Below are 121,896 nucleotides of genomic sequence, written 5' to 3' on the forward strand. Positions count from 1 at the left end.
GTTGAATTTAGGCAATCACTGAACTGATCAATTATTTCAGTTGGTCAGGTGTGGTGCCTCATTGGCCCAAAATCCTGTACCTGCAGCACTCCAGGAACAGGCACTTCACATACGAAGGATACTACAGTGTGGAGTATTGTATACTACGATTCTATGGAATTCTATAGTAAGTACAATAGTATTCTATGGTAAACTGTAGTCTTTTTTTCAGGTAGGGAGCTACTTGTTATCCCAACATGGGAATGCTGCCCTCCCAGCTGTTTCACATAGCTACAGTACAGAATGTGTGGTGTGGTGGGCCAATGATCCGGGTGGATGCCAGAGCTGACAACTGTGATACTGTGAGGTCAGCCCACTGTCTGTTGGATGGGATCTGTGCTGCCATGGTACACTTCTGCAGCGCAACACTATTTGAGAGTTTACTCCTTGTATTCTCTGATACATTTGAATAAGTGGCTCCCGAGTGGCGCAGTGGTCTAAGGCACTGCATCTCAATGCTAGAGGCGTTACTACAGACCCTGGTTTGATCTCGGCCTGTATCACAACCGGCTGTGATTGGGAGTCCCATAAGGCGGCACACAATTGGCCCAGTGTCATCCGGGTTAGGTGAGGGTTTGGCCGCCATTGTAAAATAAGAATGTTCTTAAACTGACTTGCCTAGTTAAATAAAGGTTAAATATAAAGTGTTTTTGAAAGTGGAGTTTAAGATCCAAAATGGCTGTGTGTAGCTGGTTGAGTGGTCTGTAGGCCCGAACCTTCCTCTGAATCAGTGAAGCCTTTGTGATCAACCACAGTGTACAGTACCTTGTCGAGGGCCTGGCAGAAGTTGGTCACAAATACACTGTGGGTGTTTGTGAGTGTTTGTGTGTGTGTGTGTGTGTGTGTGTGTGTGTGTGTGTGTGTGTGTGTGCTCGCATGTGTCATTGTGTGTGTGTGTGTTCTGAATATGTTGTTGTGGTCTCCTTGGGGATGTTGTTTTTATGATCACATGCCTAGGTTTGCACAGGCACGATCCCATCAGTGGAGATTGCCTTTCCATACCACACAGCACCCCTTTATGCATCTAGGATATTTGTGTGTGTGCGGCTCTGCTTAACCGTATTTCTGGTGCTAGATTAATATTTTCTCCATTTTTTTCCCTTCCCCTCGTTTTCTTTTTTTTGTCTCTCGTTCGCCCATTCCTCTCTCTCTGCCTGGGCCATGTGACTGGTAAATCCTCCTTGAGCTGCTCGCCCGGTGGCCTGACTGGGATTATGATGTTCTGATATATTGAAAATAGATTTGCTGCCTGATTATGTGATGAACATGTTGAGCTTTAGAAAAGAGCCCAACGGGGAGATGGGGAAATGACTATCTCCCAGCCTCAGAAGACAGAAAGAGCAGGGATTCCCAAAGGATCCATACTGTCCCGGCAGGAGCATAAAACGTTTGAAACCTTGACGGTGGATATACACACATGCAATTGTCCTTTCCTTAATACATGCACCTATATTTCAGTGGGGAACCCTGGGCAGAGTAATGTGAAGAGGAGGGACAGTTCAAATAGAGGGAGACCAGTGCTTAGTCAGACAGTCGCCCCTGGATATAGCCATGTAATTAATGCATAGTCCATCTTATTTAGTTAAATCTGAAATTAAAATGGTCTGCCTGAATGTTAAAAATCTGGATTGTGGAAAAATTCACAGTATTTGGTGAGTTATCGTACGTCGTCATCGTCTGTACACGTCACAGTGTAAAGAAAAACCAGATGGATTCCAAAACAAGTGCAGGGAGTTTTAACTGTGAATGAAAAAATACATCATGAGATACATCTTGTCCAGGATTGCAAAATTCTGGTAACTTTCAAAATTCGTAGGTTTTTCAGAAATACCAGTTGGAAGATTCCCGGAATCAGGAGGGAATTTAACAGAATTGTGCAATCCTAATCATGTACAGTATGTCCATCTTTTTGTCTTTTCTCTTGGGCTCTCTCTCCTTCTTTCTCCCGGTTTCATGCCACTGAATTCAATTAAAATGTTTCTATGCCATGACAAGACAAATCTTCAACTGCCAAAGCAGTGAAATAAAATGAACCCACACTCCTCCTTTGTCCTCTCTTTCCCTTTGTCTCCCTCCTCCTTCACCTATCCCTGCACATGAGTTTCTGTCTCTCTGCCCCCTGCTTGTCTCCCTATGCCAGACTCGAACAGGTGCCTGTTTCTCCGCCAAAGGCTTGAGTGTTGTTTTGTGTTTCTAGGAAGAGAACACTCGCCATGTGAACTCCCACCCCTTCCATAACGACCCCTCCTTCCCCTCTTTCCTCCCGAGCCCTGTTGCTACAAATGGCCATTGTTATCATGTGCCCCAAATGTCACAACTGACAGAGAAGTCTCTCTCTCTCTCTCTCTCTCTCTCGCGGGATTCACCTCCCTCTCACATCTACAGCTGCTTCTCTGCTCTGACATGAGGGTTATCTCAGCATTATCCCAGTGTTAGAGCCACGCAGCAAACCAATTGACCAACCCTCCCTCCCCCACCTGATTTCTCTCTCTGCTCCCTCTCTCTGTCAGCGTCCCTGTGGCTTGAAGGTGGCTCCTGCCTCTCTCTCTCTGTCGCACGCTCCTGCTGTCTCCGTTTCTGCTGCTGCTCTCTCTCTAGCTTGCTCTCCCTCACTCACTCTCTGCCTTCCTCCCTCTTGCTCACCCTCACTCTCTTGCTTTCTCGTTTCCACTCCACTGCCGAGCTCTGGAAATCATTGAGACACATTTTTCTGGTTGCCGCTTACACAAAGACAGGATTACGGCTTGATTCACTGGCTTCGGCTCTCCACATCCAGGCAAGTGGCAGCACTCCTTATTTCTCCTTCTCCTCTCAGTCTCCTTCGTTGTTGCCATCTATCATCTGTTTGGTGAAGCCTGTGATGTATGCAGAGAAGCAAGGAAGGAGATGCATGGCAGAATGTTATTATGGTTGATTGTGTGTGTGTATATATAGGTTAAGGGATTCGGGGTAGGTGGGGTTGGAGGTTGGGGGTGGGGATGAGGTGAAGGAAGGGGAGGGCAAGGCAGGCACACTGGGCCAGGCACTTCCAACCCAGAGGGACAGATGTAGCCATGGAGCTTTTTTCCTCTTTCGTTTTTTTAAATTCACCCCGCTGGCTTTGTGTAAGGGCCCAATAGTACACAGACCTTCTTTTCAAGGAGCCAGAGACTGCTGCACTCTGTAGCTGAAAGAGAGGGAGGGCTGGGGGAGGTGTGTGTGATTGTAAAAAGGGAAGAATATAGAGATAGGGGGGTTGCTGTGGAGGCAGAGGGTCAGTGCTATCTGGAATCCTTGGGACGTTCCTACCCTAAACTCCAACCCTTACCTTAACCCCTACCCTTAACCCTTACCTTAACCATTTTTTATTTAAACTTCAATGGGGTAAGGACGTTCCAAGGATCCCTTTTAGCAGGTACCTTTTGAGTAGAGGTGGATAAGAGAGGAGAGGGGGGTCACCAGCCCCAGAATGCATGGAGGTCAGTTCCAGATGCTGCGGGGACAAAGGGCTTTTCTGGGGGAACGGCAGGGGGAAGCGTGGCACTCGCCATTGTGTATGTGTCGCTGCACTGAAGGATGCTGCCGGAGAGCCTCATGCTAATTATGGCCATTCAGCCCTGTAACGGATGGCTGGGCCCCAGCTTCTGTTAGCCTGCTTTTCACAGTCACTCTGTAAATATTTCCCTCATGAAGCCACAGACTAACGCATGTGCTAACAAACATGGCATTTGGTGCGAGAATTATAATGTTGAAGCAATAGCTCTAAGGAAACGGGGCAAATATGTGTTTGTTCATAGTAATGGCGCGATGACAGGTGCTGAGTTGTGTGTGTGTGTGTGTGTGTGTGTGTGTGTGTGTGTGTGTGTGTGTGTGTGTGTGTGTGTGTGTGTGTCTGCCTGTGTTTATGTGTGTGTGTGTGTGTGTGTGTGTGTGTGTGTGTGTGTGTTGTGTGTGTGTGTGTGCATATGCTCTGCCTGTATTTATGCACACAACATGTTTGTCATGTATGTGTAATGTATGTGTTTTGAAGCGGTATTCAACCCTAAATATATGAACGAACACATATATACACACACACACACACACACACTAAACACAATAACAATGATGTCATTGACAGGACAAATTGACTAAACAACCTCATTGTGGTTTTAGTGTCAGTGTGATTGGTAACCCCACAGTAAGAGTGGGTGGTAGAGTGCACTGGGGTTGGCAGCCATTGTTTTCACTATGGTACACTTTATACCAATGTGCAGCTCCTCCCAAACAACCACAGATATGTATCTCCTTACCTTTGTATTGTATGCTTCTGCTAATGTAGTGGTCATTTTTCTACAAGGTGATTTTGCACCTAGCGATTGGATGGTTTTAAGATATTCCATTGGTTTTGTTTTGGGTTACTACAGAGTCTACACCTATGACCACAATGGTCTGTGTAAAGTCATACATCATCATAATAGTGAACCATTCATTCTGATACCAGATACTGTTTTTTAAGACAAAAATGCAGTTTTTGCTCTATTCTATCCAGCCACACCCTACCAGAATCTGAAGTCAAATGTCTACTGTTTGCTGATGATATGGTGCTCTGTCCTCAACCAAGGAGGGCATACAGCAGCACTAAGGCCCTGGCAGTATTATTTTTTTTAAAATGGTGTTCCACAAATGCAAATTCTATCTAGACACTGATTCCCTAGAGCACACAAAAAAACTCTACATACCTCTGCCTAAGCATCAGCACCACAGGTAATATCCACAAAGCTGTGAACGATCTGAGAGACAAGGCAAGAAGAGCCTTCTATGCCATTAAAAGGAACAAATTAGACATTAGGATCTGGCTAAAAATACTTGAATCGGTTATAGAACCCATTGCCCTTTATAGTTGTGTGGTCTGGGGTCCGCTCACCAACAACAAATTCACAAAATGGAACAAACACAAAATTTAGACTCTGCATGCAGAATTCTGCAAAAATATCCTCTGTGTACAACGTAAAACATCAAATAATGCATGCAGAGAAGAATTAGGCCGATACCCAATAATGATCAAAATCCAGAAAAGAGCCGTTAAATTCTACAACCACCTAAAAAGAAACAATTCCCAAACCTTCCATAACAAAGCCATCACCTACAGAGAAATTTACCTGGAGAAGAGCCCCCTAAGCAAGCTGGGGGCTCTATTCACAAACACAAACAGACCCCACAGAGCCCCAGGACAGCAACACAATTAGACCCAACCAAATCACAAGAAAACAAAAAGAAAATTGCTTAACATATTGGAAAGAATTTTCAAAAAAACTGAACAAACTAGAATGCTATTTGGCCCTTAACAGAGAGTACACAGTTGCAGAATAATTGACCACTGTGACTGACCCAAATTTTAAGGAAATCTTTGACTATGTACGGACTCAGTGAGCATAGCCTTGCTATTGAGAAAGGCCACCGAAGGCAGACCTGGCTCTCAAGAGAAGACAGGCTATGTGCACACTGCCCACATCCTAACCTCCGTCCAAATGTATGACCATATTAGAGACACATATTTCCCTCATTACACAGACCCACAAAGAATTTGAAAACCAATCCAATTTTGATAAACTCCCATATCTGTTGGGTGAAATACCACAGTGTGCCATCACTGCAGCAAGATTGGTGACCTGTTGCCACAAGAAAAGGGCAACCAGTGAAGAAAACACCATTCCATTGTAAATACAACCTATATTTGTTTATTTATTTTCCCTTTTGTACTTTAACTATTTGCACATCATTACAACACTGTAAATAGACGTACGACATTTGAAGTGTTTTGAGAGAGAGAGAGAGAGAGAGAAAATATCTCTCAGAGCTATTAATATAGCAGGAAAGCATCACGACATTCTTCCAATGACTCTAGTGATATACGTACATATATTGTGTGAGTGTGCACGTGTGTTTGTCTGTGTGTGCGTACGTGTGTGTTGCTCTTTGTGAGTTAGGCCAGCTAACTCCAGGGAGAGCGTGTGATAGGCTACAGGAAGTGTTCCTGTGGCCATCTATAATTTCTCACCAAACAATCAGAGGATCACAGGGCGAGAAATGATTCATCCTAAAAGACTAAAAATAGCAGCAGCTCCTTCCTTCCCACGGCTTTGGGATGTCTCACACTTTGTTGTATTCGTCTGACTGATATCCTATTCTGATTCACTCAACTTCACTACTACAGAGACACATATTGTTGTGGATGTCATTTTTTGTTCATCCAGTGTGGGTATCTTTTGCGAAGCAGGTTAGATATACAGTAGTAACATGTTGAGAAATGTCACCTTACCATGAAAACATCTTCCATGAAAGTGCAATTCCACGTAACAGAATTAAGCTCTGACTCAGATTTTACATTTTACAATGTATTCTAAACAAAAACCATTGATTTCAAAGTTTAACAAACCATGCAACTACAGTATGTGCACAACGATTACTTTGAACAATTTACACAGAAAATTTCACAAAAACACATTTACTGGAAGAATTGTGCAGTTGCAAGTTTTGGTAACAAAATTATGGTTCAAATTAAGATTCAAAGATGTCTGCAGAACGAATGGGTTGTCTAATGCGGAGTCAGGGAGCAGGTGCAGTTAGTGACATAAATAATAACGAACATGGAGCGTATCGCAAGAGATACATCTTACACAGAATCATAAAAAATACTACCTGGTGACTGATAACAAAAGAGTGCTATGTAAAAGTGTAAGTAATCAAGGGTGTAAGGAAGTCTAGCTGTGACTGATGATGAGACACAGGTGTGCGTAATGATGGTTGCCAGGTGTGCATGAAGATGGGTTGCCAGGACCGGTGGTTAGTAGACCGGTGACACCGAGCGCTGGAGTGGACGTGACAGTACCCCCACCACCCAACTCGTGGCTCCTGCCGCAGGACAACACCGGCCAGAAGGACTGCCCCGAGAGCCAGGAGCGGGCTGGTCCGGACGACAAAGGTGGAAATCTCGGATGATGTTGGGATCTGGAATGTTGTCCACCGGAACCCAACACTGCTGCTCTGGACTGTATCTCTCCCAGTCCACCAGGTACTGGAGCTGACCCCCACAACGTTGGGAGTCAATGACTGATCTGACGGTATAGGCGGGGCTCCCCTCGATGTCCATGGGAAGCGGAGGGGTGTCGTGGGGACGGCATTAGCCAGGGACCAGGAACCACCGGACTGAGGCGGGAAACATGAAGAGATCTGGTAGTGGGGAGTTGCAATCTGTAAGTTACCTCGTTGACCCTATGAAGGAACTTGAACGGCCCCACAAACCGTGGACTCAGCTTCTTACAGGGCAGGCATAGCGGGAGGTTCCTGGTGGAGAGCCAGACGTGATCACCAGTATGGAACACGGGAGCCTCACTGCGGTGACAATCTTCCTGCACTTTCTGACAGTGGACGGCATGCTGGAGTCTCACGTGGGCATCGTACGTGGGCCTCTTCTAAGCACCTAAACCACTCGTCCATCACAGGAGCTTCGGTCTGGCTCGGAGTCCACAGAGCCAGGTCTGGCTGATAACCCAGAACACACTGGAAGGGAGTTAGCCCGGTGGAGGAGTGTCTCAATGAATTCTGGGCGTATTGTGACTAGAATGCCGCCGGAGAAGATGGCTGGCGTTTTATAGGCTCCTAACCAATTGTGCTATTTTGTGTGTTTTTTCACCTTGTTTTTTTACTTATTTTATACATAATGTTTCTGCCACTGTCTCTTATGACTGAAAAGAGCTTCTGGATATCAGAACAGCGATTACTCACCTCGAACTGGACGAAGATTGTTTTCTTTGAGTCGCACGCGTAGGATTTAATCCAAATCCCCGTCATTTTCATGAAGAAAAGACACCGATACAGGGGACGCAGGTCAGGGTGCCTTGTGAGAATTTCTCGGTGAGTGGGTAAACCGCCTCTACCATCTGTCCTGTTGGCCAACGTACAATCATTGGAGAATAATCTGGATGAGCTCCGTTGAAGACTATCCTACCAATGGGACATTAAAAACTGTAATATCTTATGTTTCACTGAGTCGTGGCTGAACCACTACATGGATAATATACAGTTGGCTGTTTTTTTCCATGCATTTCCAAGCTGTAGACGACACTATTTGCCAAGAGAGTTTTCATCAATATTTTTCGTAGCTGTCTATTTACCACCATAAACAGATGCTGGCACTAAGACCACACTCGACGAGCTGTATAAAACCATAAGCAAACAAAGTGCTCATACAAGGAAACTTAAATCTGTTTTACCTAAACTAAAGCAGGAGGTACCAGTGACTCGCTTTATACAGAAGTGGTCAGATGACACAGATGCTAAGCCACAGGACTGTTTTGCTAGCACAGACTAGAATATGTTCCGGGACTCATCTGATGGCATTGAGGAGTTTACTACATCAGACACGGGCTTCATCAATAAGCACATCGATCACATTGTCCCCACATTGACCGTACATGCATACATACCCCAACCAGAAGCCATGCATAATCCGCACTGAGCTAAAGGGTAGAGCTGCCACTTTCAAAGAGCGGTAATCTAACATGGACCTATATAAGAAATCCCACTACGCCCTCATACTGACCATCAAATAGGAAAAGCATAAATACAGGACTAAGATTAAATCCTAGTAAACCGGCTCAGATGCTCGTCGGATGTGGCAGGTCTTGCAAACTATTACAGACTACAAAGGGAAGCCCTGCCACAAGCTGCCCAGTGACACAAGCTTACCAGATGAGCTAAATTACTTTGAGTTAAGCATGAGAGCAACAGCAGGTCCGGACGACTGTGTGATCATGTTCGCCTTAGTCGATGTGAGCAAGACCTTTAAACAAGTCAACATTCACAAGGCTGCCCGGCCAGACGGATTACCGTGACGTGTACTCCGAGCATGCGCTGACCAACTGTCTTCACTAACATTTTCAACCTGTCCATGGCCGAGTCTGTAATACCTACATGGTTCAAGAAGACCTCCATAGTCCCTGTGCCCAATAACACCAAGTTAACCTGTCTAATTGACTACCGACCCGAAGCACTCACGTCTGTAGCCATGAAGTGTAAGTCATGGCTCACTTCAACATTCCAGAAAACCTAGACCCCACTCCAATTTGTATACCGCCCTAACAGATGATGCAATCACTATTGTGCTCAACACTGCCGTTTCCCACTTGGACAATTTAACCTTTTATTTAACTAGGCAAGTCAGTTAAGAACAAATTCTTATTTACAATGACTGCCTACTGGGGAACACTGGGTTACCTGCGTTGTTCAGGGGCAGAATGACAGATTTCTACCATGGCAGCTCGGAGATTCGATCTAGCAACCTTTCAGTTACTGGTCCAATGCTCTAACCACTAGTCTACCTGCCGCCCCAAAAGGAACATCTATGTGAGAATGCTGTTTACTGACTACAGCTCAGCGGTCAACCCCATAGTGCCCTCAAAGCTTCTCACTAAGCTAAGGACCCTGGGACTAAACATCTCCCTCTGCAACTGGATCCTGGACTTCCTGACGGGCCACCCACAGGTGGTAAGGGTAGGCAACAACACATCTTCCACTCTGATCCTCAACACAGGTGCCCCTTAGGGGTGCGTGCTTAGTCCCCTCCTGTCCTCCCTGTTCACCCTTGTCTCCATGGCCAAGCACGACTCCAACACCATCATTAAGTTTGCCGATGACACAGCGGTGGTAGTCCTGATGAATGACAATGATGAGACAGTCTATAGGGAGGAAGTCAAAGACCTGGAGGTGTGGTGCATGGAAACAACCTCTCCCTCAACATGATCAAGACAAAGGAGATGATTGCGGACCATCAGAAAAGGATGGCCGAGCACGCCCTCATTCTCATCGACGATGCTGTAGTGGAGCAGGTTGAGAGTTTCAAGTTCCTTGGTGTCCAACTATCATGGTCCAAACACACCAAGGCAGTCATGAAGAGGGCATGACAATGCCTATTCCTCCTCAGGAGACTGAAAAGATTTGGCATGTGTCCTCAGATCCTCAAAAAGTTCTACAGCTGCACCATCGAGAGCATCCTGACTGGTTGCAACACTGCCTGGTATATGCAATCCAGGACGTCTATACCAGGCATTGTCAGAGGAAGGCCCTAGAAATTGCCAAAGACTCCAGCTACCCTTAGTCATAGACAGTTCTCTCTGCTACCGCATGGCAAGCAGTAACAGAGAGCCTTGTCTAGGTCCAAAGGGCTTCTTAACAGCTTCTACCCCCAAGCCATAAGACTGCTGAACAGCTACCCAGACTATTTGCATTGATTCCTCCCCCCCTTTTTTTACGCTGCTGTTACTCACTGTTTGCTATTTATTATCTATGCACATAGTCCCTATACCCCTACCTCAATTACCTCAACTAACCTGTACCCCGCACATTGACTCAGTACTGGTACCCCCAGTATATAGCCTCGTTATTGTTATTTTATTGTTCACCTTTAATTTTTTACTTTAGTTTATTTAGTAAATATTTTTCTTAAAACTGTATTGTTGGATAAGGGCATGTAAGAAAGCATTTCATGGTAAGGTCTACCTGTTGTATTCAGCGCATGTGACAAATAACATTTGATGGAATTGGGCCCACTCCCCCTGCAGGTCCTGGCAGTGGCTCCTCAGAAACCTCTCCATCTCCTGGTTCATCCTTTCCACCTTCCCGTTAGACTGATGCCGGTACCCAAAAGTGAGGCTGACCGTGACCCCCAGCTTCTCCATGAAAGTCTTCCATACACGTGATGTGAATTCTGGGCCACGATCAGAGACGATATCCTCCAGAAGGCCATAGTGCCAGTATTCCTGCTGGAACAGTGCAGGACGATCAGTGACAAAGTCAATGGACAGATGAGACCAGGGATGCTGAGGCACGGGAAAGGCAAGGAGTTCCCCTGCTGGAGCATTGCGGGGGGATTTCGATTGGGCACATATGGAACAGGAGTTTACATAATGAGTTACGTCCTGCGCCAAGGTGGGCCACCAGTACTTTCCAGAGATGGACTGAATGGTTCCGGTGATACCTGGATGTCCAGCGACAAAAGCTGTGTGCAACCAGGTCAATAGCAGATCCCTTATCCCTGTGGGAATGTAGGTGAGCTCAGGAGAACAGGTGGCAGGTGTGGGTTCCCTCTCCGAGGCCAGGCGAATGTCCACATCTACTTCCCAGAACACAGAGGCTATGACTCGAGAGGGCGTGATTATGGGTGCACTCGAGACAGGATCCTCTCCCGAATCATAGAGATGGGATAGGGCATCGGCTTTGAAGTTTTTTAAAAACCTGGGCGATGTGTCAGGATGAAATCCAATCTGGTGGAGAAAAGGGCCCACCTGGCTTGGTGCGGGTTCAGTCGCCTTGCTGTCCGTATGTACTCCAGGTTCTGATGGTTGGTGAGGATGAGAAATGGGTCCTGCGCGCCCTCCAGCCAGTGTCTCCACTCCTCTAATGCCAACTTCACCACCAGGAGCTCCCGATCGCCAACATCATAGTTCCTCTCTACAGGAGACAGCTTTTTTGAGTAATAAGCACACAATGACCCTTCAGTAGGCGGAAGGCTTCGTCAGCTGGAGAATTTAATCTGAACTTCAGGAAACCACCCTTCAGGAGAAAAGTGAGAGGAGAGGCGATCGAGGTAAAGTTCTTAATGAATTGGCTGTAGAAGTTGGCAAATCCCAAAAATCGTTGTAACTGCTTTATGGTGGTTGGGACTGACCATGACCTGACAACATCCACCTTCCTTTCATCCTTTCATCATGACTCCTTGCATGCAAATCTGGTAACCCAAAAAGGAGACTTCCTCTTGATGGAATTGGCACTTCTCTGCCTTAACGTACGGGTGGTTTGCCAGGAGGTGCCCAGGACTACTCAGACGTGAGCAATGTGCTCCTCCAAGGTAGCTTAGTGGACCAGGATGTTATCGATATACATGGCCACCTGGTGTCCAAGCATGTACTGGAACACCTCATTGACGAATGCCTGGAACAGTGACTGAGCATTGGCTAATCGAACAGGAATCACCAAGTACTCTTAGTGACCAGACAATGTGCTGAAGTTCATCTTCCATTCATTCCCTTCCCAGATGTGGATCAAATTGTAGGCGCTCCAACTTGGTGAAAAACTGGGCCCTGCGGAGCTGTTCAATCGATGACCAGGCGCAATCCTCCGTCCTTGTTGACCATGAAGAAGAAGCCTGCCGATGCAGGGGAGATGGACATGCAAATGAAACCCTGCTGGAGAGCCTCCGGGATGTCCTCCTCCATAGCCTTGGTTTTGGCCACCAACAAAGGGTAGATGCAGCCACGCAATGGCACAGTCCCAGGGGCGATGAGGAGGGAGACAGGTGACACGGGTGTTGGAAAAAACCTCCCAAAGATCTTGGTATACCTCCAGGATGTTGGGTTGAAGGGCAACCGCAGGACTCTCAACCGACGTGGAACCACAGAGTAAGCAGTTCTTCCAGCATTCAGGCCTGCTAGCTACCTAGAGCTACTTGGAACCCTACTAATTCCATGACTGGTCTATCGACGTCACCGTACGAAGAGGCAAAAACAGACTTACCCCCATCGCGACACCCCCCCCAAAGGCTAACTTTCTAGCCCCTGCTATCTGCTTGCTTGCTAACCCGGTCTGCTAACTACTAAACTGCCAGGCCCTGGTCTGCTAACTGCTAGCTTGCCTGCCCGGTCTGCTAACTGCTAGCCCATGCTAACTGCTTGCTTGCTAACCCGGCCTGCTAACTGCTAGCATGCCCTGGTCTATGAGCTGCTAGCTTGTTTAGCTTGTTAGCCTGCTAACTGTCTGAATCACCATGTCCCCAGCCAGCCCAACCACTCACTGGACCCATATTTTCACTTGGCTACGCATGCCTCTGTCTAATATCAATATGCCTTGTCCATTACTGTCCTGGTTAGTGATTACTGTCTTATTTCACTGTAGAGCCTCTAGCCCTGCTCAATATGCCTTAACCAACCATGTTGTTCCACCTCCTACATATGCGATGACATCACCTGGTTTAAACATCTCTGGAGACTATCTCTCCCTTCATTACTCAATGCCTAGGTTTACCTCCAATGTACTCATATCCTACCTTAACTTTGTCTGTACACTATGCCTTGAATCTATGCTATCGTGCCCAGAAACCTGCTCCTTTTACTCTCTGTTCTGAACGTGCTAGATGGCCAGTTCATATAGTCTTTAGCCATACCCTTATCCTACTTCTCCTCTGTTCCTCTGGTGATGTGGAGGATAATCCAGGTCCTGCAGTGCCTAGCTCTACTCCCAACCCCCAGGTGCTCTCATTTGTTGACTTCTGTAAACGTAAAAGCCTTGGTTTCATGCATGTTAACATTAGAAGCCTACTCCCTAAGTTTGTTTTACTCACTGCTTTTGCACACTCTGCCAACCCAGATGTCTTAGCCGTGTCTGAATCCTGGCTTAGGAAAACCACCAAAAACCCTGAAATCTCCATTGCTAACTCTAACGTTTTCCGCCAAGATAGAACTGCCAAAGGGGGCGGTGTTGCAATCTACTGCAAAGATAGAAAGTAATACAGAACTCTGCAGGCTAAGTCTGTACCCAAACAATTTGATCTTCTACTTCTAAAAATGCACCTTTCCAGAAACAAGTCTCTCACCGTTGCCGCTTGCTATAGACCTCCCTCTGCCCCCAGCTGTGCCCTCGATACTATATGTGAACTGACTGCCCCTCGATACTATATGTGAACTGATTGCCCCCCATCTATCTTCTGAGCTCGTGCTACTAGGTGACCTAAACGGGGACATGTCACCCCGGCCATCCTACAAACTAAGTTTGATGCCCTCAATCTCACACAAATTATCAATGAACCTACCAGGTACAACCCCAAATTAGTAAACACAGGCACTCTCATAGGTGTCATCCTAACTAATTCGCCCTCCAAATACACCTCTGCTGTTTTCAATCAAGATCTCAGCGATCACTGCCTCATTGCCTGCATCCGTAATGGGTCTGCGATCAAATGACCACCACTCAACACTGTCAAACGCTCCCTGAAACACTTCTGCGAGCAGGCCTTTCTAATCGACCTGGCCGGGGTATCCTGGAATGACATTGACCTCATCCCGTCAGTAGATGATGCCTGGCTATTCTTTAAAAGTGCCTTCCTCACCATCTTAAATAAGCATGCCCCTCTCAAAAAATGTAGAACTAGGAATAGATATAGTCCTTGGTTCACGCCAGACCTGTCTGCCCTTGACCAGCACAAAAACATCCTGTGGCGTTCTGCATTAGCATCGAATTGCCCCCGTGATATGCAACTTTTCAGGGAAGTTAGGAACAAATATAAACAGGCAGTTAGAAAAGCTAAGGCAAGCTTTTTCAAACAGAAATTGCATCCTGTAGTACTAACTCAAAGTTCTGGGACACTGTAAAGTCCATGGAGAATAAGAGCACCTCCTCCCAGCTGCCCACTGCTCTGAGGCTAGGAAACGTTGTCACCACCGAAAAATCCACTATAAAATTGAGAATTTCAATAAGCATTTCTCTACGGCTGGCCATGCTTTCCACATGGCTACCCCTACCCCGGTCAACTTCCCGGCACCCTCCACAGCAACCCACCAAAGCCCCCACCATTTCTCCTTTACCCAAATCCAGATAGCCGATGTTCTGAAAGAGCTGCAAAATCTGGACCCCTACAAATCAGCCGGGCTAGAGAATCTGAACCCTCTCTTTCTAAAATTATCTGCCGAAATTGTTGCAACCCCTATTACTAGCCTGTTCAACCTCTCTTTCGTATCGTCTGAGATTCCCAAAGATTGGAAAGCTGCCGCGGTCATCCCCCTCTTTAAAGGGGGTGACACTCTAGACCCAAACTGCTACAGACCTATATCTATCCTACCCTGTCTTTCTAAGGTCTTCGAAAGCCAAGTTAACAAACAGATTACTGACCATTTCGAATCCCACCATACCTTCTCCGCTATGCAATCTGGTTTCAGAGCTTGTCATGGGTGCACCTCAGCCACGCTCAAGGTTCTAAACGACATCATAACGGCCATCGATAAGAGACATTACGTATTCATCGACCTGGCCAAGACTTTCGACTCTGTCAATCACAACATTCTTATTGGCAGACTCGACAGCCTTGGTTTCTCAAATGATTGCCTCGCCTGGTTTACCAACTACTTCTCTGGTAGAGTTCAGTGTGTCAAATGGGAGGGCCTGTTGTCTGGACCTCTGACAGTCTCTATGGGTGTGCCATCGGGTTCAATTCTTGGGCTGACTCTCTTTCCTGTATACATCAACGATGTTGCTCTTGCTGCTGGTGATTCTCTGATCCACCTCTATGCAGACGACACCTTTCTGTATACTTCCGGCCCCTCCTTGGACACTGTGTTAACTAACCTCCAGACGAGCTTCAATGCCATACAACTCTCCTTCCGTGGCCTCCAACTGCTCTTAAACGCAAGTAATACTAAATGCATGCTTTTCAATCGGTCGTGGTCTGGCCATCCTACCATAGTTGGAGTAGGTGCTCACCCCCATCTCTGTCCTCTGGTAGATGGTCAAAGACCCCCCTGAGCCATGGTCCTCTCATAGGAACCCAGCTCTTCCTCTCCTCTCTCCCTGACAGCCGTGGCCCACTCCAAAGCCCATCCAGTCAGCAGAGAAATAACCATGGCAAACTCGGACCTCTCGGGGGTGGGGGCTCTATTCTGATGAGTGAAATAAATGGTGCACTGGAGTAGGATGCCACGGCATTTCAATGGAGTCCCGTCATATTTGTCCAGTAGGGACAATCGGGCATCACTGAGCAGGACGGACTGCTGTATGGGGTACTGGCTTGCTGGGTCGACTTGCGGTAGAGAATCCTTCGCTATTTGGAGATCATGCCCCTTGAGTAATGTTGACTAATTGAAGAACACGGAGGACCTCATCCATAACCGTCCCCAAATGAGACAGCTTGTCATGGTGTTACTAGTTCCCCGACCATCTAGTAGATGTCTTAGTTAACTGCTGCTCCCATTTGTTGAGGTAGTATTCTGTAACATAGACGCAGGGAGTCAGGAAGTAGGTGCAGTTAGTGAGTTTTATAATAATGAACATTGAGCAATACAAAACAAGATAAGTGTCTGACAAAGAAAAATAAAAAATACAATCTAATGGCTGATAACAAGAGTCCAAGTGTGCGTAAAGATAGTTTGCCAGAACCGGTGATTTGTAGACCTGTGACGTTGCGTGCGGGAGTGGAAGTGACAGTGTCAGCTATGACATGACACCTTGAGTTTGAAATAAATTATTTTGGTTATTGAACTACAGTAGGGGAAGTGGATTTGTATCCGTTAAAAGAGTTACAGTAGCAGAATTACATCATGGGTCCCTAATCTGTACTATACAGAAATGCATAATTTTGGAATTGAATATAATTCTCTTCATGGTGATTTATCTTGAATAGATAAACACAAGTATTATTCTACACACTGGCTATAATTGTAATGAGCTCCACCTCCAAATAAGACCACATTTGGTTGGTCCAGACAACACCAAATCTAAAACAATTATAGACATCTATGTTTCAGAAGTTTGGACATCACAGTACAGCACAGTAGAGTAAAGTAGAGTTCAGTACAGTACAGTAAAGTAGATATGTTCAGTACAGTACAATACAGTACATGATACTGTACTCTACTCTAGTGTACTGTACTGAATTCTACTCAACTCTACTCTACTTTTCTTTTCTTTACTTCACTGTTCTGTCTAAACTTGTGAAACATAGACATCCCGAGTGGTGTAGCGGTCTAAGGCACTGCATCTCAGTGCTAGAGGCATCACTACAGTCCCTGGTTTGATTCCAGGCTGTATGACATCCTGCATTGATTGTGTGGCGCACAATTGGCCCAGCGTCGTCCAGGTTAGGGGTAGGTCGTCATTGTAAATACGAATTTGTTCTTAACTGATTTGCCAAGTTAAATAAATAAAAATGTAATATGATTGGTTCAGATTTGGTCCGGCCAGGGCGGACTAACCAAATTTCAACTACTGATGGACGGCAGGTGCTTAGTGGGTGAGAATGCTTGTTACAGTAAATTGATAGAGGGTAGGTGTCAAGGAGAGAGGGCTCCACTACAGCCCCGTCGATGAGAATGGGGGCGTACTCGGTCCTCTTTTCCTGTAATCCACATTCATCTCCTTAGTTTTGGTTACGTTGAGGGACAGGTTGTTATTCTGGCACCACCCGTTCAGGTCTCTGACCTCCTCCCTATAGGCTGTCTCGTCGTTGTCGGTGATCAGCCCTACCACTGTTGTGTCGTTAGCAAACTTAATGATGGTGTTGGAGTCGTGTCTGGCCATGCAGGCGTTTGTGAACAGAGAGTACAGGAGAGGACAGAGCACACACCCTTGGAGGACTCCTGTGTTGAGGATCAGCATGGCAGATGTGTTGCTACCTACCCTCACCACCTGGGGGGCATCCAATCAGGAAGTCCATGATCCAGTTGCAGAGGGAGCTGTTCAGTCCCAGGATCCTTAGCTTAGTGGTGAGCTTTGAGGGTAATATGGTGTTGAACGCTGAGCTGTAGTCAATGAACAGCATTCTCACATAAGTGTTCCTTTTGTCCAGGTGGGAAAGGGCAATGTGGAGTACAATAGAGATTGCATCATCTTTGGATCTGTTTGGGCAGTATGCAAATTGGAGTGGGTCTAGGGTTCCTGGGACAATGGTGTTGATGTAAGCCATTACCAGTTTTTCAAAGCACTTCATGGCTACGGATTTGAGTGCTACATGTCTGTAGTCATTTAGGCAGGTTGCCTTTGTATTCTTGGAAACAGGGACTATGGTGGTCTGCTTGAAACATGTTGGTATTACAGACTCAATCAGGGACATGTTGAAAATGTCAGTGAAAACACATTGCAGTTGGTCAGCACATGCCCGGAGCACACGTCCTGGTAATCAGTCTGGCCTCGCAGCCTTGTGTATGTTGACCTGTTTAAAGGCCTTACTCAGGTCGGCTACAGAGAGTGATCACACAGTCGTCTGGAACAGCTGATGCTCTCATGCATGCCTGTGTTGCTTGCCTCGAAGCGAGCATAGAAGTGATTTAGCTCGTCTGGTAGGCTCGTGTCACTGACCAGCTCATGTCTGTGCTTCCCTTTGTAGTCTGTAATAGTTTGCAAGCCCTGCCACATTGGACGAGTGTCGGAGCCATTGTAGTATGATTCAATATTAGCCCTGTATTGACACTTTGTCTGTTTGATGGTTCGTCGCAGGGCATAGCAGGATTTCCTGTAAGCTTCCGGGTTAGAGTCCCGCACCTTGAATGCGGCAGCTCTACCCTTTAACTCAGTGCGAATGTTGCCTTTAATCTATGGCTTCAGGTTGGTATGTACGTACAGTCACTGTGGGGACGATGTCCTCGATGCACTGATTGATAAAGCCAGTGACTGATATGGTGTACTCCTCAATGCCATCGGAAGAATCCCGGAACATGTTCCAGTCTGTGATAGCAAAACAGTCCTGTAATTTAGCATCTGCTTCATCTGACCACTTTTTTATAGACCGAGTCACTGGTGCTTCCTGCTTTAATTTTGTAAGCAGGAATCAGGAGGATAGAGATATGGTCGGATTTACCAAACGGATGGAGAGGAGAGGGAGAGCTTTGTACGCATCTCTGTGTGCGGAGTACATTTTTTCCCCTCTGATTGCACATTTAACATGCTGGTAGAAATTTAGTATAAGTGATGTAAGTTTCCCTGCATTAAAGTCTCTGGCCACTAGGAGCGCCGCCTCTGGGTGAGTGCTTTCCGGTTTGCTTGTTTCCTTATACAGCTGACTGAGTGCGGTCTTAGTGCCAGCATCTGTCTGTGGTGGTAAATAAACAGCCACGAAAAGTATAGCTGAAAACTCTTTAGGCAGGTAGTGTGGCCTGCAATTTATCTCAATATACTCTACTTCAGGAGAGTAAAATCTTCTGAATGTGTGAATTTGAAGGTAACTGTAAACAAAGTTAACTGTAGTCTTGTCGCCATGAGTGCAGCTCACATGGTTGGTGGGCAGTTTGTATAAACCCTGTGCAACAGGCTATATCCATGCAGGTATGGCCCTGCCTTATCTAGCTTTACTCTAGGTCTGCATCTCTCAAAACTAATCCTCCCCTTGTCCTCTCTGTAGCCCTGCCTCTTGGCCCAGTCCAAGCTTCTCAGTCCAGAGCCATAGCTATACCACCCTCTTCACATTCATCTATACTCTTACATCATCTAGCAGCCCTTACCCCACCCACAACCCCATCTTCATTACCAATCATACTCTTATGCAGTACCCCCCAACCCTATCCCCTGCCCCTTGCCCAACCTTGGGTCTATACCCAACCCCATACCTCAGTCATTACAATATCCCTTCAAATCAAATCAAATCAATCAAATCAAATTTTATTTGTCACATACACATGGTTAGCAGATGTTAATGCGAGTGTAGCGAAATGCTTGTGCTTCTAGTTCCGACAATGCAGTAATAACGAACAAGTAATCTAACTAACAATTCCAAAAAAACTACTGTCTTATACACAGTGTAAGGGGATAAAGAATATGTACATAAGGATATATGAATGAGTGATGGTACAGAGCAGCATAGGCAAGATACAGTAGATGATATCGAGTACAGTATATACATATGAGATGAGTATGTAAACCAAGTGGCATAGTTAAAGTGGCTAGTGATACATGTATTACATAAGGATGCAGTGGATGATATAGAGTACAGTATCTACGTATGCATATGAGATGAATAATGTAGGGTAAGTAACATTATATAAGGTAGCATTGTTTAAAGTGGCTAGTGATATATTTACATCATTTCCCATCAATTCCCATTATTAAAGTGGCTGGAGTAGAGTCAGTGTCATTGACAGTGTGTTGGCAGTAGCCACTCAATGTTAGTGGTGGCTGTTTAACAGTCTGATGGCCTTGAGATAGAAGCTGTTTTTCAGTCTCTCGGTCCCAGCTTTGATGCACCTGTACTGACCTCGCCTTCTGGATGACAGCGGGGTGAACAGGCAGTGGCTCGGGTGGTTGATGTCCTTGATGATCTTTATGGCCTTCCTGTAGCATCGGGTGGTGTAGGTGTCCTGGAGGGCAGGTAGTTTGCCCCCGGTGATGCGTTGTGCAGACCTCACTACCCTCTGGAGAGCCTTACGGTTGAGGGCGGTGCAGTTGCCATACCAGGCGGTGATACAGCCCGCCAGGATGCTCTCGATTGTGCATCTGTAGAAGTTTGTGAGTGCTTTTGGTGACAAGCCGAATTTCTTCAGCCTCCTGAGGTTGAAGAGGCGCTGCTGCGCCTTCCTCACGATGCTGTCTGTGTGAGTGGACCAATTCAGTTTGTCTGTGATGTGTATGCCGAGGAACTTAACTTGCTACCACTCTCCACTACTGTTCCATCGATGTGGATGGGGGTGTACCCTCTGCTGTTTCCTGAAGTCCACAATCATCTCCTTAGTTTTGTTGACATTGAGTGTGAGGTTATTTTCCTGACACCACACTCCGAGGGCCCTCACCTCCTCCCTGTAGGCCGTCTCGTCGTTGTTGGTAATCAAGCCTACCACTGTTGTGTCGTCCGCAAACTTGATGACTGAGTTGGAGGCGTGCATGGCCACGCAGTCGTGGGTGAACAGGGAGTACAGGAGAGGGCTCAGAACGCACCCTTGTGGGGCCCCAGTGTTGAGGATCAGCGGGGAGGAGATGTTGTTGCCTACCCTCACCACCTGGGGGCGGCCCATCAGGAAGTCCAGAACCCAGTTGCACAGGGCGGGGTCGAGACCCAGGGTCTCGAGCTTGATGACGAGCTTGGAGGGTACTATGGTGTTGAATGCCGAGCTGTAGTCGATGAACAGCATTCTCACATAGGTATTCCTCTTGTCCAGATGGGTTAGGGCAGTGTGCAGTGTGGTTGAGATTGCATCGTCTGTGGACCTATTTGGGCGGTAAGCAAATTGGAGTGGGTCTAGGGTGTCAGGTAGGGTGGAGGTGATATGGTCCTTGACTAGTCTCTCAAAGCACTTCATGATGACGGATGTGAGTGCTACTGCCTGCCATAGCTCAGTACTTGCTGTGTTGATTTACACTCTTTTACAATACCTACATGAGGCTGATCAGAATGCCTAGTCTTTTCAGGAGGGAGCATGTGCTGGTAAGTGTCATGAGTGTGCGTGTGTGTTACGTCCGTCGTCGGAATGAGACCAAAGCGCAGTGTGGGAAGTGTACATCTTTCTTTATTAAATATGAACACCAAAAAAACCAACAAAAGATCAACGAACGTAAAGTTCTGCAGGGCTATACAGCAACTGTGCAAAAACATGATCCCACAAACTCAGGTGGAAAACAGGCTGCCTAAGTATGATTCCCAATCAGAGACAACGATAGACAGCTGCCTCCGATTGGGAACCATACCCGGCCAACAAAGAAATAGAAAACTAGAATGCCCACCCAAATCACACCCTGACCTAACCAAATAGAGAAATAAACAAGCTCTCTAAGGTCAGGGCATGACAGTGTGTGTGTGTATGTGTGTAAAAGAGAGAGAGGGAGAAAGGGTTGAATGCTTGGGTTTTGGGGAAGAGGGAGATATTTAGAGATAAAGAGAGAGCTTCAAAATTAGCAAAACCACCCAAAAATCTACATAAAAAAAAAAATCCCAGTCCTCAAAGTAGACACCTGATGTGGTTTAATTATTTTGTTTTCTATTCAAAAAGTATGATTTTGAGAATGTAAACCTGAAAAACAGGGAAATGGAAACCTGGGAAAAACAGAGGGAAATGGAAACCTGGAAAAAGAAAAATGAATTTTGGAAAAAAACTCAATGGAATCAGGCCAAAATGTAATGGATTTTATAGGGCCCTGGAGATGGAGACAGAAACAGATAAATAGAGGGAGAGAGAGGATATCAGAGTTGCTGTGGGCGGGGGCATGCATGCAGGGGGCTGTGGGGCTGCAGCCATTAGCCTCAGACAGGAGCTGGAGTGTGAATAGCTCACATTGATTTAGGCTCTAAGCTGGGCTGGACCTTTAATTTGCTTTGCTCTGCTTGTAGAGCTTTGAAGGAAAGAAAGCAGCTGCCTATAGCTGCCTGTGTGTGCCTGCATGAGCTAGCGGGGGAGTAGGGTAGCACTATGTTAACAGAAGAATGACTAGATGATCCATGGATGGTTTTGGGTGGAGGAAGACCCACAGATTTCAGCCTGTTTGGATGTATGCTGCTAGGAATATTTCTGTGGAATAAAAGAGAGGGAGAGGAGCAGGAAAGCCACTGAGGTAAATCTGTGACATTTACCTTTCCTCCTGTGTGTAGTGTTGCCCTAGCTTCTTAGATTAGCTGGTGGGGGTGGGGGATGATAGATAGATAGAGCAAGAGAGAGGGGGAGAATATTTCTGTGCGTTAAGTTGAAATACCGATTGAATCCGTGCTTATGCAGATCTGTGGTGATATTGAACTGTGATGTGTTGTGTGTGTGTGTGTGTGATTGCTGAGCAGATTGCGTGTGCGTTTGTGAGATAACGAAGCAACTTGTCTGAGTGTGTGTGTTTTGTCTGTGTGCTGACACAGTGTTTGAAGAGCGGAGTGGCTGATTTAAACGCTGATCTGTTCACACACTCGCCTATTGCTGAAGGACGTTATCCCGAATGGCTGCACAGCGTCTCTCTCTCTCTCTCTCTCTCTCTCTTGCTCTCTCTCTATATATATAAATCTCTGCCGGTGCCTGTCTACTAACCCCTAGCCCAACAATGGACTAAATGAGACAAACGTTACTCTTTATAGTCCAAAGACCTTACATGTTCTGTTTAAAGTCGAATTGGCGCTGGCAGCCAAAACAGCTAAACACTCCATCTAAACATGAATCGATTCTCAATTGCGGTACGGTTCTATAAACTTGAATCCATATACTTTCATATAACATCAGGATAATTTCACAAATGCAAAATACACACTTACTGTACAATGTTTTAACACAGTTGCAGCTGACAGTATTTTTCAGTGACAACACATTTGTGGTGTCCCCCTTCCTTTTATACACCGGAGTTCGAAGACGCAGACAACTTGTGCTAATCACCTGTCTTTCATCTGTTTTCCGTAAACAAGCTCTGTAACATGGATATATGGCAATGTGGGAACCATAACCCTATAAATGTGTGTAGTAATTTATCCTTTTGGTTTTTGAAAATAGTTTCTCGCTGAAATGAAAGATACTTTCCTTATGTTTCCAAAACTGTACTGCATGCTATGCGTGTTAACATTTAGAGCAAGGGTCGGGGCTCTTAACAAACCACCCCCGGTCAGAAGACCCAATCGTCAATAGGCGCTAAAGCGGTTAGCATCTATGAATGGGGTACTAACTCCCTCCTCTCTGTCTCACAGCCTACTCTTTAAAAATCAAATCAAATGTTATTTGTCACATACACATGTTTAGCAGATGTCATTCTGGGTGTAGCAAAATGCTTGTGTTTCTAGCTCTAACAGTGCAGTAATTTCTAACAAGTATTATCTAACAATTTTTCAACAAAACACACAAATGTAAAGTAAAGGAATGGAATTAAGCATATATAAATATTTGGGTGAGCAATGTCAGAGCGGAATCAACTAAGATACAGTATTCCTGGTTGTAATGCTGGTGAGTTACCTCCACTCTGATAACCAAAAGTTCTTCCCGCCTGTATGTAATATGACTGTATGTAAAATTCTGGGCTAATAATGTAAGAAATAATACAAAAAACTAAATAATGCAAAGTTTCCTAAGAGCTAGAAGAATGGCGGCCCTATCTGTCAGCACCATTTGTTGTTCTAAATGGAAGGTTTAAAGCTCTTTTCTCCCTCTTTCATCCTGCATGCCTGTGCTGACCGAGCTTTTAGTAGGGACAGAAGAAAAAAGGGGAACACTTGTTTTGTGTATTTTAGCAAGGTATCTGGATAATTAAGCTTAAAAAATATACAGTACCAGTCAAAAGTTTGGACACACTCATTTAAGTTAAAAAACAACAACTATTTTCTACATTGTAGAATAATAGTGAAGACTTTAACTATGAAATAACACATATGGAATCATGTGGTATACAAAAAAGTGTTAAACAAATCAAAATATATTTTAGATATTAGATTATTTTAAGTAAACACCCTTTGCCTTGATAACAACTTTGCAAACTCTTGGCATTGTCTCAACCAGCTTCATGAGGTAGTCACCTGGAATTTTTTCCCAACAGACTTGAAGGAGTTCCCACAAATGCTGAGCACTCCATCACTCTCCTCTTGGCTTAAATAGCCTTTACTTCAGCCTGGAGGTGTGTTGAGTCATTGTTCTGTCGAAAAACAAATGATTGTCCCACTAAGCACAAACCAGATGGGATGTCGTATCGCTGCAGAATGCTGTGGTAGCCATGCTGGATAAGTGTGGTTTAAATTCTAAATTAATCCTGACAGTGTCACCAGCAAAGCTCCCCCACACCATCACACTTCCTCCCCAATGCTTCACGGTGGGAACCACACATGGGGAGATCACCTACTCTGCTTCTAACAAAAACACGGTGGTTGGAACCAAAAATATTGTATTTGGACTCATCAGACCAAAGGACAGATTTGCACTGGTCCAATGTCCATTGCTTGTGTTTCAAGTCAAATCAAATCAAATTGTATTTGTCACATGCGCTGAATACAACAAGTGTAGGCCTTACTTACAAGCCCTTAACCAACAGTGCAGTTTTAAGAAAGATAAGTGTTAAGTAAAAAATGGATAAATATAAAATAACATATAGTTAAAGAGCAGCCGTAAAATAACAGTAGTGATGCTATATACAGGTGGTACCAGTACAGACTCAATGTGCGGGGGCAGATATTAGTCGAGATAATAGAGGTAATATGTCCACTACCGTTCAAAAGTTTTGGGTCACTTCGAAAAGTCCTTGTTTTTGAAAGAAAAGCATGTTTTTTGTCCTTTAAAATAACATCAAATTGATCAGAAATACAGTGTAGACATTGTTAATGTAAACGACTATTGTAGCTGGAAATGGCTGATTTTTAATGGAATATCTACATAGGCGTACAGAGGACCATGATCAGCAACAATCATTCCTGTGTTACAATGGCACATTGTGTTAGCTAATCCAAGATTATCATTTTAAAAGGCTAATTGATCATTAGAAAACCCTTTTGGAATTATGTTAGCACAGCTGAAAACTGTTGTGCTGAATAAAGAAGCAATAAAACTGGCCTTTTTTAGACTAGTTTAGTATCTGGAGCATCAGCATTTGTGGGTTCGATTACAGGTTCAAAATAGCCAGAAACAAAGTATTTTCTTCTGAAACTCGTCAGTCCATTCTTGTTCTGAGACATGAAGGCTGTTCCATGCGAGAAATTGCCAAGAAACGAAAGATCTCATACAGCGCTCCTCCCTTCACAGAACAGCACAAACTGACTCTAACCAGATTAGAAAGAGGTGTTCCCTTTCAGTCAGTCAACTTTGCTACAACATACTACATGGAAATATAATCACGCCCCAAGCTGACCCCAACATATACTAAATGAAACTGCCCATGGCAGACGACCCAGATCTGACCCCGTCAGCACATAGAGTGCTGCCTAGTGACATTTCCCTGTCCCAGCCATTTCCCTGTCCCAGCCATAAGCATAAAACCTGACAAAAGTGTGTGGTGATGCCCAACTCACCGCAGCACAAATAGCTCCAATAGTTGACCCTTTAAACAATGCCCAAGACGCTGCCAGAACCTTTGTGGAGTGGGCGTGTACACCGCTAGGTAACCCTTGCTGCTATATGCCTCCACGATCCAGGGAGAGAGACGCTGTTTCGGGAGCGCCCTGCCGAGAGCTGGATTAGCAAAACAGGCAAAAAGTTGGTCACATAACTGGATATCCCGGTCTGTTTAATGTATGTGTGTAAAGCTCGCACCAGACACACGGCATGTAACCCGTTCAATTTCCTGGACCTCACTATTTTTAAGGTGGCAGTGATACGCTTAGAACTACTATTTTTCACAAACGTCTCAGTAAGAACACAGTACTAAGGTATATTAGAAATCAACCTAAACCTTTCAAATGCAATATTCCTACTGGTCAATTACTCAGACTAAGGTGGAACTGCAGCAAATCAAATGATTTTGAGACTAAAGCTGAAATAATGAAAAATGGCTCATAACCGAGCACAAGAGACTGATAGAGCCGCCCATCCTCAAACACTGGCACATTCTCCAGAGTGACCCTTCACTCAAAGATTTTGCATCTTGGTTCTATTGGAACTAACATGCTGATCACACCACTCACGTCACATGTGCGAGCGTTGCAAAATAAACTTACGCGTACATGTTATTCAATCATTGCACCCACACTGCTCGCGTGAGTCAACGAGTGTCTGTGTGGCCATGCGCTAAAATATAACTTGGTTCTATTTGTGACTCTCGACATGCTGCAATTTCCACCTCTCCCATCTCCTCATTGGTTTTTAGGAGCATATACCCACGTGGGTGATTGAAAGATGAACTGAGGTCCACACTCCAGTCCAGTACTTAGTGGTAATGCACCTTAAAGTTGGTTGCCAACCACCATATAAAGTCCAAATAAGAAGAAGAAGCCTGAAGGGGAAGAGATTACGAATAACAAACTCGGTTTACCCTTTTATCTGTGGATTAATTGTCGGAGTAGAGGACCTTGTGCATTTGACTGCTCCAGCTCCTTAAAGTTGGATGGGTTCCGCTGGTGTACAGCAATCTTTAAGTCATATCACAGATTCTCAGTTGGATTGAAGTCTGGGCTTTGACTAGGCCATTCCAAGACATTTAAATGTCTCCCCTTAATAAACCACTCGAGTGTTGCTTTGGCAGTATGCTTAGGCTCATTGTCCTGCTGGAAGATGAACCTCTGTCCCAGTCTCAAATCTCTGGAAGACTGAAACAGGTTTCCCTCAAAAATTTCCCTGTATAAGGCACCATCCATCATTCCTTTCATTCTGACCAGTTTAAAAATATATATTATTTGATTTCACCTTTATTTAACCAGGTAGGCTAGTTGAGTACAAGTTCTCATTTACAAATGTGACCTGGCCAAGATGAAGCTAGTCAGTGTGACAGAGACAAGAACACAGAGTTTCACATGGAGTAAACAATAAACAAGCCAATAACACAAACAAGTCAATGACAGAGTAGATAAAAAAAGGGGGAAAAAAAGTCCCTGCCGATGGAAAAACATCCCCAGAGCATGATGCTACCACCAGCATGCTTCACTGTGGGGATGGTGTTCTCGAGGTGATGAGAGGTGTATTTTTGCGCCAGACAGCGTTTTCCTTGATGGCCAAAAAGCTACATTTTAGTCTCATCTGACCAGAGTACCTTCTTCCATATGTTTGTTATCTTTGGTCTCTTTGTTGGAGCCCTCCTTGCCTGGTCAGTGTTGGTGGGCGGCCCTCTCTTGGCAGTTTTATGCCTGGGGATTTGGTGAACACCAAAAGTGTTTGGAGAGCTCCTTGGTCTTCATGGTGCCGCTTGCTTGGTGGTGGCCCTTGCTTAGTGGTGATGCAGACATTGGGGTCTTTCAGAACAGGTGTATATATTCTGAGATCGTGTGACAGATCATGTGACACCTATATTGCATACAGGTGGACTTTATTTAACTATTTTTGTGCCTTCTGAAGGTATTTGGTTGCATCAGATCTTATTTAGGGGCTTTATAGCAAAGGGGGTGAATACATATGCACGCACCACTTTTCAATTTTTTTATATGTATATTTTTTTAAACAAGTCTTTTTTTTTTTCATTTCACTTCACCAATTTGGACTATTTTGTGTATGTCCATGTCCAATCCAAATAAAAATCCATTTAAATTACAGGTTGTCATGCAACAAAATAGGAAAAACGCCAAGAGGGATGAATACTTCTGCAAGGCACTGTAATATTGCAATTGCATGGCATTACGTGAATGGCATTCAGGGCTCAGCCTCTACCTTGAACTTATTTGCTCTAGAACTGGCAATATAGTGAGGAAATTGTTACAGAGAGGCACTTTGGATCGACTGCTTAGATCGCTCGAGCCAAAGGGTCTGAATGAATCTTGAATGATGATTATGCTCTTGCTTGAATAACCTGCAATTGCACGGCATTACGTGAATGCCAATCAGGGCTCAGCCTCTACCTTGAAATTATTTCCTCTAGAACTGGCAATATAGTGAGGAAATTGTTAGAGAGAGGCACTTTGGATCGACTGCTTAGATCGCTTGAGTCAAAGGGTCTGAATGAATCTTGAATGATGATCATGCTCTTGCTTGAATAACCTGTGTAGTTGCTACTACCAGTGTTGTAGTACTCGGCCTCTGAGTGTCTCGGCCTTGTGTTGGATACATTTGTACTCGTTCTTGACTTGGTCTTGGACAGTGAGGACAAGTAATTTATTCCCTAGACCAGCTGAGACAAGCTGAGTAAAAATAGAATAATTACCAGCTTTCATTCAGTCAGCGCAGAAAACCGCTTCCCCGGGCCAAATATATTCACTTTTCTTGAAACATTAATACAGTATCTTAACAGTCTTTATATCTATTATAGATAGACATGTTTGTGCAGTGGCAAACCTATAGGCCTTCAGTGTGTGACAGGTTGGTGATTCTGAAAGGACAGCAACCACAATACCAGTGCACTCATAATGGAGAGTGTACGTTTTGTAAAACACAAAGGGCCAGTGGTGTAGTGGAGTCTATACGCCGGATACCCACTTTATTTTTCAGTGGGCACTGCGTATGCTCACGTTTTAATTCCTACGGATTCTTATCAAAGTATAGTAGTGGAAGTAAACGTTTTATCAATTATGTAGTACAATAGAGAAATCATGCACAAAGTATATTCACATGCGTGCCACACACAGCCTAGTTTCAGCGGAATATAATCTGCAGGCAGAAAGTGTCCAGCTCTCAACTGGTTTTGTCATGGAGTAGCTCACAGATGAATTACATCGGTAGCCAGTAGGGTAAATGCTAACTAAGCCAACAATGGGTATGCAAACCAGGCATTTAAAACGTTTAGTCCTAAGTGTTGATTAGTAGGCTATTTGTGATGTGCAATTGTCATCATGCACTGTTAGCATCAGGGGTGTAGACAAGGATGGGTCTGGGTGGACAGAGGCCCATTCACTGGTGAGCCAGGCCCTAACAGGCCCACCCAATCAGATTGATGTGGTTTAAGCATTGTTGTACACTTAGACCATCACATTATTGTATTTTTTTCTATATATAAAAAAGTGGTTTTGAGAGTGAAAACCTGAAATATATACAAAAACTCATTAAAAAAAGATAGAAAAACAGGATTTTTCACACATTTTTTGAAAAAAAAAAAAGCATTGACAAAGGATTTCAAAAAAGTAACCACTGACCTAAAGTTTAAAGTGGAACTGACAGCGGTTTAACTATTTTGCAGATATAAAAAAAATTAATGATCATAATATCAGTCAAAAATATCTAATTCCCAGTTTATGGTACAAAGCCAACTTTATAAGAGGCTTTAAAAATAGGTTCAATTTGACTCAACGTTCCATGACATATACACTAAGGCATTGTTGGCAGAATAGATGGATGCAGTTCATTGCGTGATTAATATAATTCAACCAAGACATGTCTTGGTAGTCCAAAAAATATTACTGTCAGGTTGCAAATCACAGCTGGCCTGGTACATTGTTTGTTGCCTCCATTCGGGATGCACTGTTTCAGTTTCAATGACTCAATATTCTGGACAAAAACGGACGAATGTAACTAAGGCTGGGGCTCCTGAGTGGCTCAGCGGTCTAAGGCCGGTGTCACTAAAACTTAACAGAAATAGTAATAGTTAGTCAAGAACGCTCTAGATAACAAGTAAACAGCCTAACTAGCTCTGCTATGGCGAATGAAATGGTCAGAGTGAGATGTTCTCTCATTTGTGTCTGGAAGTAGCTAGCTAGCCAACATTATCCAGTTAGCTTGGGTGCTTGGTTGGGACAAGCATGCGTTGGCAGGCAAACTGCAGAAGGACGAGGAGGCTACAATTTCCCATCGTTTCTCAGCGCAATTTTTACGGCCAACTAACTGAAAACGTTTGAGAGGGTTTATCTAATATTCCTTTGTTAGATTTTAGCTCATCTTGCTCTGGCTAGCATTCGTTGTTGATGTTGTTGTTGATGTGCAAAATTGAAGGAGAGAGAGCCTACCTTTTCATGGTTTAGTCAATAGGACTGTAAAGTTCCCAAATGTAAGAGAACTCCTGAGGTGTTTACATATTTGCAGAAATCTATTCAGGGATATTTTGTGGCTTTTGGTAAATGTGTTTTAATCATCTAAAGCTGCATTGTTGTAACTGCCTATAAACACAAAGTTCAGTTCAAAGTTAAAGATGGCAGGCCCGTGTGGCAAATGGCTTGTTTGTATAAAGGCCTACTGTAGCTCTGATTGGCTATAGGACACGGGTCTGTGTATACTGCTCGTGGACAAGACGGATGTTTTTATTCGGTTTTGTTTACTGCAGGGTCTATTAATTGTCCAAATGCACAGACACTTTCCCACTCTATATTGCTATAGAATTTTCAAGTAATTCCCAAACCTTCTAAGAATTTATGAAAATGTAAGAATTGCCATATGTAAGTAGTCGCTTGTCAGAAAATGTTTTAAAAGTGTCATTCTTCCTGGGGGTGTATATGAACAGATATTAATATGATTTCATGTTGCTAAAATGCTCTCAGTTCCACTTTAAATGCAACAATGTTTCACACACAAGTTATTTTCAAATAATTGCCTAACAGCAATTGCGCTGCTCACCAGATGATGATAATTTGAAACGTAGCTTCTTGTTGAAAGTTATTCTTGAAAAGAGAGAAGCTAACAAATTAGCAACAACATCCTCTTTGATAACACCTGCTGCAACCTCTGCAAACTAGCCACACAACAAAAGCTACCGTCCTCTTCAGTGTTAACCCTTTCTGTCAATTGAAACTGGACGTTCCAAATAAGCGTTCTAATCAAACCAGTTTGAGTATATGCTGCAGGGACCACTAGAATGATCATATCCATTTGTTGGTACGTGTAAAAACATTTAAAAAATGTGCAGGTTTTAGTGTGCCAATAGTACCTCCCCATAGAATGGCAAGAAATGTAAATAATGGTAGCTAATAAACATCAATTGTATATTCAGGGTCAGCTATTTGTTCCATGTTCTTTTTCTTTATAACGATGCACTCCAGCAATTTTTCTTACTTTTCCTGTTGAAAAACAATATCTTATGTATAAATACAGTAATATACACTCACTCCCCAATTGTGCCATGTCATGAGGATACCTGGACCACCTATTGAGATATGCCTTTTGTTAAGTAAATCAGGGGTTAAATGAGGTGAAAAGGAGACTGGAGTGCGACTTTAACCCTGTCTACAGCACTAGCATCTATTCTGTCTTTGCTGCAGTGATGCTCAGTAAATACATAGAAAACATCCACTGTTTTGTGCTGCTAATGTTATCCTCAGGTCAGTTGTACTAAACTGAGAATTGTATCTAGTACAAGACACATACAATCTCCCCCCACGCATACACACTCAAACCAGCAGGGGTTAAGAGTGGCAGATGGTTGGCTGGGTGTGTTTTTTGTGTGTGTGCGCGCGCGTATGTGTGTGTTTGCACACGCGTGTGTATCAGACAATGAGTGGAAGCTGCCCAGACTAATAACAGGAGGAAGTCGATTCAAGGTATCAGATGTCACCAGACAGAGGGTAAATATTTCACCTGTATTTGTCTCTTGGTGTGTAAGTGTCTGCATAAATTCTAGATGTTGCAACTGCTATACATTTTGAGGAAAATATATTGTGTCTGTGAGAGCTTGATTATGGAGAACCAATGCTGCTGCTGTTGTGTTGTACCATCAAAGCAAATCAGGGGTTAATTTCTGATTTTAATAACAAGCTATTAAATCTGGATAATCGTGTAACTACGATGAGCAATATCCAGTTCTTAATCATTTAAAATATGTAAATGCACAGTACATAGACCCTTCAAAAAATACCAAAGACACTAGAAGATCAGTGGAATATCCACTGTATGGAAAGTTGTGCCAAGTTAGCATTTCCTCAGCTCCTGGTAACCAGCTCCACAGGTTACAGCAGGCCTATGGGAGGGAGATCACGGTGTGAAAGGAACTTGAGGTGCTTCTACATACTTTGGGGAAATGTAAGATAAACTTGCTTCCATACTCTCAGAATACATCCATTTTATTGGTTTGCAAGGTAAGTGCCACACAAAGCAGGTGTCTTCATTGCCTCTTCTGTTGAAGGCAGAGTTCGAGGTGTTTTGGGGATCATATCAAATCAAACTTTATTTGTCACATGCACCGAATACAACAAGTGTAGACCTTACGTGAAATGCTTCGTTACTTAACCAACAATGCAGTTCAAGAAAGAGTTAAGAAATATTTACCCAATAAACTAGATGAACAAATTATAAAAAGTAACAATAACGAGGCTATATACAGGGGGTATATGGTACTGGTACCAAGTCAATGTGCGGGGATACAAGTTTGTCGAGGTAATTTGTACATGTAAGTTGGGGTAAAGAGACTACGTAGAGATAATAAACAGCGAGTAGCAGCAGTGAAAAAAATAAATGAGGGGTGTTACGCACGCCTCTATGAAGAGGGAACGCAACACCCTGCTACAACTAAACTCTCCATGAAGCGAAAAAGGTATGGACCGTAGGTGCAAGTAAGAATGACAACAGGCAGAATGTGGTACCGTTTACAAGGACTTTATTCCTTTACACGGTAATATGGGGAAAAGGGGCTGGACGGAACCAAAGCAAAGAAAGTAAATCTCAAAGCCCCCTCTCCTATCTTACCTGCCTACCCACTACTTACCTAATTTGCACCACCTGGTGCCCTAACCAAAATACAAGGGGTGGTCCGCCCAGGTCTTACCTAGTGTGTCTAGACAGCGAATATGCTACGGGTATATGTATGCCCGCGGGCCTCTTGCCTAAACACTCCCAAGGTGCCTTCCCCTTCCCCCCTGGGAACAAATGAAACAGAATATTAAACAATTTTAAACAAACTAAGAAAAAAAAGGATGTCAAATAAGCTCTATCTGAGCAACAAACTCACAGAACATACCACTTTCCAGCAAAATCAACCTCTATCACAATCAATCTCAGCAATTACCACCTCCAGCAAAATCTCTACCTCCAAAAAGAAGAGATCTCCCTAGGTGCCTTCCCCTTCCCCCCTGGGAACAAATGAAACAGAATATTAAACAATTTTAAACAAACTAAGAAACAAAAGGATGTCAAATAAGCTCTATCTGAGCAACAAACTCACAGAACATACCACTTTCCAACAAAATCAACCTCTATCACAATCAATCTCAGCAATCCCTACCTCCAGCAAAATCCCTACCTCCAGCAAAATCTCTACCTCCAAAAAGAAGAGATCTCCCCCCTGAACAGAACACTGGCTTTTATATAGTGTCAGAAGGAATGGGTAATTGGAGACAGCTGCGTCTTGACGAGGGGGCGGGGTCAGCTCTCCAATTAGCCCTGGAGTCGACCAATCAGCTGCTTGAGGGATTTCAGGAAGCCATTTCCTGAAATAAACATGTAAATACACAAACTACAACACATAATCTGGGGAACGTAACAGGGGGGTCAATGTAAATAGTCCGGGTGGCCATTTTGATTAATTGTTCAGTAGTCTTATGGCTTGGGGCTTGAAGCTGCTAGGGAGCCTTTTGGTCCTAGACTTGGCGCTCCGGTACCGCTTGCTGTGAGGTAGCAGAGAGAACAGTCTATGACTTGGGTGACTGGAGTCCTTGACAATTTTTCGGGCTTTCCGCTAACACCGCCAAGTATATAAGTCCTGGATGGCAGGAAGCTTGACCCCAGTGATGTACTGGGCTGTACTCACTACCCTCTGTAGTGCCTTACTGTCAGATGCAGAGCAGTTGCCAGACCAGTTGGTGATGCAACCGATCAGGATGCTTTCGATGGTGCAGCTGTAGAACTTTTTTGAGGATCTGGGGACCCATACCAAATCTTTTCAGTCTCCTGAGGGGGAAAAGTTTGTTGTGCCCTCTTCATGACTGTCTTGGTATGTTTGGACCATCATAGTTCATTGGTGACGTGGACACCTGTTGGGGCCTGTTCGGCCTGCCTTTTCCTGTAGTCCACGATCAGCTCCTTTGTCTTGCTCACATTGAGGGAGTGGTTGTTCTCCCAGCACCACACTGCCAGGTCTCTGACCACCTCCCTATAGGCTGTCATCGTTGTCGGGGATCAGGCCTACCACTGTTGTGTCGTCAGCAAACTTAATGATGATGTTGGAAACGTGTTTGGCCATGAAGGCATGGGTGAACAGGGAGTACAGGAGGAGACTAATCACACACCCCTGAGGGGCCCCAGTGTTGAGGATCAGCATGGCAGACGTATTGTTGCCGACCCTTACCACCTGGGGTTGGCCCGTCAGGAAGTCTATGATCCAGTTGCAGAGGGAGGTGTTTAGTCCCAGGGTCCTTAGCTTAGCGAGGAGCTTTGAGGATGGTGTTGAACGATGAGCTGTAGTCAATGAACAGCATTCTCACGTATGTATGTAATGTAATGTAATGTAATGTAATGTATGTAGAAAAGTGACAGTCAGCGAGGTGATGGTTTAAGGTGGCTTCAAGCTCTATTCTGTTGATCAACGTTTTTTGGAGGGGGGGGGGGCAGCGGACTCCTTTCATTGCTTTCCACCCAGAGAGGAAGTCCGCCTTGTGTAGTGTATATCCACTAGGGGGCTTGTGGAGTCAGAGTAGCTTACCAAGCAAGAAGGACCGAGGCACTCTTTTTGACTCTAGTTAGTGACGACATTTGAACTTCTAGATTTGGTGTTATATGCCTGTTAACAAATGCAAGTTACATGTCAGGTTAGTCTGGTATTCTATGCTTTACGACACTACTTTTTAGCCACAGAACAAACATGTCTCTTCTTTAATTGCAATCGATAGAGCTTGAACTGCTTTTACTACGTAGGAGGAGAAGAAAGAAAGACTAAGAAAATGGCATGTTTGTCCACAGAACACTACAAGAAGGGATGATGGAGAATACTTGTCTCTTGTCCAACATATGCGAAGCATTGACGAGGAAAGACATTTGAAACAAATTTGGATTTAATTTTATTTATTTATTTTACCTTTTATTTAACCAGGTAGGCAAGTTGAGAACAAGTTCTCATTTACAATTGCGACCTGCCCATAATAAAGCAAAGCAGTTCGACAGATACAACGACACAGAGTTACACATGGAGTAAAACAAACACAGTCAATAACACAGTATAAACAAGTCTATATACAATGTGAGCAAATGAGGTGAGAAGGGAGGTAAAGGCAAAAAAGGCCATGGTGGCAAAGTAAATACAATATAGCAAGTAAAACACTGGAATGGTAGTTTTGCAATGGAAGAATGTGCAAAGTAGAAATAAAAATAATGGGGTGCAAAGGAGCAAAATAAATAAATTAATTAAAATTAAATACAGTTGGGAAAGAGGTAGTTGTTTGGGCTAAATTATAGGTGGGCTATGTACAGGTGCAGTAATCTGTGAGCTGCTCTGACAGTTGGTGCTTAAAGCTAGTGAGGGAGATAAGTGTTTCCAGTTTCAGAGATTTTTGTAGTTCGTTCCAGTCATTGGCAGCAGAGAACTGGAAGGAGAGGCGGCCAAAGAAAGAATTGGTTTTGGGGGTGACTAGAGAGATATACCTGCTGGAGCGTGTGCTACAGGTGGGAGATGCTATGGTGACCAGCGAGCTGAGATAAGGGGGGACTTTACCTAGCAGGGTCTTGTAGATGACATGGAGCCAGTGGGTTTGGCGACGAGTATGAAGCGAGGGCGGGTAGTATATGGGGCTTTGGTGACAAAACGGATTGCACTGTGATAGACTGCATCCAATTTGTTGAGTGGGGTATTGGAGGCTATTTTGTAAATGACATCGCCAAAGTCGAGGATTGGTAGGATGGTCAGTTTTACAAGGGTAGCATGAGTGAAGGATGCTTTGTTGCGAAATAGGAAGCCAATTCTAGATTTAACTTTGGATTGGAGATGTTTGATATGGGTCTGGAAGGAGAGTTTACAGTCTAACCAGACACCTAAGTATTTGTCGTTGTCCACGTATTCTAAGTCAGAGCCGTCCAGAGTAGTGATGTTGGACAGGCGGGTAGGTGCAGGTAGCGATCGGTTGAAGAGCATGCATTTAGTTTTACTTGTATTTGTCGGATGTCGGTTGCCAGATTTGACGACTTTCTTCAGCGGCTTACCCCTCACATCTCACACAAGAGAACTCACAGCTTGCCCGTAAGTGCTGCAGAAAGGCTGTCTGTGACACTTTGGTTTTTGGAGAGTAGCAGCGCACAGCAAAGTGGCAGCGAGTTGTAAGGTAGTAATCTCAAGAGTTTCGGCCATCGACACGCAAGTCTATCTGGCATGTCCTGAAGAGGGTGTTATTGCTTAGCCCTCCACGGAACAATGGGCAGACATTGCCAACGATTTTGGGGATTGTTGGAATAATCCGTTTTGTTACGGAGCTGTCGACGGATAACATGTTCGCATCCGAGCTCCGGCAAACTCAGGAAGTGATTACTACAACGACAAGTGTTTTTTTCTCAATGGTCCTAATTAGAGTCTGCGATGCAAGGTACTGCTTCACCATGATCGACGTTGGGCGCATATGGTCGGGAGATGCAGGAATCTTCTCACAAAGAATGTTCGGCTCCTAACTTATTGCAGGCCAGCTGCCGCTACCAAGACCAGAGTGCTGGCCGGGGACCCAAACACAATGAGAATGGCTGTCCAGCTGTAGACAATAAGGCTAGACCCTTGAGGCATTAACCTCATCTACAGTGCCTTGCAAAAGTATTCATCCCCCTTTGCGTTTTTCCTATTTTGTTGTAATACAGCCTGTAATTTACATGTATTTTTATTTGGATTTCATGTAATGGACATACACAAAATAGTCACAATTGGTGAAGTGAATTGAAAAAATAACTTGTTTAAAAAGTGTCTAAAATAAAAAACGGAAAAGTGGTGTGTGCATATGTATTCACCCCCTTTGCTATGAAGCCCTTAAATAAGATCTGGAGCAACCAATTACCTTCAGAAGTCACATAATTAGTAAAATAAAGTCCACCTGTGTGCAATCTAAGTGTCACATGATCTGTCACATGATCTCAGAATATATACACCTGTTCTGAAAGGCCCCAGAGTCTGCAACACCCCTAAGCAAGGGCCACCACCAAGCAAGCGGCACTGTGAAGACCAAAGAGCTCTCCAAACAGGTCAGGGACAAAGTTGTGGAGAAGTACAGATCAGGGTTGGGTTAAAAAAAATATCCCAAACTTTGAACATCCCACGGAGCATCATTAAATCCATTATAAAAATATTGAAAGAATATGGCACCACAACAAACCTGCCAAGAGAGGGCCGCCCACCAACACTCACAGACTAGGCAAGGAGGGCATTAATCAGAGAGGCAAGAAGATACCAAATATAACCCTGAAGGAGCTGCAAAGATACCCAGCGGAGATTGGAATATCTGTCCATAGGACCACTTTAAGCTGTAAACTCCACAGAGCTGGGTTTAATGGAAGAGTGGCCAGAAAAAAAGCCATTGCTTAAAGAAAAAGAATTGCGAAAACATTTGGTATTCGCCAAAAGGCATGTGGGAGACTCCCAAACATATGGAAGAAGGTACTCTGGTCAGATGAGACTAAAATGTATCTTTTTGGCCATCAAGGAAAATGCTGTCTGGTGCAAACCCAACACCTCTCATCACTGCGAACAACATCCCCACAGTGAAGCATGCTGATGGTAGCATCTTCAAAGTGGTATGCATGTTGCGTAAATCAAATTAAACAACCCTCCCAAAAATCTATTTTATTTCCAGGTTGTAAGGCAACAAAATAGGAAAAATGCCAAGAGTGGTGAAAACTTTCGCAAGCCACTCATGTACAAAGAAGTACAAGTTTACTGATTGACTAATTCAAAACAGTAATATTAACCAAAAATTACCCGGACAAATACATTTGCAGACCTTTTTAGATATTTATCTATCACAAGTGGAAAACAGTGCAATGTTAAACACAATATAATTCACAGGGGAAAAGTGTGATTAAATTACAAAAAATAAGAGAAAAAAATGCAAAGTTAACACCAGTAACATGTGAATGAGGAAATAAGTATAAGAAACATGAAGGAAAAAAACAGTAAATTACCCACCAAAACAAAAAGAAACACAACTGATTTTGCGTCAGACGGAGGGCTCTGTCTCACTTGAGAGCAGACGGAGTGGACACAGTACTGAACGATGGTCCTGTGAAAAGTACATCAATTCCCTGACAAACGGGAGACGTTATTCAGCAGGAATCCATGGTGCCATGATGTCGTAGACGAAATTTGCTGGACACTGATGCTGTTTCTGTAACTCCTGCTGCCATTTATTGAAGTCATCCACCCACTGCGTAATGTCAGTGTCCAAAGGATCATCAGGTGTCTTCCTCTTCCAGCCATTGGAGATGGGGTGGAGGTTGATGGAGTTTCAGGGCAGAGAGAAATGGGGCACCTGGACGGTGGGTTGGGTGTTGGTGAGAAGGGCTTGGGCGTTGGGGAGAGGGGCCGGAGAGGTGATGAACCAGGCCGGGGAGATGAGTCAAAGGGAGATGAACCACCTCGGCTTCTTCTCTGGACAGTCCAAAACACAATTAGAACACAATACAAGCAATCTTAAAATATCTCCATCGGCTCCTTTGAGTTACATTGTTTACCCCCAAAAAACTGATTTCATAAACATCTCAATCTAATTAACACGCGTACAATACAATCTGTTTTCATATGTTTTCAGATGTTTGAACTAGCCCTGCTAATCATTATGATAACAACCTAGGCAATAAATATTTCCCACTCATAGTTTCTCCCATCCCGAAAAGTGCTGATTTCACATGTTCTAACTAGGTCTGCTAGACATAAAATCACAAGCACACAAACTGTACAAAAGGACTCGGCTGCGTGATGAGTGCATTCCGTATCTGGCATATTGGTGTCTGTCTGACGATGCTTCACAAGAACACGAAGCCAATCCTGTTGTCTGATAACCACTGGCAGCTCCACTCCTCGTCTCCGTCAACCCTTTTCAGATTGCGAACCTGCTGGTCCCGAATCTTTCTCCATGTTTCTTATCAGTAGTCGGTGGTCAAATGTTGTGATATCTCCATCCAGCGGTTGTTTTTGGCTTGCTTGTCTGAAAACAAGCGTATTGAAGGGTTGTCGTATTGTCTCACCAGCCCACACAGATGCTCCTCCTCTGGACATAGGCATACAGTAATTACGCTGCACTCCGTCAGCCCTGTTTGCGTATTGTCTGTATATCCCTTTAGGTGTTTTCAAACCTTATAACAGTCATCTCTTTACCCTATTGAGAGGTTGAATTATTAGGGAGTTTCAGCACTCTGAAGGTCCCTTGCTTGTGCATGTAGGATACACTATAGTACATGTAATGTTGCCTCAGTCACATCATGCTCTCAAGAGGTGGCTTGGACCACTTTTAGTGAACGCAAACAGTCACTGGGTCACACCAGTTAAATATTTAGTCGGCATGCACAGACAACCCGCCTTCTCTCTCAGTACTGTATCAACTACCACAACTAGTGGCATCCTGCAAGTTCCTATCCCTACACTACCCAAGTAATGGCACTTAGACCAACCATGTTTTTTGTTTTTTATTGACAATAAAATAAGATTTACTCTGGTATGGGTGTATTATAGCTAGTTGTATTTTCAATGGCAAGTAATTCTGTTAGGCAGAAAGGTGAACTGGAAAATCCTAGTGCACTACAATTGCTTGGAATAATAATGCATAATTTATGCATGTCGTTCCATTTAAATCGGTAAGTCTTTCCTGAACTCTGTTGTCTCTAACTAGTAGTAATAACATGGGAGACGTGGAGAGCCATATTGGTTGTTAGCCCATTGCCATCTCACACAGCTGACATTGTAATTCACCGTGACCCATATACCATACACTTACATTATAGGGCTCAGAGTTGTACCTGGTCAGATCACATTGCCAGTGTATACCTAGCTGTTATTACTGATGAATCTATAGGTACTGTATATACACTATTTTGATTAAGCCGGAGCAGTTTGGGAATAATTCCCCTCTCTGCATCTTGCTAAATATGGCTGTGACAAGATAACACAATGCACACACATATATGAATAACTTAGTGATGTCACTGTCATATTCACTCTGATACTCACTTTAAAACTCAAGACTCATCACAAAGACTTCCTGAAATAGACTGTCTGTTTTGAATTGTTGAATAGTACCAGTACTGAAATGCTATTTTGGGATATAGCATTTAAAAAAAAAAGGAGATTTCACGATTTGCCCTCCACTACACAGACAAAGTGGGGCCCTGTGGATTGTGAAGTGTGCCCTGTGGACAGTAGCCAGATGGCTTGAAAATCTGCTTTTTCTCACACCTGACAAAATGGAGGCTGAATGTTGTTCCCAAGAGCTCACGTGTTTACTACATTCTATTATGGGATGTTGGAATTCAACACTCCCACAAAGAATCCCAAATATTATGCCTCAAATGATGATTTCCAATAATTGGATTGGAGTTATTGTATATTCATAAGTGTTTCATTCTTGTAATTATATAGATTGATGTTGCATCATACAAATTCTATATAATGTGTGTGTGTGTGTGTGTGTGTGTGTGTGCATTACGAAATTATCAAAGTAGGAGGCCGTTCCTTCTCTTGCTAGAACAAAATATGTACCTGCTGTGTACCAACCTGGTAATGAAGAAACTCCTGATTCTACTTGTAGAATCCCAATGCTCAGCAGTGGTCGACAACTTGACTTTCAGCCAATCAGAGAGCGCTAACCTCCATGTGGAGAAGCCGACAGGAGTGACAAGAAAAATGAAAGAATAATGAAAAAGAAATAGGGTCCTTTTTTGGTCTAATCCACCCTTTTCATCAGAATTGTTCTAACTAAAACAATAAAGCTGCATAATACATTTTTTTCTAGATCAAGTTTTTTACTCGTATGTCTAGCTAAGGCGTTTTGTGCTTGAAGAAGGATTTTTTTTGTTAGGTTTGATAATGTGCACTAGCTTATTAGCTAGCTAGCTAACGTTCACTTGCTAACTGAGAAAGGCAGTCACACACACTTCATATGAAACAAATTGGGTGGTAAGTGCACCATAATGCACACCACACCACATGCTTTACTAATCTGGCCACTGTAGCTTGTAACATTAGAATTCATTATACTTGTTTCCTTGAAGCAGCTGCCTGTAGCTGGTTGCTGAGAGTAAATGCAGTGTCTTTACTTTACCTAGCTAGAACAACGGCTCGCTAGCTAGTGAATCATGCTAAGAATTTTGCTAATGTTAGCCAGTAAGCTAAACATGTAAACTCAGCAAAAAAAGAAACGTCCCTTTTTCAGGACCCTGTCTTTCAAAGATAATTCATAAAAATCCAAATAACTTCATAGATCTTCATTGTAAAGGGTTTAAACACTGTTTCCCATGCTTGTTCAATGAACCATAAACAATTGATGAAGATGCACCTGTGGAACGGTCTTAAGACACTAACCGCTTACAGACGGTATGCAATTAAGGTCACAGTTATGGAAACTTAGGACACTAAAGAGGCCTTTCTCCTGACTCTGAAAAACACCAAAATAAAGATGCCCAGGGTCCCTGCTCATCTGTGTGAATGTGCTTTAAGCATGATGAAAGGAGGCATGAGGACTGTGGCCAGGGCAATAAATTGCAATGTCCATACTGTGAGACGCCTAAGACAGCGCTACAGGGAGACAGGACGGACAGCTGATCATCCTCGCAGTGGCAGACCACGTGTAACATCACCTGCACAGGATCGGTACATCCGAACATCACACCTGTGGGACAGGTACAGGATGGCAACAACAACTGCCCGAGTTACACCAGGAACGCACAAACCCTCCATCAGTGCTCAGACTGCCTGCAATAGGCTGAGAGAGGCTGGACTGAGGGCTTGTAGGCCTGTTGTAAGGTAGGTCCTCACCAGACATCACCCGCAACACTGTTGCCTTATGGGCACAAACCTACCATCGCTGGCCCAGACAGGACTGACAAAGTGCTCTACACTGACGAATCGCGGTTTTGTCTGGATTCATCGTCGATGGAATGAGCATTACACCGAGGCCTGTACTCTGGAGCGGGATCGATTTGGAGGTCGAGGGTCCGTCATGGTCTGGGGCGGTGTGTCACAGCATCTTCAGACTGAGCTTGTTGTCATTGCAGGCAATCTCAACGCTGTGCGTTACAGGGAAGACGTCCTCCTCCCTCATGTGGTACCCTTCCTGCAGGCTCATCCTGACATGACCCTCCAGCATGACAATGCCACCACACACAGAACGAGCAGTATGGCTGATTTCCTGCAAGACAGGAATGTCAGTGTTCTGCCATGGCTAGCAAAGAGCCCGGATCTCAATCCCATTGAGCACGTCTGGGACCTGTTGGATTGGAGGGTGAGGGCTAGGGCCATTCCCCCCAGAAATGTCCGGGAACTTGCAGGTGCCTTGGTGGAAGAGTGGGGTAACATCTCACAGCAAGAACTGGCAAATCTGGTGCAGTCCATGAGGAGGAGATGCACTGCAGTACTTAATGTAGCTGGTGGCCACACCAGATACTGACTGTTACTTTTGACCCCCCCTTTGATCAGGGACACATTATTCCATTTCTGTTAGTCACATGTCTGTGGAACTTGTTCAGTTTGTCTCATTTGTTGAATCTTGTTATGTTCATACAAATATTTACACATGTTCATTTTAAGTTTGTTGAAAATAAATGCAGTTGACAGAGAGAGGATGTTTCTTTTTTTGCTGAGTTTATGTATGGACTGTATGCGATTATGGAGAGTGAATTTTAATTGTTTATTTTTCATCTTGCTAGCTAGTTGTGGCCATCTGGCTAGTATCAGCAAGGGCTTTCTACAACAATTGAAACATTAGCACAGCTAGCTACCTATCTAACATTGACTAGACCACAAAGCAATACACACAGACATGCATTGCCAAAAAACGCTAATTCCACCTTCAGTTTTTTTTTTAACAAGGCTGAGTGGCTGACGACTTCAAGGTATTTTTTGTGTGTACACAAGTCTCATTAGGTCATTACCTAACGTTTTCATATGAATGCTCCAGTGATGTGCAAGGACTGTTTTCAAGAGACCATTCCCTTAATGTGAAACTGAACTTACCCAGAACGTTGTTACCACTTACTCAGAATATTCAATATGACTGTTCTAGACACGTTTCATTGGAACGTGGAAGTGTCCAGTTTTCTGAGGCTAAGCAGAATATTCCATCAACGTCACACCAAACAAATGGTTGCCATGTTCTCAAAATATAAGATATGAATATTCTACATTCTGGGTGAGTTCGGAATGACACCCCACCCTCCATGATAAGGGAGGTAAGGCAATTAAATAGGCCATAGTGGCGTTATAATTACAATATAGCAATTAAACACTGGATTGATAGATGTGCAGAAGATGAGTGTGCAAGTAGAGATACTGGGGTGCAAAGGAGCAAAATTAATAAAATAATTAACCGCATGGGGATGAGGTAGTTGGATGGGCTGTGCGCTGCTCTGACAGCTGGTACTTAAAAATAGTGAGGGAGATCTGAGTCTCCAGCTTCAGTGATTTTTGAAGTTCGTTCCAGTCATTGGCAGCAGAGAACTGGAAGGAAAGGCGGACGAAGAGGAACTGGCTTTGGGGTGACCAGTGAAATGTACCTGCTGGAGTATGTGCTATGGGTGGGTGCTGCTATGGTGACCAGTGAGCTGAGATAAGGCGGGGCTTTACCTAGCAAAGACCTATAGATGACCTGGAGCCAGTGGGTTTGGCGAGGAATATGAAGCTAGGACCAGCCAACGAGAGCATACAGGTCATAGTAGTGGGTAGTATATGGGGCTTTGGTGACAAAATGGATGGCACTGTGATAGCAAATTGGATGCAGTCTGAGTAGAGTGTTGGAGGCTATTTTGTAAATTACCAAAATTACCAAATCGCCAAAGTCAAGGATCAGTAGGATAGCCTCGTAAAACTGACTATGTTTGGCAGCATGAGTGAAGGATGCTTTGTTGCGAAATAGGAAGCTGATTCTAGATTTAGGTTTGGATTGGAGATGCTTAATGTGAGTCTGGAAGGAGATTTTACAGTCTAACCAGACACCTAGGCATGTAGTTGTCCACATATTGTCCACACAAGTCAGAACCGTCCAGAGTAGTGATGCTGGGCAGGTATGGGCAGCGATCGGTTGAAGAGCATGCATTTAGTTTTACTTGCATTTAAGAGCAGTTGGAAGCCACAAAAGGAGAGTTGTATGGCATTGAATCTCATCTGGAGGTTAGTTAACATGGTGTCCAAAGAAGGGCCAGATGTATACAGAATGGTGTCGTCTGCGTAGAGGTGGATCAGAGAATCACCAGCAGCAAGAGCGGCATCATTTATGTATACCGAGAAAAGAGTCGGCCCGAGGATTGAACCTTGTGGCACCCCCATAGAGACTGCCAGAGGTTCCGGACAACAGGCCCTCCGATTTAACCCACTGAACTCAGTCTGAGAAGTATTTGGTGAACCAGGCGTTGCAGTCATTTGAGAAACCAAGCATGTTGAGTCTGCCGATGAGAATGTGGTGATTGACAGAGTCGAAAGCCTTGGCCAGGTCGATGAAGACAGCTGCACATTATTGTCTCTTATCGATGGCGGTTATGATACCGTTTAAGACCTTGAGCTTGGCTGAGGTGCACCCATGACAAGCTCTGAAACCAGGTTGCATAGCTGAGAAGGTACGGTGGGATTCAAAATGGTCGGTAATCTGTTTGTTAACTTGAAAACCTTAGAAAGGAAGGGTAGGATAGATATACGCAGTTCTGTAGCAGTTTGGGTCTAGAGTGTCTCCCCCTTTGAAGAGGGGGATGACCGCGGCAGCTTTTCAATCTTTGTGGATCTCAGACGATATGAAAGAGGCTAGTAATAGGGGTTGCAACAATTTCGGGAGATAATTTTAGAAAAAGAGGGTCCAGATTGTCTTGCCCGGCTGATTTGTAGTGGTCCAGATTTTGCAGTTCTTTCAGAACATCAGCTATCTGGATTTGGGTGAAGGAGAAATGGGGGAGGCTTGGGCAAGTTGCTGTGGGGGGCGCAGGGCTATCGACTGGGGTCGGAGTAGCCAGGTGGAAAGCCTGGCCATTCGTAGAAAACTGCTTATTGAAATTCTCAATTATCGAAGATTTATCGGTAGTGACAGTGTTTCCTAGCCTCATTTCAGTGGGCAGCTGGGAGGAAGTGCTCTTATTTGAAATAAGTATTTGAAAATACTCAAATACAGTTGGTAGACTATTTGGTACTTACACATACTCAAATAAAAGTTATTTTGTGGGGGGGCTGAGTATTTGGAAATACTCAAATACAGAGAAAAATCTGTTTTAAAAACCAGACACCCAAGTACATGTATTTGAACCCAGTTCTGATTGTTTCACACAAGATGTGTTGTTGCTCCAAATGGATTCAACCTCTACACATTTTCTTTTTGTTACTTGTTTGTTTCCCCCTTTTGTTTCTCAGAGTTGTCAGCTGGATTGACAACACCTTCCCACTCTACAGGCAATTGAGTACATTGAGTACACCTGTTTCTAGTTGAATTGCATCCCCTTCTATTTGAAAGCCATACCTAGGCATCTCAATCCAGCCATGGCTACAATAGAGGAGAGCGGAGAATGACATACTGTACGTAAAATGGGGATTCAAAATTGTGCCTTGATATTAAAATATATTCTTATGAAAGGCAGTGTCTATGTAGTGTCTGGTATATGTAGGTTCAGTGTGCCGTTCCCCTTTCTCTGAGATAAAGGGCCTAATATAAGACTTATCAGTGTGGTGTCCTGGCAGGGCTGTTGTTTTCCATCTTGCCCCCTCACCGGGAGATGCTGCTGCTGTCTCTGGTCCACACTGATCTGGAATTCCACCAGGCACTCGCTGTGTTTCTCTGCGAGTCCAAAACCTGCCGATAGTCTACTGACTGCATTAAATGGGCATTAGGCATGATGTCTGATCACTTATAGGGGAACAATGTCAAATTTAGGAAGGTTCCTAAACATCTCTGACTTAAGATAAGATATACTTGATAAATCCACCCGAGATGGAAATTTTGTATTTTACTACTTTTATCCAACCACTCCGATATACACAAAAACAAACAAACACACTGGAGGCTTGGTCACAGGTTCACAATTTTACCTTTACTGTGATCTCTTCCAAGCAAGCAGAGCTTTCTGCGTGTGCAACACACCTCATGAACACAACATTGTCACTGACACAACACTGTCACCAGCAGTTTGCAAAATATATTTATATATATAAAATATATATATATATAAACTTTCACTCACGTAGCATATTATGAGGTAGCTAATCTATCCCAGCTTCTGGAAGGAAACACTTGAGTAAATGAGGGATGCAAAGTATATTGAAAGCAGGTGACAGTGTTGTATTTCCCTCTTCCTTGGCAAAGATCTCAGAAAAGGTGAAATTGTGAACCCTCGAACCAAATGTTTTACATAAAATTTCAATTTCGCATCTCACAATTGTTTGTGCTTCCCAAATGTAGTATGTTTGCTGAACATATTTTTTTCCAAGTAGATTCGCTGTTTTCTATTTAGCTCTGCAGTGCGCTAGCAAATGACATTCTGCGAACCATATGTTTCTTAGAGCTTGGTCAGTGTGGTTGTCCTATGGTTATTTTGCATACAACCTTCCCACAACTTTGGAACATTCTCAGCACATTTAAGGAACTTGACTAAAACACTTTATTTTCTTGGTATTTCATTACCGAACATGGTTAAATATAATTACATTTTTGGAAATGTTCTAGGAATGTTCTCCAACTGGTTTGACTTTGGGAATGTTCTCAGTTCAGAGAATGTAAAGAAACAACATTCTTCTGTGGGAATTTCAGTGCTTCAGCATAACGTCTTCTGTAGGTTTCATCATGGTTCTATTTGAAGTCATGTTCTCAGAACATTAAGAAGAAAACATTAACGGTGGTCAGAGAACTTTCTTAGAATGTTCTTTAAAAACATGTACATTCTGTTCTCAGCGTCAACAAAACTCTATCTTCTACTTTGTTAAGTGTGTTCAGGTATGTTGGCCGCACCAACTAGTACCTGAAAAGACTCAAATGAACAGCTTTGTACATGTAAAAAAACAAACATGGCATGCTATCTCCATCCTGGTGGCACAGTGGACTAATTTCATGGATAGGTTCGTATCACTGACGCTGTGGAATGTGAAATGTGTTTGTTTGATTACTGTCAAAGCAAGTTCATTTCCATGTGTCCTATTTGTGCTTAGAGTTCCAAGCAGTTAACCAAAACTAAGCTAGCAGTGTTATTAAGAGTATTCAAAAACCTCCAAATAACCTTTTACATTTAGTTTAATGTATTTAATTACCTTTAAACAACCTATAATGTCTGTTCTCAGAACGTTAATTAAACCTCCCAGGAATACTTTCAGGGAACCAGAATAAAACATTCTCAGAACCTCCCTGCAACCTAAACAGAACAGGCAACATTTTCACTTCTGTTCTCAGAACATTTAAAAAACGTTTGGTTTTACTGGTCAGGAAATGTATTGGGCGTCGTTCCCAGAACCAATGGGAAACCGAACACTTACTTACACTTACTTTCCAACAACTTCCAAGGAACCAAATGTGATAGCTGGGATGTGGCGTAGCACTCACTCTAGCTCTACCTCGCTCTCCTCCTAAAGTTAGAGAGGTCCGCACTTTGACAGATAGTACAACACTATGTCAGATAACTTTAGGCACTTTTTCGAAATGTCCAAATGTCTGTCAAAATCACTAAGTATTGTTGACATTATTATTTACAACTAATATATCACCAGGGAATCACATTGAGTGAAAATATTAAGGGAGAGTGATGCCAGTGACGACTTGTGATGACCATTCACTGAGATCAGTAACATTGCTCTTGCTTTAGCTGTTGATTGGTTAAGGAACCGGGCCCCAGCCCAGAGAGCGGCCCAGTGTTGGGAGGCAGGATATGGGTCAGAGGAGACACTCTACAGGTCACTTCAGGGACATTCGTCCCCTGCTCCCCTGCTACTGAACCTGTTCCACAGCAGCGTTTTATGAACTGCCAGCAAGGAGAGGAACTAGCTCTTGCTATAAGCTATTCATAGTTCACACGTTTTATATGGCATGTTTGTATTTTATATGGGTTGTGTGTGCATGTGTATGTGTGTGTATGTGCCTGTGTGCGTGTCTGTGTGACTAACTGAGTGACTAAATTAGTGTTTACAGCACACTTAAATTCTATACCTGATGGCAGACGTTGGACAACCAATTGTTTTGCCTTGAGACCTAGCTAAAGTGTAATGTTATGTACACAGAGCGGAAAGACAGAGAGAGCTTTCGATGATGCTGCAGTTCAGTGGCAGGTTGTGGAAACAATGTTGAACAATGTTGATGACATGACAGACTCACAGACAGGCTTGCCTCTGCCTCCTCATCCTTTTAGCAGGGCTTCAATCGATACTTCACAGCTCACACAACACACACACACACAGACAGACGAAGTGACAGGGAGCGTAAACGAGAAAGAGGAAGGAGAGATCCTTAACAAGATGCTCCCAATGATAGTGAAGACCTGATCCTACAGGGAAACTGCACAAACAGACAGGGATTGTTTGTGCAGTTTGGTATTGTCTTGTTAGTTAGACAACGAGAGGAGCAGTGGGGGATAGGGAGAAAGTTTTTGTGCTGGAGAGTGGTTTAAACACCCATTAGGTGATTGTTTTTCCTGTCGCCCTGGGATTCTGGATCTCACGTCTCTCTATTTCTCTCCCCCTCTCTTTCGCTCTCTCGCACATTCATTCAATTCAATGGGCTTTATTGGCTAGGAAACACGTTTACTTCCCAAATTGAGTGGAATAGATAATAAACAAACGTGAAATAAACCATCAGAAATTAACAGTTAGCATTACACTCACAAAAGATTCAAAAGAATACTGTAGATACATTTCAATGTTATATTATAGCTATGTACGGTGCTGTAACAATGTGCAAATTGTTGATGTACAAAAGGAAAATAAATAGACAGATAAATATAGTTTTTAATTGCCATGATGTTTGTGCTTTACTGGTTGACCTTTTGTTGTAGCAACAGGTAACAAATCTTGCTGTGATGGCACACTGGTATTTCACTAAATAGATGTGGGAGGTTATTTGTTGGAAAATTGTATTTGTTTCAAAATCTTTGTGGGTCGGTATAATCTGAGGGAAATATGTGTCTCTAATATAGTCATACATTTGGAATGAGGTTAGGAAGTGCACCTCAGTTTCCACCTCATTTTGTGGGCTCTCGAGAGCCAGGTCTGCTTACAGTGGCCTCTCTCAATAGCAAGGCTGTGCTCACTGAGTCTATACATAGTCAAAGCTTCCCTTAATTTTGGGTCAGTCACAGTGGTCAGGTATTCTGCCACTGTGCCTCCAGTTCACTTGTTTTTTTTGGTTAATTCCTTCCAATGTGTCAAGTAATTATCTTTTTGTTTTCTCATGATTTGGTTGGGATTTTGATAATTAGCAGGTATCATCCTAAATCTGCTCTGCATTCATTATTTAGTGTTTTTTATTCTCTCTCTCAAATGACTTCATTGGCATGGAAATTGTTCCCACATACATTGCCAAGCAAACATATAGACACGTATCAAATCAATGATGACACAGATAAATAGTAATATTCAATGAGTAGTAACAATTAACTTGACAATACAGTAAGAAATGAATGAGGACAATAATGAAATAGTGAGAAAGACACATGTAACAATGTTATTGCTCTGGTTGGTCACTCCACTGGCTATCCCTATGGGTGTCGCAGGAAGCTACATATTTTGCAGCTAATATGGCACAAAGGGTTTTTTCTCCCAATAGATATTGGATTTTCTTCTTTTCTGCTTTGTTTAAAAATAATGTATTTGTTTTCAATTTGTGAAATAAAATTGCCGTAAGTCTGTGTATTTCTTGCCGGGTAGGAGAAAATGCAGATCTGTCTCGACCTGACTCAGGGCAGAGTGAGCACAACCTATCCTCTCTGGGTAGCCAGAGTTGTCTGTGACGGCCAGTCTCTCTCTCTGTCTTGAGCGCTCTCGCTCTTTCTTTCTCTCCCTCATAAATTCTCTTTTTCTGCTCCCCCAAACTCTTTTCCCCCTGCCACATTCTACCATTTGGCTGCAGCCCCCAACAACAGCCCCCCTGGTGGAGTGGATGACAGCTGCTGATTGATGTTGAGGCTGCGAGGGGTGGGGGATTGATGCTGATTGGACAATCCGTGCTCTATTTCCCAACCTTCCCCAGTAGCAGGAGAACGTCAGCCGCGTGCCGGGCACCTCGTCACAACTAGTGGCATATTTTTCTACCGCTAATGCCATGCAACATAGAAGGGATGGATGGAGAGAGAGCAGAGGAAGGAGATAGTGAGATGGTTCAAGAGATAGAAATAGGAAGAGAGAGAGAGGGGTAGAGATAGGGAGATGGGCTGGAATTCACTTGAGTGGGATAGAAGAGAAGAACAGGGAAGGATAAAACGAGAGGGATAAAGAGAGTAAGGAGACAGAAACATTCCACACGTCCTCCCTACGTGTTAATTTATCTGTTGTCTAGCAAAGCTGGAGCTGGCTTTGCCTCTCAAATACCATCGTCGTGAAAGTGAAACAATTCCTGCCTTACATTTGAAATATAGCCTAATCATAATAATATTCTAAGCAAAGGCACAGTCCCATTGTAGGTCATCAGGACCATTTTCTTATGTTAGTCCCTTTCTAATGCTTTCTACACAGGGCTTAGTTCACTGTGCACTGCACTGACGTGTGTCTTTCAGCTCCTGTATGTCGTATGCTAGTGTAATGACTCCATGCTCTGACTGGGAACATGTATAATTTGTGTGGTGCTGTTGGTAGCAGGTCTTCCCTGGGGAGAGAGGTTATGTCTCCTGTGTTGACGCTACTGTAAACAGGACAGCGATACTAACAGGTAGGCTACTCCTCATGTCAACACAAAGTCAAAGTCAGACAGTGTAACACTGCCAGGCTGTATGATGTGCTAATACACTGTGCTGTAAAGTATGTGTCTAAGGTAAGTCATTCATTAATCACTCAGTTGCTCAGTTCCTAAACATGACATACAGTAGGCCACAATTATACAAGAACATTCTATTCAATTATTACAGTATTCTATTCAATTCTAGCAACACTATTCATGTATATCATCAAGCTCTAACTCTGTACACACACACACTGCCGTTTATATCCTGATAAATATTTAATCTTTCGGGTTTTCTTGCACACAGGAAGTGCAACATGTAAACCTCATCTCTGGTTGTCCTTAGCAACAGGTCTGAAACTGAATGTTGCACAGAAGCTGTAGCAGTCTAGTTCTACTGAATGTGTCTGTTATCTGTTCTGGTGCATGTGTTTTGCCTGGGCATATTTCCCTCTCACACCTCAGGGGTCAGTCATAATTACACTCAGTAGTTACTTTAGTACAAACAGTTAAAGGGATTATTTACCACCAAAACTAAATTGTGTGAATTTGAATTTGGCCTTTTACTGTAAGAGGTGAGGCTGAAAACAGTAATGAGAGACCATTTTTCTCGATCCTACTTTCTCTCACTGTATTTAGGAACAGAAGACCAGTACTATAGTTATTCCCGATTAGTACAGTTCCCAAGGTCTTTCGTTGCTGAAACAGTTATGATTACTTGTGTTCTATTTTTTCCATTCATACAAGAAACTGGAGCTTCTCACGACTAGACAAAGAGTCCAACCATTGATACTGAGTGGTTTTGGAAGTTCATCAGCCTGAGTTAGGCCCAGTTCATTGTTCCTGTAGAATAGAGAAGAGGGACACAGATTGTAATGAGGCCAAGCCTGTCTTCACTGAGCCTTTTGTCTGCCTGCTGCCTGCCTGCATTGAGAATCCATTATGTCATGTATCTCACATGTCCAGAGCTGCTGAGAGCACAACTGACATTAGGGTTTGAATTTGAAAGAGACCTTGAATTCCTATTTTGAACAGTGTTTCATGGTTTTAAGATGACGGTGATGACTGAGCATTTTGAGCCTTTCTAAAAAATTTAAAATAAACAAAGACATTGACTGCTTAAAAAGAGTCCTACTATCTCAGACTGGGAGGAGTTTAATTGAAAAACATTGGCTTGGAAAATAACTTGCAACTCTCTCAAACCCAACAAGTCTCAATCCAAGTTGGTGGAGCTGCTTTAGAATTATTCAATGATACAGTACTTGTTACAGAAGTACTGAGCTACTCTATCAGCACACCTGCATCCAATGCCCCCAGTGTGGGAAATACTACCAGAGAGAGAACAGCCCATTCACTTCCTCCACAGCAGAGACATTCATTAGATTACCACAGACTCGTAGATCATCAAGGGACACACTTTGTGTGGCAACGACGATGACTCAAACTCCCAGCAAACTTTATTTTCTTCAACTCAGGTCACTGTGACACACACAGAGCGGCAGAAGGACAGTATAATCCCAATACATTTGCCAATTAGGTGATTCATCAAAGGGTATTGTATGGCTCTTTGATAGGGAGATGGCCTTAGTATGAAACCGCTGCTGCTGTAATTCATTGTCTCTGTCATTTAAAATGGAAAAGAGAAAAGACACTAAATCTTAAGTCTCTGTGCCACGATGAACTGTAGTTATTTTGAGATGTTTAGAGACAGGTTGTTTCCTGAGTGATCAAATGCTTCGAGTTCAAATATAGTGCTTGAATGTTTGTGTTAGAGAAACAGCTTTGGTTCTGGATGGCAACTTTGAGCACTTACCAAGCTGTGTGTGCGTGCATGCCTCCACGGCAATGTGTGCGTGTGTGTCCTGACTTTCCTACTCACAGATGGGTTACGACTTCAGTCAGCCATCTGCCAGGTGTGTGACGGCTCCTGTCATCTCTCTCGCTGTAAAGAGAGGACCTCAATGACCCCTCTCTCTATTGTCTTCTCTCTACACTGTAGTGATACTGAGGCTCTGTGTGTGTGTCTGTGTGTCTGTGTGTCTGTGTGTCTGTGTGTCTGTGTGTCTGTGTGTCTGTCTGTGTGTGTGTCTGTCTGTACGTACACGTTTTTGGGGGGACCAACTGAATACATGTTTTGTTTAATCCCTACAAGGTCAAATGCTATTTCTAGGGGTTTAGTGTTAGGGTTATAATTAAGTTTAGGGTTAGGAGTAAGGGTTCGTTTTAGGGTTAGGGTTTAAGGTTAGGTTACAAACCATAGGAACATGCTCTTTCCATGACATAGACTGACCAGGTGAATCCAGGTGAAAGCTATGATCCCTTATTGATATCACTTGTTAAATCCACTTCAATCAGTGTAGATGAAGGGGAGGTGACTGGTTAAAGAAGGATTTTTAATCCTTGAGACAATTGAGACATGGATTGTGTATATGCGCCATTCAGAGGGTTAAATTGAAAGACAACATATTTAAGTTTCTTTGAACGAGGTAGTGTTACTATTTTATTATTCTCGATGGTGCAGCTGTAGAACTTTTTGAGCATCCGAGGGCACATGCCAAATCTTTTCAGCTTCCGGAGGGGGAAGAGGCGCTGCTGTGCCCTCTTCACAACTATACGGGTGTGTGTGGACCATGTTAAGTCCTTAGTGATGTGGACGCCAAGGAACTTGAAGCTCATTTTGACATTAGCCAACCTTTTAACTGAAAACGTGGCCAGATGGTTGATATTGAGAAGAGTGCTAACTTTAAAGGTGCAGGCCAGAAGGAGAAAATTAATTGACCAGATGTAGTAGAAAGTAATCTCCCCTGAATAGCCCACACACTTTTTTTTCAGACCATTATGTGTAACAACATAGTCCACATTTTTTTATGGTGATATGGGTAGGCCTTTATACTACAGATGAACTTTGGAGACAAATATGGGCCTATTCGTGGTTCAGTTAGACCATGAAGACAAATCTTTTTAAATTAAACTATCACAGAGGGTTTTTTGAGCCATACTGTATGATCACAATGCCAGAAGGGAAATAAAATACCCAGACGATAGTGTCAGTTCCTCTGTGTTGATAAAGATGACCCTTCTTTTACCTCCTGTGTGCGTTTAAAGCCTGTGATATGCCACCACTACTAGATAGGGGTGTGTGTGAGACTTTCTTAATTTCCTGTTTCCTCGCATCATGTCCACGTCCACCCGCTTTGTTCACTGCAGTCTCAAAGCAAGCGGTGACCAAAATCGCACCCTGTCAGATTCAGCCAGACACGGTCGTGGACGTTCTGCCACCCTCCTCCTGTACTCCCGCAAAACTAGAATAGTCCCAGTAAGCAACATTATGTTAAAAAGATTTATAAAATACATATTTTCCAGTCGGTGAAATTAGTATATTTTATTTTCTGAATGAAAGGTGAAAATACATATTTCCCTCATGTTTAAAGTATGTCTTTATCCGGAAATCAGGTTTCTTTTCGGTTAAGAATTAAAGTTGAAAATACGTAATTTATAGATGTCTATGTTTTGACCAAATCAAGGCTGTTTCAGACTGGACCAAATCTGAACCAAACATAGATGTCTATGATTGTTTCAGATTTGGTCCAACAGCACCAAGATGCACTGGGAATGGACAAGCAAAATGTTTTACGCCCCTGCCTTTGACAAAGTGGGCACTGCTTATCTCCGGGCGGCATCAGCGCTCACCTATAAAGCCCATATGACTGCCACTGGTTTAGATACATTTTTTTGTTTTTTAGGGAAGAATTATGTTTTGTTGGAGGTGCGTCTTGGTCAACTAAGCTCGGAAAATGCCGCCTTTGCCAATCTGCCGCCATAAGCGGCCGCCTAATCCTGCCTAATGGGTGAGCTGGCCTGCATTCAGCTCCCACACTTCCTGTTTGTGGGGACCTGTTCTTCTGAGTGGTTCTCTCTCAGTCCTATGATTAATGGACCTAGCTGTGTTTGAATACTTACTATATATTACTTGCTCCTTCCTCGTTCTCAATCTTGGTTTCCGCCCACAGTGAGGCAATAACGTTTGTGTTTGTTAATTGAGCCGTATGTTTTGGCAAATGTAATTGCCATTGAGTTAACCACCAACAAAACTGCTCCCTCGTTTTAGGTCAAGCTGGTTGGTAGTAATGCTGATTAATAACCTTGGTTTCCTCTTTCCACAGGTACGACACGTCCCCCTCGAGACGGTGAGGTCCCTGGGGTTGATTACAACTTTATGTCCATAGAGGACTTCCTAAATCTTGAGCAGTGTGGAACACTACTGGAAATAGGAACGTATGAAGGTGAGGATGGTGATGTTGGTTATGTTGGTGGTGGTGGTGATGATGGTAGACTGTAGGAGTGGAGAATAGGATCTTTCACCATTTCACCAGATTCTCCTCACCTAGATTAGTACAGTGCACCACAGTGATAAGTCTTCTGTCCTGACAGAAACTACAATCCACCTGTGTGTTGTGTGTGTGGGTTGTGTGTGTAACAGCGTTAATCTGCTTGGTGCCTGTACCACTGTGTGTTTGACACCTTTCTCTCTGCCCCGCAGACAATGTCAAATGCCTGTCCACAGGAGCCTATTGCCTTCCAAATACAAATATATACAAAGCAGACCTACGTACAGTGTGTCAGTGACATGACATGCAGTGGCATTGAGATAAGAGTTGCATTCTCATATCCAAAATTGTCACTTTCCCAGAGAATTGTGGATAGACTTTTTAAAGATACTTTTAGGATATACAGCTTCAGCTGTAGATAATGACGTACAATTTGTGTTTTGTTATGAACATGTGTTGCTATCTCTTGGATTGCAATGTGGGAAATTTATCTTAGTAACAGATCTGGCACTGACCAATGTAAGCCAGTCATTTGAATGTATACTTTAACGAGGTAAAGATTCTCTTCCCTTCTGAGCCGGTCCATTGTATTATCTGTGTATGCTCCCTGCTCCCAGACAATACAGCTCTCCCCTCTCAGTCTGTAACACCATTGGCTAGCGGGAAAAGCCTGCTTTTCCAGCAGCTGCTTATTCCCACCATTTCAGGATGCATTGTGCTCTTGCATTGTCTCTTTTTCCAATGCGTAAGATTTAGAGATTTTATAGATCTCCTTCCTGCTATCTCTGTCCTCTGTCTCTCTTTCCCTTCCTTTTTTCTCTCTGGATCTTTTTCTTGCCACCCTCTTTATCTCTGTTCCTCTCCCTCCCCTCCCTCTCTCTTCCTCCCTCCCTCTCTCTCAGGCATGCTAATGTCCCTCTTGTTGCCTAGGTAACTATTATGGGACCCCCAAGCCGCCGAGGCAGCCCGTGGTTGGGACAGTGATTTTCAGTGATGCTGTGCTCCTCAACGGCCCCCCAGGCTCCCAGCAGTCAACTCCCAAGCACACCAAGTCCTACAATGACATGCAAAACGCCCGAGTAGTGCCTGCTGACTACGAGGATGACGACCAGGCCACGGAAATGAACAACAGTTTTACAGGTGAGTCATTGTACATTGCAGTCAGACTGTTAGATACAGACGAACACTACCAAACCAGGCTCGTGTTCACTGTGGTGTGTGTGTGTTCGTGCATGTGTGTTTGTATGTGTGCTAGTATGTCTACACGTGTGAAAGAGCATGTGAGAGAGTGAGCCTGTGTTTGTGCTTTCTTCTGCTCTGTATTGCTGGGTGTCTGGAGGTTGCATCATGTCTTTGTGATGCTGATTTCTCTTTGTGAGAGTCTTAACACTGCCATCTGCCTGCGAGGAGGGGAGAAACACAGTACAAGCAGAATTCATAGGGCCTCGATCTCCTCTGTCACTCTTTCTCTCTCCCTCACATCTTTTTCTCTCTCTGTTCTACTCCTTCTTCTCTCTTCCACTCATTTTTCTCTCTCCCTCTTCTTTTTCTCTCTATTCTACTCATTCTTCTCTCTTCCACTCATTTGTGTCTTCGTCTAATGCACTAATCTATCTGTTAATAGAGTGTTAATATTTCCCACCTATTTAAGGTGATGAGTATATCACTTTGTGTTCTTTTTTAGGCCTAATTTCTGATGTCTAAGTTTGAAATATTGCCTATCAGAACCTGTGTTAATGTGTTTGCCCAGAAAGAAAGCTAGCTGATGGGCACGGATGAGTGTTTTTCTCTCTGTCCGTCTCCCTCTCTTTGAAGTCTTTTCCATCCTGGAGAGTGTGTGAGACATTCAGTCAGTTCCTAGACGGAGGGGCTTTTTCCTAGTCGGGTGGGCGGACGGTATGAATCTATGACCCTCTCTGTGTGTCCTGCCATCCTGGCAGAGTGGTGAATTAGCGTTTGATCACCCCTGAACGGCTCACGGATGTGAGGGAGGAACGAGGGAGGCCTGGAGGGAAGGGGGGAACTAGGAGTTGGGGTTTAGAGAAATGGAAGCTGACCGCTTTTGCATTATAGTCATTGGGCCCCATTCCTTTTGGACCAACAGCCAGGGGTTACCAGAAGGAGGGCGATAGGGAGAGAGAGAAAGAAGATAAAGAGGGAAGGATGTTTTGTGGTCATGATCAGGTCATGCATTGATATAATGCATACAGTCGTCTTAGCATAAAGTAAGTGTCTTATCATTCCACCCGTAGATTCACACATTCCGATTGCTGCATGAAACCTAAATCTCCCCTCTCTGTTTTTTTCTTGTTGTGCTCCTTATATACCCAGGATCCTTAGTGCGTAGTCTCTTCCCCTCTCCCTTGTTGTGCACAGGTAACTCTAGCGACCAGGACGAGAGCCGCGGCGGTGTACTTCGGCCATATCCCGCGCGCGAGAATGCTCCGTCCTATGGTCTGAACAACGTGGCCGCCTCCACCTCGGACAACGGGCAGCAGACACATGCCCAACCCCAGGCCTCTCCTGAAGACCCCCTGGGACCCCTGCCAGACAACTGGGAGATGGCCTACACAGAGAATGGAGAAGTCTACTTCATAGAGTATTTATAATATATCTTATACCATATACCCCACCCACCCTTAACCTATACAGAAAGTGTACTTTACAAAGTATATATTATATACCCTATACACGTGATCCTACAACCCACAATAGCTTGCATCATAGTGTACATTTTCACCCAATACCCTATGTACAGTAACTACCCTTAGCTTGTACCAAGAACAGAGAGGTCTACTTCATAGACTAAATACCCAAACAGAACTCTATACTGTATACTCCCTATACTATGTATACTACTATACTATACAAGCCTCTCGTTCCTGTTTCCCAGTACTCTCCCTCCTCCTCTCCCCCAGACAGGCCTGTCATTGCTCAGTTCTCTCTAGGCCGTTAATCCTCCATAGACTGATCTCCTTAGAGATCACAGGCAGGTCAGATCACCTGACCACTTCCATGCAGCCCTGCCCTCTGTCCTCAGACCAACACACAGAGCTGGGGCTCCCTGCCTGACTAGCTGGGAGAGGATAAGGAAATGGCTGGGTGCATTCATCACCTGCATGTTGGTCTGCTTTTATTATTGGACTGGCAAAGTCAAGAGAATTGAAAGGAGAACTTGTGTGGTGATGTTGAGGCACCAGCCACCTATTCTATACAACACGTCAGCACTGACAGGTCTCCTTCCAACCCTCTTCTTTGTGTTTCTCAATGGGGGAGAAGTCTGTTTTATTGTAGAATTGATCTCTCTTTGATTTCACTTGCTTGTTTTAGCGACAAGCCGATAGACATTAACCCCTCACATCCATGTGCTGATGAGATCATTGGGCTTTTGTTGCTTTTTGTGCTTATCACCTTGACTTCAGAGCCAGTCTTTAACAGCTCTGTGTATGTGTTGTTTCCTCAGCCACAACACAAAGACCACATCGTGGATCGACCCCCGGTGTCTTGAGAAACCTCTGAAACCTCTGGAAGAGTGTGAGGATGATGGTAAGCCAGGCCTGTGTGTGTGTGTGTGTGTGTGTGTGTGTGTGTGTGTGTGTGTGTGTGTGTGTGTGTGTGTGTGTGTGTGTGAGCTGTGTTTCACTCATTTCTGTGCTGTATTGTTTACCACCTAATCTTGCACCTTGTTGATGCAATCAGTAGATGGTGCTACTGAACTCTTAGTCACATATATAAATATGATTAAGTGTTTTTCTATAGATAGAAATAGTAATGGTGTCTTTTTGTAGGCACTACAACTCCGTCGTGGCTCTTTGGACAAAGCTTATGGGTCCATAACATTTAACCGTGGACGTATGGAGAAAATGCCCTCTTTTTTCCTTTTTGTTGGCACTACTGTTGACTCCCCCGAATGGGGATTTGTGCTCTCTGATTGGCTCAAAGTCAAGTTGTTGGCCACTGACAAGCATTACGATTCTATAAGTAGAAAGAGCAGGTTCGTTGCTGCCGGGTCGGCACGCAGCAGGTACCACTTTTGTTCTAGCAAGTATTGACATAATTAAATCACAATAGATTTGTTTCCATAATCAGCTGCCTGTGTTAGCTGCAAAGTTAGTGCACTGTCCTTAGCTAGCTAGCTATGTTGCGCTGGCTAGTGAATATGCTAACATAATCTAGCTAGCTAAACATATGGCTATGGGCTGGAACTGGCATTATGGGATTAAGGAGAGTGAATTAAATTGTTTCTACGTCATCTTGCTAGTTAGTTATCTAGCTGTGGCCATCTGGCTAGTGTCAACAAGGGCTTTCTACAAAAAAATGTACATTAGCACAGCTAGCTAGCTAGCTAACATTGGAGTCTAGACCATAAACTAAGCAACACAGACAAACAACGCTACTGCCACCTCCTGGTTTGGAGTATTTTAACAAGGCTGAGTGGTTGACAACTTAAAGGTATTTGCTGTGTGAACACAAAATAGACTGACTGCCGACACTCTGTTCAGAGATGCTAAGTACTGTTGGCAGGCAAAAGTTTGACAATCCTACCGGTGTGTCTGGCTGAACAAACCAGAGGTAACTCATTTGTGTTTTTTAGGTCCCAACCCCTTTCTGAGGGGTAGTGAGATTTGGGTTGGACCTGTACAATTGGCCAATAAAGTGATTTGAATCTCTAAAGTGGCAGGCAGTTTTCACTGGTCCTGTCATTACTTTGAGATTGGCTTTCCATCTAAGGAATTGTCTAATAGCTTGTTTAAAGATTTGTTTGTTACTCCACTGTTAAATTGTAGTTAAACAAATACCTATGTAAGAATGTGACATACATTTTGTTTAAGAACAAACAAGTAATGATAAGATGTCGGCGTGTGAATCTTGAGAACACAGGAACAATATCAGAAATTGCACCACCATGTGGCTATTTTGCTGTCATCTATCATATCTTAGTTTCAATATGTCACTGATATGATGGATTATGGCACATCAATTTTTTTGTAAATACTCATTTGTGACTTAAAGATATCTATTTCTCTACCTACTTGTCTTTCTCTGTAATATTACTTTACTCCGTCTCTTTATTTCCCTTTCTTCCTCATTCCATCCCTTTCTTCCTCATCCCATCCCTTTCTTCCTCATTCCTCCCCTTTCTTTGTCATACCATCCCTTTCTTCCTCATTCCATCCCTTTCTTCCTCATTCCATCCCTTTCTTTGTCATTCCATCCCTTTCTTCCTCATTCCATCCCTTTCTTCCTCATTCCTCCCCTTTCTTCCTCATTCCATCCCTTTCTTCCTCATTCCTCCCCTTTCTTTGTCATTCCATCCCTTTCTTCCTCATTCCATCCCTTTCTTTGTCATTCCATCCCTTTCTTCCTCATTCCATCCCTTTCTTCCTCATTCCTCCCCTTTCTTTGTCATTCCATCCCTTTCTTCCTCATTCCATCCCTTTCTTCCTCATTCCATCCCTTTCTTCCTCATTCCATCCCTTTCTTTGTCATTCCATCCCTTTCTTCGTCATTCCATCTCATCACCTTGGAGAAGAAGGGGTACATACTGAGGAACCAGACAATGAACTAGGTATGCACCTTTATTTGCTCTCTCTCTCTTTCTCTCTCTCTCTCTCTCTCTCTCTCTCTCTCTCTCTCTCTCTCGTTGTTTATGTCATTGCGTTTGCTATTGGCTGTCAAAATCTGTCCTTGTGTATACTAGAATCATTTTAGATTTTCACAATCATCTTAGATTTTAGCTCAAATGTGATGTACTGCTTGCTTTGAACTACTGAGTGAGTGACAGGAGGGATTTCCGTTAACGCAACAGAACACATTAGGAATGTGTTTGGTTGGACAACTCAGGTTCATCTATGTACTTTGAGCAGCTCCACAGACTGGAAAATAGCACTGCTGATTCACAGGCCACTTTGTAGACTATTTGGCAGAAACAGACATGCTCTTGAAAGGGAATGAAATCTCTGACTCTTTCAGGGCTCTGAGTCGGGCCTATGGGCTCCTATTATTTCTGGTACATCAGAAGCAGGCAGTCTGATTATCGATTGTGAAATCCAGCCCGCTCCAAAAGTGTTTATGGGAGTTGGCAGCAGCCCACGCTAACACACGGCGCTAATGTCTTTGTACGAAATCAAATACAGTGTTGAGGAAAATGAGATGCTATCACTTTAATAGGAGTGTGTTAGTTTAAAGAGACTTACAGCAATTTGTTTTACTTTTACTGTTGAAAAGCGATATCCCAAGTATCAATACAGTAAAGTACACACACTAAAAGGTAAAACAATATGTTTTTTAGACTGTAAACTTCAAGGAGTTGGTCTGATGGGGATTTGTGATGTTATTGGCCTCACTATTGCTCTAGGAACAATAGAGGATCAATAGGGAACAAAAGAGGAACGCCCCCTTCTTGTGCCGTGTCATGAGGATACCTGGGCTGGCTGGACAACCTATTGAGATGTGCCTTTTGTGAAGTAAAACAGATGATAACTGAGCTAAAAAGGAGACTGGAGTAGGCCCTCTCAGTCAAACCTGCGTGAGGCATGCAGTTGTGTACATCTATCAACTGTTTGTAGCAGTTGACTCCATGTATAGAAAACAACCTGGTTCTGTCCTAAAGACAAACATAAAAACGACCCATCTGGAGCCATTGTGAGTGGGCTAGACCTGAACGTATGAATAGTCCATCGAGGAGGAGGCAGCAGTCAATCTCTGCAGTCTGTAATTTAGTTCAGAGACTCCCCTGACAGCTGGCTGTGTATATAGCCTGTGTGTGCCTTGCTCAACGAGGTAGAGCGAGTCGTTTGACTCCATTATTACATGCCTGCACCATGGCCCACCGATGATACAGAGAAAAATGAAAAAGTATGAATAATAAAGCAAAAGTCAGGTCAGGTAAACATACAGTATATTCACCTGAGAGACCTTGAATAAGAAAAACAGGACAGCGTCACCCTCGGAAGAACCTCCTGAACGAGAACGCTACCCCTTATAAATACTCATCTGACCACTGAGCTCATTTGAGAATCATCACACCACCATACTCTATTCTGACCACTCTTACAACACCAGCATCTGTAGTGAATGTATCATTACAGTGATGTAACATGGCTGCTCCTACTGTTTCAGAGCTGCCTGCAGGATGGGAGAAGATAGATGACCCAGTGTATGGGGTGTACTACGTAGAGTAAGTTGAACACCTCACTGACACCTAACGGTTCATAGCTAGCTCTTTTCACATTCCTCATTTATCCCACAATAATGAATAAGACTGAATCAATTGGATTGATTGTTATGCGCCAGCATATTCATATAGTTTTCTGTAAACTGCGTCATTTCAGCTGGACTAGCGTTTTCCTCTCTCCGATTTGACCACACATTCTGACTTTCTGACCACACATTCTGGCTGTCAGACCTGTTATAAATTCAATGTTTTATAACGGGTTTGAATCTATGTAGATTTAACTGAAACTGGACTCCATTTTGTGTCCAGTGTGTTTTATGCGGTTATCACTGAGGTGGAGGGATTTAAGAGGCTGTGAGCCAGAGGATGTCAAACACTGTGTACGGCCATTTATCATGGTGACAATGAATCTCTTTCTTTCTCTCTCTGTCTCGCTCTCTCTCTTCTCCCCCCTCTCTCCAGTCACATCAACAGGAAGACCCAGTATGAGAACCCCATAGTGGAGGCTAGGCGCAGGATGCAGCTGGAGCAGCAGCAGCCGCAGCCTCCTGAAGGTGAGCGGTACATTCGAGGTTCGTTTCCTGCCCTGGCAAGGCACCATTTCTTTCTTTCTTCATGTCTCTCTGTCTCGTCTTGTCTGTGTCTCGTCACGTCTTGTCCCATGTCTTGTCCTGCAGGGTTGGGGTCTATTCCATTTGAATTCAATCATTCCAGGAAGTGAATTGAAATCCCAGTTCATATTGAAAAGTTGCCATTAAAAATGTGTGTCACATTTCCGTTCCTCAGAATTGGAATTTCAATGAATTATCCTGTATTTGACGTGGAACTGACCCCATCCCTGTTGTCCTGTCCAGTCTGTGTTTGGGTACTTATTAGTTTGTTTAAAGATCATTAAAGCATCATTATCATCTTTTCAAGGCATGTACTGTAGCATTTGCTTATTTGTCTTCAGAGGCTTGGAGCTGTCGATGCTGCCATCTACTGTATGTGCAAACTGCTGCTGATATCATGCTTATCTCTAACCCTAACTGCTTCTGATATCATGCTTAGCCCTAACTGCTGCTGATATCATGCTTAACCCTAACTACTGCTGATATCATGCTTAACCCTAACTGCTACTGATATCATGCTTAACCCTAACTGCTGCTGATATCATGCTTAACCCTAACTGCTGCTGATATCATGCTTATCCCTAACCTAACTGCTGCTGATATCATGCTTAACCCTAACTGCTGCTGATATCATGCTTAACCCTAACTGCTGCTGATATCATGCTTAACCCTAACAAATGCTGATATCATGCTTAACCCTAACAAATGCTGATATCCTGCTTAACCCTAACAAATGCTGATATCCTGCTTATTCCTAACCCAAAAAGCTAGTTATATCATGCTTAACCCTAACTGCTGCTTATATCATGCTTATTCCTAACCCAAACAGCTAGTTATATCATGCTTAACCCTAACCCTAACTGCTGCTGATATCATGCTTGCTAAGTGTTGGGACCACTGAGACACAATGTTATGATGAAACGGCATGTAATGTTAAAACATCTTACAAATACATGTCTCTCTCATTGTATAATTTACTAGGTTAGAAAAAACGTCTACTTGCCAGTTATTGTGAATAATTTGTTAGTCTGTCAATGATTTTGGGTGTATATTGTATATGTACTAACTGTGTAGAGCAAGTTTGAGTGAGAAAATGCATGAATGTGAGCTTATGTGTGTGTGTGTGTGTACCTATGTTTGTAATTGTATGTATCGTGGGTGTGCGTGTGCGTGTGTGTGTGTGTGTGTGTGTGTGTGTGTGTGTGTGTGTGTGTGATTTCACAGTCCCTCTGTGCCTCTCTCTCTGTACAGAGTGGATAGAGGAGCACTCCTCAGCTGGTGCTCCCCTGGCCAACTATGCCAATAACCACCTAGAGACGTACCGCGACCCGCAGGTCCCGCCCCCGCTGCCCCCTGCTCCGGGAGGGGCCAAACGTGAGTGGGTTTACACCTAAAGGATTCTACCTGGAACCAAAAAGGGTTCTTTAAAGAGTTTTCTTATGGGGACAGCCGAAGAGCCTTTTTAGGTTCTAGATATCACCTTTTTTTCTAAGAGTGTAGCAATGAGTAAGTGGAGCAGACACGGTGCGCTCGTGCTGTAAGGGGACATGGGCTGCTCTGATAGACAGACTTGATCATCTCTCCATCAGTAGATGATGAGACACATTTGATAGAAGTACCGAAAGTAACAGTTCTAGTATCGAAAAAGTAACAAAGTTTCAGTATACCGTGTGTAGTGGAAATTTCCTGTATTTACCAAATCATGAGAGCAAACCACACACAAGTCAGAGTTATCATAAAGTCCATCTTTAATTATATGAGCTCCATCACAACCCTGTGACTCTCAGATCAATTCAGTGTCTATAAATGAATTCTCTGAGAGTCCTTACACATTGCAACTGATATCCTTTATAGCAAAGACACACATAGCCAGACAGCATTGGCTATAAATTATCATTCAGCTTTGTCTCCTAAACTATGTTCTTATCTCGCTCTCAGGACCATAAAACAAAACCTCATCAACAGGCATATATCAAATACATCCCTCCTGGACAAGATCACAGAGACACAGTGACTGGCACACAGACATTGTGGAGCCAAGAGATAATTGGTTCCCCCTCAATCATCCCTTAAAATGGTTTAAAATATATGTTTACATATGAAAACAAGCTTGACCTCTCCCCTCTCTGCGGCCCAAGTAACTGAAACCTGACAGAGAACAGATAACTGCAACCAGCCAACAGTATTATCCAAAAATAGACATTCTAATGACATATCTCACATAAGCATGCAATAAAATAAATAAAACATATTATTTATAAATGTTACCTAAATAATTCTGATTCCGCCACGACACGTGCAACACACACGTTCAATACCAGGATCTTGTCTACTACGGACATCTGACTAGCAATCATACAGTATATACCCTTAATGTACAGTTCCAGTGCCCACACATGCATGACCAGTGACAGACCAGGCGACCCTCATGATCAAGGGTTACCATATAATGTCATTAACCTGTCTATCAGCCCACACGTTCTTTAACCATAATGAAAGCTCTATGTATTTCAACTAGCTATGACTCATTCGTTATTGATGGATCACTAGGAAATGTATATTAGCATTCTCTCCTGGCAACCATTTTACTGTTTTCACTGATTAATGAAATGGTGATCATTTTAATAAATACAGTATATGGATGCTAAGGTTGGTGGATAGACAGACAGACATACAGTGCCTTCAGAAAGTGTTCAAACCCCTTGAGGCTGTAACACAACAAAATGTGGAATAAGTCAAGGCGTATAAATGTTTTCTGAAGGCATAGGTAGACAAATAATGTGAAGTAATACATGACTAACTGACCCATACAGGCAGACAGTCAGACAGAGATATGTAGATATGTTCCAGATAATGTTCCTTTCCCTGTGTTCTATAGGAGGGAAGCCATTCTTCACACGGAACCCAGCAGAGCTGAAGGGAACTTTCATCAACACCAAACTGAAGAAGAGCCGCCGCGGATTCGGCTTCACCGTAGTTGGGGGCGATGAGCCGGATGAGTTCCTGCAGATCAAGAGTTTAGTCCTGGATGGTCCTGCTGCTGTGGATGGGAAGATGGAGACAGGTGCAGTACACCGCTTCAGCCCACCGAGGGCACTGTTTTGCACCATTTATATAGGAAGCATTTGCCCCATTCCTATGGTGGTTGAAGTGATTGTGTAAGCTAAGAGTTAAACATATAGGGGCCGTACAGTATGTCACGTTACTTGCACCCTACATAGTACATTAATTGTATTACTTACTGTGATACTAATGTGCTTGTAATCCTGTTACTGTGTTACTAACTGTCCTCTCCGTCTCCCTCCCTCCCCCCCTGTAGGTGACGTGATAGTGAGTGTGAACGACACCATCGTTCTGGGCTACACCCACGCCCAGGTGGTGAAGATTTTCCAGTCCATCCCGATCGGCTCCATGGTGGACCTGGCCCTGTGCCGTGGCTACCCCCTGCCATTTGACCCTGACGACCCCAACACCAGCCTGGTGACCTCCGTGGCCATCCTGGACAAGGAGCCCATCATCGTCAATGGCCAGGAGAGCTACGACTCTCCGTCCAGCCACGGCAGTCAGACCGGAGGGCCTGTTAACGGGATGAGGGAGCCGCGGGCCCACAGTCCCTCGGCAGAGGTGGTGTCCAACGGCTCTCACGGCTACTCCTCCAGCGACGTGGTCACCCTGGCATCATCCATCGCTGGGCAGCCAGAGCTGATCACAGTGCACATGGAGAAAGGCGATAAGGGCTTTGGGTTCACCATTGCTGACAGCCTGACGGGAGGGGGTCAGAGGGTGAAGCAGATCGTGGATTACCCCCGCTGCAGGGGCCTGAAGGAGTCAGACATTCTGATGGAGGTGAACAAGAGGAATGTCCAGAACATGAGCCACAATCAGGTGGTGGACCTGCTCAGCAAGTGTCCCAGAGGGAGCGAGGTCACCATGCTGGTGCAGAGAGGTACGTAGTCCACTGATCATGGTCAGGAGGGAGGCAAAGGAGTAAAGGGATGGAGGGATGGGATCAAGATGTGTCTGGTCATGCTGATATGTCAACCGCCCAGAAGGGAGCGGGAAGGATGGCGGTGTGTCACCAGAAAAGGCATAGTGTCTGGCTAGCAGCATGAATAGCTAAGATGAAGGGAAAGAGTGAGTAAGTGGGTGAATGAAGGAGGGAGTGGGTGTAACTTTGAGAAGGAGTGAGAGCTGAAGAGAGTAGGTGATCAGATGAGTGAGAGCAGGATTGGGTGGTAGAGTGGAGAGCAGGGGCAGGATGGACGAAGAGACAGAGAAGAAGAGAAGATGAGAGCGTTAGGTCAGGGACTCTTATCTGTCTTGAATATGGATGGGAAGTGACTCCGCTGAGACAGCGCTAGTCTCCGTGTGTTCTGTCAGGTCAATCTGTGAAATAGGCCCTCCTGCCTTTCTCTCTCTCGTCTTTTTCTATCTATTTCAATTATTATTTTTCACTGGTCTCTAGCTCTCAAACTTTTTTTTATCTCACTGTCTTTCCTATATTCTTTCTCACTTTATATCTCTCTTACACAATCTTTCTCACCATCTCTCTGTCTGTCTTCATCTCTGGCTCTGTGTTTGCGTTGCTTAGAGTATTATTGGGTGTGTTAACGGTGAGAGGGCTCAGCCAAAGACGCTGTCTTACTCTGATGAAAGTGTCTTGTTTTTCAATTACCATGGGAGAGAGAGAAAGAAAGTGGAAAAGAGATAAAGATTGGAACACAGGGTAAGGTGGGCTGAAAGGAGAGGAAGGGATAGGTAAAGCGATACATAGAAGAGAGAACAGCCATTGATTCTGATTAGAGGAATAAGTGAATGGGAGGCCGAGCTAGTCGAGGCCATTAGCAGCAGAAGAGCTGTTTTCACACATCATTAATGTCTATGATTGACCTTCCTCTGTCACTACAACCCAGACCATCTTTCCACACATGAATAACCACTGGAGATTAAACATAATAGGCCTGCTCAAAAACGTTGGTAGAGGAATGAAGTTGAACCTATAGGTGCATCTATACAGTCCTGGCCAAAAGTTTTGAGAATGACACAAATATTAATTTTCACAAAGTTTGCTGCTTCAGTGTCTTTAGATATTTTGTCAGATGTCACTATGGAATACTGAAGTATAATTACAAGCATTTCATACGTGTCAAAGGCTTTTATTGACAATTACATGAAGGTGATGCAAAGAGTCAATATTTGCAGTGTTGACCCTTCTTTTTCAAGAAGCCTGGCATGTACCTGGCATGCTGTCAATTAACTTCTGGGCCACATCCTGATTGATGGAGCCCAATCTTGCATAATCAATGCTTGGAGTTTGTCAGAATTTATGGGTTTTTGTTTGTCCACCCGCCTCTTGAGGATTGACCACAAGTTCTCAATGGGATTAAGGCCTGGGGAGTTTCCTGGCCATGGACCCAAAATATCGATATTTGTTCCCCGCCACTTAGTTATCACTTTTTCCTTATGGCAAGGTGCTCCATCATGCTGGAAACGGCATTGTTCGTCACCAAACTGTTTCTGGATGGTTGGGAGAAGTTGCTCTCGGGGATGTGTTTGGTATCATTCTTTATTCATGGCTGTGTTCTTAGGCAAAATTGTGAGTGAGCCCACTCCCTTGGCTGAGAAGCAACCCCACACATGAATGGTCTCAGGATGCTTTACTGTTGGCATGACACAGGACTGATGGTAGCGCTCACCTTGTCTTTTCTGGACAAGCTTTTTTCCGGATGCCCCAAACAATCGGAAAGGGGATTCATCAGAGAAAATGACTTTACCCCAGTCCTCAGCAGTCCAATCACTGTACATTTTGCAGAATATCAGTCTGTCCCTGATGTTTTTCCTGGAGAGATGTTGCTTCTTTGCTGCCCTTCTTGACACCAGGCGATCCTCCAGAAGTCTTCGCCTCACTGTGTGTGCAGATGCACTCACACCTGCCTGCTGCCATTCCTGAGCAAGCTCTGTACTGGTGGTGCCCCGATCCCCAGCTGAAACAACTTTAGGAGATGGTCCTGGCGCTTGCTGGACTTTCTTGGACGCCCTGAAGCCTTCTTCACAACAATTGAACCGCTCTCCTTGAAGTTCTTGAAGCTCTGATAAATGGTTAATTTAGGTAAAATCTTACTGGCAGCAATATCCTTGCTTGTGAAGCCCTTTTTGTGCAAAGCAATGATGACGGCACGTGTTTCCTTGCAGGTAACCATGATTGACAGAGGAAGAACAATGATTCCAAGCACCACCCTCCTTTTGAAAATTCCAGTCTGTTATTTGAACTCAATCAGCATTACAGAGTGATCTCCAGCCTTGTCCTCGTCAAAACTCACACCTGTGTTAACGAGAGAGTTACTGACACGATGTCAGCTGGTCCTTTTGTGGCAGGGCTGAAATGCAGTGAAAATGTTTTTGGGGGATTCAGTTAATTTGCATGGCAAAGAGGGACTTTGCAATTAATTGCAATTCATCTGATCACTCTTCACAACATTCTGGAGTATATGCAAATTGTCATCATATTACAAACTGAGGCAGCAGAATTGTGAAAATTAATATTTGTGTCATTCTCAAAACCTTTGGCCACCACTGTACACTAAAACCTTACTCAACAGCATTCTTACCCTACCGTGTTAAAATAATTTGCCAAGTTTTTTGTGAGGCTAGAGCAAGAGACAAACTGTTAATGACAACCACCACCCATACAGTTTGTAAAAAGACACTTATGTGGGTTAAGCCCCCATAGTTGGTGTAATTGCTAACCCTGCCCTAGATCCCTACTAGCTGAGGGTGGGGATATGCAGGCAGCATCCATTATGATTTCTAATGAGTTGACCTTGTGTGCCTGGGCTGAAATGACAGTGCTGTATTGTGTTAAATGTCCGCATCATTATTGGCCTCTCCCTTAGCATAGAAGGCAGGTGACCATTACACTAGACCCATGTCAGGTCCTGGGTCAGATTCCTGCTGATGAGATACTGAGAAACTGTGGGCTTGTGTTAACTTTGTTATGGAGGATTGGATTGTCTTTGAGGCTGTGAGCAGGTCAGCAGAGCAGCAGATTGATGTTGTCGGTGAGGAGGGAGCTGCAGCTGTCTGGCTGGCTGTCAGAGGAGGAGGATGCGGTGACCTTTCTGGTGATTAGGAGCCATAATGCCTCATAAACCACAACAAACAACACATTTAGAGGATCAGAGGGGGGGGAAGGAGGAGGACAGGCTAGTCAGGAAAGAGAATAAGAGGGAGGAGTCAAAGATGGGGAATGTACAAGGTGTATGTGTTTTAGAGAGGAGAGTGAGGAGAAGGCGGATAAGGAGACGAGAGAAAGGGCGGAGGAGGAGACTCAACAGGGCTCAATGGCAGGGTCCAAAATTTGGCTTGTTTACTCAGGGTTCAAGACTAACTTTTTCCACTGGTGGCACTGATGCTTCCAACTTTTTCACTTGATTGCACCAGCACATTAATTGGTCACACAATGTGTCAGAACCCAGCTAATAATGACTAGACATATTTAAAATTAGCAAGGCTTTGCTGGGCTTGACATTCAGGTAAATTTGCCAGTGGCACACTGGGACATTGCCAACTGAAAGATACTGGCCTGAATAAAAAGAATACTGGACTGGGAAAGTGAATTATGTTATCTTTAATTTGCGGGCTGAGCAAGTACCCTATAACAACCTACCCTTCATACACAAATAATTACATTTGAACTTGACAATACCATCTTTACATTGATTGTTTGGAGGAAAATGTTTTACTTTTGCACAATCAATAAAAAAGTGTTATTGTTAGCAATTTTGAACAGTCACTAAAGTTGTAAAAGTTGTATAAAATCAGTTTTATCTTTTGGTAAAACAATTCCCGGTTTCTGAGTTTTCCTAATTTGTTTAGGTTTTCACTATCAAAATCGCACTTTATTTTCTAAGGGGAAAAAATTGGATGTTTTAAGTCCACAACAATGCTTAAACAACATCAGGAGACCACTTTTGTTTTCGGGGAACAGTAAAAATTGGAGGTTGTAGTTGCCCTTTAACTCAATTGCACACCTAGCAAGAGACCATTGTGTTTGGGTAGCAGTGTTTTTGTACTGTACAATTTACAGTGTAGGCTACATGTTGTAGCAGAGTTTGCAAAACAATGCCCCGTGATACAAATCATCATGATATCATTCTGCCACGTAGGCCTACTTTTTAGTCAACATTTAATTGGGACGTTTTTTTGGAGAAAGCCTTAGAAAACAGCAAATGATGACTGAGTTTGGCCTCCTGAGTGGCACAGCAGCCTAATACACTGCATTGTCAGGAGTCCGCTAACCTGGAGTCCAATCAATGAGACGAGATTGGAGAGGTTGGCTAGAGCTGCCTTGCCCTATAAAAAACACTCACAATTTGAGTTTGCTATTCACAAGAAGCATTACCTTATGTGAATCATGCCTCGAACAAAAGAGATCTCAGAAGACCTAAGATTAAGAATTGTTAACTTGCATATAACTGGAAAGGGTTACAAAATGATCTCTAAATGCCTTGATGTTCATCAGTCCATGGTAAGACAAATTGTCTATAAATGGAGAAAGTTCAGCACTGTTGCTACTCTCCCTAGGAGTGCCGTTCTGCAAAGATGGCTGCAAGACCACAGCGCAGAATGCTCAATGAACTAAAGAAAAATCCTAGAGTGTCAGCTGAAGACTTATAGAAATCTCTGGAACATGCTAACATCTCTGTTGATAAGTCTACTATACGTAAAACACTAAACAAGAATGATGTTCATGGGAGGACACCACGGAAGAAGCCACTGCTGTCCAAAAAAACATTGCTGCACATCTGAAGTTTGCAAAAGTGAACCTGGATGTTCCACAGCGCTACTGGCAAAATATTCTGTGGACAGATGAAACTACAGTTGAGTTGTTTGGAAGGAACACACAGCACTATGTGTGGAGAAAAAAAGGCACAGCACAACAACATCAAAACCTCATCCCAACTGTAAAGTTCCGTGGAGGGAGCATCATGGTTTGGGCTGCTTTGCTGCCTCAGAGCCTGGACAGTTTGCTATCATCGACGGAAAAATGAATTCCCAAGTTTTTATCAAGACATTTTGCAGGAGAATGTTAGGCTATCTGTCCGCCAATTGAAGCTCAATTGGGTGATGCAACAGGACAACGACCCAAAACACAGAAGTAAATCAACAACAGAATGGCTTCAACGGAAGAAAATACACCTTCTGGAGTGGCCCAGGCCGAGTCCTGACCCTCAACTTGATTGAGATGCTGTGGCATGACCTCAAGAGAGCATTTCACACCGGACATCCCAAGACTATTGCTGAACTGAAAAAGTTTTATAAAGTGGAATGGTCCATTCCTCCTGACCGTTGTACGGGTCTGATCCGTAACTACAGAAAATGTTTGGTTGAGGTTCTATTTGCCAAAGGAGGGTCAACCAGTTATTAAATCAAAGGGTTAGCATACACACACTTTTTCCACCCTGCACTGTGAATGTTTACATGGTGTTCAGTAAGACATGTTTTTATATTTTTTTGTGTATTTTCTGTTGTTGTGTATTGTTAGTTTAAGCAAACGGTTCATCTATTGTTTTGACCTAGATGAAGATCAGATCTAATTTTATGACCAATTTATGCTGGAATCCAGGTTTTCCCAAAGGGTTCACATACTTTTTCTTGCTACTGTATATATTGTGGCGTACAGCAGGTCAGCCACCAGGGGGAGACTCGTCAAGGCCTGGTGACAAACGGAGTATACATTACGAGGCGATGGCTCCATCTGCTGGACGTGTCAGGTCTCGGCGGGCTCTCCGCCCAGGACTAATTGGGGCTGATTGGGGAGTTGGTGAGTAATCAAGGGCTGATTTCTCACCTGCTCTACAAGCCCCATAAAGCTGCCAGAAGGGCAGCACACAGGTGAGGACTGGGGGATGAAAGGTGACTTCCATGTGGTTGGAGACGGTGCCCGAGCTAAGACGAGGGAGTTTGAGTTTGTGTGCCCGACAGGATACAGCAAGACCCATAGCCCAGAAGACGGTATCCCGGAGAGGGTCTCATGGGGGAGACCTATCCTTTTCTTTTGATTTATTATTTAATTAACACCCTTGAAACCGAGCTAATCATACTCTGTCCATGTCTGATCTGTGTAAACGTCTTGACCCAACCTCCTGGTCTGCCACAAGTGGTGGAGAATGCTAGCAATCTGATGATGTGGTCAGATCAGGGTTGACGTTTACTCAGCATCAGCATGGACGAGTTGATAGCTCGTCCGGACCCAACAAGCACAACAGGCGGTTCAGGAACGAACGCTGGAGGTACAGCAATTACAAAACGTCTGCCTTGTTGAGGAAATCAGGAAACTGCAAGGAGGAGCGTCTCCTGATTCATATCCCAACCAGTTTTTACTCAAACTGACGGAAGACGATGACGTCGAGACCTACCTCTGTACGTTTGAACGGACAGCTCTACGGGAAGGATGGCCAAGGCCGAAGTGGGCCAGTCTGCTGGCACCGTTCCTCTCGGGGAATGCCCAAAAGGCGCATTGAGACCTGAACGACGAACAGGCGGCTATTTACGACGGACTCAGACGGGAGATACTCAGCCGCTACAGGTACAGCCTGGCCCATCGAGCTCAACTGTTCCTTGACTGGAGGTTCGTAGCCGACGCCTTCCCCCGAACACAGATCAGCGACCTACTGTGCGTCACCAGGGCATGGCTCCTAACCGACGTGTCCACCCTCTCCGTCCTCGACAAAGTGGTCCTGGATCGTTTCTTACAAGCGCCACCCTACGACATGAAGAGGGCAGCGAGTCTATGCGCGCCCCAAACCTTGGAGGGCCTCCTGGAAGAAGTGACGACGCATCATAACACGCAGGCCCTGCTGAGTGAGAGGACAGCCCCGCGGTGTACCCCGAACCAACAGTCGGCAGGGCCAAAGGACCGCAAACCCGTGGAGAAATGGCTGGGGTAAGGCCGACTGTCCCCGAGAACCCCAGGTAGATGGAGACCAAAGGAGGTGTTATGAGTGCGGCGCCCGGGGGCACATTGCCTGGAATTGCCTGGCTCGAGAGGAGTTGATGCCATCAGCGAGCCCCGGCGGCGAGGCAGGTCACGCCATGAGCTATGTCAGCTCCTGTTAGGTGCACTCTAAATCAACTGCAGATCCAGACCTTCGTTTTTCACCCGCAGACGGATGGGCTCATCGAGCGCTTTAGTAAAACGCTCAACCAAATGCCGCAGAAGGTCGTCAAGCAGGATGGGAAGAACTGGGACCAGCTACTGCCCCACCTGATTTTCTCAATCTGAGAAATACCCCAATCCTCCATTGGATTTTCCCCGTTCAAGCTCCACTATGGAGGAGGCCACGCGGCCTACTGGACCTCGCAAAGGAGGTGTGGGAAACCCAACCGACCCCATTATGCAGCGTGGTAGAGCACATGAAGACGATGAGGGAGCGGATGACAGCCATATGGCCCGTTGTGAGGGAACATATGGAGAAGGCCCAACGTGCCCAAGCCCAGGTCTACAATCGGGGAGCCCAGCCCCGAGAATTCCAGGTGGGAGACAGGGTGTTCTTCTTGATCCCCGCGGCCGAAAGTAAGTTCCTGGCAACATGTCACAGACCATATGAGGTGGTCAAGAAGATGGCTGTCAATTATCGCGTACGGCAGCCGGGAAGACGGAAACCTCAACAGATTTACCACGTGCACCTGTTGAAGAAGTGGTATGAGAGGACAGCCTTGGTCGTGTTATGGTCGGGACCCAGGACGCCAACGGGACCAGTGGTGGTCCCGAGCAATGAGGACCTCGACCCGGCCCAGAAGCAATAGCTCAGGGAGCTACACTGCGGTGTTCCGACTGTCCTCTCTGCTACTGCCCAGCAAGCGGTACCGGAGTGCCACGTCTGGGACCAAAAGGCATCTGAACAGCTTCTACCCCCAAGCCTAAAGACTGCTGAACAGTTAGTCTGGGTAGCCTTTTGATTATCTACATTGGCCCCCTTTATTATTTATTTGTTTATTTAATTATCTTAATTGTTTTTGCACTGACTCCCTTGCAATGGCTCTATGTACACTCACTAAACTCTACCCAAACACTCACATATACTACAGTGACACTCCAACACACACACACTATATACAGTTGAAGTCGGAAGTTTACGTACACAGGTTGGAGTCATTAAAACTTGTTTTTCAACCTCTCCACCAATTTCTTGTTAAGACACTATAGTTTTGGCAAGTCGGTTAGGACATCTACTTTGTGCTTGACACAAGTCATTTTTCCAACAACTGTGTACAGACAGATTATTTAACTTCGAGTGCACTGCATCACAATTCCAGTGGGTCAGAAGTTTACATACACTAAGTTGACTGTGCCTTTAAACAGCTTGGAAAATTCCAGAAAATGATGTCATGGGTTTAGTAGCTTCTGATGGGCTAATTGACATCATTTGCGTCAATTGGAGGTGTACTTGTTGATGGATTTCAAGGCCTACCTTCAAACTCAGTATGTCTTTGCTTGACATCATGAGAAAATCTAAAGAAATCAGCCAAAAACATTGGAGACCTCCACAAGTCTGGTCCATCCTTGGGAACAATCTCCAAAAGCCTGACGGTACCACATTCATCTGTACAAACAATAGTATGCAGGTATAAACACCATGGGACCACGCAGCCGTCATACCGCTCAGGAAGAAGACGCGTTCTGTCTCCTAGAGGTGAATGTACCTTCGTGCGAAAAGTGCAAATCAATCCCAGAACAACAGCAAAGGACCTTGTGAAGATGCTGGAGGAAACCGGTACAAATGTATCTATATCCACAGTTAAACGAGTCCCAAGAAAGAAGCCACTGCTCCAAAACCTCCATAAAAATGCCAGACTATGGTTTACAGCTGCACATGGGGACAAAGATAGTACTTTTGGGAGAAATTTCCTCAGAAAAAAATATAACTGTTTGGCCAAAATGACCATCATTATGTTTGGAGGTTAAAAGGGGGAGGCTTGCAAGCCGAAGAACACCGTCCCAACTGTGAATTACAGGGGTGGCAGCATCATGTGTTTTGCTGCAGATGGGACTGGTGCACTTCACAAAATAGATAGCATCATGAGGTAGGAAAATGATGTGGATATATTGAAGCAACCTCTCAAGACATTAGTCAGGAAGTTAAAGCTTGGTTGCAAATGGTTCTTCCAAATGAACAATGACCCCAAGCATACTTCCAAAGTTGTGGCAAAATGGCTTAAGGACAACAAAGTCAAGGTATTGGAGTGGCCGACACAAAGCCCTGACCACAATCCCATAGAAAATGTGTGGGCAGAACTGAAAAAGTGTGTGCAAGCAAGGAGGCCTACAAATCTGACTCAGTTACACCAGCTCTGTCAGGAGGAAAAGGCCAAAATTTACCCAACTTATTGTGGGAAGTTTGTGGAAGGCTAACCGAAACATTTGACCCAAGTTAAACAATTTAAAGCTACCAAATACTGATTGAGTGTATGTTAACTTCTGACCCACTGGTAATATGATGAAATAAATAAATAATTCTCTCCACTATTATTCTGACATTTCATATTATTAAAATAAAGTGGTGATCCTAACTGACCTAAGAAATTGAATTCTTTTGACATGATTTCATGTCAGGAATTGTAAAAAACTGAGTTTGAATGTATTTTGCTAAGGTGTATGTAAAACTTCTGACTTCAACTGTACGTTCATACAGACAAAACACACGCACACTCACACAAATGAATATTCACACCACACTCATGCATAGACACACTTTCACATGTGCTGCTGTTACTCTGTTTATTATATATCCTGATTGCCTAGTCATTTTTACCCCTGCACATTGACTTGGTACTGGTACTGCTTGTGTATAGCCTTTCCTTTTTTATTTAGCAACTATTTTCTTACTTTTTAACTATGCATTGTTGGGAATGGGCTGTAAAGTCTACACATGTTGTATTCGACGCATGTGACCAATACAATGAGATGTTATTTGATCTGTGAGTCATCAATCTGTTCTGAGAGTGAGTGAGATGACTGAAAGCACAATGTCACAAGAAACACAAGAGATGTACATCATGACGACAAATCAATACCTTCACAACCAGCAGTTGTGAAGGTAGGCAGACAACAGCCATCTAGCATCCTCTATCACTTTGTCTCATTTGAGTTAAGACTCTGGTTTGGATACTGAAAGTCTGTATTAAAACGACTGTGCCGTTAGCATTATTAGAGATTTATTATTTGCCATTCCCAGAAAACTGTTCTGTGTTTATGATGATATAACACTTCAGCATTTTTATAGATGTGCCATAATGTCATAGTCATCCCTAAACATTACCTGAAAACTGTTTATGAGACAACACCTCAGCATTATTAGAGATGTTCCATGATGTCATAGTCATCCCTAAACATTGCCAGAAAACTGTTTATGATGATACAACAGTTAAGCATTAATATAGATCTGCCATGTCATAGTCATCCCTAAACATTGCCAGAAAACTGTTTATGATTATATAACCCTTCAGCATTTTTGGAGATGTGTCATTATGTCATAGTCATCCCTAAACATTGCCAGGAAACGCTTCTATTTGTTTATGATGATACAACACATCAGCATTATTAGAGATGTGCCATGATGTCATAGTCATCGCTAAACATTTGCAGAAAACTGTTTATGATGTTACAACACTTCAGCATTACTAGAGATGTGCAATGATGTCATAGTCATCCCTAACCATTGCCAGAAAACTGTTTATGATACAACAGTTCATCATTAATATATATTTGCCATGTCAAAATGATCCCTAAACGTTGCCAGAAAACTGTTTATGATTGTATAACAGTTCAGCATTACTAGAGGTGTGCCATGTCATAGTCATCCCTAAACATTGCCAAAAAACTGTTTATGATGATACAACACTTCAGCATTATTAGAGATGTGCCATGATGTCATAGTCATCCCTAAACATTGCCAGAAAACTGTTTATGATGATACAACACTTCAGCATTATTAGAGATGTGCCATGATGTCATAGTCATCCCTAAACATTGCCAGAAAACTGTTTATGATGATACAACACTTCAGCATTACTAGAGATGTGCCATGTCATAGTCATCCCTAAACATTGCCAAAAAACTGTTTATGATGGTACAAAACTTCAGCATTATTAGAGATGTGCCATGTCACAGTCATCCCTAAAAATTGCCAGAAAACTGTTTTTGATGATTCAAAAGTTCAGCATTATTAGAGATGTGCCCTTATGTCATAGTCATCCATAAACATAACCAGTAAATTGTTTATGATGATTACAACACTTCATTATTTTTAGAGATGTGCCATGTCATAGTCATCCCTAAACATTGCCAGAAAACTGTTCTATGGGTTTATGATAATACACACTTTAGCAATTTTAGAGATGTGCCATGATGTCATAGTCATTCCTAAACATTACCTGAAAACTGTTTATGATGATACAACACTTAAGCATTATTAGAGATGTGCCATGTCATAAGCATCCCTAAACATTGCCAGGAAACTGTTTATGATGATACAACACTTCAGCATTACTAGAGAGATCTGCCATGTCATAGTCATCCCTAAACATTGCCAAAAAACTGTTTATGATGACACAACACTTCAGCATTACTAGAGATCTGCCATGTCATAATAATCCCTAAACATAATACAACACTTCAGCATTATTAGAGATGTGCCATGTCATAGTCATCCCTAAACATTGCCAGAAAACTGTTTATGATTATATAACCCTTCAGCATTTTTGGAGATGTGTCATTATGTCATAGTCATCCCTAAACATTGCCAGGAAACGCTTCTATTTGTTTATGATGATACAACACTTCAGCATTATTAGAGATGTGCCATTATGTCATAATGATCCCTAAACATAGCCAGGAAACTGTTTACGATGATAAAACACTTCATCATTATTAGAAATGTGCCATGATGTCATAATTATCCATAAACAGTGCCAGAAAACTGTTTATGATGATACAACAGTTCAGCATTACTAGAGATGTGCCATGTCATAATCATCCCTAAACATTGCCAGACACCTGTTCTATGTGTTTATGATGATACAATACTTCAGAATTGTTAGAGATGTGACATGATGTCACAGTCACCCCTAAACATTGCCAGAAAACAGTTTATGATGATACAACACTTCATCATTACTAGAGATGTGCCATGTCATAGTCATCCCTAAACATTTCCAGAAAATTGTTTATGATGGTACAACACTTCATCATTATTAGAGATGTGCCATGATGTCATAGTCATCACTAAACATTTGCAAAAAACTGTTTATGATGATACAACAATTCAGCATTATTAGAGATGTGCAATGATGTCATAGTCATCCCTAACCATTGCCAGAAAACTGTTTATGATACAACAGTTCAGCATTAATATATATTTGCCATGTCATAGTCATCCCTAAACATTGCCAGAAAACAGTTTATGATGATACAACACCTCAGCATTATTAGAGTTGTGGCATGTCATAGTCATGCCTAAACATTGCCAAAAAAACTGTTTGATGGTATAACAGTTCCGCATTACTAGAGATGTGCCATGTCATAGTCATCCCTAAACATTACCAAAAAACTGTTTATGATGATACAGCAGTTCAGCATTACTAGAGATGTGCCATGTCATAGTCATCCCTAAACATTGCCAAAAAACTGTTTGATGATACAACACTTCAGCATTACTAGAGATGTGCCATGTCATAGTCATGCCTAAACATTTGCAGAATTCTGTTCTATGTGTTCATGATGATACAACACTTCATTATTTTTAGAGATGTGCCATGTCATAGTCATACCTAAGCATTGCCAGAAAACTGTTTATGTAACGGTTCTCTTGTGGTGAAGGAGAGTCGGACCAAAATGCAGCGTGTAGATTTCGATCCATGTTTAATAAACAAGCGTAAAACACGAATCAATTATAAACACTACAAAACAAAGAACGTAACGAAAACCAAAACAGCCTATACTAGTGTAAACTAACACAGAGACAGGAACAAAGGACACTAAGGACAATCACCCACGAAACACTCAAAGAATATGGCTGCCTAAATATGGTTCCCAATCAGAGACAACGATAAACACCTGCCTCTGATTGAGAACCACTTCAGACAGTCATAGACTTAACTAGAACACCCCACTAAGCTACAATCCCAATACATACACACCACATACAAAAACCCATGCCACACCCTGGCCTGACCAAATAAATGAAGATAAACACAAAATACTTCGACCAGGGCGTGACAGTTTATGATGATATAACACTTCAGCATTATTAGAGATGTGCCATTATGTCATAGTCATCCCTAAACATTGCCAGAAAACTGTTTATGATGATACAACACTTCAGCATTACTAGAGATCTGCCATATCATAGTCATCCCTAAAAGTTGCCGGAAAACTGTTTATGATGATACAATACTTCAGCATTATTAGAGATGTGCCATGTCATAGTCATCCCTAAACATTGCCAGGAAACTGTTCTATGTGTTTATGATGATACAACAGTTCAGCATTACTAGAGATGTGCCATGTCATAATTATCCCTAAACATTGCCAGAAAACTGTTTATGATGGTACAACACTTCATCATTGTTAGAGATGTGCCATGATGTCATAGTCATCGCTAAAAATTTGCAGAAAACTGTTTATGATGTTACAACACTTCAGCATTACTAGAGATGTGCAATGATGTCATAGTCATCCCTAACCATTGCCAGAAAACTGTTTATAATACAACAGTTCATCATTAATATATATTTGCCATGTCAAAGTGATCCCTAAACGTTGCCAGAAAACTGTTTGATGATACAACCCTTCAGCATTATTAGAGATGTGCCATGATGTCATAGTCATCCCTACCCATTGCAAGAAAACTGTTTATGATGGTACAAAACTTCAGCATTATTAGAGATGTGCCATGTCACAGTCATCCCTAAAAATTGCCAGAAAACTGTTTTTGATGATTCAAAAGTTCAGCATTATTAGAGATGTGCCCTTATGTCATAGTCGTCCATAAACATAACCAGTAAATTGTTTATGATGGTACAACACTTCAGTATTACTAGAGATCTGCCATGTCATAATAATCCCTAATCATTGTCAGAAAACTGTTTTTGATGATACAACAGTTCAGCATAATTAGATATGTGCCATGCATAGTTATCCCTAAATATTGCCAGGAAACTGTTTATGATGATACAACACTTCAGTGTTACTACAGATCTGCCATGTCATAATAATCCCTAAACATAATACAACATTTCAGCATTAATAGAGATCTGCCATGTCATAGTCATCCCTAAACATTTGCAGAATTCTGTTCTTTGTGTTTATGATGATAGAACACTTCAGCATTACTAGAGATCTGCCATGTCATAGTCATCCCTAAACATTGCCACAAAACTGTTTATGATGATACAACAGTTCAGCATTACTAGAGATGTGCCATGTCATAATTATCCCTAAACATTGCCAGAAAACTGTTTATGATGGTATAACTGTTCATCATTACTAGAGATGTGCCATGTCATAGTCATCCCTAAACATTGCCACAAAACTGTTTATGATGATACAACAGTTCAGCATTACTAGAGATGTGCCATGTCATAATTATCCCTAAACTTTGCCAGAAAACTGTTTATGATGATACAACAGTTCAGCATTACTAGAGATGTGCCATGTCATAATTATCCCTAAACTTTGCCAGAAAACTGTTTATGATGGTATAACTGTTCATCATTACTAGAGATGTGCCATGTCATAGTCATCCCTAAACATTACCAGAAAACTGTTTATCTCATCCTCTCCCACCCTTACCTCTCCTCCTTTCCTCCATCAAACCCTTCTACCCACAACATTTCTCGTCCCCCTCCCCTACTCTCTCCTGGAGAGGTAAGTCGTACATATCCTCCATCTTGCCTTTGTTGCCATGACAATGCTTCGCAGCACCTCAGGAGGAACTGTCCACTGGGTGATGATGGATCACAAGATCACTGTACTGACAGGCAGGGAGGGAGAGAGAGGAGATAAATGGGAAGAAGAAAAGAGATGAGGGTTAATATCAAGAAAATAGGAAGAGATGGCGAGGTGTGTAGAAAGAGAATGTGGGGATGTACTGTATAAAGGAAGGAAGAGTGGCAAAGAGAAAGAGACAGAAGTAGGGACTAAAATTGAGAAGAGAAGATTAGCCAAACAAAAGAGGACATTTATATGGTTCTTGTAGCACTGTGATTTTTGGGCAGTTGAGAATGGCCATTCATTCCCTTAGTGTGGGCACAGCTGAGAACATAGCCAAGGCTGCAGCCTGATCCAAGCATAGAAACAGCAAGCCATTTACTACCTGTTATTGTTCCACTCTGAAAGAATACACGTCATGTACCCACACGCATATACACCCCCCCACACACACTCAAAAGTTGACTCTCACATCCCCACTTACACACGCGTAATCAAACACACATTTTTGCAAATCTTAAACCAATGCTGACATAGTACATATATGGTTTTGAAATCAATTCCACTACATCTGTGTTTGACATGAAAAGAGGAAGAGGGTTTCTGCACACACAGACACACACACAGTTTGTGACAGATGGCCAGAACATATTTTCAAGGCCTGATGAAATATAGAACCAGCCCCCAATCCCACACACTGTAACACATACACAATCACACACATACACACACACACGTACAAACCCATCAGCATATGCACGTGTTGTCATATGTCAATATGCGTACATTCTCACACATATGCATGCACCCCCCCCACACACACACACAGACTTTCTCCCCATAATCTTGCCATTTAATAGCTGTTTCTATCCATTCTGCTGACTGGGTCTGACACTCTTGAAACAGACCCAAGGAGTCCCTCTCTGAGCTGTGTTGAAGCTCAACTCACAGGCTACACTGCTCTTTCACTCCAACACGGTTTTTACTTCCCTTCACAATATAATAACAATGACCAGGCCCTCTTAGTCATTCAGACAGCATGGTCTGCTCAGTATTCATAAGACTGGGCCTTTTAAGCCTGTGTTACATCCATAGTGATCAGTCCAGAGGCCTTTAAAAGGAGTAACGGGCCAACGGATTCATGGTTCTGTTTCAGAGTATTGGAATTGCCCCTGTATCATATGTGCATATCATATGTATTTAACACACAGTGGCAGCAAGAACAGAACTGAGATAGGTGTACATCAATATCACAGTGCTGGAACTACTGTAACACAGTGAGGTGCTGAACGACGCATTAACATGCATTAGTATAACGTGTAAATGTGCTGCTTTAGCGGATACAAGCTGGCTGACTGCAGAGCAGGGGTCAAGTCCATTTCAATTCATTTCAATGTAATAGTGGGGATTCAATTCACATTGAGAAATGCACCAGGTTATTTACTAATTGTTTGTTTTTCAATTTGATGTGTACAAGTTTAATGCTATAGCTTGGCCCCAGATCTGTATGTATTTGAGCTGCTGCTCTTTAGACTATCGATATATATTTGAGTGGCGTTAGGTAACCCAGCTAGAACGTAACAGCCACACCACCAATTGGCCACACCTGATCTTAATGAGTGCTTGTTTCCTTTGAAACGGGTCTGTTTGAATACACTAGAACAGATTTGTATGCATGAAAACACATTGCATCCTGACTCCATCCAGGTGGTGCAGTGGACTAGTTCCATGGATAGAGAACAGAAGATTATAGGTTTGAATCTCAATGATGCATGACTCATGCCTAAGGAAATTCATTTCCATGTGTCCTATCTGTGCTTGGAGTAAAAAAAAAAATGTTTTACCAAAAAATAACCTATCAGTTTTGAAAAGTATATGGCAAATATAAATCCAATATGGATGGTGGTAAGCGATGGGAAGGGTTGAATGGACCTGAAGGTTGGGAATAAAAACAACTAATAACAACAAGATAACTAATGTAAAACATACTGGGTCCGTAAAACATATATAGATTGAGAACATTTGTGAAAGAAATAGATGGATAGGTTGAGGTTAAAAGAAGGACAGGAGTAAAAGCAAACAAAATAGAACTATTGTAAAATAGACCGTGCAAAATGTATATAGTATGCTTAAGCTGGAAGTGGAAACTAAGCGTTGTTTTTCACAAGCTTACTCCAATGATGTATGTTAGTATGAATGTATGTACGTACGTACCTACCTACCAGTCAAAGGCCACCATGGCCTTTTTTGCCTTTACCTCCCTTATCTCACCTCATTTGCTCACATTGTATATAGACTTATTTTTCGACTGTATTATTGACTCTATGTTTGTTTTACTCCATGTGTAACTCTGTGTTGTTGTATGTGTCGAACTGCTTTGCTTATCTTGGCCAGGTCGCAATTGTAAATGAGAACTTGTTCTCGACTTGCCTACCTGGTTAAATAAAGGTGAAATAAATAAATACATAAAATTGGGTTTAGGTTGAGTGATTGTGGAGGCCAGGTCATCTGATGCAGCACTCCATCACTCTCTTTCTTGGTCAAACAGCCCTTACACAGCCTGGAGGTGTGTTGGGTCATTGTCCTGTTGAAAAACAAATGATAGTCCCACTAAGCGCTAACCAGATGGAATGAGGTATCGCAGCAAAATGCTGGGGTAGCCATGCTGGTTGAGTGTGCCTTGAATTCTAAATAAATCAGTGAAAATGTCACCAGCAAAGCACCTCCACACATTCACACCTCCTGCACTCCATGCTTCACGTGGCAACCACACATGTTGAGATCATCCATTCACCTACTCCGATTCTTACAAAGACATGGCGGTTGGAACCAAAAATCCCATATTTGGACTCATCAGACCAAAGGACAGATTTCCACCGGTTTAATGTCCATTGCTCTTGTTTCTTGGCCCAAGCAAGTCTCTTCTCACTGGTGTCCTTTAGTAGTGGTTGCTTTGCAGCAATTTGACCATGAAGGCCTGATTCACACAGTCTGCCTTTCCTATGGCGGTCCTCATGAGAGCCAGTTTCATCATAGCGTTTAATGGTTTTTGGGACTGCACTTGAAGAAACTTTCAAAGTTCTTGAAATGTTCCGTATTGACTGACCTTCATGTCTTAAAGTAATGATGGACTGTAATTTCTCTTTGCTTATTTGAGCTGTTCTTGCCATAATATAGACTTGGTCTTTTTCCAAAAAGAGCTTATTTCTGTATACCACCCCTACCTGGTCACAAGCATTAAGAAGGAAAGAGATTCCACAAATTAACTTTTAACAAGGTACACCTGTTAATTGAAATGCATTCCAGGTGACTACCTCATGAAGCTGGTTGAGAGAATGCCTAGAGTGTGCAAAGCTGTCATCAAAGCAAAGGGAGGCTACTTTGAGGAATATCAAATGTAAAATATATTTTGATTTGTTTTGGTTACTACGTGATTCCATATGTGTTCTACAATGTAGAAAATAGTAAAAATATAGAAAAACTGTGGAATGAGTAGATGTGTCCAAACTTGTGTCCAGACTGGTACAGACTGGTACTTTATTAAGGCGGCCGGTAACCTAATGGTTAGAGCATTGGGCTAGTAACCGAAAGGTTTCTGTATTGAATCCCCGAGCTGACAAGGTAAAAATCTGTCGTTCTGCCCCTGTCTGTCATTCTGCCCCTGAGCAAGGCAATTAACCCACTGTTCCCCGGGTGCCGAAGACGTGGATGTTGATTAAGCCTCCAATTCAGAGGGGTTGGGTTAAATGCGGAAGACATGTTTCAGTTGAAGGCATTCAGTTGTACAACTGACTAGGTAGCCCTCCTTTCCCTATATATATTTGCAAAAAATATATACGGGGAGTTGGAAGTGATGCAGACAATTACATTTGATCTATCTGCAGTAATACTAAACGAACAAAAACAAAGTAAACATTTTTCAAAAATGGCTTTAACATGAAGGATTTTTGCCGATGCATCAGAATGGGTAAAGAAAGAGCAGGAGATGGATGCTCTTTGATCATGTGTTAACATTGGTGGAATGTTGCATGGATGTTTGCAGTGTTTCCCAAATGTTCCATTGATGTTTGCCATGTGTTTTCTTTGTGCTGGGTCGCGGGGATAGTGACAGCCTGAGGGTATGTCTGCATCGGCCACACGTGAAACTTAAATAAGTTTAAGACTAAAGTGTGGGATTGGCTTCATTGTCAAACACCCTCATTACAGTTTCCCATCTAGTTAATATACAGTTTTCTTTCTCCAAATGATAAAAACATTGTCTGTTGAATTGATACAAAGACAAAAAAAGAGAGTGAGGGAGAATAGAGAGCTTATCGGTCTCTGTGTTTTTCTGGCAGTACTTGTTGTCATGGATTCCTTACCAGTTGTTTGAAACAGGTTGATGATTTTATCAGTTGATTTGACAACATAAGTTTCTGTTTCACAGAGAAACGCTGTATTAATAGAAATCGTATGTGTGGGAGGTTTGAAATAAGATGTCAACTTTAAATGTAAATTATTATTATATTCATCCCATTACTTCTTGCATGTCTTGTATTGTGTGGTATCCCCAGACAATTGACTCCCTGTGTGAATATTTCATTAGGAGAGAGGGAAAGTAAGAGGAGAGGTAAGAGAGAGAGGGGTGGGGGAGGGGGTGGATGCCAGCAAGCAAACCACACCATGCAAGGAAAAGGAGGGGGAAGGCATAGGGAAACAAAATCTGCTTTTCAATGTGCGAGTGTTGAGCAGAGGAGCTGCTGCCTGCTGTAGGTGAACACACAGAGAGACGTTCAGAAGATGCTCTCAGTGAGAGGGGAGCTGACGCTGGGCTTTCATATCATGCTCAAGCTCCTGGACTCCTTCTCTGCCGGTAATAGTTGAAATTCTGCCTGCAGAGCGCTCTGGCTTGCCGACCCGCCGAGGTAGAACCGATTGGCCACCCAGTTGCACTTGCTATTGTTTGGTGGTTTAATCGCTCTGTGGCTCAGTGTTCTCTCTCTGTGGATCGGTGGATGGGAGCAACCCTCTGCAGCTGTAGCATCAGTCAGTGAGCCTCACTAATGCAGATAGATCAATAGCTCTTGTCCTAATAGCAGGCGAGAGAGAGAAAGCGGGTGAGAGAGAGCAGAGCAGAGATCGCTGTGGCTAACGCGCAATGTAGTGCAGTGGCACTTGTAGAAAGAGGGAATGAGTGAGAAGAAGAGCGAGTGAGAGCTGGACTAGCTCTACTTTTCTCTGCAGCAGGACCCGTCGTCTATCACTCAATCCTTGCGTCCCTCTGTCCGTCCGTCCTTCCTAGGAAGTGGTTGTTTTTGCTCTGGGTGGGGTGGGGGAGGTGGGGGGGTTACAAAGTAACACTTGTCATTGATACTCTCTCTGTCTCTCTGCCGCTGCTTTGCAGGAGTGGTGGCGGCCAAGAGGAGCCCCAAGCTGGTGGTGAGTACACCACAACTCTCTTCTCCCTCATCTCCTCCCTTCTGCATTTGTTTGTGTTATTCCCCCCGTGCATGCCCACTTCCTACTGGATGGATGTGGGGGCTATTTAAAGAACAAAAGATATGGAGATAAGGAAGACAGGATTCTAATCTTTCCTTTTCCGCTCTCCATCCAGCCTTCCATAGACCTCTCCTGCTACTTTCCTTTTTCCCCACTTTCTTTCTTTGACTCTCTCGCCCCCCCACTGTGACCCCCTTTTCCTTTCACTCGCAAGCTCTCCATTGCTCCCTCTCCTAGGTATTTTCTCTCTCTCCATTGTCTTTCTCTCTCTCTCTCTTTAACCCCTTCCTTCCCTCCATCTCTCCCATGCTGTCATTGAGTGATTTAAGGGTAGCCTGGGTGTCCTGATTGAGTCATTGTAATGGTGTCTAGCTGGTAAGGAGGGCACAGGGTCATGGATGAGGGGAAAGGAGGATGAGAGGAGAGAGGGGTTGTCTTTTACCAGTGGCTAGTTGAAACTAGTTGAAATGCACAGAGCCAAGGACGAGGGGAAAAGAGATAAGCAATACAAAAGGTATCGATAGAGTGAAGAGGAGAGATTAACAAATGATGATGGAATAAGGGAGAGAACTGAAGGGAATGTTGGAGCCGTTCTACGGGACTGACTCACAAGCTTGATCCCACAGCTACAATAGGCAGAGAGGAAGAGAGACAGACTAGCTACCTCAGTACTGGAGCGGTGGGATGGTCTCTCCGGGGACAATCACTTTATTCTGAGGTTTAAAGAGCAAACGCCTCCTCATCTTTACGACTCATCTTAACCTGATGAGAAATCAATGCTGGCTGTTAGGAGACTCCATCACCGCTGTGAAAGACACACCCATAGCATCCCCTGGAGTGTCGTCCAGAGGGTAAAGTTGTCCCCAAAAAAACTGATCTGAGGTCAGTTTTGTGTTCTGCCCACCTATCCTCCTGAGACCGAGCAATTCATTTTTGTCCATTTTGTTTTTTGGTCCATATCTCTAAGGCCATACATGCCCGTGTGTTAGGTCCTGTTGTACCTTTGAGAGGACATTTTGGGCTTTTCAATGATATCATAGGTGTGGGGGTGTCACCTTGATAGTTCTTTCTTTCTGGTTCTTAAAAATGTCTACCATCACAATTAGTACATTTTGTGGTAAGTGTGTGTAATTATCATTTTTGTGATATTCAAAATTTTTATAATAGGTAAATATCTCACATTTCACAAACAAAAGACCTGGAAAATTATTGACATTTCCCTCAATGTTGCACTAATGCAATTCCACGAAATGTGCAGCAGCAGATTGGCAAAAAATAAAATAGTACATTATCCAAACAGGTTGTCAGATGGGAGCCTATAACCTAGAGTATTTACTTCACACAAAGTTGTCATAAATTCAAAGCACACACATAGACACTGACAGTCTGCACAGGAGACCTGAATGCAGTTTAGAGCTCTCATCAGAACTGAAAATTTGATCCCGGTCTGTCCCAATCCCAGTGGGCTGAAGCCCGTACCCAGGCCTGGTCCGACATCACAGAAATGAAATGAGCCCGAACCCAGAAAAAAAGCCAGAATTCTAGAAACAGTAGTATGTTGATGTAAACCGGTGTTGATAATAACAAGGTGAAGGCGGGCAGCAGCAGAGTGAGGATATGAAGAAACAGTAGTATGTTGATTTTATCCTCCTGATTTCTGCTTACAAGCTAAAATTAAAGCAGGGGGTACCAGTGACACGCTCAATACGGAGAGGTCAGATGACCCGGATGCTATGCTACAGGACTGTTTTGCTAGCACAGACTGGCATTTGTTCCAGGATTCATCAAATGGCATTGAGGAAAATATCACCTCAGTCATCGGCTTCATCAATAAGTTCATTGATGATGTCGTCCCAACAGTGACCGTACATACATATCCCAACCAGAAGTCATGGATTACAGGCAACATCCGCATCGAGCTAATGGCTAGAGCTGCCACTTTCAAAGATTGTGACACTAATCCAGACAATTTATAAGAAACCCCTCTATGCTCTCAGACAAACCATCAAAAAGGCAAAGCGTCAATGGAGGATTAAGATTGAATCCTACTATACCGGCTATGACGCTCGTCGGCTGTGGCAGGGCTTGAAAACTATTACAGACTAGAAAGGGAAACCCAACCACGAGCTGCCCAGTGACGCGAGCCTACCAGACAAGCTAAATGTATTTTATGCTTGCTTCGAGGCATGCAACACTGAAGCATGCATGAGAGCACCAGCTGTTCTGGACGACTGTGTGATAACTCTCTCGGTAGCCGATGTGAGCAAGACCTTTAAACAGGTAAACATTCATGAAGCTGCGGGGACAGATGGATTACCAGAATGTGTACTCAAATAATTTGTGAACCAACTGGCAAGTGTATTCACTGACTGTAATACCTACGTGTTTAAAGCAGACCAACCATAGTTCCTGTTCCCAAGGAAGCAAATGTAACCTGCCTAAATGATTACCGCCCAGTAGCACACACGGCTGGTCATGGCTCACATCAACAGCATCCTCCCGGATACTCTAGACCTGCCCCAACAGATCCACAGATAATGCAATATTAATGACACTCCACACTGCCCTTTCCTACTTGGACAAAAGGAACACCTATGTGAGAATGCTGTTCATTGACTACAGCTCAGCGTTCAAAACCATAATGGCACAGAGCTCATCACTAAGCTAAGGACCCTGGAACTAAACACCTCCCTCTGCAACTGGATTCTGGACTTCCTGACAGGCCGTCCCCAGGTGGTAAGGGTAGGCAACAGCACGTCTGCTACAGCACGTCTGCTGTTCTTTTTCCCTTCTTGTACTCCCTATTCACCCACAACTCCAACATCATCATTATGTTTTCTGACGACACAACAGTGGTAGGCCTGATCACCGACAGCAATGAGACAGCCTATAGGGAGGAGGTTAGAGACCCGGCAGTGTGGTGCCAGGGCAATAATCTCTCCCTCAATGTGAGCAAGACAAAGGAGCTGATCGTGGACTACAGAAAAAGGCGGGCCGAATAGGCCAATTTAACATTGACAGCGCTGTAGTGGAGCGGATCGAGAGTTTCAAGTTCCTTGGTGTCCACATCACCAACAAACTATGATGTTCCAAACACACCAAGACAGTGGTGAAGAGGGTATGGCAACACCTTTTCCCTCTTAGGAGACTGAAAAGATTTGGCATGGGTCCCCAGATCCTCAAAAGGTTCTACTGCTGCCCATCGAGAGCATCTTGAACGGTAGCGTCACCGCCTGGTATGATAACTGCTCAGGATCTGACCATAAGGCGCAACAGAGTGTAGTGTGTATGGCCCAGTACATCACTGGGGCCAAGCTTCCTGCCATCCAGGACCTATATACTAGACTGTGTCAGAGGAAAGCCCAAAAAAGTCACTCCAAGTCATAGACTGTTTTCTCTGCTACCGCACGGCAAGCGTTACCCGTGTGCCAAGTGTAGGACCAAAAGGCTCCTTAACAGCTTCTACCCCCAAGCTGAACAATTAATCAAAACTATTTACATCTATGCATAGTCACTTTACAAATTACCTTGGTTAACCTGTACACCCCCGCACATTGACTCTGTACCGGTACCCCCTGTATATAGCCTCGTTATTGTTATTTAATTTTTTATTATTTTGTACTTTTGTTTATTTAGTAAATATTTTCTTAACTCTTTCTTAAACTGCACTGTTAAGGGCTTGTAAGTAAGCATTTCACGGTAAGGTCTATACATGTTATATTCTGCGCATGTGACAAATAAAGTAGATATGGATATTTTTTTCCCTTGATATATAAACCATGTCCTCACTTCCTCCCCATTATTCATGAGCTGATCTGCTATCTGTATAATCATCAACTCGATTTAGCCAAATATTCTGTCATTCGTCATTGAAGGTTGTCTAGCAAGCTTAACAACTTTGGTCATTTGACTTTTTTTGACTGCTTTACAACGTTTGAATGATTCGACAATGCTGGCCTACTCTGGGTGTGCTCTGTGTGTCCTGAGCGTGCTCTGTGTCGGAGTGGCATATCAAGATGCTGATTTAACAACATGGTCATTACACAGGTACACCTTGTGCTGGGGACAATAAAAGGCCACTGTAAAATCAGCAGTTTTGTCAAACAACATAATGCCACAGACGTCTCAAGTTTTAAGGGAACATGCAATTGGCATACTGACTTCAGTAATGTCCCCCAGAGCTGTTGCCAGAGAATTGAACATTACTTTCTCTACCATAAGCCGTTTCCAACGGACCTTTAGAGAATTTTGCAGTACAGTACGTCCAACCGGCCTCCCAACTGCAGACCACGTGAATGGCGTCATGTGGCAAGGGGTTTGCTGATGTCACGTTGTGAATAGAGTTCCCCATGGTGGGATTATGGTATGGGTAGGCAACGAACACAATTGCATTTTATCGATGACAATTTGAATGAACAGAAATACTTTGACGGGATCCTGAGGCCCATTGTGAGGTCCATTTAAAAAAAAAAGTTATCTGTGACCAAGAGATGCATATTTGTATTCCCAGTCATGTGAAATCCATAGATTAGGGCCAAATGTATTTCAATTTACTGATTTCCTCTTATGAACTGTAACTCAGTAAAACCTTTGAAATTGTTGCATGTAGGATTTATATTTTTGTTCAGTTTAGACTGTAAATATTCATTTTATTTGCTGTGAAATGTATAAATAGCGGCACAGCCAATACGTCAATGTGGCACAGCCACAATCTTATTTTGGGGAACCCTGAGTGACCAAACTTGGTGTTAAACGCTTTGAATTGGTATTTGCAATTTTCGCGTATTTCCGGGGACTCTCGGGATAAATATGAATTATTCTTGACATTAAAACTTTGTAGATTTTTGGGAAAATATATGAATCCCTATTTCCTTCTCCCAAGTGTGTTTTTATTATGACAATTCATCAACCCTTAGGTCTTCATAGGGTGCCTATAGGCAAAATCAGTGCTTATGGCCAACTTCTACCCAGAGCCATCCATAAAGTATGTACTGTATACTACAGGAATACATGTATACTACAGCAGGGATAATACTTCACATACATACTTCAGTGTTCCTGTTAACAGGAAGCTGGGAAATTTGGGATTAGAGATTAACAGGGATATGGCTTCAGTCATAGCAGGGGCGTCGCCAATTGAGGTCATGTGACAGGGTGGGGGGGGGAGGGGCAGGGTGCTGTAGGGGTCGAGAGGGACCAATGGTGACCCTGGTTGGCTGTCACCGTTGATTCGTTTTTCTCAGAGGAAAGCAGGCTTTTCCCCCTCTGTGTTATATCATTGAAATGTCAGGCTGCATGCAACTCTGTCAGCCTCTAAGAGCTGTTCTGTCTCTGGTGCTGGGCTTTAAATATGTGTTCAGAGTACACTGCCATATGCAAGAGGGACCCAACTGTCTTGGTGTATTTGCAACTCTCTCTTGATCAAAATGAAGTGTTGACTTGTAAGTGTGTTTTTGTTTCTACTAACAAAACTATTTTGACGTGTTAACTTTTCTTTTCATGATTTGTGTTGGTTTTAATATTTGACTAACCATAAGAAATATCATTGAACCGTAAAAAATCTTAATTGAAATAGACACAACTTGAAGACATGATTTCCTTGAACTAATCCACAGTCCATTTTGATTAGCTTCTTCAAATGTCCCTTTGTCTTAGCCAGGCTTAGTGGTCATGTATTCAGTGATTTGTCTTGGACTGAATATATGAATTTGAAATCAAAGAAAGTGTCTTAACAATAAATGTGTTTACACGTAGAACGTAGTGTGTGTATGAATAAAGAGCATGGATGAAGAAGGCATTGTGGTGCTCATTTGAATTTCGGCATCAGACCAATGCCTACTTCATACTTAAAACATATGTTTCTGTGTGTGGGTGTCATAGAAACCATCTCTCCCCCAACACTATTAGACTACAGCTCTAACTGACAGTCACACTCAATTCACTTGGTGTTTCTATGATGTTGACCTTGGATTATTGTTACCTTCTTCTCGCTCTCTACTACCTTCCCTTCTTACGGATCTCTCTCTCTTTTCTCTCCCCATCTTTCTTATTTCTCTCTTATTCGTCTCTTTTTCTTCCCCTCTTAACCCTCCCTTTCTCACTATCACCTCACCTTCTCCTCTCGTCTTCTCTCTCCCCCGTGTTGCACCCTCTCCCCCTCCCTCCTCTCTCTCCCTCCCCCCCCTCCTCTCTCTCCCTCCCCATTCTGTCCATTCAGCAGCAGCTGGAGAGGAAGGACAGTCAGAGCAGCTCCCAGCACAGTGTGTGCAGCCATCGCAGCACCCACACAGACTCCCCCAGCCACCCCCCCTCCAACATGCCCAGTGAGGCCATGGCACCCCCTCCGGCCGCACCCACTCAGCCGCTACCTGGCTTGCCTCCGCTGCCCACCCAGGACCCTGGAGATGGCACCATGACCCTCCAGAAGAAGCCAGACCCCTTCAAGATCTGGGCCCAGTCCAGGAGCATGTATGAGAGCAGACGTGAGTAGACTCAAAATCAAATACTTCATTGTGGTTTATGATGACAACTGATAAAGGTAGGTTCAACAATGTTGCCAAAAAATATTAGATATAATATATATTTTATAGATACAGATACAGGTACAAACAGGTACAAACGTTGAGACATTAGTGAATGATCCATGTATTTAATAATCCTGTCTGTTGTTTGGTGGGAAGAGAGGAACTTTTCAAATGTTTCTGTTTGGAATATACTAGAGAGCGTATCAATTTCTTCAAAGTGTGTGGGTGTTGCATTGAATCCTGGAGGAGAAGCATTGTTGAGTACTTTGTAGGAACAGCTCATTGTGTGTGTGTGCGCGTGTGCTCATGTGTGTGTGTGTGTGTGTGTGTGTGTGTGTGTGTGTACGACTCAAACCTGACTCAAACCTGATTCTATGACAAAAGGTGTCTCAGAGAACATAGTCTCCTTGCAAAACAGATGTGTTTCCTGCTCTGTGGTACTATCGACATCTCCTGCAATATGAAGCACCTGCATTTCCAAACACTGTGTAGGTGTGTGTATACTGCCTTGCCACCGGAAGAAGGGGTTAAAAATGAAGGGTCACATACATCCTACCTTGCTGACGGCTCAGAATTTAAGTATGATATATCCAATGTTGACCCAAGCTTACGTCAGGAGCTATTTCTGTGTTGCTTGTGCAGGAGTACAGGAACACAACTGGAGGTTGACTGTGGTTAGTGGATAAGCAGAACCATTTGATAAAAATAATGTGAATGTTTCCGTCAATAGATGTTCTCATCAGCAGAAAACAAGTCTATTGGCCAAAATGTTAAAATACAATAGTTTTTTCTCTAAGCATCGGGAGCGATAGAATGTACACCCATTTAGAATTCTAAAAGCAGAACATCTGTTAAGGCTCTCCCTTTGCAATCACAGTTCAGGTCTTCTATTATTCATGTGAAGGAGGGAACCACCCCACTTATTTACTATACTCACTACAAGAGTCTCTTGAGAGAAATGGTTTGTTCTCCAAACAATGGGTCATTCATTCCCATCTCGGGGGAATACAATGAGTCCTCGAGAAAAACTTATTGTATATTAAAGAGTAATTTACATTGCAACATATACGTTAAGGCTGACTGGGGGACAAGCAAACAGAACTTACTATAACTTACCCGCCCTCCTTTCGGTAAAGCTGACCACGACTCCATTTTGTTGATTCCAGCCTAGAGACAGAAACTAAAACAAGAAGTTCCGCGCTCAGGTCTGTTCAACGCTGGTCCGACCAAACTGATTCCACGCTTCAAGACTGCTTCGATCACGTGGATTGGGATATGTTCCGCATTGCGTCCAACAACAACATTGACGAATACGCTGATTCGGTGAGCGAGTTCATTAGAAAGTGCATCGGCGATGTTCTACCCACAGCAACGATTAAACATTCCCAAACCAGAAACCGTGGATTGACGGCAGCATTCGCGTGAAACTGAAAGCACAAACCATTGCTTTTAACCAGGGCAAGGTGACTGGAAACATGACCGAATACAAACAGTGTAGCTATTCACTCCGCAAGGCAATCAAACAACCTAAGCATCAGTATAGAGACAAAGTAGAGTTACAATTCAACGGCTCAGACACAAGAGGTATGTGGCAGGGTCTACAGTCAATCACGGATCGCAAAAAGAAAACCAGCCCCGTCGCGGACCAGGATGTCTTGCTCCCAGGCAGACTAAATAACTTCTTTGCTCGCTTTGAGGACAATACAGTGCCACTGACACGGCCCGCTACCAAAACCTGCGGACTCTCCTCCACTGTAACCGACGTGAGTAAAGCATTTAAACGTGTTAATCCTAGCAAGGCTGCAGGCCCAGATGGCATCCCCAGCAGCATCCTCAGAGCATGCGCAGACCAGCTGGCTGGTGTGTTTACGGACATATTCAATCAATCCTTATCCCAGTCTGCTGTTCCCACATGCTTCAAGAGGGCCACCATTGTTCCTGTTCCCAAGATAGCTAAGGTAACTGAGCTAAACGACTACCGCCCCGTAGCACTCACTTCTGTCATCATGAAGTGCTTTGAGAGACTAGCCAAGGTCCACAGACGACGCAATCGCAACCACACTGTACACTGCCCTAACCCATCTGGACAAGAGGAATACCTATGTGAGAATGCTGTTCATCGATTACATCTCAGCATTTAACACCATAGTACCCTCCAAGCTCGTCATCAAGCTCGAGACCCTGGGTCTCGACCCCGCCCTGTGCAACTGGGTACTGGACTTCCTGATGGGCCGCCCCCAGGTGGTGAGGGTAGGTAACAACATCTCCACCCCGCTGATCCTCAACACTGGGGCCCCATAAGGGTGCGTTCTGAGCCCTCTCCTGTACTCCCTCTTCACCCACGACTGCGTGGCCACGCACGCCTCCAACTCAATCATCAAGTTTGCGGACGACACTACAGTGGTAGTCATGATTACCAACAACGACGAGACGGCCTACAGGGAGGAGGTGAGGGCCCTCGTAGTGTGGTGTCAGGAAAATAACCTCACACTCAACGTCAACAAAACAAAGGAGATGATTGTGGACTTCAGGAAACAGCAGAGGGAGCACCCCCCTATCCGCATCGACGGGACAGTAGTGGAGAGGGTAGTAGGTTTTAAGTTCCTCGGCGTACACATCATGGACAAACTGAATTGGTCCACCCACACAGACAACGTTGTGAAGAAGGCGCAGCAGCGGCTCTTCAACCTCAGGAGGCTGAAGAAATTCGGCTTGTCACCAAATCACTCACAAACTTCTACAGATGCACAATCGAGAGCATCCTGTCGGGTTGTATCACCGCCTTGAACGGCAAATGCTCCACCCACAACCATAAGGCTCTCCAGAGGGTAGTGAGGTCTGCACAACACATCACCGGGGGCAAACTACCTGCCCTCCAGGACACCTACACCACCCGATGTCACAGGAAGGCCATAAAGATCATCAAGGACAACAACCACCCGAGCCACTGCCTGTTCACCCCGGCATCATCCATCAGGCGAGGTCAGTACAGGTGCATCAAAGCAGGGACCGAGAGACTGCAAAACAGCTTATATCTCAAGGCCATCAGACTGTTAAACAGCCACCACTAACATTAAGTGGCTGCTGCCAACATACTGACTCAACTCCAGCCACTTTAATAATGGAAATGGATGGAAATTGATGTAAAAAATGTATCACTACCCACTTTAAACAATGCCTCTTAATATAATGTTTACGTAATGTTTACATATTCTTATCGGCAGACTCAGTTGCCTTGGTTTGTCTGATGACTGCCGTGCCTGGTTCACCAACTACTTTGCAGACAGTGTTCAGTGTGTCAAATCGGAGGGCATGCAGTCCGGTCCTCTTGCAGTCTCTATGGGGGTGCCACAGGGTTCAATTCTCGGGCCGACTCTTTTCTCTGTATATATCAATGATGTTGCTCTTGCTGCGAGCAATTCCCTGATCCACCTCTACGCAGACGACACCATTCTATATACTTCAGGCCCGTCCTTGGACACTGTGCTATCTAACCTCCAAACGAGCTTCAATGCCATACAACACTCCTTCCGTGGCCTCCAACTGCTCTTCAACGCTAGTAAAACCAAATGCATGCTTTTCAACCGTTCGCTGCCTGCACCCGCACGCCTGACTAGCATCACCACCCTGGATGGTTCCGACCTTGAATCTATAAGTACCTAGGTGTCTGGCTAGACTGTAAACTCTCCTTCCAGACTCATCAAACATCTCCAATCGAAAATCAAATCTAGAGTCGGCTTTCTATTCCGCAACAAAGCCTCCTTCACTCACGCCTTCAAACTTACCCTAGTAAAACTGACTATCCTACCGATCCTCGACTTCGGCGATGTCATCTACAAAATAGCTTCCAACACTCTACTCAGCAAACTGGATGCAGTTTATCACAGTGCCATCCGTTTTGTCACTAAAGCACCTTATACCACCCACCACTGCGACCTGTATGCTCTAGTCGGCTGGCCCTCGCTACATATTCATCGCCAGACCCACTGGCTCCAGGTCATCTACAAGTCCATGCTAGGTAAAGGTCCGCCTTATCTCAGTTCACTGGTCACGATGGCAACACCCACCCGTAGCACGCACTCCAGCAGGTGTATCTCACTGATCATCCCTAAAGCCAACACCTCATTTGGCCGCCTTTCGTTACAGTTCTCTGCTGCCTGTGACTGGAACGAATTGCAAAAATCGCTGAAGTTGGAGACTTATCTCCCTCACCAACTTCAAACATCTGCTATCTGAGCAGCTAACCGATCGCTGCAGCTGTACATAGGCTATCAGTAAATAGCCCACCCAATTTTACCTACCTCATCCCCATACTGTTTATATTTATTTACTTTCTGCTCTTTTGTGTAACAGGGTTATATTGGTGATTCCCCTTGCCACTTTATTGTTAAGCCAATGGGTTTTTGGTTTGAGTTTGTCTTGCCTTCACCTACTCAACATGGCATCTTATTGGCTGGTTTGCGTAGCTTGCTTACGAGGGGGGATGTTCTGTCACGGTTTTCCTTAGGTGTAAGAGAGTCAGACCAAAATGTGGTGTGGCTATTGCGATCCATGTTTAATGAGACAAAGTAAACACGAACGGACTCCGGCCGCAAAACCTGAACCTATAGGGGAGGGTCTGGGTGGGCATCTGTCCGCGGTGGCGGCTCTGGTGCTGGACGTGGCCCCCACTTCACCGTAGTCTTAGTCCCCCACCTTGTCCGCTTCCGTGGCCTCCTCACCATGGCAACTCTTCTCAATGGACAGAGGGGCGGCAGCTCGGGACAGAGGGGCGGCAGCTCGGGACAGAGGGGCGGCAGCTCTTGGCTGAGGGGCAGGGGCTCTTGGCTGAGGGGCAGGGGGTCTTGGCTGAGGGGCTCTGGGCTGAGGGGCTCTGGCGGCTCTGGGCTGAGGGGCTCTGGCGGCCCCTGGCTGACTGGCGGCACTGGCGGCCCCTGGCTGACTGGCGGCCCCTGGCTGACTGGCGGCACTGGCGGCCCCTGGCTGACTGGCGGCCCCTGGCTGACTGGCGGCCCCTGGCAGACTGGCGGCTCAGGCGGCGCTGGGCAGACGGGAGGCTCAGGCGGCGCTGGGCAGACGGGAGGCTCAGGCGGCGCTGGGCAGACGGGAGGCTCAGGCGGCGCTGGGCAGACGGGAGGCTCAGGCGGCGCTGGGCAGACGGAACGCTCCGGCAACGCTGGAGAGGAAGGCTCTGGCAGCGCTGGACTGAGTAGCTCTCGTTGCGCCGAACAGGCAGGAGACTCCGGCTGCGCCGGAGAGGCGGGAGACTCCGGCAGCAGCGCCGGACAGGCGGGAGACTCCGGCAGCAGCCGGAGGGGCTGCCACCGGAGGGCTGGTGCGTGGAGGTGGTGACGGATCGACCGGACCGTGCAGGCGCACTGGAGCTCTTGAGCACCGAGTCTGCCCAACCTTACCCGGTTGAATGGTCCCGGTCGCCCTGCCAGTGCGGCGAGGTGGAATAGCCCGCACTGGGCTATGCAGGCGAACTGGGGACACTGTGCAAAAGGCTGGTGCCATGTAAGCCGGCCCAAGGAGACGCACTGGAGACCAGATGCGTAGAGCCGGCCTCACGCCCTGACCATACTAAATAAATACAAAACAAAGGAAATAAAGGTCAGAACGTGACATGTTCCAGTTAGAATCGTCCCAGTGAACAAAGCACCAAACCAGCGGTAAGTTGTTGGTTGCAAAGCACTGTACATCAAAAGTGATTTTTATACTCTCAAGTGATGATTTAAATGTACAATTTATATCAAATTGTTTGTAAATGTTATTCGAACATCACACATAAGATGCAGCGGTTTTTGGAGAATATTTGTTGTGCATTTTGTTGTAAAGAATTCCCTCCAGTACTAGCTAGCAACTTACTGTGTCTGGTGGGGGGGGGGGTCATATATTTTGTACAGTGCGTGAGTGCAGAGTTGGATGGTGAGACGAGCATTGCATAACGTGCAATTTTGTGTCGTTCCTATCAGGTACATTGTTAAAGATATTATATTGTATATTGTAATTGTATTATTTTGGTAACTAGCCCAGTGAACAAGCACCAAACCAGCGTGCGTGAGTGCGATGGTGAGACGAGCATTGCATGACGTGCAATTTTGTGTCGTTCCTATCAGAATAAAGCTACATGACTGGTGCTACATATTGGAGTTCCGTGTCGATGACTGATTGTACACAACGCAAGAAGAGTACTGTTACATTTGCACACCAATATCTCTACCTGTCCATGACCTTCTGATCATTTATCACTCCAGTGTTAATCTGCAAAATTGTAATTATTTGCCTACCTCCTCATGCCTTTTGCACACAATGTATATAGACTCTCTTTTTTTCTACTGTGTTATTGACTTGTTAATTGTTTACTCCATGTGTAACTCTGTGTTGTCTTTTCACACTGCTGTGCTTTATCTTGGCCAGGTCGCAGTTGCAAATGAGAACTTGTTCTCACCTAGCCTACCTGGTTAAATAAAGGTGAAATAAAAAATAAATAAAAATTACTTATCTCATATGTATATACTGTACTCTATATCATCTACTGCATCTTGCAATCTTTATGTCATACATGTATCACTAGCCACTTTAAACTATGCCACTTTTATTTTTACATACCCTACATTACTCATCTCATATGTATATACTGTACTCGATACCATCTACTGCATCTACATATAATCCTATGCCGTTCTGTACCATCACTCATTCATATATCTTTATGTACATATTCTTTATCCCTTTATAATTGTGTGTATAAGGTAGTAGTTTTGCAATTGTTAGGTTAGATTACTCGTTTCTTATTACTGCATTGTCGGAACTAGAAGCACAAGCATTTCACTACACTCGCATTAACATCTGCTAACCATGTGTATGTGACAAATAAAAATGGACTTGATTAGATTTGATGTAATGTTGTTTTTCTCGATTGCCATTTGCAATTCATAAGCAGCAGGCTGTTGCTTGTCTGATGTCAACAATAATGTGTTTACATGTATGGTGTATTAAAAACGCACCCATCAGAAGAATATGCACATTACGTGTGCTCGTGCAGCTTGTGTGTTTGTGCGTTCGTGTGTGCGTGTGTTAATGGTAATCTTTTGGGCTGAAGAGTGTATGCATCCAGGGTTGGGTAGGTCACTTTCTAAATGTAATCTGTCACAGTCACTAGTTACCTGTCCAAAATTGTAATCAGTAACGTAAATTTTTGGTTACCCAAAGTCAGTAATGTAATCTGATTACTTTTGAATTCTTTTCCCTTAAGAGGCATTAGAAGAAGATGAAAAGGATCCATGAATTACATTTGGTGTGTCATCATAGTGGTCTCTGGTTTATGGTCAGACTCGCTCAGGTGGAACAATCTTAATTAAACTTGTACCTTTTTTCAATGCTGAATTGAATGTCATTGAGAAACAGAAAGGTGTTAATGTATTTTTTTCCCCGAAAACATCCTTTTTCAAAATGACAAAAGTCATCTAAGACGTAAACTGGTTTCCCAAAAGTATCTGTAATCTGATTTTAAAAAACAACAAAAGATTATGATAACGTAACCGATTACATTAGTTTTTTCCCCAAATCAGATTACATGACTACACTGACTATACTAATGAATATAATCTGTTACTCCCCACCATAGATGAATGTAATCTGTTACTCCCCACCATAGATTAATGTAATCTGTGACTCCCCACCATAGATGAATGTAAATGACTAGTGCTAGTTGCCAGCCAGCCTCAGCCTGGTCGTATATGTGTGTTAGCTGGCGCCTGCGGTGTTGCAGTTCTGGTTAATCAGTGGGTAAAGTAGAGCCAGTAGAATCTAGGTCTGCTACTGCTGATTAAATATTAACTGGGCCCGGTGAGGGCTGCTTTAAGCTCAGCCTGATTGGTATATCTGTTTGATAACCCCTCAAGGAGCAGCAGCCCTCTGCTGTGGAGCTGATCCTACTGTTTGAGTGGGCTGGATTATTAGAATGGGTTGGAGAGTGGGAGGAGGAGAGGAACATGCAGACGCATCTCTCTTTTCATGTAGTAGATTGTGGACAGATATCAGCACTATGGTGATCTGTGGTGTTAGTGGTGCCAGGAGATGGCTAGGACAGAGACAGGACTGAGACAGAGATAGAGATGAGACCATGCTTGGGACCCTCCTGCAGAGAACATTTTGTGTGTGTGTGTGTGTGTGTGTGTGTGTGTACGTGAGAGCTCTGATCACTGTGCTAGGGACAGGGATCAGTGGAGGGCTAATGACTTATCCAACACAGACACACACACAGACCCAGAGCTGAGGGCTAATGGAGACTGTATGGCAGACAGAAGGCGGATCAGGAGAAATGGGCCGTGCCCTGTGTTCAGATTTGCCCTGTGGGTGAACAGACTGACACCAAATCGCCTGTGTTCTCACTAGGGCTGTGGAAGTCATGACATGTTATCAGGCAGTTATTGTCATGCAAAAGCCTGCTGGTCTCACGGTAATTGACCGTTAATTAACATAGACACATTTTGCATTTCCAGGCCTCCACACAACAAGCAGTTGATGAGCCCCCTTCGAACACCTACATTTAAAAATGTCTAATAAATAAATGTAATACACACCATAATAATACATCCATTATTTATTTTAGGCAAGTCTAAAGAAACATTATGAGATTAAGAAAATGTATTTCAGAGGAACAGAATATGAGTTGGACTACTGTATGTTATCTGCCTATGCACTATGCCATTGGTCTTTTCATTACGGCTGACAAGCTATGCTTATAAGTCCCGTGCCATTATTTTATTTTATATGATTTTATACTAAGAAGAATATAATTGAACTTAGCTGAATAAAGTATACATATAATTCCCATTACGGAGAAAGTACGCACATAAAATGGCTATGTTGAGTGTAAAAGGGATAATTTGAAACAGGTCCTATATGCTAGATTTAGAGTTAATTTGCAACTTTAGTTGTGAATGATACAAACCCTAAAATGTCTTAGACATCAAAACATATACTACTGGTCAAAAGTTTTAGAACACCTTGTCGTGTCTTTGGCTGTGCCGGATTAAGTGATATGACATGCTATTCTGTAAAATCATTTCTCTGTAATTAATATTACCTGATTAAGCTAATCAGGTAAATAATTAACTAGAAAGTCGGGCACCACGAACAAATGTTTATAGAGCTGTTATCTTCCGAATACTCTTATAGACCTGGTAATCTTCTACATTAATAGCAGTCAATATTTAATCGTCACCTTGTTTAGTCTCATCTGAAAGTTGTAAATTCTTGGTTACCTTCACGAACCCTGGCTAACCAGTTGAATCAGCAATGCGAAATTGGGTTGAATTATTTATTTACTAAATACCTAACTAATCACACAGAATTACATATACACAGAATGAATCATACATTGATGGACCTGGTGAACGGAGCCGATATAGCGGCTGGTTACACAAAGAAAAGGGGGGAGTTTGACTGAAAGAGCGGGAAGAATGAGTAACAAAGGGAGAAGCTATGCTATCATAAATACAGTATCTTATGCATTCTAAATTACCGCCCATTTGAAAAAGGAAAATGCAATAAATATTTACTCTGAGCTGCACTTCGGTAGGTTGGTTGTAGATGCTGGCCGTGTTGCCCAACAGAGATCTTCCTTGTCCTCTGAAGAATGTCTCTGGTGGTAAACTGGATACTTGGTAGTATCGTGTTGTTTGTTAGGGCAGATACTTTATCCGTCCTTTCCTAGCCCACGTTTACAGCTGCTGTTGCTAACTCAACGACTAGGATGTCTCACTTCTTTGGTGAATAAGAGTTCATACCATTCGCAACCAAAGCTCACGCTGAGGTTGGCTTAGTTCTGTAGTTGACATGTTAGTCTTTTTAACGTATGGACCGTCGTCCTATCATCCTCTGAACAGAAAGGTACATTTTCGTCAAGGGCTTTATAGGTGGGGAGAGAAGGGTGTGTTTCATAGTTTATAACCAATGTCTCTTACTGAGTGAGCAGAGCTTTAACCTTGTGAAAACCCAATTCTCTCATTTGGAAACTAAAATTACATTTAATCTTTTCACCATATTTAAACAGTTAAATTGCACAATAATTCCATGTGAATCTGATAACTATAATGTGTAGACTTTCCAAAATACAGTTTATATCATCCTATCATCCTAGTAAGAATGTCTCAGACGCCAACTGATCTGGCATCATATTCATTAAGTACCAACGCATATTTTCAACTGGTTGGATTACGGAAATATGGTTCCTTTCCCCCCACCTTTTGATGTTCCCAGACTCTATATGTTTAACAAAGGCTTTTCAAGAGTCCTTCTGTAGAGTCAAGAGAGAGGAAAGGGAGAAAGGTATTTATGGGGGTCATAATCTTCCCCCACTCAGGCCAATGTCATGACAGTGGTGAGATATTCTGTATAGCTAAAGGCCAATTAATTATGAAAATATAAAATGACCTATTACTAGGCTATTCTAAATGAAATACACATTTTGTAATTGTAGGCTAGCTGTTAAACAACATCATCGCCTAGGCCTATACATTCCCTCCCACTCATGGATCTGCATTTTGGAGTGTAGCATAAGTCCATCCAGTATGCATAATAATACAGTCCACACTCAAAGGCTAAAATCAGTTTTGTTTTATTTTTTTTCTGCCATGTGTAATGTGCAGTAGGACATGTATTGTGTAATGGCAAAATCATAATTTGAATTCAGTTATATTGGCTTGGGCTCATAAGCCTATGCATAAACTCTATGTGTACGGATTATTTGAATTAATCGTCACCTTAGGAAGCGCTGTCCATTTCGTTGTATTAGGCTTTGAAACAACCTACACAACCATGTTTTACACGGTTTCAACCTGCTGTTGAACCTCGTTCTTCAAATTGATCATCACAGTGAGTTGAGTTTTAAAAGTATGATAGACCTACTGTTTTGATGATAAATGTTTGATGTGATTTTTATTTGCATTTGCATTGTTGTCAGAGTGGTTAGAGGGACCATAGAGCCCTGAGTACTGCGGTCGTGACTCATGACTGCCGGTGTGGCTATAATATGGTCACGGCAACAGCTGTAGTCCTCACACAGCCTGCCACAGCCGCAGAGGGCTTACAAACGTGCGCGTGTGTGGCGTGAGTTTGTGTGTTCCAAAGCGAGAGATGGGGAAAGAGAAAAAGAGGTAGAGAGAGTAAGTGTTCCTTAAAACAGGTCACATTCACATAGAAAGCAAGTGCATCCGGGCATTTATTCTTCCTGTCCTGTGGGATCCAACCTTACACCTGAGAGAAGGAACCTAATATGCCCAGTGAGGCAGAGGAGAGCAGAGAGGAGGGGTTCATACCAGATTATTTAATAACAAGATCTTACCTAACTGAATGTGTATTGATTAATGCAACAGTCATGCCGTAGAATTACATTTCTGGGTGTCAGGTCTGCTCCCTGTTTCACCTCCACTGAGCTCTTGTTGTTGTGTGTTTCAGAGCCAGATTTCCAGGAGCAGGAGATTTTCCTGTGGCGGAAGGATACAGGATTTGGGTTCCGCATCCTTGGAGGAAATGAGCCTGGGGAGCCAGTGAGTATCTCTCCACCATTCCTCCACCATGTCCCTTCTATGTCACTGTTTAGTTTAGATGTGCCAAGGAAAGGGGACATTTTCATATTGAACCACTCCCCTTGCGACACACCATTCACTTATTCACGACTGATGATTAAACATTCCCCATGCCTGGTAATTACATCCCGTGTTAAACACTAAACAGAGTTATGAATGCATGTTAATGAATGCGTGTTAAAAGGGCAGCTATAGTACTGAACCCTCAATGGTCCATTACAGCTTCATCATGGTATGTTTCCTGTCAGAGTCCCTGCCTTAGGGCTTTCTTTGTTAAGCTTCAAACACAAACACTTTCACAACACTCATTCTCTGTCAGATCACACTCACACTGTGATGCTCAACCAACTGCCAAGAACTGGCAGCCTCTTAGTCTTCTTTCTCTCTTCCATCTGCATCACTTGTTCTTCCCCCAGTCTCTACCTATAATAGGGAGCAGTAGAAATGTACAGTCTGCTGTCTGTCTGACTGTGAGAGATGACTGGTGCTGTCTGTTTGATGAGGTAGGTCTGCATGCTGGTCTCAGGAGGTTCATTTAGAGAGCTTATTAGGGAAAGTAAGGGCCTTACCCAGAAGCCTTTGGTTCTGTGCAATGTGTTTCTAAGGGACATGAAGAGAGAGAAAGAAAAGTAGAGAAAGGCAGCGAAAGAGAGAGAAAGAAAAAATAATGAAGAGAAAGAGCGAGAGATGAGAGTGAGAAATAGAGATGCTGTAGGCAGCAAGCCTACCACAGAGGAATTAGCAGTTGTTATTTGTGCCAAGGATGCTCCGTGGTACACCCTGTACTAAATTTCCTACAGACACACACACACTCACCTCCGCCACACAGTAAGACCAGCCCTATCCATTCTACAGCCTCAAAAGACTACAATGCGCTCTAGGCTTAGCTTCAGTTATGACTAACATGGAACCTGTCATGGAACATAAAAAAGGGTTTTATTTAACTGTGCTGTATTGAACATGAACTGCAACTGAATTACAGGGCTAATGGATTTGTGATAAACTTTGTAGATCTACATTGGACACATAGTGAAGTACGGTGCAGCAGATGAGGACGGACGCCTGCGTTCTGGGGACGAGCTCATCTGTGTGGACGGCACAGCGGTGGTGGGGAAGTCTCACCAGCTGGTGGTGCAGCTGATGCAGCAGGCCGCCAAGCAGGGCCACGTCAACCTCACCGTCCGACGCAAGAGCTCTGGATACGGAGGTGAGGACAGGTCACAGAGACTACACAGGCATATGCACACTCACTCACCCACACACTCACTACCCACACAAGCCTGGGTTCTGGCTGAGACCTAGTGCTTAGTGGCTCATTTAACTATTACTAGCCCATGCCAAATGTTTGAATGTTGTTTGTATATTTGCTGAACACCTTTTTTGTATTGCCTGTCCTCCTTCATCCCCTCTCCTTCCCCCATCTCTTCCACAGTTTCGAAAGGGGAGGGTGACGTGCCCCCGTCCCCTGCCTCGTCCCACCACAGCAGCACCCAGGCCCCCTCCCTGACGGAGGGCAAGCGAACCCCCCAGGGCAGCCAGAACTCCCTCAACACGGTCAGTTCTGGCAGTGGCTCCACCAGTGGCATCGGCAGTGGGGGAGGAGGTGGCTCCGGCAGTGCTGTGGTCACCGCAGCCCTGCAGCCCTATGACGTGGAGATCCAACGTGGAGAGAATGAGGGCTTCGGATTCGTCATTGTGTCATCTGTCTCTAGGCCTGATGCTGGGACTACGTTCGGTGAGTGGGGTAGGCAATTCTACGCTGGGCTGGGTTGGGTTATGGTGAGCTGGGCTTTGCTACTACCAGAGTGGGCTATGCTGGGTAAAGTTGCAATTTTCTGTTCTCAGGTCTGAGAACTAGTTTTAATTTGTTATTGGTTGAACTGGGTTGAAATGGGTAATAATCTGGTAAAATATCCTGTAATCTGAGCAAATCCTGATTCTTCTGCTTGACTTTACTGTGGTCATTAATCTACAATATTAACAATATTTTCTGAAAACCAACCCTTTAAGGCTTAACTTACGCATGAAAAGCATATATTAATAAACATCCTCTTGAAAAGATCTGAGGTGATTGAGTCGTAGCTAAGCCTAATGACTACAGAACACTCCCCCTGATGTTATTTAGACAGCCCATTTCCTTGTGTTATCAAAAGTCCCTCTCAAAGTTTACAAAGTGAGACAGGGAAATAATGATGCCCCAGTGCGTGAAACAACCTGAGTCTGCCAAGCAGCACACTAGTAAACACACGACCCTTAAAGTGCATCAACACCGCCCGCCACTCAGCAACACGATTTATGTAATTTCTTGGGGGTGGAATTACAATATTTTGACAGTCACTCCTCATTGTATCCTCATTCCCACCTTCTTTATGAATGGCAAGGGAGTAATTTCTGATGGGAGTGGACTTAATGGTACAGCTCCAGGTCACAAACTCCATAACCATGAGCTTAGGGAAACAGAAATCTCTTTATGTGCCCAGGTGTATTCACCGCCGGGATAACTGGCTGGCTGATGCTTTATCAAAAACACTATCAACACCGATTCAGAGGCAGACTTAATACATGGCCAGTTCTGGCTGATTCACTCAGCATGTCATTTAAGTTCCACTGAGCACATTCTATAGCTATCTGTACTGTTTATCTATGAAGGCAAAATTGTGAAATTGTCGCCATTTAAGGTCACTCCGCCGTCAAAGAGGGATTTTAAGCCAATGTGAGTAAGACCTTTAAGCAGGTTAACATTCACAAGGCCGCAGGGCCAGGCGGATTACCAGGACGTGTACTCAGAGCATCCGTTGACCAACTGGCAAGTGTCTTCACTGACATTTTCAACCTCTCCTTGACCTAGTCTAATACCATGTTTCAAGTAGACTACCATAGTCCCTGTGCCCAAGAACGCCAAGTTAACCTGCAGAAATGACTTCGGGTCCGTAGCACTCACATCTGTAGCCATGAAATGCTTTGAAAGGCTGGTCATGGCTCACATCCCATAAATCCTGGACCCACTCCAATTTGCATACTGCCCCAACAGATCCACAGATGACGCAATCCATATTGCATTTCACACTGCCCTTGCCCACCTGGACAAAATCAACACCTATGTGAGAATGCTATTCATTGACTACAGCTCAGCGTTCAACACCATGGTGCCCTCAAAGCTCATCATTTAGCTAAGGACCCTGGGACTTAACACCTCCCTCTGGATCCTGGGGAAACAACACATTCGCCACGCTGACCAACAACACTGGGGGCTGTCAGGGGTGTGTCCTTAGTCCCCTCCTGTACTCCCTGTTCACCCATGACTGCAGGGCCACGCACTGGACTCTAACCCCGCACTCACACATACTACACTGACACACACACACACACACACACACACACACACACACACAATCACATTCCTTCACATATGCTGCTGCTACTCTCTGTTTATTATCTATGCTTAGTCACTTTACCCCTACTTACAGTACATGTACAGTACCAGTCAAAAGTTTGGACACACCTACTCATTCAAGGGTTTTTCTTTATTTTTACTATATTTATTATACATTGTAGAATAATAGTGAAGACATCAACACTATGAAATAGTGAGGACCGTCACAGGAAAGGAAGACCTAGAATTACCTCTGCTGCAGAGGATAAATTCATTACAGTTAACAGCCTCAGAAATTGCAGCCCAAATAAATGCTTCACAGAGTTCAAGTAACAGACACATCTCAACATCAACTGTTCAAAGGAGACTGCGTTAATCAGGCCTTCGTGGTCGAATTGCTGCAACGAAACCATTACTAAAGGACACCAATAAGAAGAAGAGACTTGCTTTGGCCAAGAAACACGACCAATTATACCAGTGAAAATCTGTCCTTTGATGTGAGATTTTTGGTTCTAATTGCCGTGTCTTTGTGAGACGCAGAGTAGGTGAATGGTTCATCTTCGCATGTGTGGTCCCCACCGTGAAGCATGGAGGTGTGATGGTGTGTGTGTGTGTGTGTGTGTGTGGGGGGGGGGGAATTCTGGCATTCTGGAGCGATTCGCCATCCAACCTGGTTTGCGCTTAGTGGGACTCCTACGTATGAGGGAACTCCTTCAAGTCTGTTGGAAAAGCATTCCAGATGAAGCTAGTTGAGAGAATGCTGAGAGTGTGCAAAGCTGTCATCAAGACAGAGGGTGGCTTCTTTGAAGAATCTCAAATATAAAATATATTTGTTTAACACTTTTTTGGTAACTACATGATTCCACTATGTGTTATTTCATAGTTTTGATGTATTCACTACTATTCTACAATGTCGAAAATAATACAAATATAGAAAAACCTTTGAATGAGTAGTTGTCCAAACTTTTGACTGGTACTGTATATATTACTGCAATTCAAAATTAATGTTTTGTTAGCTACTGTGCAGTGCAATGGACCCAGTTCCATTGATCCTCTGAGCTATAGTTGAAGCCTCATAAAATAGAAGGTAGAAGTAGAGGTTGTTTACGTATAATTTATACAAGCAGGAGATATCCCACTGACACTTGATGTCTTTCTTTATGAGCGACCTGAATGTGCTCATCTGCACTGTCTGCAGCTGGATCCTCAGACTCAGTGACACTTCTGTCTCAACTGTCTCTGGTTGTGTCTCAAATTATACCATATATTCTCCATGTAGCGCAATACTTCTGGCCAGACCCCTATATTCTCCATGCAGTGCACTACTTCTTGCCAGACCTCTATGTTCCCCATGAAGTGCACTGCTTCTGACCAGACCAGAGCCCTATGTGGGTATCATTTGAGAGTTTCTTCCCGTCTCATTAATGTGCTGATGGAGATGCTTCTCTACCAGATCTCCCCGACCGCCAGTGGAGGTCCAACATAGAGAGAGACATGAGAGTAAATATTGATATTATTAATATTAAATAGTGCACCTCCATCCATTTGTGATCAATCTATGGATTCTTCTTTTGCCTGAGAGGGCCATAGATGTTTGGGTATTGTGACGGACAAAGAGCTTTGCACTGGCTTTATCCTTCTCCCATACATCATACTATGCAAACCCCTTTTCTCCCTCCAGCCCATCCCACCATTGTGAGCTGCTGTGCGCTGGTGTTGTGATCAGCAGAATGGGTATTAAATCCTGGGTTTTTGTCACACCCAGTAATGTCCCATATCGCATTATTTGGATAGAGTGGCAGGACACAAGGGCAGTTTTTAATCAAGAAGAAGGGAGGGGAGCTTGACGCACAAGGTGATGTGATAAATATGGATGAGGGAGGGAGGGAGGGAGGGAGGGAGGGAGAGGAGGAGAGGAGAGGAGAGAGAGGAGAGGAGAGGAGAGGAGAGGAGAGGGAGAGGAGAGGAGAGGAGAGAGGAGAGGAGAGGAGAGGAGAGGAGAGGAGAGGAGAGGAGAGGAAGCTCCCTAGAGTCTGTTCAGAGCTGCTCTGTAAACAAGATGTGCTATATGGAACGCTGTCACTCAGCTTGTATTGCTTTGCTTGTGTAGCACGCAGTATGCTAACAGTCCCATGCAATGCTAGCATGTCTCTGTCTGTAGCCTCTCTGATAAAGTGTGCATTCTCTCTTGACATAGGTGAGAAGCCTGAGATTTCTGAGTATCACTCTTTAGCAATACATCTCGTTCTCTGAGCCGTTCCAAGGGTCAGAAACCAAATGACACGTCCAGCATCTAACCACTCCGCTGTGGCAAAGGCTGCATCCTCCCCAGTGGTCCCTGGTGCTGAGGGGAAGGGGAAGACAGTCGTAAGGCCATGTCAAGGTCATTGATAGCCTGCTGAGCAGGGGCCACAAAGGGCCCTGACCAGTTCCAGGTGATTTAAGTCCCAATGATTAACGCATCAGGGGAGCAGAGGATGACAGCAGAGACAAAAACAGAGCCCATGAATTCCTTAATGACCACACAATATAAGTCTGTCCACCACTAGGGATGTAAGCTGTGATCCGGATGCATACTCCGTGATTGCACCAAGTTTCCAGTGCCACCGTTGGCTGGTTCTTGGGTCGTCCTCTCTGGGTGAATGGCCTATGGTGATTTGGATGATTTAAAAACCTCTTTGGGCTAGACGTGCCGCTAGCGACCCACCTCGATAACATCCGGTGAAATTGCAGAGCGCGAAATTCAAAATACAAAAATCATAATATTAAACATTCATGAAAATACAAGTGTCATACATAATTTAAAAGCTTAACTTCATGTTAATTCAGCCGTTTTGTCAGATTTTAAAAAGGCTTTACGGCAAAGGCATATGATTATCTGAGGACAGCGCCCCGCGTATAAAAGCATTAAAAACATTTTCCAAACTAGCAGAGGCGTTACAAAGTCAAACAACGTTTCTAATCAATCCTCAGGTACCCTAATATGTAAATAAACAATCAAATTTAAGACTGAGAGTAGTGTGTTCAATACCGGAGATAAATAACGAAGTGCACGCCCTCATCCACGCGCACCACAACACTACAGTCAAAATGAGAGCCACCTTGAAAAACTACAAATTTGAGCTAATTTTTCGAAAAACAAGCCTGAAATCCTTTCTAAAGACTGTTGAAATCTAGTGGAAGCAATAGGAACTACAATCTGCGAGGATTTCCTTTGATTTTCCCATAGACAGGCATTTCAATGGGTGGTCACAACAACAACAAAAAATTATAGATGGATTCTCCATGGGTTTTCGCCTGCCATATCAGTTCTGTTATACTCACATACATTCAAACTTCAGGGTGTTTTCTATCCTATGCTACCAACTATATGCATATCCTAGCTTCTGGGCCTGAGTAACAGGCAGTTTACTTTGGGCATGTCAGTCATCCGAACTTCCAAATACTGCCCCCTAGCCCTAAGAAGTTTTTAACTCTTTGCCCTCTTTTCTCTCTTTTTTTACTTCTCTTTCTTTTCTCATAATCAAATTACATAATCAATAACCAAATCACACAAACACACACACTACACATTAACATCAAAGCTGGCAATGCATGTGTGGCCATGCCCCACAAAATAGGGCGCATCATCGAGGGGAGCCCTGCGGACCGCTGTGGGAAGCTGAAGGTGGGCGACCGCATCTTGTCCGTCAACGGCTGCTCCATTACCAACAAGTCCCACTCGGACATCGTCAACCTGATCAAGGAGGCCGGGAACACAGTCTCTCTGAGGATCATTCCTGGTGATGGTAAGACTTTGAGGCTTTCTGTTTTATAATGCAGTAGGGAGGTGACTTATTCATAGTTCTAGTGGGAGTCAATGGGCATCACTGCTCTGTGCTGGCAGAAGCACTTTCTATCAACCTGGGGAGCTATCTAGCGCTATGAGAGGCCATGCTCCCTGCCCTGGCTTCAAACTGGGAGAGGGTTGGGACTGTGAATGAGTAGGGAGGTGATGCCACTAGATATGTATCTCTAGTCAGTTTTACCTTTCCCCCTTTTATGGTTAAGTTTAGAATTTGGGGAGGGCAAGCTGATAAGTATGTGTGTGTTGATTGTACAGTGTATGATAGGCAGACTGATAATGTCATTTGGATGTACTGCAGTCTCCCAGTTTGGTAATAGCTGCCATTTTGAAATGAAGAGATTATCAACTCAGTGAAATGTGTTTTCTGTGTAATCACTGTTTCCTGTCAGTGTTAATCTCCTCAGTCTGGATGGAACAAGGTGGCAGGAAATGCATACGTAATACTGGTTTTGGCAGGAACAGGCTGTGACAGGAAATTGGCTCTATCCCCATGAGTAGGAATGTGTTGAGTTGTGCCATGTCCCAGAACAACAATACAGCCAGCCCCTAGAATGGCCTGTCATTGGCTGAGAGACTTGTGGACCAATGAGCTGTGTGTGTGTGTGTGTGTGTGTGTGTGTGTGTGTGTGTGTGTGTGTGTGTGTGCTAGGTTTGCTGCTCTGCCTCTAAAGGGCTCTCCAGAAAAGCTGGTAAAATGTAGCTTCATTAAGGTGGGAGGAGAGCCAGGCGCACACACACACACAAAGGAGGAGAAAATGCAAAACCAGTCATTAAATAAAGCATGGCAGTTTGTTTTAACGACCACAATGATAGCATCTATTTATAGCCTACTGTTTTCTCTCAGGGTAGAACAACTCTAGATAGAACCCATGCAGTCACAACCTTCCCCAACTAGGCTGTGTAATTTTGTGTGGAGATATTTGTTCTTGAACCGTTCAGGTTGTGTCCCCCAGACAGCTTTGTGATCATGGGGGAAGGCAGGCAGGGCTGTCAGGGTAGCGAGGGAGAGAGGGATGAAGGGTAGCGAGGGAGAGAGGGATGAATGAGTCAGGCTGGTGCTCTTGCTAACTTCAGGCAGAACCCCATTCCATCTATAAGTAACCAATGTCTATGATGACTAATGTGGACTGCCGTGTTGTGGCTTGTGGTGCAGCAAGAAAGGAAGGACAATTACCCCTGGAATTTAAAGAAAAACAGAACGATGGAAGCAGAGGCTTGTTTTGATTTGATGTTCCTGTGTAGAGTGGAACTGGTGTTGTCTGTGTCGGTGAGCAACATTGTAGATGACAACATTGTAGGCAATTAGCATCAGGTTGAACAGAGCAGCCTTGAGGTAAGACTGTGTTTTCTGGAGAGCAAAACTCTGGTATGGAAATGTGTTGTCAAAGACAGCAATCCTGACCAAGAATCAGTAATGGCTCAAAACACATTGTTTAGCAGAATAGCGATTTTAGAGCATCTAACAGCAGACGCATTTGTTTTTTCTCTAAGATAGAAGCCATCTTACCAAAATCCATGTATTACTCATAGATTAGAGGTTATGACCTCTACCCACAATCCTCTACTGTGTTTCCACAGAGTCCTCCAACGCGTCTCTGTTGACCAACGCTGAGAAGATTGCCACCATCACCACCACGCACACACCCCAAACTGCCACGGAGCCTCGGTTAGTTTCCATGAAGATCTCAATCAATAAACAGGCTTTTGATTAAATCAAATGTATAATATGATCAATTGCATGAAAGATGACTTCTATATGAATATTATTTATTTTCATATCTGTGTGTTCATATGAATGATTACATTTTCCAGGAACAACTCAAAGTCGAAACAGGCTCCTCCTCCACCTCCTCCAACACAAGCTCAGCCCTCACAGGTACTGTAAAGACAGACATGTTCTATCGGTCTGTTTCAATCAATCACCAAAGAAGGAAGCAATCAGTAATTCACTACTTCACAAGAACACACAGTGCAGCTTCAATCTGAGATAAAGATTTTCATTCAAAGCATCAAAGCAATCAATCAATGAATCAGATCATCAATAAAAGAGGACGGAAGAGTGACAGTACCACAGCCAAACCTTTGATGAGTGCAGTAAGCCTGTGTCCAGCCATTGCAGTGCCCTTTCTTCGTGCTCTGCACAGGCAGCAATAATTATTCATTGGTTCCAGGGTATTGTACCTCCTGTTCATTTTGTGTGGTCCTTTGTAGCTCTGTTGGTAGAGCATGGTGCTTGTAACGACAGGGTTGTGGTTTCAATTCCTGGGACCACCCATATGTAAAAATGTATGCACGCATGACTGTAAGTTACTTTGGATAAAAGTGTCTGCTAAATGGCTTACATTATTATGTGAGTTTTTGCTGGATGTGACTTCATTAGTCCTGAATTTAGTACACTTCATGACACCCCTGTTGGCCCATGAGTTGTGGGTATTTGCACATCTGCTCTGTAAATATGTACTTTTCTTTCTTTCTGTCTCTCACTCTCTCAGGATGCCGAGTTCTACTCTGTGGATCTGGAGCGGGACAGTAAAGGCTTTGGGTTCAGCCTGAGAGGAGGACGGGAGTACAACATGGACCTATATGTGTTGAGGCTGGCTGAGGACGGGGCGGCTGGCAGGAATGGCAAGATGAGGGTATGCTCCATGAAAAAATCATATCAACAATTGGAGGCCTGTCACTCTGTTGTACTTGGATTCTAATATTTCTGTCAAATAGACAGTTCAGCTCGCCTGGGATCAATTATCTGGTTGTCTCAATAAATCCTAAATCCTCTCTCTCTCTGCACACAAAGGTGGGAGATGAGATCCTGGAGATCAATGGCGAGAGCACAAAGAACATGAAGCACGCACGGGCCATCGAGCTGATCAAGAATGGTGGCCGGAGGGCACACCTGGTCCTCAAGAGGGGCGATGGATCTGTACCTGAATATGGTGTGTGGAGATGTGATGTGATACAGGTTCCCTCCATACTATGACTAACACTACTGACTCTGACTACTAACTAACACTAAAGGCCCCACACACAGGACAGACACTGTAGTCTGCAGTTTCTTGTTGCTGTGAGCAAATCAAATCCATTTTTATTTGTCACACGCACCGAATACAACATTACCGTGAAACGCTTACTTACAAGCCCTTAATTAACCAACAATGCAGTTCAAGAAATTGAGTTAAGAAAATATTTAATAAATAAACTAAAGAAAAAGAAATGTAATCAAAAAGTAACACAAGACATTTACATAATAATAATGAGGCTATATACAAGGGGTACCGGTACCGAGTCAATGTGTGGGGGTACAGGTTAGTTGAGGTCATTTGTAAAGTGACAATGCATAGATGTAAATAGTTTGGGTGGTCATTTGATTAATTGTTCAGCTTGGGGGTAGAAGCTGTTAAGGAGCCTTTTGGTCCTAGACTTGGTGCTCCGTTATTGCTTGCCGTGCGGTAGGAGAGAGAACAGTCTATGACTTGGGTGACTGGAGTCTTTGACAGTTCTTTGGGCCTTCCTCTGACACCGCCTAGTATATAGTTCCTGGATGTCAGGAAGCTTGGCCCCAGTGATGTACTGGGCCATACACATTACCCTCTGTAGTGCCTTACGGTCAGATGCAGAGCAGTTGCCAGACCAGGTAGTGATACAACTGGCCGGGATGCTCTCGATGGTGCAGCTGTAGAACTTTTCAGGATCTGGGGACCCATGCCTCTCCTGAGGGGGAAAAGGTGTTGCTGTGCCCTCTTCACAACTGTCTTGGTATGTTTGGACCAGGATAGTTCACTGGTGATGTGGATACCAAGGACAATGAAACTCACAAACTTCATTGGCCATAGTATGTAATGTTCCTCTTCCTGTATAAATCAAGTCATGTTTTGTCCAAATACTGTATGTTCTGCTCACTCCTAATCTGGGATTGTTTCTCCTTATTTCTGCCGAGAAGGTCAAAGGATCCCACTCAGCCGTCAATTTCATAGGTTTTCCTTTTCTGTGCCTGACAGAAAAACTTGTCAACTGAACCAACTACATTTATTTTTCTTATCTCTATTGAGGATCTAAGCCCTCTGTTGTCTCTATTTTTGTTTATTTTTTTGCTGTCTCTTTCCTCCCCACTTCTTTTCTCTGGGTTCTTCCTCCTCCCTCCAGCGATGATGGCTCCTCATCTCGCTGTTGGTACTATGAGAAATGACAAGATGGGAGAGCCCTGTTTCTACCTAATGGGCCAAAATCAGACCACGGTTTGTAACCAAGTCTGTTCCAACCCACCCTCCTAACTGTTTACCCTCCACCCCAACATCTCTCACCTACTTAACCCATCTCCCCCTACCATTTCCTCCTCTCCCACTACCTGCACCTCCCTGGGTATGTGTTTGGTTCTGTGTGGCCTGGCTCACTCCTCAACCTGCACTGTGCTTTCATGACCCATGTGAACCCATTCACACTGAATGCACTGCTTCTCCTCCTCCCGCCTCTGGAAGGATTCATGTCACTGCTCGCCTCCTGCTGCTACCATAACAACCACTAATTGGGCAGAGTCATGGGCAGAATACTCTCCAGTTTTTTGTTTTCTCCTCTCTCAGGCTCTTTGTTTTTCTGCAGTTCCCATTCCCAAACGATGATAATCGACTTTTTAAATTATTTTAATTTTAATGTCATAGCTGCTTGTTGTGTCATTGATAACACCAACCCTCCACTTGCAATGTTTTGCACTTGTTGTGTTGCTGCCACCTACATGTAGCAACCCAATGCTCCCATTGAAAATATACTGTAGCAATTGTTTAGTTTGATGTAATTTATTTGTTTGTACAAAGTTATTTGTTTGTACAAATTTGAATATTTAATACTACCCTTTTTCCCCAGTATATTTAATGTCCCAATTTGCAAACAAGTCACTGTTTATGGAAGTGCATGGCAGTACATGGTTTCCATAAAAATATCTGTATTGACTAAATACCAATATCTGTATTGCTTGTATCTGTATTGATACAAGAAATTTGTGAGAATTGTCTTAGCTACCAAGCTTATATTATTTAGTTAGTTTAAACTCCATCCAGTCTGAGAATGTCTCTCGTGTTCTTCCTTTGTTTTCATACAGACTCCAGCCATGACGGGCACTCTCCCACACCCGGGGCACAAAACTCTCCGGAAGTGAGAACCCTGCCACCAAACAGCCGATATCACACCCCATCGGAGTCAAGTTATCCACAAGACCTTCACAAACCATCACGCCACAAGGATGCTGCGCAGGGCCGAGACAGGGACAGGATGGAGCACCAGGTCCGGCACTTTAACCCCCACCACCATCACACCTGGAACAACAACCACAGCCATGCCACCCCCAGCCAACACTACCCTGAAAACAGCGGCGGCAACAATAAGAAGAGCCGGGGACGCAAAGTCAACAAGTCAGAGTCAGAGAGCGGCATCTCAAAACTATTAAAGACTCTGCGTAAGGACAGCTCTAGGAAGAAGGCTGCAGCTGCAGCGGCAGCTACAGAGCGGGAGCTCTCCGCTAGTAGCAGTACTCTAGACCCGAGGTACAGTCGACCACGCCGCGGCTCCCTCGACCGTTCGCCCACCCGTAAACATAAAGCCTCCCCTGACCGATGGCGGTCCAAGTCCATGGACCGCAGGGTCGAGCGAGCACACCGAGACCGCACACCCGAAAAGGAGAACGAGGACGGAGGTTTCCTCAGTCATGCGGCTACTCCTGAACAACCACTCTACGACCGCAGGCTCCTGAGGGAACCACAGACCCCGGGCCGAGCCTACTTACAGGCCACCACCCCAGAGCGCCTGAACAAAAGGGCTTCCTCCCTGTCTCTTTCCAGGGGGTGGACTCCTGACAGAGGCAGCTTGAAGAACGGCAACCTCCTGAGGGACTCGCCGGTTGAGACGAGGGAGGATAGGTATGGGATGAACGGAACGCCAGAGAGACGGTACAGGTCAGAGAGAGATTCGTCTCCAGACAGCAGCTATAGCAGGGAGGAGCTGAACTACTGCAGTACACTGAAGAACAATGCCTCCACTCACAACCACACAGGCTACAATGCAGCAGGACACTGCAACAACAACACAGCAGGACACAACAACACAGCAGGACACAACACAGCAGGACACAACAAAGCAGCAGGACACAACAACGGAGTAGGTCGCGCCCAGAACCAGTTCCCCGTGCCTATGAGAAGGCTTTACAAAGAGAGCCCCAAGGACCTCAGCATCTGAGTGGACAGAGCCTGGACCTTGGCCTCTCACCCCTCAACCTGTGTAGGCCACAGTACATACACTGGACTTGGACTTCTGAGGAGATTAACTCGTGATTTATCCAATCGCCTGGTTGTTGATTCATTGATTTGACTACTTGTGATCCGGGACAGAGATTCATACCACAGCAGGAGTACAATTTTTTTGTTTGTACTGTATGTTTTGCTTCTGTTCACATTATTTTGAGCATTACAGCAGTTGTTAATACTGTAGTGAAGGTATGTGTATGTGCCTATCACATCACAAATGGCGATTTAGCTTTTTTTGGGCATCTCTGTTTGGAACCTCAGAGGGAACACATACAGTCGCTAGCCTGTTAGGGCAAGGTGAGACGTCTGCGTCTCACATAGCCTACAGGAAATGGAAATGCGCAACGCCAAATGCTAATAGTACTCGCTAAAACTCAAACTTTCATCAAAACACACATGCAGGGTACTCAATTAAAGCCACACTCGTTGTGAATCGAGCCAACATGTCAGATTTTTTCGGCGAAAGCATGAGAAGCTATTATCTGATAGCATGCACCCCCCCGCAATACCGGAAAAAGACGTAAACAAAGGAATTAGCGTAGCCGGCGCTACACAAAACGCAGGAATAAAATATAAAACATTCATTACCTTTGACGAGATTCTTTGTTGGCACTCCTATATGTCCCATAAACATCACAATTGGGTCTTTTTTTCGATTAAATCCGTCCATGTATGCCCAAAATGTCCATTTATGAAGCGAGTCTGATCCAGGAAAAAGCAGCTTTACAAAACGCTACGTCATTTTTTTAAATTAAAAAAGTTGCCAATAAACTTTGACAAAACACTTCAAGCTACTTTTGTAAGCCAACTTTAGGTATTAGTACACGTTAATAATCGATCAAATTGATCACGGGGCGATCTGTATTCAATAGCAGCAGTTCTTGAAATGAAGCTCCGTTTTCTCTCTCTCAAAAGTCCAAGATATGTACTTGATGACAGGAAGTGCCTTTTTCTCATCTGACCAAGGATTAACTTCGAAGCAAATGACAGTACTGGCGACATCGTGTGGAAGCTGTAGGCATTGCAACCTCATCGCTATCTATTTTCCCTTCCCATTGACAATACAAGCAACTGGCGGAAGGATATCATTTTTTTGTGTGAACAGTTTTCCTTGGGCTTTCGCTTGCCCCTCATGCTCTGTTGTAGCCACAGACATGATTTAACTAGTTCTATAAACTTCATAGTGTTTTCTATCCACACATACTAATCATATGCATGTGCTATATTCCTGGCATGAGTAGCAGGACGTTGAAACTTTGCGCGATTTTTAACAAAATGTTGAAAAAAAAGACCCGAGCTCTAAGAGGATTTATTAAGGAAAGTCTACACACCGCTTGCACAGTCTTCACATTTTGCTGCCTCGAAATGTAATCAAAACATTTATTAAATTAGATTGGTAGAACAATTATCTACAAAACCTACTCCACATTTTCAAAGTGAAAGAAAAATGATAGAACACCCCCCCCCTTCCAAAAAAATGTTTATTGATTGCATGACTCTTAGCGCAACGTATATCCATTGTTTTTGTCAAAATTGCTCAAACTCAGTAAATGTGGCTGGGAATCATTGATGGCCAGCAATATTTCAGGCTTGTCTCGGATTTTCAAGCAAATTTAAGTCAGCACTGAGACTGGAAAACTCACACTTTACACCTCTTCGAAAGCCCTCCTGGCGGGTCTTTGGTATTAAAATGTGTGTAAATGTCCCGCTGACAAATAAAACTCTGTCCCAGGGTTAGGTTTTCAGAAAACTACGGCAGGTTTTTACCTGGGCTTTTTTTATCCTGACAAACTCCCCAATCCCTGCCGGTGACAACCTACCCATAACATGATGCTGCCACCACAATACTTGAAAATACAGAGAGTTTTCCTCTGTGTTGCATTAGATTTGATTCAAATCAGCAGTTTTTTATTTAGTCCAAAAAGTGAATGTATTTGCTGTTTTGTCTTGCAGTATTATTTAACAACCTTGTTGCAAACATAATTGATGATTTGGTGTGGATGTTTTTTGTTGTTGAATTTTTTACCCCTTTTTTACCCCTTTTTCATGGTATCCAATTGTTTAGTACCTACTCTCATCGCTACAACTCCCGTACGGGCTCGGGAGAGACGAAGGTTGAAAGTCATGCGTCGTCCGATACACAACCCAACCAAACCGCACTGCTTCTTAACACAGGGCGCATCCAACCCAGAAGCCAGCCGCACCAATGTGTCAGAGGAAACACTGTGCACCTGGCAACCTTGGTTAGTGTGCACTGCGCCCGGCTCGCCACAGGAGTCACTGGTGCACGATGAGACAAGGATATCCCTACCGGCCAAGCCCTCCCTAACCCGGACGACACTATGCCAATTGTGCGTCGCCCCACAGACCTCCCGGTCGCAGCCGGTTATGACAGAGCCTGGGCGCGTACCCAGAGTCTCTGATGGCACAGCTGGCGCTGCATTACAGCACCCTTAACCACTGCGCCACCCGGGAGGCCTGGTGTGGATGTTTTAACACAGGTTTCCTTCTTTTTACTTCATCATA

General features: G+C 43.9%; 1 protein-coding gene across 3 annotated transcripts; it reads left to right on the forward strand.

Moving 5' to 3' along the window:
• Positions 1–55,324: 55,324 nt before the first annotated feature.
• Positions 55,325–119,756, forward strand: LOC112215165 (membrane-associated guanylate kinase, WW and PDZ domain-containing protein 1). Of its 3 annotated transcripts, XM_042299208.1 has the most exons (22): positions 55,325–55,440; positions 56,416–56,625; positions 57,862–58,084; positions 58,949–59,031; positions 61,019–61,054; positions 62,608–62,665; positions 63,125–63,216; positions 64,525–64,647; positions 66,152–66,337; positions 66,593–67,219; positions 87,648–87,682; positions 93,960–94,224; positions 105,733–105,824; positions 106,875–107,070; positions 107,296–107,598; positions 112,821–113,024; positions 114,662–114,749; positions 114,896–114,959; positions 115,576–115,719; positions 115,878–116,016; positions 117,224–117,315; positions 118,173–118,369. In XM_042299208.1, the coding sequence occupies exons 1-22, from the start codon at positions 55,374–55,376 to the stop codon at positions 118,227–118,229; spliced, it is 3,384 nt and encodes a 1,127-aa protein (XP_042155142.1). In that variant the 5' UTR covers positions 55,325–55,373; the 3' UTR covers positions 118,230–118,369. The 3 variants fall into 3 exon arrangements, with proteins under 3 accessions (XP_042155142.1, XP_042155140.1, XP_042155141.1); XM_042299206.1 differs by lacking the exon at positions 117,224–117,315 and having other exon boundaries at positions 118,173–119,756; XM_042299207.1 differs by lacking the exon at positions 117,224–117,315 and having other exon boundaries at positions 93,963–94,224; positions 118,173–119,756.
• Positions 119,757–121,896: the final 2,140 nt, after the last annotated feature.

The sequence above is a fragment of the Oncorhynchus tshawytscha genome, linkage group LG16 (assembly GCF_018296145.1).
Source record: "Oncorhynchus tshawytscha isolate Ot180627B linkage group LG16, Otsh_v2.0, whole genome shotgun sequence".
NCBI lineage: Eukaryota > Metazoa > Chordata > Actinopteri > Salmoniformes > Salmonidae > Oncorhynchus > Oncorhynchus tshawytscha.

Bases quoted from the DNA above. Each gene is read 5' to 3' on its own strand.
- LOC112215165 (XM_042299206.1), top strand. From the start codon at position 55,374: ATGTCCATAGAGGACTTCCTAAATCTTGAGCAGTGTGGAACACTACTG. The intron at 59,032-61,018 runs GTAAGCCAGGCC...ACCTTGGAGAAG, and splicing joins GGAAGAGTGTGAGGATGATG to AAGGGGTACATACTGAGGAA. The intron at 66,338-66,592 runs GTGCAGTACACC...CCCCCCCTGTAG, and splicing joins GGATGGGAAGATGGAGACAG to GTGACGTGATAGTGAGTGTG.